The sequence below is a fragment of the Pelecanus crispus genome, chromosome 10 (genome assembly GCF_030463565.1).
Source record: "Pelecanus crispus isolate bPelCri1 chromosome 10, bPelCri1.pri, whole genome shotgun sequence".
In the NCBI taxonomy this organism is placed as follows: domain Eukaryota; kingdom Metazoa; phylum Chordata; class Aves; order Pelecaniformes; family Pelecanidae; genus Pelecanus; species Pelecanus crispus.
Window position 1 is genome coordinate 35,553,543 of NC_134652.1, and position 144,179 is coordinate 35,697,721.

General features: G+C 42.3%; 2 protein-coding genes across 2 annotated transcripts; both read left to right on the top strand.

Annotated features, from left to right (window-relative positions):
- Positions 1-15,255: 15,255 nt before the first annotated feature.
- On the top strand, positions 15,256-33,853 carry REEP3 (receptor accessory protein 3). The gene is made up of 8 exons (XM_075717933.1): positions 15,256-15,278; positions 16,437-16,509; positions 20,833-20,909; positions 21,440-21,560; positions 22,874-22,987; positions 30,361-30,508; positions 33,056-33,207; positions 33,708-33,853. The coding sequence occupies exons 1-8, from the start codon at positions 15,256-15,258 to the stop codon at positions 33,762-33,764; spliced, it is 765 nt and encodes a 254-aa protein (XP_075574048.1). The 3' UTR covers positions 33,765-33,853.
- A 6,488-nt stretch (positions 33,854-40,341) lies between these two features.
- LOC104032845 (solute carrier family 22 member 15-like) lies at positions 40,342-66,531 on the top strand. The gene is made up of 13 exons (XM_075717763.1): positions 40,342-40,431; positions 42,332-42,478; positions 46,622-46,754; positions 47,433-47,597; positions 49,262-49,391; positions 50,575-50,628; positions 51,163-51,384; positions 53,601-53,741; positions 55,522-55,604; positions 60,533-60,641; positions 65,111-65,183; positions 65,691-65,854; positions 66,498-66,531. The coding sequence occupies exons 1-13, from the start codon at positions 40,342-40,344 to the stop codon at positions 66,508-66,510; spliced, it is 1,524 nt and encodes a 507-aa protein (XP_075573878.1). The 3' UTR covers positions 66,511-66,531.
- The last annotated feature ends 77,648 nt before the right edge of the window (positions 66,532-144,179 follow it).

Sequence of the window (144,179 nt, forward strand, 5' to 3'; positions counted from 1 at the left end):
CTTAGTTGGATTCTTCTGACATCTTTAATCCAGCTGTGAGACCTTGCTGATCATTAGAAGAAAAGCATGGTTCAGTACAAGGGCACGTCTTTTTCTTTGAACAAAGTCATGCCAGGTTCTCTTAAGAGCTGTGTGAGAAGTAGATGCAGTCACTCATTCCTAATTGTCGGCTGGTTCTCAGTGGTCAGTTGTGCTCTGCCTGATGCCACAGGTGGCTGCTGTAAGGCCACAAATACTTTGCTTCCAGTGGTAAACAGTCATAGCAACAGGTGAAGTCAGGGACTCTTTAAGGTAGATTTGAGGGAAGGTAACTTATTGAAGGTTTAAGCAAGTGTGAGCACTTTTGGAAGTGAACACTTCTCCAGCAGGGATGAAATTCGGCTGTTGAGCTTGAGGTAAGAGCTAGGTGAAAGATTTACGTTCTCTCATAAGGGTTACTCTGTATTGAAGGCCTTCAGTGCTTGCTCTTTATCATGTGGAAGTGTAATAATAGATGCACCTTGTTTCAGTTCCTCGGTGTGGGTGCCTGGAAGTTATGAGCTCACCTGCTGACTGTTCTGCACACGTGGTTGAGCTTAGTAAGTCTGTAAACAGGAAACAGTACAGGGATAGTCAGGACGCTATTACAGTAGTGCTCAAACACGGATGTTAAAATAAAGCGATGAATAGGTAGTCATGCAGAGAAGTGACTAAGAGCTTTATAACAATTTCTATTCCTACTGCGTTTTCTATTTTGCTTTCCAGTACTAGGTTTTTGGATTTTTCTGTACTACTGGGTTTGTTCAGCCTTTTGACTGTATGTTTTGAACAGGATTTGAGAGCTTGTTTGGTTTTTTGGGTTTGTTTTTGGTTTTTTGGGGTTTTTGTGGTGGTTTGTTTTTTTTTTTTTAATGACATGGTGATGGTACCTCCAGCCTTATACCCTTCTGTTAAAATATGCCTAGGCTATCCAGCAGCACAAGAAAAGCTGGTTGGTCCTGGACACAAGTTTTGGACACCGTCTCCAGACATAGGCATAGATTCTTTTAGCGAGATTGATATACAATAGTTTCTCCCCAAGTACTTCTGCTCTGTATGTGATCTATACATGAAGAAGAGGCGAGTTGTTTCACAGGGTTTGTGTACCAGTAATGGCCTGTCAACTCTGAGAAGAGAGTGACTGGGAGCGCTGATGCAGCTTGTCCATGTGAAAGGCAGTCTCCAGGCTGACTTGTTGGAGAGGGTAGCATGGATTTTGTTTCCAGCGTTGTTTTTAGCAGTACCTTGTTCCAGAGTGCCACAGGCCCCTGAGAGAGGGCTGTTACGACACATACAGTAGGTTTGTTGCTGGGAGAGTGGGACTCAAGGGGCTTGTGTTTGGGGAGTATGTTGCTGGCTGACTGAACTGGCGTAATACCTTGCAAGCCATATGTAGGCTGGGTTGGAAATTCAAGGTTAATTCTCGCTGAAGGAGGTAGTACCTCTAATGTGTGTTCAGGTATCAGTTAATTAAGACCACTCTCTGATCTTTATTGTGCTATGTAGGGTTTTGTAGTAGCAAGTAGAATGAGTAACAGGCAACCTAGAAAATGCTATGAAAGTTTCCGGTGCTTTCAAATCTTTTTGAGCATATGGAGGAGACAAACGAGAATTCCTAGGAGGATGCGTTTATAGGTCAATTTTGCTTAAGGTAATGGCAGGAAAGGAAAATCCTCATTTTGGACTCAAATTTCTCTGCGGAAAAAAATGGGTTAAAGATTTGAATGTTCTCTTGGCATCTAAATCTTGCTTTCTCTGGGAGAAACCTGATGAGCCTATGTGAATAAGCAATCAATCTTACTGATGTATCTTGCCCATAAGTATGTCAGCACTTCTGCACTAATTCCAGTATAGAACATCCCTTGCAGAGATATTTGTTTCTAATTTTTTTGGTGTACTCTTTTTAGACTTCTTTCAAGGTTCAGGCAGGGCCGTTTTCTGTGTTGAGAGAACTTGAAGAGTCTCTGGCAGCAGGTTCCCTGTTTTGGGGTAAGCCGATAAAGGATTATTCCATAAACATGAGTGGATAGGATACATGCAATGGAGCCTGGAGCTCTGCATTGGAAGAAAGGGTTAATTGTCTCCTATCAGACTGCTTGCAATTATTATGCTTAGGACTTATTAAATAAATGTTCCTGACATAGGAAAGGCCCACTTTCTAGTGGGATTGGTAGGGAGATCACTTTTCCCCTTAAAACTTTAAGGTGATTTGCAACTGCTTGAGTAATTGCCTTACTTCTGGTTATGTTGTGCTGTGGAGGAATCTGGCAGTTGCTTTGGAGAATTCCAGCTTCCTAAGCTGGAAGGTTAATATCCTCCTTGCTCTGCTCAAGAATGTGCTTTATTCACATTTGTCAGTGCTTCTGGGTATATTCTTTAACTGTTAAGACTTTTTTTCCATGGCTTTTGGGGATATTCTCTATATAAGAATGCTGTGAAGATTTTAACAGATCTGTTTCTGATCACACTCCTGCCTTTTGGTAACTGTAATCTGCTAAAGGAGTTGCTGAGTTTAAGGTTTGCTACCGCTAGCAGACATGTTCTTTTAATAGGATTTATGTGATTTCCCCTGCTCCTTGCCCAAGGCAGGGGGTGGAAGAAAAAGTAGGATACAATTTGGTGTGAGGTTCAGGAGCTTATCCTCATGCTCCCCTGTCCTTGTAACAGACCAGCATTTTGGTCCAGGTGTATTCTTTGTAATTACTTGAATACATAGTCTTTTAATGTAGATTATTGTGGTTAGTGTTCTATATCTGAATGTTGTCCAGTAGCAAAATGGAACTAAATTCTGTCAGGTGCTGGAGAGTAGTGTAGTGTAGTGCCTTTCAAAAACAGTCAGGACAAAAATGCTAGGGTGAGTTATTGTTTTTCTGGACATGTGAAAACTTAGGAGATAGCTGGCTTAGTCTAGAACTTACTACCCACTTGTAACCCTCAGGGGGTGTTGCCATGCATGACTGAGGGTCTTGCTTTTCCTGTTCAATTGCAGGTGTTTTTTTTTTCCTGAACAGGATTCTTACAGATACTCCTTATGCCTTATTTTGAGCATGAGGGTATTGCACAGAGATGCGTAGCAGTTATAACTTAGTGCATAACTGATTAGCCTTCCTGCTTTATAGCAAAAAAAAAAAAAAGAGAAAAAATCCGAACTGCTTATCTTTTATGGGAGTGGCTTACAAGTATATGAGTAGTGTACAGTCTAAGCAAAAATGTTTATGCTTTTCCAGTGTATACTGATTGAAACCTCAGTGGACACATTGTTAAGGACTATGGCCGTATCTGCCTTGTTAAAGCCAAGAACAGCCAGCCAAAGGCTCCCGTGTTCTTCTTCAGACTAGATTTCATTCTGCTACTTAGTTTCCATTAGCAAACTCCCCTTTCAAAAGAAATCTTGCTTAAGCTAAACTCGCGAACCATAACATGGAATAGTATTTGTAGTTCATATAGAAGCAAAGTAACTCTAACAACATCAGACCTAGTTTCTGTGTGGATACTGCAGTACAGTCAAGGCTTTCATACCACACGCAGAGCTGGGAGTCCTCTACGTTACTTCTGGTATTTCCATGGTGTCTGACCAGCTCTTAGAAAAGCTTGGGTGTGTATATGACAGGAATGGAAGATGCTCCTATCATAACTTGCAGGCAAAGACTAGTACTGGGAAGGGGAACTGGGCATGGGCAGCGAAGTAAGGAAGTATATCAGGTATTTATATTTGCTTCCATGGTTCTCTGGAGATGGAGAGGATTCTTTTGTACTCCAATCTGCCAAATGCTGTCAAGTGATCCTTCAGGACGTAGGTGCATATTTCCATTGTAGATGCACGCATTAGCAAATGTCTGGCTCTGGATCAGCCTGTGCCAAGATCGTCAATCTGTCAGTGGGTGGACAGATTGGTGTCGTCTCTGGTATCAAATTTTTTAAGGAAAGGGAGCTTAGCAAATGGCATTGTCTCCAAGTACCTCATACTGAACAAGTGTCCTGAATGGCTTTTACTATTAGGGAACACTTGTGGCCCTTGTCTTTCTGCATTTCAGAGGAACAAAAGAATAAAGGGCTAAACACGGTTCCTTGCTTCCGGCAATTCTTTGGCAATGTGAACAGACTGAAGTCTTAAACGTTGGTTTAATGGCTTAGTGTTTTGGGAGTCTGGATACAAGCAGTCTTTTTGAGGGACTTGGTGGCTTTCAGCTGTTTGTGTGTGGGTTGGTGGTTTTTGGTGTTTTTTTTTTTTTTTTTTTTTTAAACATTACCTTTAGAGTTGTTCACTATCCAGGTTAAATACACTCAGTGCCAGAGCAATGTGTGTACAGGTGACTGATTTTTCAGTTATCAGTCAAATGCAAACTTGGTTGCTTTACTTCAGAAATGAGTTTTTCAAATAGGTGTGCACTTTAAAGCTATTTAAACTGTAAGACTAGAGTATGTGATAATATAGGCAGTAGGTAATGTTTGTTTTAATACAGCTATATGGGTACAGAAATACATTGTTTTGTTCAGATTTCAAGGCTTTTTGATGCTTTTTTTCTTTGTCTTTTGATTTTAATCTCCTAGTATGTTTGAGAGACATTTGCCTTTAAATGACCAAAATGTCTGCAGAGGAAGTGACTGTACCAAAAAAGGAATGCTGCATTAGTTGCTGAGTACAGCTGAAAAACTGAAATAGCTAGGTGTACAACTGGCTGTAAAATTACATTGGTAAGCAGGATTATCCATATATCTACTAGTAAAATAAAGTAAATGATGTCACACTCAGCTGAAATCTGTTTCTGTCTGTGGAAACTGGCTTTGTTTTTCTCTGCTACATTAGTGCAGTGTGCTGATATCCAGTGTGAAACACAAACTGCACTTTTAAAAATAACACTTAAGCTTTCAAATTTGAAAAGCCTTGGAATAATTGGGCCCATCCTTGAAGTTCATTGTATATATACTGTAGAAATACCAGAGGAGGGTTGTGTTTATAATGTGTAGCAGTAGGTATTGCTAGCAACTTTGAGACTTTTGGGGGTATCAATGCTGTCGTGGTTTAGTCCCAGCCAGCAACTCAGTACCACGCAGCCGCTCGCTCACTCCCCCTACCCCGATGGGATGGGGGAGAGAATCGGAGGAGTAAGAGTGAGAAACACTCCTGGGTTGAGATAAGAATAGTTTAATAATTGAAATAAAATAAAGTAAAATAATAATAACAACAATATAATAATAATAACAGTAATAATAATATACAAAGCAAGTGATGCACAATGCAATTGCTCACCACCCGACAACCGATACCCAGACAGTTCCCGAGCAGCGGTCGCTGCTCCCCGGCTAACCCCCCCCCAGTATATATACTGAGCATGACGTCATATGGTATGGAATAGCCCTTTGGTCAGTTTGGATCAACTATTCTGGCTGTGCCCCCTCCCAGTTTCTTGTGCGCCTGGCAGAGCATGGGAAGCTGAAAAAGTCCTTGACTAGCATAAGCAGTACTCAGCAACAACTAAAAACATCAGCATGTTATCAACATTCTTCTCCTACTAAATCCAAAACACAGCACTATGCCTGCTGCTAGGAAGAAAATTAACTCTATCCCAGCCGAAACCAGGACAGTATCCACCCCTTATTCTATACCATCTAAGTCATGCACAGGCCCTCCCCTTTCCAATGTGTTCCAATTAATCACCACCACTTTCCCTATCTTGATATACACACAGATATCATTCCCTTCGTCTATGGCCCATCCCTCTAAAATGTCCATTGAGTTCATTTAGTCCATGACTTTGGGTTCCATCTGTCATCACAGTCTTTCAGAGCAGGAGAGGTGGTGTGCAGTGTTGGACTGTTGCATGCTGAAGTCAGTTCTCATTCCAAAATGGTTTCATCAAAGTTCATTTTCATTAAGCTGGGCAATTCTTACTGCAATACCATTGATGTGGCATATAGCAATCATAATATACAGTATTATATACTTAATATTAACCTACTATATTATTATATTAACATGCAGTTAAGAGATAACATATAGTTAAGAGATAACATACAGTATTATAAAGCAATTAATATTATACAATTCAGTTCATTAGCTATTTTCACCCAAAATCAAATTCCCTTGAGGTACACATTGGGCTTCCCCATCCTTTCGCATCACCCACCAAGTGCACCCAGGTCCTTGAGCAAAAGCAATCCCACGAATGGGTTTGCCTTTGCCAGAGGGGGAAGTAACCCAGACTGTCTTCCCCAGCATATTTTTCATGTGCACTACAGGAACTTTATCTCCTTCTACAGTACGTAAAAGTTTTGATTGGGCAGGGCCAGCTCGATTGGCAGATCCCCTGGTGTTGACTAACCAGGTGGCTTTTGCTAAATGCGTATCCCAATGTTTAAACGTCCCACCACCCATTGCTCTCAGGGTAGTCTTTAACAATCCATTGTATCGCTCAATCTTCCCGGAGGCTGGTGCATGGTAAGGGATGTGATACACCCACTCAATGCCGTGCTCTTTGGCCCAGGTGTCTATGAGGTTGTTTCGGAAATGAGTCCCGTTGTCTGACTCAATTCTTTCTGGGGTGCCATGTCGCCACAGGACTTGCTTTTCAAGGCCCAGGATGGTGTTCCGGGCGGTGGCATGGGGCACGGGATATGTTTCCAGCCATCCAGTGGTTGCTTCCACCATGGTGAGCACATAGCGCTTGCCTTGGCGGGTCTGTGGGAGCGTGATGTAATCAATCTGCCAGGCCTCCCCATATTTATATTTCAGCCATCGTTCACTATACCCAAGGGGCTTGAACTGCTTGGCTTGCTTGATTGCAGCGCATGTTTCACACTCATGAATAACCTGTGCAATACTGTCCATAGTTAAGTCCACCCCTCGATCACGAGCCCATTTATACGTTGCATCCCTTCCTTGATGGCCTGAGGCGTCATGGGCCCACCGAGCTATAAATAATTCACCCTTATGTTGCCAGTCCAAATCCACCTGAGCCACTTCAATCTTAGCAGCCTGATCTACTTGCTGGTTGTTTTGATGTTCTTCAGTGGCCCGACTCTTAGGTACATGAGCATCTACATGACGAACTTTTACAACCAGGTTCTCTACCCGGGCAGCAATATCTTGCCACAATGCGGCAGCCCAGATTGGTTTGCCTCTGCGCTGCCAGTTGCTCTGCTTCCATTGCTGCAGCCACCCCCACAGGGCATTTGCCACCATCCATGAGTCAGTATAGAGATAAAGGATTGGCCACTTTTCTCTTTCAGCAATATCTAAAGCCAGCTGAATGGCTTTCACCTCTGCAAACTGACTCGACTCCCCTTCTCCTTCAGCAGTTTCTGCGACTTGTCGTATAGGACTCCATACAGCAGCTTTCCACCTCCGATGCTTTCCCACAAGACGACAGGACCCATCAGTGAACAGGGCATATTGCTTTTCATTTTCTGGCAATTTATTATACAGTGGGGCCTCTTCAGCACGTGTCACCTCCTCCTCTGGTGATATTCTAAGGTTTTTTCCTTCTGGCCAGTCCATGATCACTTCCAAGATTCCTGGGCGACTGGGGTTTCCTATTCGAGCCCGTTGTGTGATCAATGCAACCCACTTACTCCATGTAGCATCAGTTGCATGATGTGTAGAGGGGACCCTCCCTTTGAACATCCAGCCCAACACCGGCAGTCGGGGTGCCAGCAGGAGCTGTGCTTCAGTACCAACCACTTCTGAAGCAGCTCGAACCCCTTCATATGCTGCCAGTATCTCTTTCTCAGTTGGAGTATAGCGGGCTTCGGATCCTCTGTATCCCCGACTCCAAAACCCTAGGGGTCGACCTCGAGTCTCCCCTGGTGCTTTCTGCCAGAGGCTCCAGGTAGGGCCATTCTCCCCGGCTGCAGTGTAGAGCACATTTTTAATATCCTGCCCTGCCCGGACTGGCCCAAGGGCTACTGCATGAACTATCTCACGTTTAATTTGTTCAAAGGCTTGTTGTTGCTCAGGGCCCCATTTGAATTCGTTCTTCTTCCGGGTCACTTGATAGAGAGGGCTTACAATCTGGCTGTAATTTGGAATATGCATTCTCCAAAACCCCACAACGCCTAAGAAAGCTTGTGTTTCCTTTTTGCTAGTTGGTGGGGACATAGCTGTTATTTTGTTGATCACATCCATTGGGATCTGACGACGTCCATCTTGCCATTTTATTCCTAAAAACTGGATCTCCTGTGCAGGCCCCTTGACCTTACTCTGTTTTATGGCAAAACCAGCCTTCAGAAGGATTTGGACTATTTTCTTTCCCTTCTCAAAAACGTCTTCTGCTGTGTTGCCCCACACAATGATGTCATCAATGTACTGCAGATGTTCTGGAGCTTCACCCTGTTCCAGTGCTGTCTGGATCAGTCCATGGCAAATGGTGGGGCTGTGCTTCCACCCCTGGGGCAGTCGGTTCCAGGTGTACTGAACACCCCTCCAGGTAAAAGCAAACTGGGGTCTGCATTCTGCTGCCAAAGGGATGGAGAAAAATGCATTAGCAATATCAATTGTGGCATACCACTTAGCTGCCTTTGACTCCAGTTCATATTGAAGTTCTAGCATGTCTGGCACGGCAGCACTCAGCGGCGGTGTAACTTCGTTCAGGCCACGATAGTCCACTGTTAGTCTCCACTCCCCATTAGACTTTCGCACTGGCCATATGGGACTGTTAAAGGGTGAGCGAGTCTTGCTGATCACTCCCTGGCTCTCCAGTCGACGAATCAGGTTATGGATGGGAATCAGGGAGTCTCGGTTGGTGCGATATTGCCGCCTGTGCACAGTTGTGGTAGCAATTGGCACCTGTTGTTCCTCAACCTTCAGCAACCCTACAATCGAAGGGTCCTCTGAGAGACCGGGCAAGGTGGACAACTGTTTAATTTCCTCTGTCTCCAAAGCAGCTATACCAAAAGCCCACCGGTACCCTTTTGGGTCCTTGAAATACCCTCTCCTGAGGTAGTCTATGCCAAGGATGCACGGAGCATCTGGGCCAGTCACAATGGGGTGCTTTTGCCACTCATTCCCAGTTAGGCTTACTTCAGCTTCCAGTACAGTTAGCTGTTGGGATCCCCCTGTCACTCCAGAAATACAAATGGGTTCTGCCCCTCTATAGTTTGATGGCATTAGCGTGCACTGTGCACCAGTGTCCACTAGAGCCTTATACTCCTGTGGGTCTGACGTTCCAGGCCATCGAATCCACACAGTCCAGTAAACCCGGTTGTCCCTTTCCTCCACCTGGCTGGAGGCAGGGCCCCTCTAACACTGGTCACAGTATTCGCTGTTCACTTCCTGTAAATGTGAATCAAAAGTCCCCTGATCAAGGTCGGAAGTAAAATTAGCCCTCTTACTCTGTCTCGGGAACTGCTCACTGGAAACTGGAGCTGCAATCTTCCTGGGAGAACCTCCTTTCCTAATAGTTTTTCCTTGCAACTCACGAACCCGTGCCTCTAAGGTTGAGGTGGGTTTTCCATCCCACTTTCTCATGTCCTCTCCATAATCACGCAGGTAAAACCACAGGGTGCCCCGTGGTGTGTATCCTCTATATCCTCTCTCTTGAGCATAGGGACGTTGACTCCTAATGGCTGAGACACTGGTCCGTGCAGGTGGGGAGTAGGACAGATCCTCTCTGAGTTGTTGGAACTCTTGGCATATTTTTTCAGACAGTTTTTCCACAGCCGAGACACAGGCCCGTAGGGAGGAAGAGAGCTTTTCTTCGTAGTCCCGGAGTTGTCTAGCCACTTCATCCACCGTTGGTGCCTCGTCGTCTTTCCAGGCTAGTATTGCCAACGAGTTGGAATACGATGCTGGTGCGCTCCGTACCACCTTCCGCCACATGGATTGTGTGCACCTGACTTCATCTGGGTCTTTGGTTAACTGTTCATCATTCAGGTCACTGTAAATCACCTCCAGCACGCCTAATTCCCTCAGGTACTGGATACCCTTCTCTACGGTGGTCCATTTGCTTGGGCGGTATAAAACATCCTCCTTGAAGGGATACCTTTCCTTCACGCTTGACAGAAGTCGCCTCCAGAGGCTGAGCGGTTTTGCCCCTTTTCCAATTGCTTTGTCAATGCCCCCTTCCCTGGAAAGGGATCCCAGCTGCTTGGCTTCCCTACCCTCTAAATCCAGGCTACTGGCCCCGTTATCCCAGCATCGGAGCAGCCAGGTGATGATGTGCTCGCCTGGATGACGACCAAAATCTTTTCGCATATCTCGCAGCTCACTCAGGGATAGGGATCGGGTGGTCACCATCTCATTTATGGGTTCTTCCTCCTCTGGTTCTCGTGATGGCCCTGGTTCATCTTCATCCCTTACTAAACGAACTGATTTCCTTGTGTATTTTTTCTTCTGTATAGGGGCAACTGATACCGGCGCAGGTTGGTTCTCTGGTTTAGCCGCAGTGCCTGCCACTGGGGTTGGAGTGGCTGCAGTACCTGTGGTGGGTGTTGGAGTAGCCGCAGTGCCTGTGGTGGGTGTTGGAGTAGCTGCAGTGCTTGTGGCTGTGGTTGGAGTAGCCACAGTGCTCATGGCTGTAGTTGGAGTAGCCACAGTGCCTGTTGTTTTGTCATCAGATCCAGAGACCCTCTCTTTCCCTTGAGGGTACTGAATAGTGTTGAACAGGGCTCGATAGGCATGGGCCAGTCCCCAGCATGTTGCAATGAGTTGTGTCTCTTTGGAGTTGCCAGGGTGAGAACATACTTCTTCCAAATACTTTACTAGTTCTTCAGGATTCTGCACTTGTTCAGGGGTGAAGTTCCAAAACACTGGAGGTCCCCACTGCCCTAGGTACTTGCGCATACGATCCCACACACCCTGCCACTCATAACTCTCCAGCCTTGGGGCAGATCTCTGGATGATATTCTTAAATTGCTTACTAACCTTTGTCAAAACCAAAACAATATTCCCAAGAAGTATCAATAGAAGTATCTTAACTGCCCAGGGATGTTCAAAATACTGAAAACTTTCTGTAATGAGGGAGGAAGCATTATAGAATAAGGTAATGAAGGTGCCATTCTGTAGTTCCTCCACAACAGACGTCTCCGAGGGAAAGGTATAATTGCTAACTCTCTCCATGAGGTGGTACCCGAAGTACAGTAATGACTTGTGTATAAAACCCAGATACAAAACCATGCTCAAGGTCAGGATTTTGATAAGGAACCTCCCAATCAAAACATCCTTAATCACTACAGAGCATAGCGCAATGCACAGACCAACACCAAGCTTTAACATGCACAGCCAAGAAAAGAACATGGTACAGATCAGATGAACTAATATCATGACCGGCAACTGTTAACAGACTCCTTAATACACTCTAGTTAATCTGTTCTTATCTCAAACCCTTCGTGCCCCACGTTGGGCGCCAAAAAGGACTGTCGTGGTTTAGTCCCAGCCAGCAACTCAGTACCACGCAGCCGCTCGCTCACTCCCCCTACCCCGATGGGATGGGGGAGAGAATCGGAGGAGTAAGAGTGAGAAACACTCCTGGGTTGAGATAAGAATAGTTTAATAATTGAAATAAAATAAAGTAAAATAATAATAACAACAATATAATAATAATAACAGTAATAATAATATACAAAGCAAGTGATGCACAATGCAATTGCTCACCACCCGACAACCGATACCCAGACAGTTCCCGAGCAGCGGTCGCTGCTCCCCGGCTAACCCCCCCCCAGTATATATACTGAGCATGACGTCATATGGTATGGAATAGCCCTTTGGTCAGTTTGGATCAACTATTCTGGCTGTGCCCCCTCCCAGTTTCTTGTGCGCCTGGCAGAGCATGGGAAGCTGAAAAAGTCCTTGACTAGCATAAGCAGTACTCAGCAACAACTAAAAACATCAGCATGTTATCAACATTCTTCTCCTACTAAATCCAAAACACAGCACTATGCCTGCTGCTAGGAAGAAAATTAACTCTATCCCAGCCGAAACCAGGACAAATGCAAACAGGAAAACTATTGGAAAATGCTCGGCTGTTGTAGCTCCCTGTGTCAATGATGCTGATTGTGCCCAGGCTCCCCGCTGCTGCTCTTCCGTGTCTTTCTGCTTCAGTCAGCTGCAGCGATCTCTTTTTTTTGCCTGTATACTTACCTAGGATGTATAGACTGAGGGTAAAAGTGAATTTTGCTGACCTTCAACTATACTCACTGGCAAGAAGTTGGTTTTTCTACTGTTAAATTGCCTGGTAGCTTTAACTAAGATTAGATGACTTTGCCAGTGTGAAGGAGGTAGCGATGCCAGAGTTGGCAGCAGCATCATGCCACACTTAATGTCAGCTCTGGCTGTAAGGAGATAAAAACTTCACGGTACTGATTCCTATTATTTCTGGCTAAATGTGCTGATGTTTTTCACTCTTAGTCCTATCTACCCACTTTTTGGGGACAAGTGACAGTTTTTCTAACAATTCCATGTTACAGCAGTATTGAACACTAATAAGTAATGATATATTGTGGTGTTAAGTTTCTTGTTCTTTGGTTTTAAAAGTGATTTCTAGAAGAATTCTTTAAAAGAAAAAAATTAGTACTAAAATAGGGATTTTTCTGACTCTTGACTTGACCAATATTGAGTAACATAAAGATTTGCTAGATGGGGAAAACTAGCTACCTTTATTGGGTTTGTCTCGTGCTAGTGTTCTTGTTTAACTTGAGGTGGTCTTTAGCTTGGCTTTATGATCTTATTATTGTTACTGTAATAAGCTCTCTGCTTGAAGTTCAACTGTTTCTGAAGCAGTGCTTTCAAAAAATTCCATTCTGTCCCAATTCTTGTTTCTACCAGATTTCAGAGGATGACACAATCAGAGGATAAATTGCTTTTTAAATATAAAAAGATTACTGTCAAGTAGCACTACTTCTATTAAGAAAGGTAAAGTGAGTGGAAAAGTGTAGACCAAAAATCTGTTAAGTGAAAGATTCAAACTGTTTTTCTTTCATATGCTTCCTGGCAAGAAGCTTACCTGTCCAGGCTACTAGTAGCTATTTAAATAACTTTGGACTATTTTTTGAGAATTGGGGAGAGGTACCTAGATGACCAGTAACTGCTGGCATATAATTATGCATCCGTCAGACTGTGGTGGTTATGATGTTCAGGAACCTCTTTTGTGTCTTTTCTTTGAACAAATAAATTTCTGCCCTTATAAAGTCTGTGTTATGTTATTAGGATTAACGAGGCTTTCCTTGTCTCTGATACTTAATGGTTATCATTTCAGCCAGAACAACAAGGAAAGGTGAGAGCCATTAGAGCTGATGGGTTACTGAACAGCATGTTCCACAGGGATGAAAATGAGAGGAAGAGCTGTTATCTACAGAACTTCATCAAAATGAAGGGTGTTTGGTCTCATGTTTCTTCTATTTCCAGATCTCCTGTTATTTGGGTGAAGTGAGGTTTTTAACTTGCATTGTCAGGCTTTTCTCCTAGTTGGGAATAAAACCAATCAGGGTTTTTTGACTGTTGCTTTTCTTGGACTTAGGATGAAAGGTCTTTGGATAGTAGTAGAGCTGTATTTGGATAGGCTTCTACAGATTAGTATGCTGAACTGGAATTCAAGTAGTCTGGACTCTTTCAAAAGGCATTTCAACATCTGAAACATGTGGGTAAGCTCTGCTGCAGTGGACTAGCAGCTTGCTTATACCTATTAAAGAGCTTCAGGATCCATCTTCTGTTAACTCCAGTTTAGCATCAATTGTGAAATTCTGAGCGTACAGATCCATGTTTTAAACTGACACTATGGTACACCAGTTAATGCTTTTTCATATCAGTATTGTTTTAAGTGATCTGCAGTGCACCATCCCTTCCCACTACAGAGGAATCTGATCTTGTGGAGACCTGCTTGAAGTGGCCTTTAGCTCCTCTGCTGCTATCGGCCATTAACAACTCTGTTGTATGGGTAAAGGCCCAATGAATGAAAAGATTGCAAAGAAAAGATTGCAAACGTGCCCCAGGAGATTTGTTCAGATCTAGTCTTGTGTTGTGGAAGTGAACGCATCCTAGAAAAGAGCTATACATGATTAACTAGCTTTGACTCTTACTTATAATCAGGTAGTAATTCTTTTTATTGTCCTAAATTCAATTAACAGATTATTTTTCTTAGAGCCTTCTTTGTTTTTTAAAGGTAAGAAAATATATGGTTCAGTGTTTGATTTTTCTTAAGTTGAATTTTATAGATTTTAAATTAAACTATGAGGAAAATATGAGGAAGGTGTATAGGTATTACACATTCAGGAGAGGATGGGGCTGTAGATGTGAGATTTATACATAAAGCGGCTTTGGGCTTCTTAGTGCAAGCAAGATGTTAATTTATTCGAGAAAGTTCAGTGGAGGCCACCAAGATGGTCACACCACATGACTTGTGAGGGGAGTCTGAATGAACTGGGCTTGTTCAGCCAGAAAAGAGAAGGCTTTGGGGGGACTTATTAGCAATCTAAGTAACTTTTTGGAGGTTATGAGAACCAGGCCCATTCTCTTTGCTGTGCTACTCGGTCAAGGGAGACGATGGTCTTATATCCAGTCAGAACCAGAAGTTTAACTAAAACTTTGCACTAGGAGGCTCATTAAGCGTTGGAACAGGTTGCCCTGAGAGGATGTGAAATCTCTCTTTGCAAGTCTCTAAGACCTGCCTGGCTGAAGCCTGAAGTAACCTGGTCCAAACCTGATGTCAGCCTTGGTTTGAGCAGGAGATTGGACTAGATGACTTCACAAAGCCCTTTCAAACATGAAGGGTTCTGCAGTTATGCTTCCATAATTTTATCCTTGCCCCACACTTGTGGCATTTATAGCTTAACATTAGTACCTCTGCCAGTATCCCCCTGCCCCTGCAACAGGCTTCCTTCCACAGGTAACCACGTGTTTTGTATTGCACTCAAGATGGAGAAACCCTCTCTCTGTGGTATCTGTGATGTTGAAGAAAGTATCTCACCTTTGCTGTTACCAATTCTGTATTTTTTCACTTATGTACTATATGTTAACCATTGGTGATGACTTTAGTACTCTAAATTGGCTTCCTACCAAGCAGAAGACTTTGGCCTACATATCAGAGTGGCGCTTGGAAAGATGGTGTATATCAAACCAATTGAATTCAAACTTACATTGATGTCTTGTATAGTAGGAAGGTTCTGTGACAGCCTTTGCAAGTAACATCTTGTAGAAGATGAAGGCTCTTGGAGTAGTTGCTTTAAAAAACAAACAAAAAAAATCAGGTCTACAAGTTCTTAGAATTCTTTCCTGGGTCTAACAGTAAAGTAAAGCTTGGTAGCATCATGCAGTCTTCTACAGTGGCTCTGTAGGTAGAACCATTTATTTAAAGCTACCTGACACAACTAAAAAAACTTAAATTTTAGTTGGTTATTTGCTTTGGTAGACTTCAGCCATTTGAGTTGAAATCTTACAGGCCAGATCTGTCCCAGGTGGACTGTTATTAAAAAAACATGTGATGCATCTTCCTTTGCTGAACTGTGAGATGTTAAATTACTTAAGAGTTCTGAACTTTCTTAGAAGATCTCTGGATATCCCTAGAAGTGTAAATTTTTCCCACATAACCATCCTGAGCAAGTTGTAAGCGATGCTGCAAAGATGTAGCCAGACTTTTCTGTAATTGCTGCTTTAGGCCAGCTGGAACTAAGGGCAGGCAATAGCTTGACTTTACAAGGTGTAACAAGCTGGTGAAACAGAAGTGTGGAGCTCTTGCATTTGTCAAGGAGATGGCAATTACTGCTGTGCGGTTTCTCCTAAAGAACTGTGCCTCTAGTCTGTGGCCAAGACTCTTACTAGAAAACGCTGTATTGTAACAAACTTGTGTTAGAGCAGATCTTTTTTCTGATCCTGCTCTCAGCATGGATTGCTTGGCATCCTCTCGCCCTGCTCTGCACCTTACTTTTGATGAATTTTAGCAGAAATTGGCTGTCTGAGCAAAACTGGATTAATTCCCAGTTGCCTGCATTTTCATGTGTTGCTGTTGCAGAGTTCTAGCAAAAGGAGATGAAATTATGTAACTCGTCTCGTTGTCTTAAAATTACTTTTGAAGAATCTTCTGGTAATCTGATAAAAGTAGATGGTTCTGATTAAGTACTGATAGTTGTTAGAGGCTCTTTAAGCATGATAGCAATGCCAATGCGGAAACAGTCTTTGGTATGGACAGACTGCAGGACTGGTTTTACTTGTAGCTGAACCAGAAGAGCTACTAGTTTTACATTATCTATTAGAGGCAGTCTTAGAAAACTGATTGTTGTCCTCAGGGCATACAGGCTTTTCTGTCCGTGTTGCTCTATTTTTGTGTATTGCGAAATTTCCTCCAAGCAACCTATAACATTGTGATCCCCCCCAAGCTAGAGAATGGGATTTTTTTTTTATTACGTTGGCTGCATTGCTCTAATGATGTATTGTCACCATTTTGTTGTATACAGTATAACAGATTCTGAAAGCTCTTTTCATTTTCCAATAGGCTGGTGTTTGGGATGCTGTATCCTGCATATTACTCATACAAAGCTGTGAAGACAAAAAATGTGAAGGAATATGTAAGTTGCATTCCTTTTAATTGCTTAATTAAATGCCTCTGCTGACATACAACTGTGAAATTTTCATTATGCAGTGCAATAAATCATACAAAGGCTCGAGTCAACTATCTTACCTGTGTGAATGTAGTGGTAATCCTGTGATTTTGTTTGGAGAGCTAAAGTTAAGGTTTCTCAGACTTTTCATAGACTTTACTGAAACGTGTCCAACATGCTATGCTGCATACGAGTATTTTTAGGAGGATTTTTAAACATAAACCTTAAAGTATTGGCTGCGTTTCGGTGAAGGGCCCAAAATAATGCACTTTTGGGTAGGGGGTAGAAAAGAGGTTTCTTAATTCTACCAACACCTGTAGTACAAGCAATGATAAATTGATTCGCAGTGACCACTTGAACAGTAGCAGCAGTTTAACTGTCATTGTATGGAGCTCAACAGGGGATTCAAAATCTGCCTGAGAAAAGGGTAGCTCTGGTTAATCTATTGTTCTTCAAAGAGGAGAATAGATGTAACCAGGGAAGGAAAAGATTTTGGTTTAAGGTGATGTGGAAGAAAGTAGCAGGACAGACAGAAGAGCAAGATGGAGAAAAACACAGTTACTGCAGTTTAGAATTAATCTGTAAAATTATTTGCTTTTCGGTGTGAGCAATGACGATTACCACAAGAATGTTACCCAGTTGCAGTCACAAGGAGCTTTGGTCACTGAGTTACTTCCCTGTTTTAAGAGGCAGCCTAACTTGATTTTGGCAACTAACCTATATTGGATGGAGTCAGTGCCATCAGTTACTTTAGCTCGGCAGCTGTAGCTGTGACCTAATGCTGCTGTCTGGATGTGTGATGTCTCTGCTTTGTACTTGGTTGTAGCAGTAGAATGCAGTAGCTGTTTTTCCTCCCCTTGCATGTCTTACATTTAGTCTGATCACTCCATCACGGCTCCAAAGTGTACGTCATATTCATACTTCTGGTTTCTGTGTACAAGCTGATTAGAGCTTATTTGTGCACATAGAGCTCGTGCCTGCCAGAGCTTATCTTCTGGGAGGAGAAATCTTCAAAAATAAGAGGAGAATTTCCTCGTGTCTCATGCTTACTGTACTCTGTCAGGAAAGTATATAATGCAAAGAATTTATAATCTGCTCTTCCTCCCTGCTCCCTCAAAAGGGATCTACAGGCTAAGTAGAGGATAACAGTTTTGAACTCTAACACAAGAAATCACTTTAAGAGGTTACCATTGCCTCTTGCAATGTGTTTTCTAAAAAAAGAAATGTTTGTAGAATGCTGAGATTTTGACTTACCTCAATTGTCCAGTTAGCTATGACTTAGCTGTCTTTCTCAGGCAACCTTTTTTAGAGATGCCTGTCACTTACACAGGACCTCTAGTAGGGCCTGGAACAATATTTTTCCAACTGTGTATTTTCATTTAGTTTGAAAACACTGCTTTTCAGTCACCTGTGGTCTTTGACCAGTCCCTGAATTTGCAGTTGCATACAAAAGGTTCACAGGGCTGAGATGAATGAGACCCACCCCAGTGACTTTTTCATGGGCAGGGAATGACACTGATTCATCAGAGAATTACCACTCCATTGCTGGTTGGGTTGAGTGTCCAGATAGATCTTAGGGATGATCCATGGCTTTCATCTTCCCAGCTGGGTCATTTTCTTTCACGGAGAGGGTGTAGGCTTAACTGCAGCCTTCCAAATGGCACAACTCTCATGCCAGTCATGTTAAGGCCCAAGCACAACTTCCTTTTCAGGGTTATGTGTGGCTCAGGAGCCATCTGGTTTTGTTTGCTGGATTGCAAGAGCTTTACGACAGTGAATTTTTTTACTTAGCCACTGCTTCCACTAGTAAAACAACAAACAAACAGAAAATACAGACATCTTGACCTGCTGTGTAGGTCATGATGGAGCAAATTGTTCAAATATTAGTTCTGGGGGAAAAAAATTGCTGCTGGTTTTGGTGGTTTAGAAGACTTACGGACTTCAGTTCCAGAAATTAGGGTCTGTGCCTTTGAGGAGATCTATTTGTTCTTGTAATTACCCTAGTTTAATGGAGTTGACTAAGATATTTGAGGAGTCTTTTCACTGTTATGCCAAAGTGCTTGTAATAAGCATCTAAAACATAGTTGCGAAGTCTGAGCAACCAGTCTTCTCAAATCCTGGCTTCAAAATCCTGACTTGAAAGGATGTGCTTCAGCCAAAGCCAACAAAGATGAGTTTAACACTTGGATGGTAGAAAAAAAGTTGACAGAACAAATCTGTAATCACCCCTTTTAACACAATAATAACACCCTTTTTTATGTTAAAAAAGCAAAACTTAATCAAAGCTTCTTAACTTTGTCTTTAAGGGGTAAGTAGATGATGGTCTTCTGGACAGTGTTAAATATGACCTTCTGCTTTTCCTGGGTATTTTTTTGTTTGGTTGGTTTTGTGTTTTCTGATATGAAAACCACTTGTAAGTCACTCACGTTCATTTGTTAAAGATACTTTTGGTACCTAATGCACTAGTTGTACTAGAATATAATTTGACTTGTGTTTTTGAGAATCTTTGCTCAGACCTCAGCAGAACTCCTGGCAGATCTCATGTGCCCTTCTGCAGAGTATTTCATGCTGTTCCTGTCAGCCCAAGAGAAACTCCACTTCTACTGTTGTTCCTAATTAGATAAATAGATATTGATTAAAGAATGAATAGCCTAGGTAAAATACATTGGAAAAAAATTCAGTCTTGCATGGCATCTTAAAAATTGCATTGCATCATGCTTAGGTTGATGGGGCAAGGGTGGATGCTACTTTTATTTTTATTCAGGTGTTGAGACTAGTTCATGGAAGGGTCACCAGTCTAAATGTCACATGGCCTGTCAGAGATGACTTCAGCTGTTGTGTTTGTCTTAGCTTATTCAAGCCTGAAATATCTAAATCCTCTGAGAGACTGAAGTGAAGAATGTCATCACATGACTGAGTTTCTTTTCAAATTGAAATGCAGAAAAGCATTTAAGATAAATGGGTCTCAAGTTGTGACAAAGGAAGTGGTTTTAAAGCATAATGCACAGCTATGAAATAGGCAGCAGTGTAGCGTTAGGTTTTGAGTACTTATTTAAGTCCACTTCAAAAAAAGATTCCTTTGAAAGTGAAGATTACATCTGAGCCACACCCTCTGTAGGAAAGTATATATATATTTTGCTCTTTTTGAAAGAGGGTACCATGAATTCACGACTTGAACTAGTGTCTAATAAATGTGGTGTTTAATGCTTTAGGGGTATACCAGAAGAGTTAGTAGTCTGTGTATCGCAAAGGAAATAAGCCTACTGCATCTGGTTGCAGGCGATGCTTTTCTTCTCTTTTCTTTTTTTAAACCGTTTTGTTTTTTTCTAGCATAGATAGTGTTGGAATTTAAAGAACATGTGGGTATTCAGTTAGTATGAATAACCAGTGGTGGTTTGCACTGCCCTATTTTGGAAATACCAGTGGCCAAATGCAATGTACTTCAGAGAAGACAAATGCATGGAACTACTTCTATAATGTTTATTCTGAAAGATGTAATCAGTTTAGACAACCAAATCTGAACAAATGCTCAAGATAAATGACAAAGAGTTACTTAACTACTAGAATACAGAACTAAAACTTGTATTTTAAGAGCATTGTCTGACTTCAAAAGTGACGTATAGTGTAAATCTTAAAAGTATATAGATACAAACCACCAAAACATTTAAGATGCTTACATGTGAGCTCTTTTATTAACAAGATTTTTGTAGTTCTTGGCATATGAACAGAATTAAATTTCCATGAAAATGCTTCTTTCCTGCCTTGCCCTTGTGTTAATACCATAATGCTAAGCACAAATGCAGAACTTAACTGCAAAGTATAGCTGAATAATGTATATTGTGAAATGAAAGCAAGGGCTACCTGACTTACTAATGCTGACTTTTGTGTTTGTGGTATAAACATATGGATGAGTGTGGAAGAGAGTGAAATATCCTGTAGTGCTATAGTGGGAATTGCATTTCATACTTATGATGATCTACTGACTCTTTACAGTGTGTTTTTCCTATCACTAAAAGCTTTCTAGAAGCAGAATCAAATCTGTGAAGCCAGCCTAGGTGAGGTTGTGACACTGGTGACCCAGGCATTTCACTTAGCTTGTTGCAGCTGCCACCAGTTCTACTTTGGAACAGAAAACCCTTAGGACCTTCACATAACTTCACTTGAAACCCGGTTGATGCAGACTGAGATACTGTTGAATGTCTTGCTTTGACAGCTCCGAACTGGCTGTACAGCGTATTCTGTGAAAGGTGAAATCAAAATTCTTACTGAAGATGGTGTTTTAATTTTCAGGTTCGCTGGATGATGTATTGGATTGTGTTTGCTCTTTATACGGTTACTGAAACAATAACTGACCTAACAGTCTCTTGGTAAGAGCCTCCTTTTTATGAAATCTGTATGAAACTATATTTGTTTCTGATGTTCTTTGATTTGTAATGATTTAATTTTTATGAAGAAGTTGTGCTTGTTGATAGCCCTTTTTTCAGGAAAAGATCTCGGAGTGTATGTGAAGAATAACAGAATAACATCTGTTTTCAAGCTTGCTGTACGCTGTGACTTGAAGTAGGGACTATAAAACTTCCACCTTTGCTGTAGAAGCTAAATAGGGGAATGGAACTCTTAAACGGATGGACTATAATCTCTCTGTGCAGGAATGTGTAATGCAAAGCAAGTATATTAACTGTTTCCATTTCTTAAATGACAGTACGGTCAATTCAAAAATTAAACCCATAGGTCTACAACTCATTTAATTTTTGTCTAATATAACTTCTTGTGTGTGAAGAACCGTATATGCTAATATGTAACTGTGTTTTTTGAAGAGGTCTCTTCATGATATTTAATTACTGTGCATTTTCTTACTGCAGTTGTTGATTTCATGCAACCTTTAACTTGTCTGTAGGTTTCCACTGTACTATGAACTGAAGATAGCTTTTGTTATTTGGCTCCTTTCCCCATATACTAGAGGGGCAAGTTTAATCTACAGAAAATTTCTTCACCCGCTTCTTTCTTCTAAAGAAAGGGTAAGAAGTAACTTCTCATGTTTTTAATGTCCAATATGGAAATACCATGTGCTGAAATACTAACTGTTGCTAGATACATGATAAAAGCAGATCAGTGTGTTACTGGTTTGCCAGGCAGCATAAACTTGGACTAGAAGAGGCAAATGCTTATGACTGTACATATATATGCTTCTGCTTCACTTGCATGAGCAGACAATGTGCTACTTTCTATTGACATGAGATAGCCTGGTGTTCTCAGTCAACTTGATGTACTTTGGGGAGCCCAGCTGAGTGGAAGTGATGCAGTTTGACTTTCTACTGGAAGAACACGTGCAGTAGTCTCTGTGCAGAAGCATGAATGCAGTTTTAGCAACAGCTCTTCGTTTTTTCTAGCATAACCTAGTAATAACACTTCTCGGGACAAATGACATCGATGACTTTTCTGGTGTGCAAACTGAAAGGATAAGAGGAGAGACTTTCTACTGAGGTTTAAGGGAAGACCAGTCTGCAATAGAAAATACCCAGATGAAACATAGCTAAAGGGTATTTAGCTTTAGCCAAAGTATGACAGTGCCACAGATCTGCTTAGGTCTTTTTCAGTGTTCTTTTTGGATATGTGGCAAGAGTGATTAGGAAAGGTGTGATGACTACTACTGAAAAATCTCGCAGTACAGAAAATAGCATTCATAAATGTCAGTGCTGGGCTCGGTCTTTATTAGGCAAAACAGGTAGCTGACATGGTTGCCACTGATATGAACAGTAAGGTCATCTTGACCTTCTGAAGGTTGACCTATAAACAGTTTGCAACTTCATAAGCTAAAGGGATTTTTCCCTGTAGTCTGCTAGCTGTTGTGAACTACCTTGAAGCCTTTATCTCCAACTGCAGGCGTTAACCACAGCTGGGGATAAATGTCTTGACTGTATTGTCCTTGGCACTTAACTGTGTCAAAGCTCTGGCTTCAGAAGTTCTTTGTGAGCTGCCTCTACCTTTCTAAGGAGCTCTCTGATTCCATCTTAAGCATGTTGTTTCTTCAACAGCTTTTGTCTGACAAGCTAAGCTTGCTCTCTGTAAGGAACTTGCTGTGTAGCTGCAATGTTTCTGAGCCGGACAAAAGTGATCTATTTTATCTTCTTGTTTGACGAGACACAATCCTTTTTTAAATGCGAGTATAAGTGAATCAAGTATCAGCATACAAAGGCAAGAGTAACTGTCCCATTAAATATTTTCTTGAAGATTTCTTTTGTCTTCTTTTATTGATTGGAAAAATAATACTGTGGGGTAAAGGACTCTCTTATGCAGAGCCCTCTAAAATTTAAGTATGTTTTGCTTTTAGGAGATCGACGAGTACATCGTACAGGCCAAAGAAAGAGGCTATGAGACCATGGTGAATTTTGGAAGGCAAGGGTTGAATTTGGCAGCAACTGCTGCAGTGACAGCAGCTGTAAAGGTAACTTTCTGCTTGCATTAATTGCTTTTGTCCTTGATATACTTACAGAACAGTGTAATTGTACTGAGGATTTGCCATTCCTAAATAAAAAGATTAATTCTGCAAATGTATTGAAAACCTGGAACACAATTTAAGGGTTGCAGCACTCTAGTCCTCCTCATACTATGTTTGTTTGTTTAAGATGGCCTGTAGTTACTTCTTGAATGATGGGGATCAGCTTACTGTAATTCAAAAGATACCATGCAGTTTTCTATGCAGGCTTTTGGTAAAGATGACCATTGTTTCTTTTCTGTCTCTGTGCTTTCTTGTTGGTAAACAAACTATTTAAAGGATTTGTGGCTTTTCTGCTGTTTTTCTCCAATCAACTTGAGGTAACTCCACATCTGAAGTAAGGCATGAAAGATTACTACCACAGATAAAAGTTATTTTGACACAATTAACTTGTTTGCAACTTGTTGGTTGAATTCTTAAATTAATATACTAAGCATAAGCTTGCATATCGCTGTTTAGCATACTCTTGCTTTGTCATGTAATTTCCATTAAATCATGAAGTAACCTGTGGTTGTTCCCAATTTATGTTTCTACAAAACTCATGACCTTCAGTTGAATTTCAGTGGGTTCTAGGTCTAGGAAAACAAAATATAAGCTTGTAAGTAAGATTCACAGCAACTTGTGGGCCACCGAAAGGAGTATAACTTTAGGCAATGTGTATCTTATCTAATAGTAATATAAACCAAAACACACACACAAAAAAAAGTGTGGAAACGTGTGTGTCCTAGTTAAATGATAGCTTTAATGCGATCAGGATTAATTTCTTCCTGGGAATAAATGAAACTGCTGTGTTCATAGTAACAGGACTGAAAACCTGAACACTGTTAGTAGATAACCAAAAGCAATGTAGAGATCTCTGGCTGTCAAAGTTCAGTAGGTACAGCTAGCGTTTAACTTAAATTTCTGTGCTTGTGTGTGAACTTCTTGGTTTATAAATCAAAGACATTTCTAAAAACTGCATTTTAAAATGCTATCTCAAAAAGGTATGGAAAAATAGTCACGCATCTTTTGTTTGTTCATTTTCTCTCTTTTTAAAGAGATACATATGTGGGTGGTAGTGTAAAAAATACTGGTTTTATTTTAAAATATGGACATAATGAGCCTAAAATACTGAGAATGTGATTCAGTTTGATCACTGGTTCTTTTTTTGTTATTCAAATTCTTAGTATTGCCTTGAGGCATGAAATAGTTTAGAATGAAATAGAGTACACCTCTAAAGGAATGAAAGTATCCAGAGTGAAAACAGGTTACTTATCAAAAAAACCAAACCCCAACCCCCCCCAAAAAACCCCAAAAACCAAACCCAGCAAACAAAACCTCAAAGTACTCTGCTGGGAAAAAGTTTAAAAACTATGCTAAAAGCTAAAGTGCAAATTCTTTGCCAAACAGCAAATCATAATTTATTACAATGTGCACCTGTAATGGCACTTATGCTCTGTGTGTTTTCCTTATGTCTGGCTAAGGTTGGGTATTTCCTTGTTAAACCTTACGGTGTTACAGAAATATTGTAAAATAAATAACATAAATATCTCCTCCCACTTTCTTCTGAAATAATGAGTAACTTTTTCCTAAATGTCTGTGTTTAGATTTCATTGCTATTCAGCTGTGACTGGCAAGATGCCTGCTCTATTTGTTAAAACTTGTTAAACATGCTCATGAATATTTGTACAGAATTAGTTCAGTGCAGATGAGATGCTTGGGCAAAACAACCACCATGATACCAAAGACCTAAAATAGATATGATTTTTAAACAGTATGAAAGAAGAGACTCTGAAAATCTTTATTTTGGCATGTTAAACCTCTCTTCAGTTTGTCATTCCAAAAAGCTGAGCGTGACTGCTCCATGCAAGCAAATGGAGACAATGCATGTGTTCTTGATTTTGTTCCCTGTTTTTCAAGAGTTGACTGCTGCCTCCAGCAGGTGAAAAGATTATCCCTTCAGCATGAGCTGGTGGAGCATGCTATAGGATTTCAGGAATGGAATTCTATTAGTGGGATCAGTTGTGATGGGAAGGAGACACACTTTCATCACTTTTTTTTTTTTTTTTTTTAAAGGAGCAGGCATGTTTATTCTGATACATCTGATCTCAGATTAGGAGTAGAGAATGTGGGAGGTTAAACACAAGACGAGATCCAAAGAAAGCTTCTGTTCACTAAAGTGTCCAAGCAAAAGACACTACGATGTCTGCTTATGCTGACTTAGGAAGGTGGTAAAAGTGCTTGGAAACTCTCTGCAATATTTTCAAGATCAAGTGTGGGAAAGAGCAGTTTTCTCCAAGGGCTGCCAAAGGAATATGGGATTAGTATTAAAAGGCTAGCTGGCTGTATAGGGGAGGCTGGAGCAGCCAGCCAGCCAGCTCAGTCTACCAAAATTTGATGTAGTTTTAAACCTACTCCACTGTAGTTAAATTAAAATGTAATTGGCAAGAGTCATGGCTTATAACTTACATTCCTATACTGATATTTTTAGCTGGTACTAGATAGCTGCTGTTCATATAAAATTTAGTGTTGCAAAACTTGCTAAATAACATACATTAGGAAAAATAAATTGTGTTACTGTCATGTTGATTTAAGAAAACAAATCGTTGTAAAAACGTGATTTCAGGAGACTTGGAGATGAAATATGGTCTAGGCTGACTTTTACAGTTGACTAATAAAAATTTTCTCTGGATTATATAAGAATCAGCAACAAGATGTGTTTAATAATAGGAAAGTTGTTGGAGCTCTTTCAGCTCAGTAGTGTATGGATTTGTGGAAATTATGTCCACCACACTAAGTTCCACCGATATATCTTGTATTTTGATGCATCTGCTTTCCAGATCTTCTGAGATGCCAGTTACCTGTATGTTCTGATTTTTGCCAACACATAGATTCTGACTTGTCAAGCTACTAGCAAAAACTGGTTTCTATATCATCACGTGCAGGACGGCTGCGAATTAAGCTGTGAAATGCACTGTCCTTCTTTATGAGGTCACACAAGTATTGTTCATTTGTAAAGTGTTACTTGGTAAAAAAACAAAAACCCCAAAAAACCAAACACGTTTCGAGGACTGTGTATCTGCATGTCTCTTATCTGGAATCCACTGCCTCTTTGCTGACTGAATATTATTCTAATGGCCTTGCTCAGACTTCCCCTCCTTCCCACTCAGGGCATGGCAGAGGAAGGAGCTATCTTGCAGCCAGCTGTGGCGTACAGCCAATGTCACTACGAGCAGCTCAGCTCACCAGCAATATTGCTTTCATCCCTCCTCCCTGCTGGACTGCCTGGCATGCTGCAGAGGTCATTCACGGGACAGCAGTCCCTCTCCAGGTTGAGAGGGAACAGAAGTCATTCCGTCAGCCCGGATCAGATCAGGGAGGGAACAGCTGGGAATGTGGGTGCTGCACGCTGCAGCTCTGCGGCCACAAAGCTCCAAGCAGCTCTGTGGACACACAGTCCATTGAGAACTTGTCCAATGAAGGAAAGCAGCTTTGTTCGGTGATCCTGACCACTGGGGGGGTGCGAGTCCAATTTAAACAACAAAAAAGAGTCCCTGAGGCAGACATACTGTGTGGTGTCTGTTTACAGCAACTTCCCTGGGTTAAGTATATAGGCTATAAAAATACATGCTCAATAACAAAATAGAGAAGGGCATTTCATATATGAGGGCCAGCTGATGAGACAGCATACTAATAGCTTAGTAGAGTCTGAGTAGTCTCCAAAAGAGTCCCTTAAGCAGGCTATATTTATCAAAAACTAGATTTAGAAACCCATTACAGCTTAAATTAGTGCTTCAGGTTGGTTGCTGGTAATGAATGTGGTCTCTGAAAAGTGTTTAATATGTTTTAGGAAATACTATTGAATAAATAAGCAGCCTCATTCTTCAAGACTTGCATCTTGTTTAAGACAACACAGACTTTACAGTTCATCTCTCTTCGATGTTCATTTACATGGAAATTTGAGCACTGAAGTTGTTCTCTGTTTTTTTTTGCCTGCATTGTAATTGTAAATGTGTGTGTCAATCTTTTGTGGTGTAGTTTAGTTGGCAGCCTCTGGGCGGGATGCAGCCCACTGTATTTCTTCTTTACTGATAGGAACTGTTGAACTAATGGGACACCAGTGCAGGTGCTATCTGCTCGTGAGCAGCGTCCTGGGGCTGTGTGTGTGGCTGGGGAGAGGTAATGGCTGCTGCCCTACCTGTGGCGTGAGGGTGGAAGCAGTTGATTTCCTTGCAGCTCCACCTCCAATTGGATTGCTCTGCCTTCTGTTTTGTGGGGCAAACATCTTCTTTTCAAGCTGTGGCTAGTAACTCTATGAACTTTCAAACAAGGTATCAAAGCTCTTAATGCATTAATATTTTAAATGTGAATGTTACTCTCACATTTCCTGCAGTAGAGGGTATTTAATATTTTTCAGCCAGACTTTCATTCTGAGCTGATCGTAATCTAGATCCTCATAGAATGCTTTGTTTCAGCAGAAAGCAATTATCTGCTGCTTTTGGGCATGAAGGGTGGAAGAATCTTCCTAAATCTTAAGTGCTGTATGAGCACAGTGATGTGTGGGGTCTTTTTTTTTTTTTTTTTTTTTATAATTAAAAAACCCCACAACCACACAGAACACCTCAAAATTTGTCCTCCAATTAGTCTATGCAGTGGTGTGAAGTAGAAATCAATCTTGATTTGCCTAGACTAGATCTTCCTGGGGTGGGATGGGGACTGTACCTGCATGGGGTTAGTATAGTGTATGACCATGGCTGTGCAGTACAGCAGTGGTTTTGCAGCCCCCATTCCTACTGTGACCCTCAGGCACGTGTGCTGCATCTCTTATTTGTATGTGTATCCTTTCAAACTTCTTAATGTTTGCTGTGTGTAGCTTGAGTGAAACTTTCCATCTTGGCAAGTACTTTTGGAATGAAGGGCCCATTGTACGAATCTGTTAAGTCCTCGCTGAATGAAGCAGTACTCCGCAGGAGCTCTAGCCTCACTGAGCGTGCAGTTTGGTTAAGGGCACAATGTTATTTTATGGCACATAGTTTGACTTTTTTCCCCTTTGGGGAAAAAAAAAATCCTGTATTCAAAAGCTGCACTGAAAAATAAGGCTGAACATTCCCAGTTTGGATCTAGTCTTCTCTATCTACAGTAGAATAGGAAATACAAGCCTGTAGTAGGAATTCTTCTTAGCATGTTATTTATTACAATCTTAATTACGTTATCTTGTACAATTTCCAAATGTTTCTTTGTAGTATGTCACATGATGAATGAACTTGCTGTGCAACCGTTATGCAAGTGTGTCTTTCTATAGTTTTGTTTCTGGCCAAATCCAGCTTCTGTCACTATTTTATAGTAGATTCTGTCCACACTTAGTGAGTGGAGTTGTGCTGAATTTATATGGGTTCTGCTGAGAACCAACTGGGTCCATTTTATGCATTCATCCGTGTTCAGCGATTGAGACCTGAGTCCAGTTGCATGTCTTCAAGCAATAGATGCAGACTGATCAACAGTCTGATGTGTTAGAGCAGATACTGTAAGCTGTCACTTGCTGTCAAAAGAAGCAGTCCTGTCTCTCCAGTTCTCCTCTTTTCTCTAGTGTCCTAGCAGCTGACTGTTACGTCTCAGGCATGACCGGTTCCTGATTTGGTTAACTGTGCAAATGCTTTTCGAAGCAAGGACTGGAGTAGTGGAAGGGTAGGATTCCTGCCTTAAGACAGGACAGACCTGCCTTAAATAAGCCATTTCAGGGAATAAAAATTAACTTCAGAATTCTACAATAGTTTATACACAGACTGTTCGGTGTCAGTAGTGCATTTTAAGTCAAAGGCAAGCTGTAGTTGTGTTCTTGAGAACTGTCTGTCAGTCATCCTGTCTGTATGTAGGAAGAACTAGAAAAGTAAAGGCTTCTACTCCTCTCATAGGAAACCCCTTCATTATTGTTTAGTGGCAATGTATGAATGGTGGTGTAAGAATTAAAATAGGTTCTTCTTGCCTGTGTAGCACACTGTCTTAGCTATATATGCTATACTAATGACTAGTCATTAGAAAACGAATATTAGGTTTCAGCCACTTTGTGTGTGTCTCCTCCCCCCGCGCCTTTGGTGGCCATGCAAGCCTAAGGAGTATCGCTCTACTGTGTCTTCACTTTACATGGCTATTTTTAACATGGAATAATTTAGTGTGCTGGTCTACCATCTGCAAACAGTTGTTGCCATGAGAGTGGGAACAAATGGCTGTGGCCAGTGGTGCAAGAACTGCCTTACGCTGGTGCTGCTGCAGAGAAAGGTGTGTGGAATTGTGCCCAGATTCTGCTACTGCTAGCGAACATAATGCTCAAATGAGGAGTTTTACTTAAAAGCTTCATTTGTAAGAATGAAGCAAAACCTTGAACCCTCACTTGAAGTGGGATTCGTGCACAGGCTTGTCAGCCTTCCTCTGAAACAGTTGGTTTTTGCCTTATATGCCAGAGAGGGAAGAACTAAATGTTATTTTAACATGACATGAATAATGTGCTTGTCCTTTTAGTTGCTTATACAATAAATTAAGCCTCAATGCTTTAATAATAACATCATCTGGTGTAAGGTGAAAGAGCTGCTTGATGACCCTTCTTTCCAAAGGAGAACTTTCTATATGTCCCATGTACAAAAGATGTAAAGACAATCAGAGAAGGAATACCAATTTTCAAATGCGATCAACTATCCTTATATGTAGCATTAGATTTTGGGTTGGTATTATGGCAGTAAAGCTACATTAAGTAGTAAGTAAGAGAACCTGCTAGCCTGGGAGTCCAGGCAGGACCTCTTTGGTTTGTGGTTTCAACTTTCTGTCAACTAGAGCTTTTGTAGTGCTGCCAGTTTCTCGGTTACTTGAGTTCATGTTACAGAGTGTATTTTTAAGACTTTTTTCCTTTCTTATGTATATTCAAATTTGTTGAGGGTAAAATATATTACAGCGGAAATCTTTATTTATCTTCAACCACACTTTAACCCACTGTCATGCTACCTAGCACTGCTAGAGAAATTTCATGTTTGAAGTGAATCGAGCATTTCTGATTTTTTTTTTTTAGACACTTCCCCTCATCCAAAAAGCCTTTATTTGCTCAGATTAAAGGAGTGAAATGAGACATTCCTAATGAAACCTCTAGCTTATCTGCAACTCTTTTTGTCTAGGAGCAATATACTGTTAAGCTTGGGTAAAAGCAATACTTAAAGCAAATGTAAATCTACCGCATGCTTATGTTCAATGAATTTTGTAGTGCAACAAGGAAGCATGGGCTTAAACATCTTAACCCAGCTTGGACAGCAAAGTTAAACCTCTACTTCATTTTCAAAGATACTGTTGTTGTATTTCAGAGTCAAGGTGCGATAACTGAGAAACTGAGAAGTTTCAGTATGCATGATTTGACTACTATACAAGGAGATGAGCCAGTAGGACAGAGACCCTATCAGACACTACCAGAAGCAAAAAAGAAAACCAGAGCCTCTGCAAGTGAATCTTCAGGTAAGTATCCATCTATTTTTTCTAACTAACAGAACAATTTACTGAAGACAAAAGTGGGAAAGCAGAAATACTTTTACCCCATCTAGAAATGGAAAAGGCCTCAAAGAATTCCAGTGCACTTGAAGAGAGCTGACTTGAGCAAGATATATTACGACAGTTGAGAAATGCTCCCTGAATTGTTTTCTTCTTGCAGCCACTAACAGTGTAGTCATACTGTACTCATTATTCCTATCTTCGCTAATTAGCAACGAGATTTTCTTGCCAAAATTAAGGTGAATTGGAAATAAAAAAATACGTGATTAAGTGGTGTTTCTGTGACAAATGTACAAAAAGTTTAACATGAAAATTTATGGAAGCTCAATAAATAGGAAGAGAAAATTAATGGAAATGAATTCAGTAGATCTGTAATGATAGTTCAAAATGTAAAATTGCTTGTGGTGATAGGAATAATGAGGCATTATAAGTTGTCATAATGGACTGATACACATCAACACCCAAAAGATGGTGTGCAGTGACCAATACAGAGATATTTTATTATAGCCTATTTCATTATTATAATATTATTATATAATATTATTATTAATTATTATTATTACAGTCACTTTGCTCTTGAGCCTTTGATGCTTGAAGGAAAGCTTCAGTGGAAGGCTGTCAGTTGTGCCTTTTTAAATGGTTAGGCTACAATGTAAAGTGGTTGTTGGTATTTCACACAAGGAATAGCTCTGGTCTACTTCTTTCCACCGAAGCCTGTCACTTCTCATCCCTCCATTTCGGGGAGGGATGGTGCTTGTGGAGTACAAGGAATTCCAGGAATTGTGTGGTAGCCCATGGTGTTTCTGAGGAATAAATGGCCACCTGAATGGCCCTAAGCTGAATTGCTAATTGAGCCCAGAAGGTATCCTGTGCAGGTCAGCGTAAAGACAGGGTGTACTGGCCAGAGAGAAAGCCCATGAATTAATTCATCAGGAGTTGCATTAGGGATGATGTCACTGCAGCTGTTGTGCAGGGGCTGTTCCTCAGTAAGAGAGCATTAGTTAGCTATCTGAAATAGCTTGAAAATGCTCAAAATTCCTTTTTTTTTTTTTTTTTTTTAAATACTTAGGTACAGTTTATATTGTGTAAAGAACCACTGATTGTGTGATTCAGTCTTGCATGTCAAAATGCTTTCTTAGAGCTGGTTTAACTTAATTGTTTTTACTCGTGGACCCAAATCTAGTGTACAGCTCTTTGTTTTCTTTGATGTTTCTTCAGCATTAGAGATTTTAAAAAAGACCAAAACACAGATTGAGTTAGGAACACTATGTAGCAGTATTTTGTTGCACTTAGCAGAATGTTATTTTTTGTCATCTGAGCTGGGAGTTCCTGTGCAAATCGGTTGAAAAGACCTAGTTGTAGAAGGACATTGATCATGGTGTGACTGAGCTGCCAGTGTGCTTGCTGTGAAAAAGGCAAATGTGATTCTGATGCATAAGAAGAGGTGTTACAAATAGAGATAAGGAAGTATTGGTGTCACTGCAAACATCCCTAGTCAGAAACTGTATGAGTAGCAGACGCGATTCAGATCTTCCGTATTGAAAAAGATGAATTGAAACTGCATTGGAGGCAGAGACATGTTACCTCTAGAATGGCAGAAGAGGCAAGTCTGCCTTAAGTAGCTGTGGAGTAGGTGAGTGTGACTCCAATTTCGGGAAGAAAATGAAATGACCAAAGGAAAAGAACCTAATTAAGCCTAAATAAAATATTGGCTTAAGATGAAATGTACATTGATCATGAATGAAGTGGGGTTTGGAGTGTTAAAGGTGCCTGAGTGTTACAGCTTGTAGGTTCTGGAACGGCCTTATAAAAGGAGAGCTTGGTCGGGGGGGAAGAACCAGACTATGCTGGGGGGCTTTATGGTAAGTCTGTGATGGGGATTCAGGGCTTTTGGACCTCAAGGAGCTCTTCAGTACGTGTTTTAAAGCAGTTCGCGCCCTCTTGTGAGAATCTTTGGTAATAATCTTGCTCCTACTTTTGTAGGATTTAAACAACCCTGAATAGTAAGTACTTTGACATTGTATTGATCTGAAAGGAACTTTGGTATTAAATATGAAGAGGGATATGCAAGTATGAATAAAGATCCTATGAATCACAGAATCACAGAATGGTTTGGGTTGAAAGGGACCTTTAAAGACCATCTAGTCTAACCCCACTCCCATGGGGCTTGTGGCCAAAAACCTTGAGTACTTCTCAAGATGACCACTGAGGTTTTTGCAGTTCAGTGTAAAGCAGAAGATGATAGCAGACCGATGGTTTAATTTTTGACAATTGAGGAACCACTGCATTACATACCTATGGAATGAAGCGGCTTGTTACTTAGAAATGGCAGAATTGTAAGTAACAAGCTCCTGGGAGACTAGATGTTTTGCTGTTTTGAAACAGCTGGTGGAGTGACTATATCCTTTAAAAGATTAAAGGATGTGTGTTAAAGATGAAACTCGTGGCTTTCTTGGAAATCTAAAAGTTACAGCTACTTCTTATTAAACATTTTTATAAAACTGTTTTTTAAAGGTTACAAAGCTCCACTGGAAAAAAATCCTGGAGATGATAAAACAGACGAAGAGATGGAGGGGACACATTCAGAGGATGAAATGTTTGCTCACAGGGGCCTTCGAAGAACTCAGAGCATGAAATCCGTGAAAAGTATTAAAGGCCGTAAAGAGGTAAGTATAGTCTTTGTTAAAAACAAACTCAATCCTTAACTATGTACCTTGGCATTTTTAATAATGCAGAATTTTTTTTTTTTTAATCTTAGAGGGGTTATCAACAGTAACTGGGTTGTAGAATGCTAAATGGAGAAGGAAGTATGTGATGATAATATCTAAGCTTGGAGCTTTTGAACTTCGGGGTGTTTAAGGGAAATACATGAATGAAATGAACTAAGCGAGGAAAAGGGAGGAGGAGATGAAATAGACTCTGTGCTTGTAATGATAATTCTGGCACCACCAAGCCCAAATTCCGGGAACTGCTCACCTTACCCTTCTTGCCCAATTCTGGTGAAACTGTATCTTGTTCAGTCACAGGTAGATTCTTTTACTGAATCTGTGGAGTGTCCAAAGCACATTTAAAGATGCTTACTAGGTTGGATTAGTGGAAAGGTAAATACTATTTCTGCCTGAAGTGATCTCAACTCTTTATTTTTTTTTTTTTTCCCCTGCCTCAGATACGGTATGGATCACTGAAATACAGAGTGAAGAAGAGACCTGCTGTATACTTCTGAGTGTATTGCACAATGCCTGCAAGACAAACTGCTGTATTATAATAACTTGAATTCAGTGTGTCAAGTGTTAAAGATCTGTGTATGATACATATAATGAGTATGTGTGAATAGCTATGGTAGGACTTGGTTTTATGAACCTAAATGGTTGGATAATGTATTATTCTGCTTTTCTGTAATTGCTTATTGTTTAGACTTAAACCTGGACAAGTTATAGTATGAATTTTGGCACTCCTTAAATAGGACTTAAATGAGGAACAGGAAACAGCCTTTTTCCAGAGGTACTGAACAGACTGAAATAATTACAACTCTAACTGAATTTGCAGAAGTTCTAAGTATTTGGAACTTGTGAAAATCAAACCCGTAGTGTCCCCAAGTTTACATGGAAAGATAGGTATACTTGAAATATTTTTCTGAACTACAATTCCTTAAAAGGCTTTTGTGTAATTTAAAAATGTACAGTTTAAAGGACAGTGGATGATGGTGGGGAAGGAAAAGGAAAGACGAGGTAGATATGGTACATCCTTAAGATCATCATCTTGCATCATATTGCCAAGCTTAACAAACTTTTATAATACTAATAGGTGCAAACTGGGGGTACATTTAGCACTTTATGCAAAACTGTATAGTTTTGCACACTTACTGATTTACAGCTGCACATGCCATTTTAGTGACTTCTTAGGTAGGTTAGACTTACTTTTGAATGCCAGCAATTCTTGTATTTCATGATCTTTTTTAATTTATCTTGATTGCTTAAGTACACCTAGGATGCTGTAGATAATTGCTAGCAACACTTAATATTATCAGGTGCCTTTCTGTGTATTAACAAGGCTGTGTGGTTTTTTTTGTCTGTGTGGGGTTTTTTTTGTTTTGTTTTGTTGCTGTTTTGTTTGTGTCTGTCTTCTTCCTTCACCTAGAGAGAGGTAACGTGATTTAAGTCAGCTTTTGGTTAAAATTGTGGTAAGTAAAACTTGTAGCAATTCCAGTGATAGACCTCAGGGATCTGATCAGCCCATCAGCTGTGTGTTAGAAGTCATGCTGACATGAAGGCATGTATGATAGATTATTCAGGCCCTGGTTTGGTTTTGCTCTGCATTGCTTTAAGAATGAAATTACATATATATATATTAGAAAACGTATGTGTGTATATTTCATATCACATATGGATTTTAAAATTGGCTGTGTAGTACTTTCTTTTATTGCTAAACTTATTACTAAAATATTTACATACAGACAGCTTTTTCTAAAAGTCTAGCTTATTTAGTCAGCCATTTTATAACCTAGAGTCCTGTGGCATAACTGTTTGCACAGAGATTATTTTTGAAATGTCATTCAAGGCAGGGACTTGTCAAAATTACTTTTTCAGGTCCCTTTCGGTTCTTGTTTTCTGCAGTTCTGAGAATTAGGCTGGTTTTAGTTTTCTGTGTGACTGTATTTCTACTGTGGATTCAGGGAGAAAACACCCACTTTTTGTAGATAGTATTTTATTACTTGGCATGGGGGAGAGATGGTGTTACTTTTCTTGAAGAGAAAATGGCCTGTGATCCCTCTTATCCTTGGATCTCGGACTCCAATCCTTACACCTTCCCCCAGGTATGACAGTCATCTGCAAGTCTACTGCAGTGCTTTTAAACATATTCTTAAGGCTCGGGCCTGCTGCAGTTCTTTTTCTTTATATTACAGCTATAGCAGGTTCACTGCTACAGTGAATAACATGTTCAGGCACTTAATAGCCAGTTAATATATACTGGCATTTGAAGTAGTCTTCTGTACACTTTGGGCCCGGGTTTGAATCGTATGGATAAAAATGCAGCTGGTCTGTATTGGCATTGTTACTCGGTTGCTGTTGTAGGCATTTGTAAGCCCAAGTGCAAAGCCTTGGTCAAATACAATGATACTGATGGCGCGGTGCCTTTAGTGTCTCGGAGGAAGCTAAATGCTTTAGTCAGAAGTTGCAACAGTCCATATGTGATTAAAAGGTCAAAGCGACTTTACTCAAAGATGCCATTTTGTACCAGAAGACAGGAAAGCTGCTGTCTCCTAAATGAGTATAGTGCAAAAATCCTGTCCTCTAATGAAAACTGCAACTTGTGATTCAGCTTTTATAAGGAGCAGCTATCTGTGGGGGAGGCGGTATCGGAAAGGCAGCCTTCCCGGGGCGCAGTTCATCACTCGTGCCCCAGGAATGTTCGTGCTTCTCATCGGTTTCCCTGAATGTAGGGAAAGGCTGTCTGTGTGTTAAGGTATGTAGTATGTTAGAGGTACCTGAGGCTTTTGTATTTGCATCTCACCCCTCTGAAAATTAGACTAACCTGGGCCTTGGATGGAATCTTCAACTCTTACTCTCCAGTTGAGCGTCCTCCTTGAGCACTTGCTGACACATCTTGCTTTAACTCATCATGTTTGTTTTATTGGCAAACATGGCAACAAAATTGTCGTCGTTCTACAAATCAGAATCCTGCAGAAAGGAGCAGGGTAAGCCCTCCTTTCAGAATTACAGTTTCCGTTACAGGTTCGTGTAGATCCTGTTTTGGGGGCTGTGGTCTTTTCACATTTCCAGGGCTAGAGATTGTTTGAGTAGTTTAGGCTCCACCACACTCATGGTCAGTAAGTTGTTCTCAGTGTCGTCATGTACTTGAGGCTGTAACTTCTGGCAGACTTAACTTGCTAATTAAGTAGTGACAAAGGCTAAATAAACTCTCCTTTTTCTGAACTATGCATGGAACTAGGGAAGCTGGCAGTATTTTCATATTCATTACTGTTTGCATATAAATGTACTTGTGTTCTCTCAGATACTGTCTTAAGGGATAAAACTTCCAGTGTTTTCCTAGCTGGTTTTTTTTCAGTCTAATATCCTACTGTAAAATTCTTTTCTTGACAGCTCTTTGAATTCATCCTGAAACTGGTTCACTATATTATCTTAACTTTTTTTTTTTCCTTGCTGTTCATTGTCAGCTGATGCTTGGCAGGGCACAATGGCATGATTAGCTTTCATCCCAATGATATGTATTTCTCTCTGCTTGTTGAATTTAGTTGGGTTTTGAAATATTACAGAATCTTCTAAACATTGTGTACAGGGAATTTTGAAACTTTTTTGCCTTAGCAACTGCAAAAGTGATCTGTCTGGCTCTTTCCGGTAAACTTCTTGGAAAAATATTAAACAAAAATCAAAATTTAACTTAACATTCTTTTTGGGTTTGGAATGTAAAATGTAGTTCATGTCAAATTACGTAATCTTATGAACAAAGCATTTCCTGAGAATTGACTAACTGCTGCCAACAGGACTGCTAATACAGTGAAAGGAAAACTTACATAGAGGTTAAAGCTACTTTAAAGAGAATATGTATTTCTTGTTAAATCATATTTTCGAAAGGCTTGAAACCTTTATATATCTGAACTGACTCAGATCTCTTAGCAAGAACCTACTGTACATGTTAAAATACACAGCTTGAGATGAGGATTAAATTGATGGCCTCAGTTGCAAATAAACTTAGGCCAGACTCTGATTACAAGGTAATTGCCAATATTAGCTACTTAATGCTAATTGCTTTGCTATGTGAAAGTAACTGAATATTGTCCAAGATACTTTGTGCAAACTAGAATGAATTTTAAAATGAACAGAAGAGAATTTGGTTAAACAGGATGGTGGGTAAATGCTAGATGCATTTAACACGCTGCTCATGACAAAAGATGCATTTTATTTTTGGTGTTGCTTTTATTAATGGGAAGTTGGTATTTTAAAAGTATTTTTCTACAAAAATGTGTATGTGCAAAGGCAATACTTTAACATTTTTCAAGAACTCGTATTTTTAAATGCTACAGACCAGAGACTGTCTACATTGAGACTGAAGTTAGCAGCTTTAAAAAAAAAAATGCAATGCAAGCTTTAATTTTTATATTGTAATAACTTGCTGTCAACTTGTTTACATATTTGTAGGAGGGAAAGCTTCATTATGCATTGACTTATCTTGATACTATCTTTAATAAATGCTGCTTTGAGCAGGATGCAGTGGATACTTTATTACCTGAACTACGATTAACAAACCAGTCACTACGCAATCTGTATTCTGTTATTTATTATAATGATTCCAGTACTGAAACAACCTATCTGAATTTTGAAGAGACTTTAAAAATTGTTCAAAGTATGACTAAACTGTCACTGAGGTTTTGCCATGGAGCCTGATGCTGATTTAGACTTACATGAAACTTACCCTGCTAAAGGCAACTTGAAAATGCTGTAGTGTTACCTATTTTGATTAGATGTTCAGTTTGGAATAAAGTCAAAATAAGATGCGTAGTCTCCCAAAAGAGTATGGCTTCCTGGGGAGCTGTTGGATTTTTTTTTAATTAAACCACTTCTAATGTTAGTCTTTTTTTTTTTTTTAATTGATGCAGCTTTACTGTTGTTTGTGCCAACAAAGAGATTTTTGTTTTGTATTTCCTAGTCAAACAGTTGTTCTAGTAACCCAGAGAAGGAGATGCATAGGTAAACTTGGGCCTTTCCTTTTTCAAACCTCACTTCAAGCTGTTAACACCCCTAGCAAGACCTAAGTGAAAACTCTCAGTAACCACGTTTTCTGGACCTTTTTTGCAAGGCTTCCTGACTTGCTGCCTAAAAGGAAAGAATTTCTTGATATGGATAATTGAGGAGAAAGACTTAAAAACTACTATTTATTGCTACTGTCTCCTAAGCGTTATGAAAATACATCCCAGAACCACAGACTGACTGTAAGGGAGCTTGCAGTGACTCAATTCCTAATGCCAGAATACTTCATACCGTACAAAACCTCTACCTGCTGAAGAAATTGTGGATGTGAGAAAACAATGCTGATCCCCCCCTTTATTTGTTCAACTACTGTTTAGCAGGTGGCAGGAACATTTGTGAATGTGGGCTAAAAGCTGTCTTCCTGCTGTTTAACATGATGCTGGTGAGACCTGCTCAGGGGATGATTACCTGGTGATTCTAAAACAGTGCTGGTACGTATGTCCTAGGCTAAAATGTTCGAGACGAAGCAGATGCAGCAATGGTGACAGGGGGTTTTTTTAAACTTTTTTTTGGGGGGGAGACTTTAAGTGCTGTGTATTTTCCACACTAACTTGGGAAAACAGATGACTGAACATGAGGGGGAACCTAATAGGTCTTGTAAAATCAGTAGACTTCCAAAATTATTTTAATCTTTTCTGTAGATCTAGTCAGGAACAAAATGGGAGTCTGTCTTCCTTATGTCCGCCTGCCTTTGCCCAAGGTTCAGCAACAGATTGCCCTGTTTGAATTAGGGTAGGAATCATGAAATCAGCTGGAGCAGACTACAAGGACTTCAAATAAAATCTAGGATTTCGCTACTGTTTGCTAAGTACGGTGACTACATGGATGAGGAAGCTCAAAAATGATTTAGGAAGTCCCTTTTATCCACGCTGTCACAGTTCCAAGGTAAGCTGCACTTTGACCCTCGCTTAGCAGGTATGTTGCCCAGGAAGAGCTATGTTGCGTGGCACTCACTGCTTTCCCAGTGAGCTGCACCGTCCCATCCAATCTTTCTACTGCTTTTAGTTCTGGACTAAGAATACTGAGGGGAGGTCATCCTAACTTTCCGCCTCAAAGGAAAGAATTTCGTGATATGGCTAACTGGGGAGAAAGATGTAAGAAAACCCACAAAGCAAAACAAAAACCTGTATAAAGCTAGTGTAATAGTAAAGCTGCATCTTCAAGCGTAATGCTAGGAAAAATGCAAGCACAGCCACATGTATTATAGTCTTGCAGGAATTACACCAAAGGCGGCCACTTGCTGTGCTTTTGTCAAACCCCTTTTCACCAGCTCTAATTAATAATAGGTAATGTCTCTATTCTTAATACTAGAATTGCCAACTTAATTGGGGTTTCTCCTGTTGTCCATAGGATGTGGAGCTTTTAGGTGGCACTCCGCAAACTGGATGAAAGCCACAGGGTGAAGAGAGCATTTATGGTAGTTTAATTTGTTTTATTGAATTAGCAAGCAGAACCGGCTTGTTCTTGTCAGGTGCCCAATTACCAGATCTGGCCAGAGACAGCAGCCCGGGGCGAAGGCTACAGAGCAAAATTATCCTCGGGGAGCAGCCTGCAATTATCCAGGCTAGATTAAATCCCGATGAAAGGTACTGCCGCTCTTAAAATGGAGGCCACGGGAGAGGGAGAGCTGTTCCCGTGGTCGGACAGCTCTGGAGCACCTGCCGAGCTGTTCTGCTCTTCCCTGGGGCGTCTCCTGCCGCTCGGCTTGGGGAGCCTTGTTGCCGGGGGGGGATTTGGCCGTACCCCCTCGTGTCCCACCGCGAGCCACCTCGTACCCCGCTCGCCTGTTTGTCCCGGAGCGGCGGTGAGGCCGTTCCCCGCCACCACCTGCCGACGCTCTCCGCTCTGCTCGCCTCACGCTGCTGCTTCTGGCTCGCCTTTTTTTTTTTTTTAAGCTAAACGAGTGAACGACTCGCCGTGTGAGGCAGCTGCCCGGCTAGCACGGCCGCCCCTGCAGCCCGGCCCGGGGCGGCGGCGAGCGGAGCGGGGCGGGGCGGGGCGGGGGCGCCAGCTCAGCGCGGCGCAGGGCGGGCCATGGCGGTGGGGCTGGAGGAGGCCTTCGGGGCGGCGGGGGAGTTCGGCGGCGGGCAGCGGCGCCTCACCGCGCTCCTGGTGCTGCTGCAGGTGAGGCGGGGGCGGCGGGGCCGCTCTTCCGTGTTCTCCGGTTTTTGTGAGTTAGCGTGGGGACGCTTGTGGTCCGCTCGCCTCCTCCCTCCCGCGGCGGGGCGGGACGGACGGGAGCCGGGGGGGGGCCCTGCCCCGGGCCCCGCCGCCTGAGGCGCCCGGCAGCGGGACGGGGCCGCCGGGCACCCTGACCCGCCGGGCGGCTGCAGGTGGCGGGGGCATCCCTCTGGGAGGCGCGGCCGGGCCCGGGCGGCGGCCCCTCGGCCTCCCAGCCCCTTCCTTCCCCCGGGCCCGGCCCCTCCGGGCAGCCGCCCCTGCGGCGGAGCGCAGAGCGGGGCCCCCGCCCCGTCACGGGCCCGGCGGCGGCCGCTCGGAGCCCCGCTCGCTGCCGCGGCCCTCTCCGAAAGGATTCGGGGGGTTCCTCCCTTCTGCCAGCGGCTCTGCAAACCTCGCCTCACTGCTCTCTCCCGTCCTTGACTTTTCCAAGCTTATGGCCCGTTTGCCTTATTTCTACGCACACCTTCCACTTCTGAAGAGTGCTTCTGCCGAGGGGAAGGAAATGGAGTCTAACCGCAGCAACTTTTTTTTTTTTTTTTAATTTTTTTCTCCTTTTTTTGTGAAAAGCGGTATGCAGGCTGCTGTCTTTAAATAGCATCTACACCCCCGCATGCAAACATTTATCTCTTTCGCTTGCTTAGGTTCTTCATAACAGGTCTCTTCCTGCTAGCGCAGTTCCGCGTTTCGAATTAAAACCCTGTTGGGAGGGAGGGAGATCGTGCTGATCGCAGGTTTTCCTTTATAACTTGCTTCTACAAGAAGGGCCAAGGTAAGCATGGGATAAAACGGCACGTTAAAACGTGGTCCAGCCAGATCCACCACCCAAAGACTTGAAGGGAGCCTTCCTAGGTTCAGAACTTTTCCATCAGTGGTCACGTGCTTGAAAATCACTCATACTTGGATATGCTTAAGGGTAGTGGTATTTTAAGTTAGAAAAAATAAATCACACGCAAACCCCAGAAGGGATTCAAAACATATTGAAGCCCATATTGATGAATACATATTCCCATAAGGGTTTCCTTATGAAAATCTTTAAATCTTTTTTTATTCTTGCACATTCTAGTTTTCCTAATGATCAGGTTAAGATTTCAGTTTCTGCAATGGAAAGAACTAGCAGAGACTTTTAAAAATGTGATCCTAGATGTCCTTTTTTTCTGCGCCAGGGGAGGTTTAGACTGGAAATTAGGAAAAATTTCTTCATGGAAAGGGTGGTCAAGCATTGGAACAGGCTGCCCAGAGAAGTGTGGAGTCGCCGTCCCTGGAAGTGTTCAAAAAATGGGCAGATGTGGCACTTGGGGACATGGTTTAGTCTAGTCTACCCTTGATTGGTTTAGTGTGGACTTGGTAGTGTAGGTTAATGGTTGGACTGGATGATCTTAAAGGTCTTTTCCAACCTAAACGGTTCTATGATTCTTTTTTTGTTTTGACTTGTCACTACAGGTTATATGCTTTGAGTATAGTAAGTACATTTTTTTTTTAATAATAGTAATAATCTTGGTCTAAGGGTTAGATCTCAGCTATGAAACTATGATGAAGTTCTTAATATCTTCCTTTCCTGTGCCTGGCTACAAGACAGCAAGAACAAACCGAACAACTTTGCAACAGGGAGGAGGGTGGCAGGATGAAGCTTTCGCTGACAGCGCACCAGTATCCCTGGAGCGGTGCCCACCGCTCCCAGCTGCCTCGACGATCACGCCTGGGCATTTAAACACAGTAGACTGATTGCGCTTTGCTTGTGATGCTGGGTAATGGGAAATTGTTAACAGTTTAATGAAAAGCTTACAGTATTCCATCAGGTCTCCTTGGGATTGGTTAGGGTAAATGATTGTGTCTTTATTTTAAGGTATATGTGGCTTGTCAGTCGATGCTTATTGTGCTTGTGGGAGCTGTGCCTGAGTATCATATAGACCGAGAAGGAATTCCATCGAGCAGAGCTGAGCTTGCCAAGCATATCCATTTTGCAGACAACTTCACGTCTATAGTAACTGAGGCAAGTACTTCCGCCGCACCTAACCATTTCTTCTTTTCTTGGGATTTATCAGGACGTGGCACTTGTAAAAGCTGAGCAGGGCTTAGCGTAATGTTTTCCTTATGCTATTAAACAACTATTGGAACCTGCCTATCTGGCTCTTTATTATTATATTTAAATCTGAAAGTATATGATTAAATTATTAGTTTAGCTTTCCTACTGTAAATATAATATTTATTAGTTTAACTTAAACTTTATTTGTTTTGATTTTCTTTGCCTTCAGATGTTTTAGAAGGTCATTACTAATGAAGAATGATCATTTAACTGCAGTTTATAGTTCTGGAATTTAGGATGTACTCCTCCTAATGTCAGTTTTCTACCAGCAAAAGGTTCAATTTGTCGTGTCTGCACAATCTGCTGTGCCTGTAAGCTTTACCACGAGTTGTGTTAGTTTCTCACAGAAGATACATCTTAAAGATTAAAAGTAGTAAGAAAATGACACTCATGCACCACATGCCTGGGTATTTTAATGTGTGGCAAGAGTGGGAGATGGAACAGATTGAAATTTGCTGAGTGGGACAGAAGCTTGACCCTTCATCCTCACGCCTTGTGAATTCCATGCAAAAGGCTGCGTTTGCTTTTTGCTAGTCCCTGGGCTGCAGTCACTCGGGCAAGCGCGAGTGACCCAAGCATCGCTGCCAGTGCCAGGAAAAAAAGACTGTGTGGGTGGCTTGGCTTGTCACGTGAACTGTCAGAGTTCTGCTGATTGAATTCTTGGAGCGGTTGTCAGTACACAGAAAGGGTGATCAAGCATTGGAACAGGCTGCCCAGATTGGTGGTGGAGTCACCATCCCTGGAAGAGTTCAAAAAACGGGTAGATGTGGCACTCTGGGACATGGTTCAGTGGGCATGGGGGTTTTGGGTTGGTGATTGGAATTATTATCTCAGAGGTCCTTTCCAATCTTAATGATTCCTAGTTTTTACTTTCATTATAAATGATCCAGCCACCAAGCCAGGAGGGGTGGGGTTGCTACTCTCCCCTTAATTGGTTTGGTGGTGGACTTGGTAGTGTAGGTTAATGGTTAGACTGGATGATCTTAAAGGTCTTTTCCAACCTGAAGATTCTAAACTCATGTAAGACAGGTTAGCACGTGGTGTGGCCGGTGCCAAGTTTTTGCTTCCTTCCCATTATCCCAAATGTGACTGTGTAATGTTTCTCTTGGAAGAATGTAGTGACTAGACATAAGAAGGAATGATGCAATATTGGATCATACCCTCTGTCAGAAACAGATTTGTTTGATTAGCCTGTTTTCCAAGATGACCCTTCAGTTTCAGACTCAGCAGGATGCGTGATACGGGGTAGTGCTTAATTTATAATTGGAAATCAGCAAATTTTAACTAATACTGTGTTTTTAAATGTAGAAGTCAGCATCCCTATAATTCTCAAGACCTATCAAAACAAATTTATGTTCCTGTTCATTTCAGTAACTTTATTCTAAGATTTTTTAAAAATTATATTGTTAACAGTCTTTTCATGGAATCTTTAGATGCTAGCCAATGTTTTGCTGTATGCTAGCAGTCTAGTAACTAAATCAAACTGCCATGTGGATTTAAAGAGCTGAGAGGATGTCTGTTTTGGTGATAACAAAATTGGCAACGGTTTTGTTGGCAAGCTACAGTTAATTTTGAGAAATATTTAACAAGTTCCTTTTGTGCAAATCAAGTAGATAGACACATTCTTTTAAAAGTTTTATTCTTCACAGATTATTATATCAGACTTGTTAAAATATGAGTATCTTTAAGTGACACGCTAAGCAGCACAAGTAACAGTTTGCAAAGGCAATCTTTTCTTTTGCTCTGTCCTGAGAGAGGAGGCTGCTTTTGTAAAGTTTATTTCCCTTATTTTGGTGATGGAGCTTAAACTGTAAATACTTTCAGTTCTGTTCTGGTTCAACAGGGGCACTGTTCTGCTCTGGAGCTCAACAAAACTTCAGAGCAGCTCTTCAGTTCTGCTTCAAGAACTAATCATTGTAATGAGTTTTGGCGTTAACTAAGACTTTGTAAATAATAGCTCAGGCTTGGTTCATGGAAAATACAGCTGTTAGAATTGCTTCTTGGTCTGGCATCAACTCAGTCCCCTGCTTTATTTAACAAGGGATGATGCTTAGGAAGGTGAGTTGAGGAATGCCTTACATTTGGTGTAGAAAGGGTCCTTTACCTTTGAGAAGTTGATTTTTACAACCGTATCCAGGAGCATAAAGTTGTTTTGTCTCTTGTATCAACCTTGAAACACTCTGCAGATGAGAACTGGGGGCTTGAAATTTGTATGCTGTGGAGCGCTAGCACGGAGAAGAAGGATCTACGCCAGCAGTGCTCTGTGCCTTGGAGAGCACATGCTGTGATATTTTTATACTTGAAGTTTCCTGAGGATTCGTGCCCAGGAATATTTCATTGCTGAAGTCTCCTCAGAAAGTTAAGAGAGCATAAGTTTCGGGGCTACATCTTTATCCAGTGTAGTAGAGTAGAATCTGCTACCCAGCGGGGTATAGTAGAAACCAGCTGCAAATGCCGCTGCACAGGAGTTTCACCTTCCCAGAGTATCCTAGAGTCCCCCAAAACCCTGAAGTGCTGGAACACTGGGTACGTTGGACTAAAGGAGGCGTTCTGTGAACGCCTGAAGTCTTCTCCTGCTCCCGCAACCTGCGTCTTGCAGGCTGCTGGATGAGTGGAGCACAGGTAACTGGTGGGTTACTGGGTGGATGGAGCCATGTCTTCTTCTCTGTGCTTTGCCACTACGTGAGTTCAGATTGAGTAAAAGCACGTTTCTTGAGATTGCTATAGTTGAAAGTTTCAGTAAATTCCTAATATCCTTTGAGGATCCCTATTAATTCAAGGCAGACACTTCAGGGCTGAGGTCCCAGTATGTGGTATTGGATTTTGGTCAGGGGTCTCTTCCCTCAGGCTTGCTTTTTTTTTTTTTTTTGTTTAAATCTTCTACTTCTTAAAAAAAGCATATGGGATGAGGGTTCTTCTTCCTTTCCCCAAAGGACATACTGCACATGTCATTTAAAAAGTCAGCATGACACTCATCCACTTTTTTGAAAGTAAATTTTCCAGTAAATACACTGGGAGTTATTTGAAATAATTATTAAAGGTTTCTTTGGCTAAGGCTTTGCACTGAATTAGTTAAATTCTTTTCCTGGAAAATCACTTAGAATTTTCTGATTGCCATTCTTCCCCAAGTTCATGATGTCAGTGATGTTTGTAATCTCCACAGTGCGTTTCTATGAGTGTCGATTCTCCTTGTTTGTAGCGAGGGGCCGCACAAGCTGCCTGTATGCCTTGCCCCGTCAGGAAATAGCATAAGTTTCATTCCGAGTTTCATTCTGATTTCAACCCACTGTCAGTTTGTTTTCTTCTCTTCTGACAATGTTTGATTATGCTGCCTCGGTTTAGCTTTTGGTTGAGGTAGAAAGCACATTTTATAAAGAAACACATCATTTGTTTCTGACTTCTGTGTGATTGTAAATGCATGAGCACAAGAAGATACTAAACTATCAATGAGCAGTCAATAAGTAGGTCGTAGAGTTTTTATAAAACAAGGACGTCTTTCCATAATCCCTTCTTGCTTCTCTTCAACAATTCAACGTGTGTATGAGGAGGAAGGGCACCAGGGATTTCTCACGGTTCAGGAAGCGTAGCTGCACAGTGTTAACTCTCTACGTGCTGCAATAGCGCAGATGCTTTATTCTTGTTAATGAATAATTTTTATTAGCTGTTCATTGAAATAGCTAGGCTTGTTCAATACTGAAATGGCTAAGCTGTTAACAATTCAGACTTTCCTTGTTTTAATAACTTAAGATAAGTTGCCTTGTCAAAGCTTCAAATTGGAGTGCAACTAATTATACTTATCAAGTTGAAAGCTTATAATATATTATAATGAAATTTCTTGGGGGAGAGAAAGTAGAGATGTGAGAGCCTGTTAGGAAAAAAAATTGCTACTGTTGGCTTACCTGTCAAACTTTGAAGAAAACTTTTAATTGGATATAAAGCAAGAAGTAGGAAATGGCAAGAAAAGACTTTTGGTAGATTTTTAGTATTTTTGAGGAAGCTAGCAACCTGGTGTTAATACTTTTACCAATAAGGAGATTCTTTTTCCGACAGTGGTACCTAGTCGAACAAGAAGCCTACAAAGTGAGCCTTGCATCATCCCTATTTTTTGCTGGATTGCTTATTGGAAATATCACCTTTGGCCCTTTGTCAGATAAACTGGGCAGGAAACCAGTGTATATCTCAGGTAAGTTTGTTAAAAGGTTTTTCTTAAGCATTCTACGTGGATAACAACATCTCTTTCTTTTCTGCCTGTGGGCCACCCTGCCCGGAGGCTGCCCTTGGCCGCGCTGCTGCATCAGTGTTAGGGAGTCGATGATCTGTATAAGGATGTCACTTGGAGTAGGGCAGCGCTAATGTTCGTTAGTGTGAGCGTGCTGTGGCAGCACAGCGGTCACCGGAATACCAATGGGAGATGAAAAATAACCTGGTTTTGCTACGACTATCACTGTCTGAGCACAGTGTTCCACACATTGCCTGACCATGTTGTCTGCAATAAAAATAATTTGCTTTTTGGGGAGGGAGGGGGTGGGGGAGAATGATTTACCTAAACATCTTTAGAGTGGGTAACTCATGTCCTGGTGTTTTGTTTACCGGCTGCGTTTGCAGCCACAGGGTCCTTTTGTTTAATGACAGCGTTGTCTGAAGGAAGCATCACCTTTGGTATTGCAGGCCTCAAGTGTGTGACTTGAAGATGGTTGTAATTTTCATACGGTGTGACTTCAGAAAGCTAAATGTGAGAGACTAGAGGCAAGAGTACTGTAGACTGCTCATTACACTCAGTAACTAGCTGTGCTCCCTGCCTTTCTTCTGAATTCAAGCTCCATGGCATAAGTACTGATTACATTTTATTCTCTCTCTACAGGTCTATTTTTTGATGTCGTTTTTGGGTACGTCACAGCATTAGCTCCAAATTATGACATATTTGCAGTTTCACGGTTTTTTGTTGGAATTGTGAATGGTGGAATGGCTCTTGTGTCTTTTGTCCTAACCCAAGAATATGTAGGAAAATCATTTTGGTCATTTACAGGTGGGATTTGGGAATATTTAATCATTATTGCTGTGCCACATATTGTTCTGACTGTCAATACCTTACGTTTTAAATTCTCGTTTGTACCAAGTGAAGTCAGTTTGTAGCGTAAGTCAAATAAGTGTGATGTGATTCATCCAAGTTCTAATTTCTGTGGGAAAGGTGCCTGAATGAGGAAGATGGGATCGCATTTGATAAATAGCAAACCTGAGGTTTTAAAATTGATACATTGATTCCTAAAATTTCCCAATTTGTCCGCTGCATTACATTTTAAAAAAAAAAAAAAAAAAGGATCTGTTTCGGCAGATCCTGTCAACTTCTGAAAGATATTGTATAGTATCTTGGGAAGGTATTCTTGAAAGTGTTCTTTGAAGTTTCCCTGCGCCACAAAATGACTCGGTGCCTGGACAGTGGTTTTTTTCCACTGCTGACTGTGCTGACCATCCAGTATTTTTAAATGTCGTTTTTCGTATGTCACTGCCAAGACTTAAAATAAATTCAACACTTGCATGTCAATCTGTTGCAAAGCTGGAGTAGCTCAGACTGTAACGCCTTTTTGGCTAGTGCAACATGGGGAAAAACTTGGTCCAAATGCTGACTGGCTGTGGCTGTGAGCATATTTCTCTCTCCCTCTCATTTCTTCAGTTGCCTCATTCCACTGTTTTTCTTATTTCTTCTCTGGACTCCTGGGGATGTGCGAGGCAGTTGTGGTTTAGTGATAGCTTTCCACTTCTTTTTTTTTTTTTTTTAAGTACTGAATTTTCTTCTTCTCCCGGGTTCACTTTTTTGACTCACGCCCTTTCTCTCTCTCCTTCCCCCTTGCCCTGTTGTCTATCTCTGCTCTTCCCAGCCTTTCTCCCTGCAGGGCCAGCCTCCCGACGGACCGAAGAGACAGTCCCCGTTTCCTGCCGCTTGTTGCTCTCGGTGCTTTATTCTAGTTCTGCTCAGCTGTTGAGACAGAGGTGCTGAACACCTGGTCAGGGGCTGAAGGAGAGGGAGCTGCTGGATGCAGCTCGGCAGTGTTAAAGAAGCTCTCCTGGGTGCTGGCAGTCAGCTGGGCTTTGTGGGCGATAGCGGAGAGTTTCTGGGTTAGTACAAGATCCGCTGTGTTTGTCTGTGGAGGGTTTGTTGTTAGGCTTTTGGAGTTCAAGTTGACCCCCTATTTTTAATGTTTTTATTTATGCTTGTTCATCAGAAGTCTGCTGTAATAAACCTCTGACTTGCAGCTGTTTTTGTACTGAACTCAGCCCTTGTACTTTTATAACTTCCAATTTCTGTTCCAGCCTGCCACCTCTGTTCAAGGTTACCTTAAGAGACCTAAATAAATCACTCATTCTTAACACTTCCCCTTCCTGTGCTCAGGTTTTCTTTTTAGTCTGTAGGTTCCTGTTAATTTCTTGCTCTCTCCTATGTACCACCCTTTATTTTTGAAAGGGGCTGGGGGAAAACCCCAAACCCCCCATATATTATACAAAGTTATTCTTCACTGGGATTGCATAATATACTTAAGCCAGCTGCTTCACAAGTGCTGTAAAGATACCTCATAAAATTATTATTTTACTTAGGTATATCATGGGCTAGGAATTTCAGGCTTCTGCTTAAGAATTTTCTTTTTTCTTTTGCCAATGTTTTCTGTAGTCACCGTTTTGGTCTTGTATTTTCAGGTTCGTTAACTAATTTGACATTTGCAGTTGGCATTGCTGTTTATGCTTTACTGGGTTACTGTGTCAGAGAATGGCGCTACCTTGCCTTGGTGTCGAATACTCTAGGAGTCATCTTCCTCCTTCTTTCTTTGTAAGTGGTTCACGTACAATAGAGTGAAAAGAAAAAATATGCAGTAATTTAACAGTTACTTTTTCTTGTCATCGTTCAAGAGAGTGGTATAAACAAGGATGACATTTTCCTGTACCGTTTTGTGAACCAAGCAAGAGAAAAATCATATTGTGAGGGAAGAACTGGTTTTAAATGAAGCAGAAGGTCAGGGTTGCCCAGAAGACAAGCTTGTGTTTCTGCATGCTGTTAGAGTTGTGGTGGCCAGCGTTGCAAAGAGCAGCTGTGTGCCAGCTGTTCAATAAAACTTGATTACAAATCTGCTTGGGGAAGGGAAGGCCTGCCAGAGGCTGTGAGCTGGAGCGTCAGCCAGGAACACTGCTTTCTGCCAAGGAAGGGCTTCAGCGCTGGAGAAGTTTTGGAAGTGATCCTAGAGGGATTTTAGAGTTGCTTTTCGTGAGACACATGCATGCAAAGGGAAATAAGTGAGAGCACTTGGAATTGCCTTTTTAGCGTGATACGCTATGTATCTGCTCGCTTTGAGGTCCCTTGTGTCTGTTCCTAGCACTACTGTGCTTGGGTGCTCCTATTTAGAATTCCTACATGGACTTTATCATAAAAATGATTATGAAATGCATCGGTATTTAAGGAATTAAAAGTGCTAGCTTTGTCTGGCCTGTGTTGTTACAAAATAGTCTTCTACCGTACCAAGTAATACACCTTTGTATACTATTGATCACTAGTTAAATCTGTAGAGGAAATAAAAGAATTGGTGTAGTAGGTTGTCTACACATTAATACAGGGAATGTCTAGCATACAGCATAGAGAAAAACCACTTGATTTTTATTTCAATAATTTTATTTGATGTCAATTATTTTTTAGATAGATCTGCTCTTGAAGTAAGTTCTGTAAAAGAGCACACACCCACCCCCCACTGCCCCCCTCCCCTCACCTCCCCTTTCCTGTTGTCAAGAAAGACAAAGCCTCTGGGCTGAGGAAAGAAGTTCCGCATAATATATTTTCCTCTCTGGTGTTGTGTTTCTAATGGAAATAGGATTACTTTCCCCAAATGCTAAAAATACTGGGATCCTCTGAAGTAGTGAAAGTTTAATTTGGTTGTAGGATGTATGTCTCTGTTAAGAGTACCAGAGAAAATAAAGGTTCGGTTAAAAAGATTCCATTCTTTATTTTATGGCTTGTGTAAAAGCAGCAGTACACTCTACAACCTGAAAAAAAACACGAATCATGAACTGAGGTTGTGGTAAGCAAGGATATTCTGGTTATGCTTGGGAATAAGAGATTTAAAACTTATGTGGGCAGTGATGAGCTGGTACTAGAGCCTGACTAGTAATTCCCCAGTAAGGTTTCTTTCCTTTTCTCTCCACTCCAACTCAGAGGCCTTCCCATAATGGAGAAGCTTGAAATAAACTTTGTCAAAACAAAGTTTTGTCTGGCCTGTTCAGATATTTGGGATTTGAGAGGCTTCCTGGATAATGCTTGTGTAGTGTTTCCTAAGAAGTCAGTTCAGCAGAAGTCAAGATTTAGATTTAAACTTCTCTAACGTGACTAAGTGCTTTGTCAGGCATCTCCAACAGTCCTGCTGTAAGGTTAACGGTATTATTATTATTGGTGTACGTGGAATCTCATATGCAGAACAGTGCAAATAGAATGTTTTTTGAATTTTGTATTGGTACTCTTTTTAGGTATTGATTTGCAAAATGGAAAGATTGACTTTAGTGCTTGTGTTCACAGGAATGAACTCGTCGTCATTGATTTTTCTGTTCTTTCCTGTTAGTATGCTCCCAGAATCACCACGATGGCTGTATTCCCAAGGGAAAACAGCAGAAGCTGAAGATGTGTTGCAATATATTGCCCTTGGTAATGGAAAAGAGAGATTAAATCTAAAACTAAAACCAAGTGCAGGAACTTTGAGAAAGCATGAATTGGCACCTGGTATCCTGAACTTAGTAAAACATCCGGTCCTTCGGTGGCGAACCATCGTACTGATGTACATCTGGTATGTAGTAACAAGATGCTGAGATGCTGTGAATGAATCGGACACGAGGAAGCAATTAAGGTTTTCATCCTTTTCTTTTAAAAATTCTGTCCTCAAAAACTAAATCATAACTTTGTCAGTTGACGGCAGACAACAATAATCTAAACTGATGTGTTGTAAAGTTGATGTTTCATTGTTATTGCTGTTGTGTTTTATTTTCAGTGTGTTGCTTAGAAACTGCTTCAAAACCTACTAAGAAATAGTCTGGTGAGAACATAGTATTTACACTGAGTGAAATGGGAAGCTGAAGCAGAAATTACTGAGAGGGTGTGTATTTGAACCAGTCTTAGGAAGAAAAGGAATACATGGATTAGGCAACAGTAGAGATCTGGAGTAAGAATAAGCATTAGGAGCCCAAAAGCACATTACACAGGTTCAGCGGAGGCAAACTCTGGGCAAGATAAAATACAGATTGCATAGATTTATATTAGGTGCTGTCTTGAAAAGTGGTACAACTTGGAAAAAGTCACCCCGAAGCGCAGGAAGATGTAACGTAATATATTAGCGATAAATGGTAGGGCAGAGGGAACCCCTGGGGTGGGGAGGGTGTTGGGTTGGTTGGTAGACCAGCAGCGGTTGCAAATTGGCTTGAGCTAAAATCTGTTGGAGGAACAGCTATTTTCCAAAATGCCAGGAACAAGTTTTCCCTTTAAAGTTCAATGTCATTTGAGACGATTGTCAGGATGTCGATGAGAAAAATCAGTGGTTTGATGTGTGGAGTAAGCAGAGATGTGCAGGATGTGGGAGAAGTGGCAGGAACACCTTTGCTAAGTAGGACCTTTCCCGAAGCGTCTTAAACTCTTCGGTTGCTGGTAGGTAAATGTAAGTAATTACGGTGATGAGAAATTACACAAAGGCATTCCTACCTTCTGGAAGAAGAGGTCGCAGCACTGTTTCTGTCTCGAACCCTGCTAAGATGCAGTGCACGGAGCTGTCAGTGTCACAGTGCTTGTCGCCCAGCTCCTTGTGCTCTTGCTCACCCTCGCTGTGACTGACAGAGGACGTACTGCTCCCTGGATCAGGCAAAACTTCCCTTTTTTACATCGCTTGGCCTAGATTCTGCTTGGGCAGTAACGGAGCGACTAGGTGTCGTGGTTTAGCCCCAGCCAGCAGCTCAGCACCACGCAGCCGCTCGCTCACTCCCCCTGCCCCGATGGGATGGGGGGGAGAATCGGAGGAGTAAGAGTGAGAAACACTCCTGGGGTGAGATAAGAACAGTTTAATAATTGAAATAAAGTCAAATAGTAATGCTAATAGTAACAGTATAATAATGAGAATAATAATAATGATATACAAAGCAAGTGATGCACAATGCAATCGCTCACCACCCGCCGACCGATACCCAGCCAGTTCCCGAGCAGCGATCGCTGCTCCCTGGCCAACCCCCCCCAGTTTCTATACTGCCCATGACGCCATATGGTATGGAATAGCCCTTGGGGCAGTTTGGATCAACTCTTCTGGCTGTGCCCCCTCCCAGTTTCTTGTGCACGTGGCAGAGCGTGGGAAGCTGAAAAGTCCTTGACTGGCATAAGCAGTACTGAGCAACAACTAAACCATCAGTGTGTTATCAACATTCTTCTCCTGCTAAATCCAAACCACAGCACTGTGCCTGCTACTAGGAAGAAAATTAACTCTATCCCAGCCGAAACCAGGACACTAGGGAATAAAAATAGGCAAAATGTCTTCGTAATACCTGGTGGCCTTTCCAGCCCCGTGTTGTGTTTTGTGGGGCGGGGATGTGGGGGCTCGGTTCTTTCCAAGGGAAGCGATAATAGGTTTGTTGGGGAAGCCTTCCCTAGGTTTGGGGCAGACGCTGTGTTAAGCAATGGATGTACATATAATTTTCTTTCATAGGATTGCTTTGCAACAGTTAAGCATCAGCTGCTTACAGTTAAGCTTATTAGAATTGCTGAATAACCTAGGAAAAAACCCAAGCTCATAGAAAATTCTGAAAGTTATTATATAAGCACTTGTTTTCTTTCAAGAAGTTACTTTGTTTAATTAAATAGGAACTGTTCTCTTTGCCTTGATTCCCTTTTGGGGGGAAATAAGAGTTTTCTTCCTAGCATGTAACTCAATATAGCTAATCCATAAGTCAGCATAATTTACCTTTTAAACACTTTATTAGAGCTAAAGACTAGTTACGTGAGTAATACAACTTTTCTGGTTATTTTTAGGTACGTCTGCAGCTTTGTGTACTATGGGCTAACTTTAAATGCTGGTGAATTAAGAGGAAATCTGTATTTAAATGTGGCTCTTTCTGGTCTTGTAGAGGTTCCAGCATTTCCTCTTTGCATGTTTTTTATTGAGAAATCCTGGTAAGAAAAACTTCTTATTTCCTCGTTTTCTGCATATATTTGTAGTTAGCCTAGAAAAATATTAACATTTTTCTCAGTAAGATACTTCACTGTTTTTTGTAAACAGTGTTGATTCTTTGGGGATTTACTCTGCTGCAGGGGTTTCTGCAGTTGATACAGAAATGGGACTCCAGTTTTCTACATCTTCTCTTTTTTAGTTTTGTTCACCTTTTGAATTACTAGACATGAGCTTTTCAATGATTCGTGTTGTTAAAAAAAAGTTTGGTCTTTATGGAAAAAATGTGAGCAGCCTAGTTAAGTATCTGTAGCTTACATACATCTCTTACATATTTTATTCAGAATGACTTGTTTTTGTACTGCCTACCAACCGCAGTTGCAAGCAGTTTTCAGCATTGTTCATTTTTACTTAAACTTTTCAGAGAGAACTTTGAAGTGAGAGCTGTTCAGTTTTCATTAAGGCACGAATGATCGACGTCTGTTTATTTTTATACATTTTTCAGTGTATTTGGAGGCCATCCTTTATGTGGGTACTTGCTTCCAAAGGCTGAACAGTCTGGCAACACAGAGCTACTCAGGGTTTCATGTAACCTTCAGTTTGAGTATCTTTGTAATGATACTTTGGTCTCATTGAGGTCAGTGGCAAAAATCCCATTTTCTTTAGTCAGGTGGTGATGTCACCTTTTGGGGTTTTTGGGCAGTAAAAAGCTGTCAGCTCGGTCAGGCTAAAAAGCAAAACAACCAGCCAACCTTCACCTCAAGCCCAAGAAGCCTGAGTCAAGGACATGCATTTAAACCACAAACTGCACAAGTGCTTTTCTGCATTTGTTTTTTCCATTGTAATTTGTCAAACTAATTGCAAATTTCAAGCTTTTGGTTTCCTGAAGTAAGGATATGTGTAGTTTTAGGTGCTTAATGCAAAACAGAATATGACAAGCCAGCTGCTCTGTTTTCATTCCGTTTTAGTGAGCGGTATCCTTTAAAGTATAGCTTTTTTGTTGCAAAAATATTTAGAAGATTTTAAAAACTAGTATTGTATGTTTGTTATAGACAAACTGTAGTTCTGCTAGTATGGGGAAGTTGTTAGAAATAGCTGTGAGAGTTCGTAAAGTAACAAGCATGTATAGTATTTCTACGTGCCTGCAAACTGTTACTAAGGATATCTTTATTTGCGGTCCTTTGCAAATAATTATGAAATATTTAAGCATGGCAGATGTGGAGATGAGCTGGTGATTTTCTATCCTGTCATCTTTTATTTTAAAACACTAGGCAGTAGAAATAGCCTTTGCTTATTTCCATGTGTACATTATTAGACAGAGAAGCATACAAAATACTTTTACTGTGTGTCACAACTGCATTATTTATGCAAAGTTGTAGAAGAGAAATACAGATTAGGAAGCATTAGAATTACATTTTCTTGACCAATATTAATTTGATCTTTGTGTGTATGCACCGTAATACCCTTCTGGTGACAGGGCCCATTGCCTTGCTCAGTACAGAGAGGTCTGAGTTGTTGTTGCTAAAGTTGGTGGGTTCTTCTCAAGGCTACAAATTCAACAGTTTAAAAATCAAAACTTGGCTAGAAATAGGAAAGCTTTTGTGGGAGGACTTCAGTACACAGAACTAGGAAAATAATGCAAGATTTGAAGCACTTACCAAGGTACAATAGATTTATAACTGTTATTAATGCTGCTATGTATTTAAGTTGGTATTTTGCAGACAAATTAAAAAAATACTGAAGGACATTGTTTCCATCTTTATCTGGGTGCTCTTTTCCTTCTAGGTCTGGAAGACGTAAAACTATGACATGTTTTCTGATATTTGCAGGATTTGCCTGTATATTCACCATGTTTTTGCCAAGTGCTGGTAAGTATGTACTGCTGCTAAAGTAGATGTTTGTTAATTTGGATAAAAGCTGACAAAACAACTTAGTAAATATTTTGTGACAGAGTATATCAGGTCCTAAAGCCCTGTCCATTTATACCTCTCTTTCTCTGTCTCTTCCTTCTGGGGGTGGTCAGGGAGCCACGGTGTTGTCTATATTGCTTTTAACTTCTTGCTGGCATAATTTGACCCTGTTAATCGACTTAAGTGTCGTGGTTTAGCCCCAGCCAGCAGCTCAGCACCACGCAGCCGCTCGCTCACTCCCCCTGCCCTGGTGGGATTGGGGAGAGAATTGGAGGAGTAAGAGTGAGAAACACTCCTGGGGTGAGATAAGAACAGTTTAATTATTGAAATAAAGGAAAATAGGAATGATGATAATAACAATATAATAATAATAATATCCAAAGCAAGTGATGCCCAATGCAATTGCTCACCACCCGCCGACCGATACCCAGCCAGTCCCTGAGCAGCGATCGCTGCTCCCTGGCCCACCCCCCCCAGTTTCTATACTGCCCATGATGCCATATGGTATGGAATGGCCCTTGGGGCAGTTTGGATCAACTATTCTGGCTGTGCCCCCTCCCAGCTTCTTGTGCCCCTGGCAGAGCATGGGAAGCTGAAAAGTCCTTGACCCGCATAAGCAGTACTTAGCAACAACTAAACCATCAGTGTGTTATCAAAATTCTTCTCCTACTAAATCCAAACCACAGCACTGTGCCAGCTGCTAGGAAGAAAATTAACTCTATCCCAGCCGAAACCAGGTCAGTAAGTTTGTCTGACTACAAGCCATTGGCTCTTTGAAGGTCAGACCAAGCTATCACATTCTGCCTCAAATACTAATACTGCATTAATTTATCACTTAAGCAGTTTACCTTAAAATACTGGATTTAGTAGCCAGACTGCCGTGTAGTGGAATGTTACTTTGACTGGATCTTGACAGTGTGAGGTGCCAAACTTAATTTTACAGTTATTTTGGTGACATGTAATACTTACAGAAATAGCAACTGAAATTTTCCTGAATTAGAAGCTTAATTCATCGCTAAAAAACCCCAAACCACTAAAGCTTAAAAAAAAAAAATATATATTTTGTACTTGAAAATTAGAAATGGAAGTCAGAATTGCAATATGGGAGCCATAGGGATGGCAAGAAACTTGCTGCCTTTCTCAGTCTCATGCTGTGTATTGCTGCACTATGCAGCTGTGAGGACAGTTCATCATAACAGTGGAGTATCATCAAATACATTTCTCATCTCAAAAGATGTGTTTTTTCTAACATTGTCAGTGACATTCACATGTTTGGTTTTGTATTTTCACTTTTCTTTCCATTTCAAGTACAGTTTTTCTGTACTAGTATTTATCTTGAGCTACTGAAAACTTATGTTATAGGACACTAACAAATAGAAGTGGCTGCTCTCTGCTTGTATTTTTCTTAATATTGCTTCAGTAGAAATGTTTTAGCTTTAACAGTGTTTTGACCCAGGAGCACCAGCGATGTGATTACAAGGTAGCCTTCTATAGGTTCTGTTTACCCTTAACAGTTATAAATGCTGTTTGGCATCCGTTTCGGATTGATCTCATAAAAGTCTCGGGAAGAAAAACAGAGAGAGAGAAAATACCCCATAATCCTATTTGTCATGCTTGTGTTAATTCAAGTCCTCAGATGTTCTGTTGCTCCTTTTATTGAGACTGTTTCTTCCTTTGTTCCAACAAGTTTGCTCTTTCTGCTTCTTTTTATATATTTTACAACAGTGTAAGAAAAGTAGTAGTGACTAATCAGGATAGAGTAATAATTCCCGAAGAGTTGCTAAATTTCAGGAAATCTTCTGCCTTTCCCAGCTGAGTTGACTTTAATCCCATTAAAACATCTTACTTTCCACCGTGGTAAGAGTAAAGCTGGTTCTTGGCCCAGAGTGGTCTGTGTCAGTTAAGTAGAAAGAAATGCAGCTTCAAGCATGATGAAGATGAGTCACTTTGCTGGATGAAACGAGGGTTGTTGCATCTCTAATCTGCGCCTCCTGTTACTAAGGAGAACACTTCTTAACGTTTGTCTAAGGCTGCATTCTTCAGAGTGATTGACAAGAGCCTTGATTTTATTACAAGGGATTTAAGATTTTAATGAGATACTGGGCGCTTGCCTCTCATGTCTGTAACCTTCACTCGATTTCTAAATAACTCTGCTAACTTGCGAATGAGAATCTGATCCAAGTCATCTCCCCTGTGGAATAAGCCAAGAACATTTCAGTTATTAAAGATGTGCACTGAATTTGAGACTAAAAAGCTCTCAATGGTTAATTAAAAACTGATATATCCCTCAGCTCCCTCTTTCTTTATCGCTTAGAACTCATCAATTAATTTGTGTGAGTGTCAGATTGGAAGATGGTGAGGGAGAGTGGCAGTGGAGGGCAAATGGAGCTGTAATATCATTTTCTTTGAAAAGCTGCTGTAAGGCACCAAGATGTCTTCTGCATTTTGTGTCTGCTTTATACTACGGCAAGCAAAGGAGGCTTGTAGTCCTAGGGGTAACTAGATTTTAACTTCCATTTAGATTTATCTGCTTGTGCTGAACACATAATAACTTTTTGTGACAGTCATTGATATGATTTCCACTGAAGAACTCTTAGAACTTGATAAATCATAGGAATAGAAACTCTTGACAATGAACTTATAGAATCATAGAATGCTTTGGGTTGGAAGAGACCTTCAGAGATCATCGAGCCCAACCCCCCTGCAGTAAGCAGGGATTGAACCTGTGAACTTGGCATTATTAAGGAAGGAAAATTTGCAGTTCTTTAAATCAATTGTCTCAGCTTTTGTTAATGTGGGTTATTTCCTTTTGTTGAGAACTAACCTTTCTTGGTGCATGTTTTTTCTGAAGTAAATTTAAAGATTCCTTTTGTTTCGAAAGTACTGTTTAAGTGAACTTTTACTTATGAAGATGACAGCCAGAAGGTGAATCTAGATAACGGCACTGCAAATGAGACTTGATGGCAGTGATGGCAATCAGAACTCATAACTCCTGTTCTAGAAGCTCTTAAACATCAGCACTGTTTGTTACTGTTTTCCCCTGTTTCACTGCCCTAAATTCAACAGATTAATTAGTGGAAGATTATTCCTTATCAATAAAACTCAAGTGCATTCATTTAGTAAGAACGTACAACTTTGCCTTTTACCAAAATTTGAAACGTTGCCCTGAATGTACTGTTTCAGGCGGAATTGTGTGCAGACCGCTGCTACGGGATGTTCAGGCGAAAGGGTGTTAGACAGAATATAATAGAAGTCTTAAAGATCCTGCATGGGCGTGCTTGGCTGGACCCAGTGAACGACCTATAAATGGTCACAGAATCCTCATAGGAGAAAGTGCATTCCTGCTTAATAGGGTTATAGTTTATATATGTAAAGAAAGTAATGGACTTTTCTTCAAGAATTGCTTAAAATACGTTCCAAGACTCCAAGGAAAATATAATGACTATGTCTGGACTTGCTTACCCAGGGAAGCTGATGTGCAGTGAATTTCCAGCGTGCTTCTAATCCCACAGTAACTCCCCACGTGGCCAGCCTTCAGCCTCCCCTGAGGGAGGCAACCTGGAGAAGACGGGGCTCTTTAAATTCACTCCTGAGCTTCTGAGTGCTAATTTCTCCGTCTAGACAGACTCTTCCTTCTCTTTTGATAGCAAGCCAAAACTTCCCAAGTGCACTAATGCTAAATATCTACTATATAGAGATGCAGTGTTCAATTTAAGTCTCCCTGGGAGAAAACCAGCAAGTTTTAAAACACGTTGGAGAACTACGAATCTCTTTCATCGCTTCACATTTGGTGATGGAAGGAAAAAGGATGTCCCGGCTTTCTGACAGCATCCAGCAGGGCTCTGAGGACCTGGTTCACACCTTTGCATCTGGCAACTGTGTGTAATATTCCAGTTCTTACTGAGCAAAAGGAGAACTTGGATGAAAACGTTGCATCTGTTTTGCACGAATTGCAGAAATAACTGCAAAAATGCATCACGCTTAAAGAAACTAAATCAAGTTTCTGGATTTCAGTTTACATACATATGAATTTGTGCTTCAGCTGAAATAGAATCTGACTTGATCAGATGAACAGGACTGAAAATACTCAAGGGCAAAATTAAAAGAAAAGCAATTGAGAAGCAATCAGGCTTTCCAAATGCTTGATCAACATCATTTGATCCAAACCGAAACGTGCTGAACTCAGCGCTAAGGAAGAGAACCTGAAATACAGCTAGTCAGAGCATTTGTTCTTTTTTCAAGCTTAAAAAATTACATTAAATTTTCTTTTTATTAAAGAGGGTGGTGCAAACATAACCATATCCAAAATCGGGATAACGAAAGCCAGGTTTCTTTTGGACTTTAAAAGAACCACGCTTTGGTTTAACCAGCTAAAGACTGTCTATTAGTAAACTGGGCTGCATTAGCATTTGGTCTTTCCAATTACAGAGCTGCTGCATTTTAAGTCCCAACAGGATGTCCGCAGGGAGCAAATAAGCTGTTGAGGTGAATCAAGTTTTATGGTTTTAATCGAATAAATTAGTCAAGGAGGTTGTATTGTCCGTGCTCATCAAAAGGTGTAGTTACTGGGTAAGGTATTCTGACTGCAGAGCTGGAAGTGTTATCCCTTCCTTCTAGAGCTGTGACAGCTTTACACTCTCCCCCAAAAATGGGGCAGATTTTCTTGGTCCTAAATATAATTTTATGTATCTATTCTTATGCTGCCTCTTAGAATGATGGGAAGAACTGAGATAACTGCTTCTGTGCTTGTAGTCGAAAAATGTATAGATAAAACACCATTTTTGTGTGACAGCCTCCTAAAGAGGGCTGGATGTTTTCAACACTGTGTAAAAAGAGTAAGAAAACAGACTATTTATGCTTACAGCTTATTTTCTCTTTCCTGAAAGGTCTGCTCCTCAGTCCCACTTTGTTAGCTTTGTGTGGAAAAATGATGGTCAGTGCCGCTTTCAACATCGTGTATATTTACACATCCGAACTATACCCAACAGTACTGAGGTAATTTAACAGAGCTTCTGGGTAAATGAAAATGCTTTTCATGCGCAGCGATACTGATTGCTGGTGTGTTTTAATATTTATCTGCGATTATTTTTACCTGAAATATCAACATGAGTTCTTTCTGTAATTAAGGCAGCTTGCCAGGGCTTGAAAGTGCTTCTCCTATTAGTCACATGTTTTGCACCAACGCGCTTTCCTGGGCTGTTTGTGGCAACTTCTACTACATCTGAATCCAAAATAAAAACACGAAAACCAGCTTCTTACACTGCAATGCTAGGTGCCATATTTCTCATTTCTACTATGGATTTTGGGAGTAAAATTACAGGCTGGAAAACCAAACGTAATGATGCGATGGAAGTGTATGCTAACTTAATTATAAATATAGACTATGCAGTAAGGACTATTTCCAGTCCTTCTGTATACTTCTGTCTCCCATATGATTATGCTTTGCCTCCTGAGAAACAAGTGCTTTTCTAGATCTTTGTTATTTAATTAAATATTCATAATGCAACTAATTTTAGTAGTTTCTGTATGACAGTAATTTGCTTCACACCATTTAATTCATGAACAAGTGGGCTAAAACCCTGGTTTATTTTTCATAGTTCTCGCCAACACTTTGTGAGGTCACTCTCTCTCCTGTTGTCCCAAGATAAACCTGAGATAGGAAAATGCAATACCACACAGCCCTCTTCTTCTTGCCCCCGTCTTGGTTTCATGTGGGTTTCCGAATGGTACTCAAAGTGTGTATCCAGAATGTGAGCCGTATTGCACTAGTTGCTCAAGAATAGCAACTACAAAACTACTGCAGAAATTGAGCCCTCTGTTGAGAGAGCCAGGGAAGTTGAAAGCTGGCGTGGAGTAGGAAGGCATCTTGGCTGGTAGATGTGTCCTGTAGCACTGTAGAGGTAATTATGATGGTGACATAAATCACCTGATTCCAGGACACTGAGGGCTTTTGGGGTGGGGGCGGAAATGTGGGTGACTCCTTGAATTGACTTTTTTTTTTTTCTTTCAAGCGTCACAATTTCCCATATGTTATAGAGGCATAAAAGTTAGACTGTGAACACAGTTTTTGCAGTAAAACTTATGAGGATGGAGGTGGATTGACTGTTTCTAGATCCTCTGTGTGTGATTCTTGTTAAAGGTTTAGGTTTAATATGCAAGTCCCAAGCACGCTGACTGAAATTGGATGTGGGGTTATGTTTACATTCTCCCTGTCTAAACTTTTGTGTTCTTTAAGATCTCTTTTTCTAGTGGGTGGTTTTGGGGTTTTTTGTTTTCCTGTCTCCTCTGCTTTTCTGGAGTTGAGGATCAAGAGAATTAAATCTGAAAATGTTTTCATTTCTCAGCTTTTCCTTGTTTCACTGTGTTTTCGTGTTTCATGTTACCCTGTCTTCCAGAGTCCTGTTGATGTTTGGTGCCAAGTATGTGACAGCTCATACGTAGCAGGAATTACTGGAGTGTCTCTGTTTGAAACTGTGATTAGGAAGATTTAAAAAAAAAAAAAAAAAAAAAAAATCAAGTACAGTGCTACTTCATTTGAGAATCTGTGCTAATATTCTGGCAGAAAAGTAACTATACGTGTCAAAGATACAGACTGCCAGGGGAGAAACTGTAAGAGTAAAGATAGTTTAGAAAATTATCAACTTTATTAGACAACTCGTGATTAACAATATGGCAAACTATTACGTTAAACCATATGAAAATTCCTCACGTGACAACGTACGCATTTAAGTTGTTTGACATCTCTTTGGCGCTTTAATTGCAAATATCACAGTTTATGCAAGAAAAGCAGGGATGGGCAAGTGTTTCATTTACAGCAAAGCGTCAGCACCATCTGGTGGTCTTTGCAAATGCAAAGCTGAGTGGTGATCCTGGCGGGGCTCTGGCAGCGGGGCTTAGCCCTCCCCTGTGATAAGCCACTTACCGTTCAAAGGCAAACCCCTCCTCTCAAGAAACTCTTTTTTTCTTTCTTTTTTTTTTTTTTCCCAGTGGGATGCTTTGCAGAAAAATTAAATGTCTGCACTATTACTGCTCCTGATTTAAACCTACCTATTACTCTAAGCACGAGGACTGTTACGCGTATTTTTTTAAGTTAATTGGTACATGGAGGAATGACAACTACACCTCATGCTAGATATGGGGAGGTGCTGCAGGCTGGGGAGTGCATACGTGCTTTGGGCTTTTTTCCTTTCTGATGTGTCTTTAAAATACCTGCTGGGGAACAAAAAAGTTAACAATAGAAAAAATCACTGCTGTTGCATTTTGGACAAAAAGGAAGGTTGGCTTTGGAAATGAAATGTAATCATAGCTGTAGTAATACAGATGTAAAAACAAACATGTGTTTTAATGAGAAAATGGTTGGAAAATGGTGGCATCCTTGTATGGGATGGGTGGAATCAGTGGGGGCCATTGGACTCTCTAGGGTAGCATTGGAAAGCTTATTTGCTTATTTTCATATTGGGGAAACTATTGTCTTTTCACTTACGTCAGTGGTGGTAGGTAAGTTTGTCCTTCTTTAAAATACTTGCCCTTTTGATCTCTGGCTTTCTTTGCAAGGAACTCCCCGTAATTCCTCCTGCTGAACAACGATCCTTGGTGAGCGTTAGTGAAATCCCAGAGCTGCCGGTGCCAGCAGCAGAGAAGCTTTTGCATTCGTGCAGGGCTGTACCCGACTCGGCGGGCAGCGCAGCGAGGGCAGTGCCGCGCGGGACCTGCCGTTTGCCAGGCAGCTGCCGCGGCACTAATTGGCTTGAGCAAAGCCCTGGGCTCATGTGATTACCCGGGTTGTAGAGCTATTTTGGCTGGTATTAGCTCAGCGCTGTGCTCCGTGGGGTGGTGGGAGCGTGTGCAGTCAGTCAGGTTTAGTAGGTCTTCTAGTGAGCCTGGTAAAACCGGGGCAGTAAGGTAGGACGGGCGGTGGGTGGTCAGCTACCGGCAGTGCAGCACCTCAAGAATACTTACTAATAGTTCTTGGGCAATAATGCGTTTTTCCTCTTGGATACCATGACGTGGTTGTGCATAACCCAAACTCTGTTGAATTCTGAATTAAAGATATCCTAAAGTCTTTTAACAACTGCTTTCATTTTGCATTGGAATTGAAATGACACAATTTGCATTTCGGCTCACCTTTTGCCCTGCTCCCTCTCAGCATCAAAAAAGAAGCCAGCAAACCTCTGGATATGGACGGGCTGAGGGGCTGCGGGAAGGCTGCTTCTGAATGAATGGCTCACACACAGGCTGGTGTCTCATCTGCTCAGGGATTTTGTTGACAGGGGAGGTGCTTGGCCTTGCCTTGTGGGTTTTGGGTCGATATTGCCTCAATGTGAGGAAGCGTGGGTTGCTATTTTCCTTTTCCCAAGAGGACCTGATGAGAGAAAAGGCTGCTGTGTCTGTTTATTTTTACACCAAAGTCCCTGGCTTCTCATCAGCTCCTTCCATCATCCGTTTCCCTTAACCTGTGCAAAAGGCCATTAGGAAGGGATGTGCAGGTGGGTAGTTTTGGCATGCTAGTGACCCACATCACCTCTGCTTGTCACCTTTAATCCTGTCACTGTCTTCCTCTCTTCGGAGGAGGAAAAGGAAACGGGGTGAGCAGGAGCAGCTCGGCTCAGTGGTGTGACCGAGGATGATGATGAATGAGAGGAAGCAGCCGAGAGAGGGGGAAGAGAAGGGCCACCGCGAGCTGGTTCGTGCTGTCTCACCGATGACTGGTGCCAGGGGCAGTCTCTGAAGGGGCTGTTAAATACCATATTTAGGAGAGATACAGGGATGGAAGATTTTTGCATTTGATCAGGAAATGAAAGACACTGAGGATTTTTGTAACTTTCTTTGGCGAGGATCCTGCTGTTCAACCCATGCTTTAATTATCACGGTCTAGATGAGATTGTTTTAAACTTGTCTGAAAATGGAAGGGAGCGCAGAATTCAGCAGCCCTTCCAGTGATGCATCTGGCCAGATGTTTTCAAGCTTTGCACTGGCAAATAGTTATTTTTCTGTTTGGAGGTAAGCGGTGACTTCTCATCTGTGTGACCTGAGGTGGCAGAAGAGAGGCTGCTGCCGATGGCCTGAGCTGGAGAGAGCATTCAGGATCTTCTCTCTGAAGATCCTGCCAAACGTTGATATCATTCCCCATCCAGCACAGGGATGTCAAATTAAATTGCCCTATATGGGAGGTTGGAAAACCTCTCGCTTGTTCAAACTTTTGTGAAGGATTGCACAACGGGGTGGTTTTGCTAGGGTTTGGAAGGGTGTGATTTAATCTGCTAGCAGCTCGTTGTAGAAAATCTTTGGAGTACTGCTGGGGGTCTTTATGCTCCCCCCCCCCCTTTTTTTTTTAATGAAGACTATTGATAACTTCAAAAGAAAAAAAAGAATATAAGTTGGTTCTGACAGTGCCACCACGTGTTCATGCCCGATTCAGTTGTGTATTCTGAAACTACAAATCTTTCATCCTTTGTTTGAAACAGAAATGCTGGCTTGGGTGTCTGTTCCATGTCTTGCAGATTTGGGGGCATTTTGGCTCCATTTGTGCCATCTATGGTAAGATTATTTTCTACTTCTTACGTAACTCAGATTTATTAAATTCTCTCAAAAGCACTTTGCTGATTTTGGTGCTACATATGCCTATATTCCTTGGAAAAAAAATCGGTTTTGTGAAAAAATTAAATACCATTCACTCAATTTCAAGAATTAATGAACAAGATGTTTAAAAATACCTAGTATTTTATCCTTTTTGGAAATAATCTAATGTTCTGTGTTGTGTTAAGATTTCATCTGTTAGTGAAACGATTGTCATATAATGCATTTGGTACTGCTAAGCCTCACTCAGTACGTGAGATTTTAGGCACGTAAACAAAAGTTTTCATATGAAGCTGTTTCTGTGAAATGACATTTATTGGGTTTCTTTGTTCTACCAGTATATGGAAAATTGTACAAATTGCTGGAGTGAAAAGCGTAGTCTTCTGGCTTTGACTGCAGTTCATATGGATCATATATTTTAAGAGCAGGAAACAATGCTGGGTTTTTACTATGGATTTTTAATTTTAGAAATCTCTTAGTCCTTCTGTACCGTTTGTGGTGTTTGGAATCAGCGGACTGTCAGCGGGATTCCTGACTCTCCTTCTGCCAGAAACACTAAATAAGCCAATTGCTGAGAGCATTGAAGATCTCCAGAGTCCCAAATACCAAGTGCTTAAAACCGAAGAGGCAGAGTAATATTTTTTTTTACTGTAATTTTGTATTATTTTCCCCTTTATCTTATGCGAGCCGTGATTTAGTGCATATTGCTCGGATTGTGCATGAATGAATGTGTGCATGAAGTTTTTAAAGTCATCTTTCTCTCGCATTCAGTGGAGACTAAAGTTATCCTTTGGCTCTTAAAGGCGAAAAGGCTAAGAGCTTTCACCTATATGTATTAAATGATATGTAAATGAATACTGCTTTGTTTCCTTAAAGGAAAACAAATTTTAGAAAGGCAGTCTGAAATAACTGGGGACAATACATTCAGCAACATGTGCTTTTACAGTAAAACAACTAGGCATATTTTTCATATAATGGATTGTGCCTTTTTGTCGTGTTTTTGTAGTGGAACATAATCTAAAATGAATATATATCTGAGGAAGTGTTTTATCCTTCATTAGTCTCCCAGGCTAGAGCCATTTAAAGTGTTTTCCTCTTGTTAAAATGGAAAAAAAAGAATAATTTTTGAGCTTTTCAAATATCATTTCACTTCTGATTTTTAAAAAAAAATCAATGAATTCTGGTTTTCACATTTAATATTAGCCTATAAAATAGGACAAGAAAAATAAGACATGTAAACTGTTTTTCAGTAATTATTTTTCTTCTGTCTGACAGGCAAACCAGTTAGAAGAAAACACTTAAGTTTCAGAAGGCCTGTCTGCGGTGGGAAAGGAAGCTTCCATTGAGAAGGTGCTATAACACTTGAAGGGCAGAGTCTTGCTCGATATGTCTGACGGGAAATGTTGGAGGACTCATGTATAATGCTGTTTGTATTATGTTGAACAGTTTTATGTGGAGGCAAATTGAGAAGATGGAAGAAGTTGATCAAAGCCTGTGAGGAAGGAGGTGACAAACCTGTGCATTAATTTAACGACTTAACAAAAGCATACTTTGGATGTTTGGACTTCTCTACGGCTTCTTAAAACAAAGTATTAATTTATTTTACAAAACGTAATTGCTAGCTTCAGATTGAGCTATAATGTTGTAATTGAAGTGATGTGTATAATTTAAAATTTAGATGGCCTTATATATTCAGGCAAGCTGTAATCGTGAAAAGTAACAGCATCCTGTATATGCTAATTTTCTCTATGGGGTGTTTTTTGCCTCTAAATTACAGTATACCTCAAGCGTGAAGAGACCAAAGGTTTGTATGGGTTGTTGGCCTTAGTGTGTCTAGCATAAGAAACCTCAACAGGAGAATCTGAAAGGAGAATAAATGGATTTTGTTATGGGAGTAAGTAATTTTTTAATACAATTGTACTTGAAAAGATAATGTAAGGTTAAAAACTAATACTATATTGGAAAAATGATGTCAGGCCTTAAGAGGTGCATTTAAAGGAGAGGATGAGTAACCTTTTATTCAAAGGTTATTGAGTGCTAGCTGTACATGTGGAACTAGAAATTACTGAATATGAGTCATATATTGTATAATATATGTAATAATATGTAATCCAATACATTTCACAAATGAATTGGAAATTATTCCTGTGAGGGGGGGTGTGTGCGTTTGGTTAACAGTTAATATATTTACGTTGGAATAGATGCACCATTAGAGTTTTTTGATGGCCAACACAATTTTGTTATTAAATAATTTTCTTTTTAACATCTGTATTATGAGTGCTGCTTTTTCCAGGATGTTTACCCGGGCTTTTTGAAGAATACTTGTATCATTTTGATTTTGGCCCTTTATCTAATGCATCGGATAGGAAAAGGTTACTGAAAGGCCTCTGTATTTTGAGCAAGTTCTGTAGTTAAATAATAGTTCTGCAAATGAACACGCACGCATGCAAGTGTGCGCGCGCGTACACACACACGTGTGCACACATGAGCACACGCAGGTTGCTCTGCCTGGATGGCTCGCTGCGATCTGTGCTGTGTCCATGCGTGCTTTACAAATAGCCTGATCGGCTCCCCAAGCAGTGAAAATCAGCTGGCAATCAGAATGACATCTAGACAACGTTGGTGTACGGGTGGATTGCACGTGCGTCTACTTAACCCCTGGGGCTGACGCTTGATGAAAAACAGCCTGTAGAATATGCTGCAAACTTTCATCTTCTGATCATTTATTTATTCATCGTTTTTGTAATGTTGCACTTCCGTGAGGATTAGAATTGAGTTTGAAATTTTTTGTCTGAGTAATATTAATGCCTTCCATTGCGTTAACATTTATAACCATAGTGACTGATTATACCTCTTCAAAGGATAATTGGGTCAGCAGGGGTGTGGTAAAGACCAAGCTTTGTTACTGTTGACTTAAATTTTTTTATTACAAGAAATAAAATTTAATAAGAAATAGAAAGATATCAAGTTGTATTCCCAAAGCAGAGACAAGACTCTAGAACAGGAGGACCGTAAAGGTACCATTATGCGGTGGGAGTCTGTTTCTCCCTCCTGCCACACGTGTTGGGCTGTGTCAGTGCATTTTTCCTCTGCATTTTATTCCACATTATGTGAAAAACAGGTAACAAAGATCACTTGCATTTTGAACATGCTTATTTCTGCTTTATGTGACCTGGAATTAATGAATGCTTTGCCTGGGGTGACTTCTGTGAATTTGGTGGATTGATGACCAGGAAGCTGTGCGTCCCAAAAAGAAGTTAATGATCTTTTCAGCAGGCCTGGTGTGACTCATGGTACCTGCAGCTCTTTTTATGAGCGTAGGCCAGAGTGGAAGCTGGTTTGGTAGTTCGTCTCCAAGATTCAAAAGAGAACATGGACGGAAACAGCAACTTGCATTTTTGCTTCTTACCTTTTCAATTCAATTTAACACCTGGCTTGCCTATTTAAGGTTACTTTCTGTATCCTTGCTGCATTTTGCGATTGCTGGACGGTAAGATGCTATTTGGAAAAAAGAAGTGGTTTTCCCCTTACGTGTTTAGAAATAAGGAAATTATTTGCGGCTTTAGTAGAAATATTTTCAATTGGACTAATGTTATCAGTGCATTGTATCTTACAAGGTCCTAAAGTTAAGAAACCAACTATGTCATTCGTTACTGTGTATGTCATGGAAAATCAGGAAAGGCAGCATTTTTGGTCAAATAAGTGCCTTTTTTAGAGTAGATATCTTCTGTTAAAACTTTTGGATTTCTAGAATTAGAAATTCTTCACTTAAAGCAACACTTTTTCCCATTATTTTTAATGAAAACAAAGCCGTTTGGGGGAGGAATGCCCTAATAAATTCTTTACTCGGTGTGGGACTGTTATCTATTGCTTCCCATTTCTGTGTAAAAAGAACAAAGGGAGCCGAGTTAATTTAAGTGGTTTAATTATACACATTAGGTCACAATCCCCATCCTTAAGTATCACTTTTAGCTCTTTCCCTGTGCTTTATTTGTGTGTAGAAATTTGATTATAATGTTGCATCTGCAGTGTTCATCTGTTTCTGTGTTAGAACAATGTCTTTAGTGCTTTAGCACTTAGTTGTAAAATTGCCTTTGCTACTTTATCTGTTTTTAAACTGATTTGAAGTCCTTTTACTTCAGCATTTGAGAAAATTCTGCTGCTTTCTGGATTTTATCATGTTTCAGCTACAAATCTCAAGGCTTTAAAAAAAAAAAAAAAAAAAAAAGAAAAGAAATAAGAGTTGGCCTCTGCACTGTCCTTAAATACATCTGTGATACTGACAGGTTGTCCAGAAAGGAAGTCTGAACTGGTTTCAGTTTTTTCACTCCTTTCTGTGTTTCACCTTTAATCTTACTGTATTTTTCCCTAAGGACTGCTGGGTTTTTTTTGCCTGTCTTAGGTGCTAAGAGTGCTGAGCAGAGGCGAAGCTTGAACATTCATTTATGCCGCCTACGTTTTAATAACATTTCCCTGTCATTAGGCAATATTTATCCTTTAATTCTTGGTTACGTTTGCTTAAGCCCCAGTTTTCCCCTTGTCAGAGGAAGAATATCAGTTGTAAATACTCAAAAATATTTTTTCATTGCTCCTCCAGTTCATGCCATCTTTTGTATTTTGTTTCACACTTTGTCATTCCACAGCCCTCCTGGTGACTGACTCATCATGGAGAAGCAACGAGGATTTGTCTGAATCTACATTTCCCTGGCTGGCAAACACCCTCTGCTTTACTTTGTCATCAGCTGGTGATGACAAACCCACACACCCATGCACCATGTTAAAAATCAGGTCAGGTACAAAGGCAGGGCTTGAGTTCCTTTTTCTGGAAAGTAAACTTTACCCAATATTCATGACAAGCTCATCTCAGTGAGCTTTTTCATTATCCTGTTTGATGTTTCATCAAAGCTGTTTCCTCCTTTGTTGGAGCACTGTATGTCACTGCTTGAAGTGAAGGCTATAGAGTCATTTTTAGAATTTATCCTTTTAAATCTAAGCAGAGTGAAGTACAAATAATGCTTTGCTTTGTTGACTAATACTCTTGCAGCTCAGCAGCAGAGAAAGGAGGAGGTGAACTTTTCACACTACCATCTGTAACCAGCTGGTTCTGCCATTCAATTTTTAGTTTGCCTGAGGCAAATAACCGTATCGTGTATTACAGCATGCAAGAGATCTAATGTTTTGCAGGCAGTGAGTTACCAGTAGTTCATTGGAAAGGTCATCTTTCTTTGTATTACTTGCTACAGGAGATGTAAAATTTCCTAGAGATGATTTTTGATAGATGCAATCCTTCCATTAGAGTTAAATTTGTGAAAATAGTGGACAGATGTACAGCTACAGGCAAGCTACATGTAAATCGGGGATGATCTTTTCCTGTAGTAGCAGAATTTGTTTTTATCAGGGCTTCCAAATCCGTAAAGAAATGTGTGGGCTGTAATGTGCAGTGGGAGTACTGCTTGTGCCCACCTGAGGAGGGTGGTAGACCACAGCAGCTGAAAAGCCGATGAGGTTTGGGAATCAAACTGTTTCCAACTCCTGCACGCTTGTGGCATGATCTTGTATTGTGTCAGGATCCTTTTAACTTGCTATTAAATAGTTACAAACTTTCTATACTCGATGAATTCCTGCTCCTCTGGGTAGTCTCTGGTTTAGGAAACAGGCTGGTGTTGGGATGAATAAGCCACAGAACAAATGTCGCAGCCGTTTTGACAGCTTGTGAAAGCACAGCACAGCTCTGACTGGACAGTGGGACCGGTGACCCCACCGGTTTGACAGTGTGGGTTCCTACCGTGGTCCAAAGAGGTTTGAAGCTGTGCAGGCTGATGGCTTTTGTCGGCTTGCCTCCTAAGAAGGGTGTGAAACCCTGTTTAAGTGACAGCTTCCCATGTAATAGCAACATAATCACGCTAATGACAGGTAAGGCTGAAGAGACTGGGTGACTCCAAGTAACTTTTTCAACATCTTCAGTCACTTGGGCTGAAAACTTCTATACTGGGCTTTTGTCTGCCAGGTAGCAGTACTGCCAATGTTCGGTTTGCTGTATTTAAGTTTCCTTGTCATGAAAGGCTCCGGGAAAAACTGGTGATGATGTGGGGTTTTTTTTAACTCTCTTTCAAAGAGATTCTGCATCTGCAACACCTCCTTTCTTGTTTGTCACAGCCTCACTCACATCATTTTCTACCTTCCTCTGCACTTTTTCCCCTACTGTCCCATCCACGATAATGCAGGGCCTGATTGAATTCTCATCTCTCATGTATTAACGTGTGAAGGAAAAGAGACTGCATTATATTGCTGGTGCACCTAAGGAAACTAGCATCTGCGTTCACGTTACTCCAGATGTGTCCAGGTTGAAAGAAATTGCTATTTCTTTCCACCATCCCCTGTCTCATGGTTGGTCAGGTTTATAAATGCTGGTGTTAATATTCAGTGACAGCTGGCGCTGAACATTGCTGCAAGAAACCCAGCAGCAGGGATGTTACACCCAGCTCCCTCCACCGGGTTCCTGCTGCAGCTCCGGAGGTATTTAATCTGTTTCAAACCATTATTTAATCCTTATGATAGTGTATGCTATTGTTCATACAAATGTCCAATCCTTTTTTAAGGCCTCCCGATCTCTTGATCTCAAGGCTATGATCTGATGGTTCAGCAGTCTGTCATTACGTTGCCTTTTATAGTTTTATATTTGCTGTCTCTTGGTTCCACTGGAGATACCAGTGATCGGGAATAATGGCAGTGAATAGGAATGCTTGACCTAAAGTTACACCCTGCAGTTTAATGCTGTGTATTTTGTGCTGCCTGGTTTCTCTGCTTTTGAAGATGTTTGCTATTTCTGTGAATGGATGCTTTTCTAGGGCCTCTCAATTTTGTATCTGTCTGTGTGCCTTGAAATAGGTAAGCGAACGGCTCTAAGTGCTAATGTAAAGAGACTCCCTCAGCACGTCCCTGGTTTTACTTGTGCTAAGACCTGCCGATGAACCAGCAGCCATAGCCGCTGGGGAGGGGTCAGAGGGACCGCTCTGACTTGCAGGAGCGTGTCCCTGGCTATGTCTGAGAAAATTATCACCAAACCTTCCCTTTAACTGGAGGGGGGCTCTTCAGCGTCGAATTGCTAAGCTGCTTTGGTGGCATTTGAGGGGTGTTTCCAACGCTGAGATTTTCCTGACCGATTCCCCTGTGGGTGTGGGGACCCGGATGGTCAGGGTTAGAGCTGGAAGCCAGCTCCACCTCCTGCCACCCGTGCCATGGTCCCGCTCCCCGGCACGGGAGCTGCAGTGGGCAGGGGTCAGCTGCCTGCCAGGCCAGCCTGACCAGGTGTCTTTTTATCATTGCTGGTTTGCTCTGCTCTGCTCTGCCAAATTCCTGAGATTTCCTGGGGATTGCGCTTTTACTGAGCAATTTCTTGGTATTTAGCTCCAGAGAAAGTTACTTCCACTGTGTTTTGCAGATTTTGTCCCAGCTGTTGTATTGTCCTTTGAGTGTAGAAATGGAAATGGTCAGGTCTGTCAGCCTGACCTCGGTGCTGGGAAAGATCATGGAGCGGTTCATATTCAGTGAACTCAACAGGCAAGTGCAGGTCAACCAGGGGATCAGGCCCAGCCAGCATGGGTTCATGAAAGGCAGGTCCTGCTTGACCAACCTGATCTCCTTTTATGACCTGGTGACCCGCCTGGTGGATGAAGGAAAGGCTGTGGATGTCATTTACCTGGACTTTAGCAAAGCCTTTGACACAGTCTCCCATAATATTCTCCTTGGGAAGCTGGCAGCTCATGGCTTGGATGGGCGTACTCTTTGCTGGGTAAGAAACTGGTTGGGTGGCCGAGCCCAGAGAGTAGTGGTGAATGGAGTTAAGTCCAGTTGGCGGCCGGTCACGAGCAGTGTTCCCCAGGGCTCTGTTTTGGGGCCAGCCTTGTTTAATATCTTTATTGATGATCTGGATGAGGGGATTGAGTGCACCCTCAGTAAGTTTGCAGATGACACCAAGTTGGGTGGGAGTGTCGATCTGCTGGAGGGTAGGATGGCCCTGCAGAGGGACCTGGACAGGCTGGACCCATGGGCCGAGGCCAGTTGTGTGAGGTTTAACAAGGCCAAGTGCCGGGTCCTGCACTTTGGTCACAACAACCCCATGCAACGCTCCAGGCTTGGGGAAGAGTGGCTGGAAAGCTGCCGGGCCGAAAAGGACCTGGGGGTGTTGGTAGACAGCCGGCTGAACATGAGCCAGCAGTGTGCCCAGGTGGCCAAGAAGGCCAACAGCATCCTGGCTTGTATCAGGAATAGTGTGGCCAGCAGGAGCAGGGAGGGGATTGTCCCCCTGTACTCGGCGCTGGTGAGGCCGCAGCTGCAATACTGTGTCCAGTTTTGGGCCCCTCAATCCAAGAAAGACATTGAGGTGCTGGAGCGTGTCCAGAGAAGGGCAACGAAGCTGGTGAAGGGTCTGGAGCGCACAGGCCTTATGAGGAGGGGCTGAGGGATCTGGGGTTGTTTAGCCTGGAGAAGAGGAGGCTGAGGGGAGACCTTATCACTCTCTACAACTACCTGAAAGGAGGTTGTAGTGAGGTGGGTGTTGGTCTCTTCTCCCATGTAGTTAGCGATAGGACGAGAGGAAATGGGCTCAAGCTGTGCCAGGGGAGGTTTAGATTGGATATCAGGAAAAATTTCTTTATGGAAAGGGTAGTCAAGCAATGGAACAGGCTGCTCAGAGGTGGTGGAGTCCCCATCCCTGGAAGTGTTCAAAAAATGGGTAGGCGTGGCACTTTGGGACATGGTTTAGTCTAGTCTACCCTTAACTGGTTTAGTGTGGACTTGGTAATGTTAGGTTAATGGTTGGACTGGGTGATCTTAAAGGTCTTTTCCAACCTAAATGATTCTATGATTCTATGAATATTCTTGCTGGAGTGATTGGGGGTGTATGTGCCCTGTACTGCGCTGCCTCGGGGCCTTCGGGGTACAAGTATGTGCAGGGCCAGCTCAAAAAAATTGTGTAATGAGCAACTTCTCTGTCTCGGAAATGGTTGGATGCTTGAGGGAGTGATCATTTCTCCCTGTTCCTCACCTGGAGGTAACTTTTTACATTTGACCTCATAGTTCTTACAAAAAAAAAAAAAAAAAAAAAAAAAAAAGCACTGATTTAAAAAAAAACAAAACACCACCCAACACAGGTAAAAATTAGTTTGGGAAATGAAAAAGCAAGGGAAAACAATGACTTCTGCAGCAGTTAGTTGTCTCTGTTGAAGAACGTGTCACAGAAAAGTAAAACTGGCAGCAGTAGGGCTCCTGCAGTTGTGGTCTTAACAAATTGCTGTGGATTTGAATTGGCTATTTATTATCTTTAATCCTAGTGGTCTACCAGGAAGGAAGGAAAATAATTACTAATGACAGATTTTAGTTAAAGTTAATTTATTGGTGGTGGAACTAATTGTGTGTTCCAGGTGTTCATCAGTTTAGCAAGACAAGGTTTAACTATCAAATGTTCCAATTACAATGTGGTTAATTAAACCTGATTAAACCAGGTTTACAAACATGCAACTAATTATATATAATGACACTTGTAGTCGGTTTACGGTATGCTTCATGCAAGATATATGCGATTTTAAAAAATTGCTTCTTGTAAGAGACTTCCTTATGCTTGTATGTTAATATATAGGTATTGACAGCTTGCTGTGTTTTTAAGCTGGAAATCTACTGTGGAAAAGTTGTAGTGAGATATTGAATTAACCGATCAGTTAAGAAACATAAAAAATGCTGGGGGGGGGGGGGGGGGGGGGAGTGGAACCTGCTCAGAATTTGCAACTGAAGGGTGTAAGTCTGGCCTGAATTGGTAAAAGCTGGTAGTTCTTTGCTATTTCAATTCTTCTGCTATTAAAGCAGAAGCAGAAATTTTTGATAGAGAAGATCAGTGTTTGTCAGGTGCTCTGGGTTGCTGGGTTGTCCTCAGCACCTGCTTCCGAGGAGATGTCTGCTAAGAGAATGGGTGGGTGCTGGCAGGTTGAGAGCCTCCAAGAAGGGCTTCTGGGGTGCTCTGGGGCGCCCTGGCTCCCAGGGGGGCTCTGCCGGGGCCAGCACATGGGTCCATCTCCCAAAAAGAAGTGGGTGCGAAGGAGCAGCGGGTGCGAAGGAGCAGCGCCGAGCGATGGTTGCCAGCCTGGCTGGCAGGCAGGGCATGGGGAGAAACCTCATCCCCTTGGGGTCTGGCGTTAATCAGCCCACACAGCAACGTTGCGGTTGAGGCCCGTGCTCTAAAATCAACTGAAATGGCGGAATTCGGCGACTGTGGCGCACAATTCACAGCGGGTTGCCCTGCCCGGCCCCTGCCCTGGCGAGGCCCCTCAGGCCGGGCGCTTGCCCCTGCCTGCTCCGCCCGTGGCCGCCGGCCCCAAGATGGCGCTGGCGGCAGCCGCCGCGTCGGTTACGGCGTGAGGCGGTCGCCCCTCACGGCCTCCCGCCGTCAGTGTTCTGCTGCTGGTCGTCCCAGGGCGGTGTAAGCACTCGTCGTCTTCGTCGCTTGAGAAAATCTGGCGTGGATTAAGTCTTCGGTGCTTGGGTTGCGCTTTTGCTGCGGGTGGTTGCCCTTCCGATGAGCGCCTGGTGGCTTTGGCGTGTGTGAAGTCTCTGATAGCCCTTTGCGGTTTAATCCCTGTCCTGATGGACACGTGCGTCATTTAATTACAGATAATACTTCTGCTAGGAAAGCTGTGCACTGCACTGTGCTTGTAATAAGGGCTATTTTAATCTCCAATTTCTGTTTAAGACCCAATTTGAACCGTCGAGAGAGGCACCAAGGAAAACGGGTGTTGGCGTGATGTGGGAAGCGATGCGACATGGCCGCCTCTCCGGTGCCCAGGGGATGGGGCCAGGCCCCACCGAGGCCACCCTGAGCACGCCCGGCTGCGAATGGGCACCTCGTCCCCAGGCGCCAGCGCTCCCCTCTGCCTGGGACCTCAGGTAACCACGGGTGACTTCAGTTTTGCAGGACTTCCCCTAACATTACGTATTTATTAAATAAAACGGTCTTTCTGTGCTCTATCAAGCAAATGCTGACTGTATGTGCATATTACAGAGATAGCTTACATCAAGGCTGCTTTCTCATTTGGCGTGACCAGGTGGTTTGCATATTGGAGAAAGGAGATCTTTCCTGCCTAAACATCTGTATTTGCAGTGATAATGTACACACCACGATCATCAGTTCTGTCCTAATGAATTTGTTCATCACTGTCTGTATGAGACTTGCAGGGCACAGATTTTTTGGTAAACTTTGGGTTCATTCTTGCATGTCTGAGTGTTCCCAGGAATATAACGCTTGCTTACCAGAGGATGTGTTTGGCATGTCATTGGTACCTATGTGAATATACTGGAGTATGTTCAGTTCTCCTTGCCTTTGCTTACGATTTCACAGCCATGCAATTAGAAATCTACAACAGTATCAGGCAACAATTGGAAATCCATAGTAATATCAGGCAACTCAGGTAGGAAATCATGCCTTTTCCTCCCTAGTCATCAGGGAGCATTAGCCTAATCATTAGTAATGAAATCAAATGAACGTCAGTAAATACTTCTAAATAACTTTAAATGGTGTGTTTTTTTATTTCAAGTCTATTTTATCCTGACACAGGTGTTTTCTCTTGTTCTGTCTTTTTGTGTGCACAAGTATCAGAAAAGGAGAACAGTTCCTCCTCTAATTGGAATTTCTTTGCGCAGACATCTAGTGCCAGTAGGATATACTGGAAATAGTAAAATGGCAAAGGATATATAAGTGTCCTGGGTTTGCCTAAACCAGGAGAGCTCTGTGTGAAGTGATCTTGCCTTAATTTTCCTGTCCTGCATTGAAATTGAGTTTTGCATTCAATTTTCCTGTCCCGCTTGAGACAATTGCTTGGGCTGTCAAACACAGCATTGAGGAGCAGTGTGGCTGTGCCAGGTGAGTGTCCAGCCTGGCAAGGCCTCTCGTTTGGGGAGAAAAGACCTTTCCTCCCATGTTGTGGATAGTCTGGAGCTGGCCCTTGGGTGGAGCAGGCTTTGCTCTTGCCCCTGGCCTGGCTGGGCTCATGTCCGTTTCCTTATCGGTTGCTAGAGAAATAGTTTTTGTTTAAATAACTTACTCCAGGGGCAGTTCGTTGCTCAAAGAAACTAATGATGTATGGATGTATGTGGCAGCAGCTGGGAGACCAAAGTGTCGGGATGGGTACTGTGCCAGCCCTGAATCGCTGCTGTTAGGGGAGGAAGTGGGAAAACCATGGTTAGTGCTCCCCTGGCACCTTTGTATTATTGTTAGCAAAACACCCTAAAGAAAAACCAAACAAATAAAACCCAACAAACCAGCCCTGGGGACAGCCGCATACTCAGATTTCCCTGCAGCCTGTTCCCGAATGTCTGTCTGTCTGTCTGTCCTCAGGCTGGAGAGCAGCTGGGAGGTGAGCTCTGGTTAGTGCCAGCAGGCTTTGTCAGCGCGGCCGCAGGACGAATGTGTGTTTGTGTGTGGGGGGCTGCCTGTGGCACCCGCAGTGTCTGCGACGGTGCCCACGGGAGCACGCTGTGCACAAAGCGCGGGGGCTTCTCTGGCGCCTGCTGATGCGCTCCTGAACCAATACGTTGCCCATCAGGGCTCCTAGTAGCCCCGTGTTTGTTGCTGTATTAGCCATGGAGGTCTGGAAGTGGCATTAAAAAGTGTAATCTTTTTTTTTTTTGTCTTTTCATGAGCGACAAATTACAATAAAATAAAAGAGGGTGAAAATAAAATTATATACTGTGCCTTTTAGGCGGTTTTATACTTCTCTCTGACAAGAAGGCTAAAAGAGCAAAATAATATTGACTAAGTGTCTGGTCTTTACCTAAGTGCTCTTGAAAGTTAATCAATCCAGTTGTGCCCTAAACAATGTTAGCTTTTTGGTTCAGAGGGGCTGGGGAAAAAATCACCTGCCTTTTCTGGCTTTAAGAGGATGGCACGGCTGGAAGCAAACTACGATGAGCTTGTTTGCCTATGGCTTGATGGGATTAAGATGGGATGCTGTGCTGTCACTCAGATGATGTTTTCTGTGTATTTAATTGACCATTGCAGCTCTCGAACAGCCCATTAGCTAATGTATTTATGCTTCAGGAGGCTAATGCTGAGTGGTGATAGTTTCTTTATCTCGCATTTGTTACAGAAAAACTTAAGGTAATTTGAATGAGTTTGGGGAAAGAACAGCAAAAAGGCAGGTGGTTTTTCTCTTTGTGCTTATTAATATGGATCTATAATTTGGAGGCTTTGTTGAAGAGCATTAAAATGCATAGACTTCTAATGGAACTGCAAGGGAAAACAAAATGAATCCCTATGACTTAAGTAATCTATCGCTGAAACTTTGCTCTTGAAAAATGAAAAGGGATGTAAAAGTCTCTCTGACCTTCAGACTGCTCCTGGTGCTGTAGCCCACCTCTGACCACATCAAAGCAGTACTGGGCAGGGAGAAGAAGGGTGGCCTCTGGCTTTGGGACAGCTGTGGGGAAATTTGGCTGGCTTTGAAAAAAGGGCCTGGTGACTTCTGCTTCTCTGGCAGTCACGTGGCTGAGGGCTCCATCTCTGGTGGGCACTCAGCCTGCGTGTGAGCCCTGACCCTTTACATTACCACACTGAGATGTAAGGATGGTTGTTCTCATTTAGGCAGTTTATTAGCTGTAGATGTTAGCAATATTAAGGTTCTCTATTTGTGTTAATAAACATATATTGGTGTGCGTATGGTAGCAGGTTTAGATGGCTTTCACTCAGAGGGTTTTTCTGGGCTAAAAACCCCACAGACACACTCCCCCAGACATTTTCCTGTCTGGAATTTTAAAATCCATCCAGGGAGACTGTTTATCCAGTCTGGAATAAATCACCCACTCCAGGTAGAGGGGACCTTCCCATCTGGCCTCTGCGATTCCCCTGAGCTGCTGGTCCCATCCCATTGGGGCGGCAGCCCGGCTGTGCCGGCAGCAGTGCCTCACCTCTGCTCCGGAGGGAACATGGCTGCTGCCTTCGCAGGCATGCTGGCTGTGGTTCTTTGGGGTTGTAATTAACAAATCTCCTTGGCGTTTTTGGTCTCTGCTTTCCACTATACCGTAATTGCATTATATGCAATGAAACTGTGAAATGACTGCATGAGGGGATGGGGGATTAAAAAAACAAAAAGAAAGGTCTCAAAATGTGGCTTTTGAAGAGACTCCTGTTGACACAGGCTTGATCTTTGAGCTTCACTTCACTGCTTTCAAAATGAAATCCCTGCTCTTGCCTCACTCTGGTTTCCTCCGTGTTCCCGGCTTGTGGCTTCACCTGATGGCTGATGTACAGTGATAATAACTTGCAGATGCCTTTGCGTGTGACAGCTAGATTAGTGTTTTTAATCTTGCTCATTTACAGTGTGCAAGCCCCTTTTCTTCACCCCTCCTGGGGAAGCTGCCTCCTTGTTTCGGGGAGCTTTGGTGGTGAGGTGCGGATGCTGGTGCTTGCTGCTGTCTCCTGGGCGAGATCCTTGCCTTCAGGTTTCTGGGACCAGGTTAGCGGTGGAGCAGGCACAAGGTTACACTTGCCCAAAGCCTGCTAAAACAGTGAGGGGAAAGGGGGGAAAAAAAATACAATAAAATGCATGAAACCTTGGAAGAAACTGAAAACAGGTGTTTATGTACGAGCAGGTTTGTGAGGCCTCACTCTCTGCCTCAAGTGCGTGGTTAATGAACAAAACCTTGAGACAGTTTTTGTTCAGCTGTGATTATTGCCAGATTTGTCTGTGCAGAGAGAGGAGAGATGGGGAAAAAAAAAAAAGGCAGCTGACTGTAGCAGGCGGTGAAGGTGAGCAGGAACGGGTCCATGGCAGATTGGTCTTGTCCTCTTCTGCACCAAGCCAGCGGGTGGTTTTGTCCTCGATGTCTCAAAGGGGATCGTGCCACCTATGCACACAAGCAACACTGCTTCATAATTACTCCTAAAATATTGAGACGTGATCACGCGCTCAAGAGAGCATCTGAAGACTGTACGCGTGCGCGCTACTCCCTATTTTTGCCTTTGGCCCCACTGAGCCCCTCATCCTCACGGGTGGCACCTTGGGAGGACAGAGGTGGGGGGGGAACACCGCCAGGAGCGGGGAGAGGCAGAGGAGTTGGGAGCGAAGGAGGGAGGGTGAGGTGGGGAAAAGGGGGCAAAGGAGAGTAATTCTCACTGTTCAAACCTAGTTTAATTGGTAAGACATTAGATTAATTTTCCCCCAAGTTGAATATGTTTCACCTGTGATGGTAATCTGTAAGGGGTCTCCCTGCCTGTATCTATCTTTATCTGTATCTTGACCCACGAGCTTTTTCACCATGTTTTCCCTCCTGCCTTGCTGAGGAAGGGGGAGTGAGAGAGTGGCTGGGCGGGCATCTGGCAGCCAGCCATGGTCAACCTGCCATGGAGAAATACTTAATTGACCTCTAAAACATAACTGTGGTGTGGTTTAGAAGAATAGGTTCTGGTACTGGCTGCTGCTGGGACCTCTTGTGCTCTCCAGCATGTGTGTGGTCACGGGGAGCTGCCTGCTGAGGCACTGTTCTCCAGGTGTGTCAGGAATCAAATGCAAATTTGGTTTGTACCATACAGGAGCCCATATACACACTTAAATATCAAATTGTCTCCCCTGAAGCAATGACTGGGTCAGTTACATAATATATTAGTGATTTTTTTAAAAAGTATTTTTGGTTCTTTAAAATTTTATGTATTTATTTGTAACAGGTGGTTTTGGGCCAGCATTGCGTTGGCTCCAGCAGGGAAGAGCCACAAGGAACATGGTGTAGCAGAAGAGATGATGGCCCTGCCAAAATTCATGCCAGACTGGTAAGGCCAGAGAAAGAAATCAAGAAGCGTGCAGATGCTGTTTGCCATCAGGGTTGGCATATTTGAATATGCACAATTCACCCACTTAAACAAGGGACAACAAACACTGCAAGGCCAGAGCTTTAACCTGGCAGGTCTCTAGGCTGCATCCCGCTGAGTTTGGTGGCATTCTCATAGGTTTGGGAGGGGGTGTGTGTGTGGTGTCAGTGAGAGCAGGATGCAGCCTGCTTTCATACAAGAAGTACAAAGCAGTTAAATTTTAATTGTGGAAAGGACGTTCCTTATTGTTGCCTGGTTTGAGATGGCACCCTAGTTTTGTACCCAGGGGTGTGCAGCAGCTTCTGCTTGGAAATGGAAACGCTTAATCAGAGAGCGCATTTTATGGGAACTGCAGGTGGCAGTAGGGGCTAAGTTTTACAGAAGAGATGTATTAAATTTCCTTTCTCCACAGTAGCTTGGCATATGGCAAAAATTTGAATCTCTGCAAGAAGCCTTCTCTTAAAGCCAACACTCCATATTTTTAAGGACTTGTCAGTTCCTTTTAGGTGTAATGTTTTCAATAAGTGTAATGATACTTCCCGCTCCCTTTGGGATGTCCTGCACTGCTTTCCCTCGGGGTGGGTTTCTGGTGGTTGTTTTGCAGCATTGGCACTGTTCTATAAATGCTCATTGAATTCTGCTTTTATTTACTGTGTTCCAACTGGGTAAGTAACTGAAGAGGTATATTACTTATGTTTACCACAATCAAAATTATGTCCATTTGAATTTAAGAAACGGGTGAATTGCTGCACATTAACTGTAGGACTCCGAAGTCCTGTGTGTTACACAGAAAAATCTTGAACAGATCTGAATGAACTTAAATACAGGAGATTTTATCAGTCTCGGTTTGGTTTCTAGTCACTGAGAAAATCTTAATGCCAGGTTTAGCAAAGAAAGAATGAACAGACTGTTGTCCCTCATGCTCTGTGTATTTTGGCTTAGGAGTTATCTGTCATCTAGTGCTGTCTCATTTAGGATACACACATTTATTTGTCTGGTTCAGTCAGAATAAAGAATGTACTTATGTTTACTGCACGCCATGGGGAACTTGAGAGAGACAACGCGCTGAAATGAAGGTGGACTTGCATGGTTCAGACAGCTCATTGTATAAACAGACGCATGCCCATGTGCTGTATATATGCTAGGATCAGCTGGTGCTGTGTGTGGTTTTTTGTTTTTTTAAGTTACACTGCACTGGAGGATGATTAAGCTTGTAAAACTTTGCAAAACACCTAAGGCTGCTATTTCTGAGCTCTGAGTAAGGCTGAGTACAGAAGAATCGGTTTCTAAAAAGTACCAATTGTTGTTACTGGTAAAGTTGTACTATAGTAAGTGAAAATCCTAGAGGGACTCATTCTGGTACTGCCAGGGTCAGTTCAAAAGATGCAGTAAATGTTCTTGGTAGCATGTTTTCCAATTAAAAAGCAATAGCAAAGTACTTAAATGTATTGCTGGGAATTAAATACTTCTCTAGAGCTAATTGCTTTTGTTGGTAGTTTTTCAGATGTACACTAGAAAGACGACAGATAGTTTGGACTGTGAAGGACTCATCCATGTTTTAAAAGCCTTCCCTGGCACAAAGCACTCCGACAATGCTTTCCCTCTTGTGCTTCTTCCTTAGCGCTAAGTGCTGATTACAAGCCGTATATCTGCGCACTTGCTCCTGGTCAGAGCGGAGGCGTCAGTGAATCTCTGTACAGGAGCCAGCGCTGTTAGAGAGCATGTCCCAGCCTCCTGATGGGAAATACTAACATACAGTATAATGTAGAACTCCATTACCTATTAAAAAGCAATTATTTAGGGCATGTAGTAAAGAGAGCACCTTATAAATTAAACAAAGAACAAGATGCATTTTAATAACTGTTCCCAAGTAATGGGAAATCTCAGAGTGCGCACACAGGATTTTACTGTCAGCGTGCTGCTGGTGGGGAGTGTCCTGGTTTTGGCTGGGATGGAGTTAATTTTCTTCCTAGCAGCTGGCATAGTCTATTTCCCATAGACTAAGGGAACGATATCTGTGTGTATACATCAAAAGACAGCAAAAGTGGTGGTGATTAATTGGAATGTATGGGAAAGTGTGGGACCTGGGCATGACATAGATGGTCTAGAATAAGGGGCAGATACTGTCCTGATTTCAGCTGGGATAGAGTTAATTTTCTTCCTAGTAGCTGGCATAGTGCTGTGGTTTGGATTTAGGATGAGAATAAAGTTGATAACGCACCAATGTTTTAGTTGTTGCTAAGTACTGCTTATGCTAGTCAAGGACTTTTCAGCTTCCCACGCTCTGCAAGGTGCACAAGAAGCTGGGAGGGGGCACAGCCAGGCCAGCTGACCCAACCTGCCCAAAGGGCTATTCCATACCATATGGCATCATGCTCAGTATAGAAACTGGGGGGAGTTGGCCAGGGGGTGGTGACTGCTGCCTGGGAACTGCGGCTGGGTATCGGTTGGTGGGTGGTGAGCAATTGCATTGTGCATCACTTATCTTGTATATTCTTTTATTGTTATTATTATTTTCCCTTCCTTTTCTGTCCTATGAAACTGTCTTATGTCAACCTACAAGTTTTACTTTTTTTCCCCTTATTCTTTCCCCTGTCCCACTGGACGGGGGGGGGGGGGGGGGGGGGGGGGGGGGGGGAGCGACCGGCTGTGTGGTGTTTAGCTGCCTGATGGGTTAAACCACAACAGGGAGGATCCTGGGGAAGGGGGCTCAGGAGGAAGAGAGGTGTTCTGTGCATGTATTCAATCACAGTTTAAAGAGAATTAGCTCAAGCTGCACTCATGGACCTTTCCTATTCCCTTATCACAAACATTTGTCTGAATTTATTTGGCTGAACGTCTGATGAAAGCAAATATCAAGGTTGTGTTGCCTGCCCTGAGTGCCAAATTTGGCTTGTGTGCAGGAGCGTGCCTGTACTTGTCCAATCCAGGGAGAGATGGAGCACCCTTTGATTTACCTTAACAATTATAATCAAAGCCACACAGCTCAAATTATGAATGTTTGATCTTCAGAGCTTATAATCAACCCAGAGAAGAAACACCCCAGAAGCTATTTTATTGAATAAATTTAAATAATGCATTAATTTTAGAAAATAATTGCATATGAGCAAATGGCTAAGTTAATCAAAGTATTAATTTGTTCAGCTCTTAGGGATATGTAAAAACTTAAATAATGTGTAAATACCACATTTGGCATGTGCGTACTTACCACAAAATATGAGTTAGATGTGTAGTGCACACATAGCTGAATAGAGACTAAATGTGTTTTAATGATGCTTAATGGGGGACTTCTATGCCATTTTCAAACCTGATGTATATGAAATTGCACAATTCCAGTTTTGGTGCACAGGTTAATGCGTATTTCTCTTGTGACCAAGCTCTTGGTGGAGAATCCCAGTCAATGTCATGCATGGAGACATGCTGGTAACACACAGCCTTTTGGCAAAAATTCTTGCACAAAGTAAATTAAATTAGCTGGTGAAGGGTCTGGAGCACAGGCCTTATGAGGAGCGGCTGAGGGAACTGGGATTGTTTAGCCTAGAGAAGAGGAGGCTGAGGGGAGACCTTATTGCTCTCTACAAGTACCTGAAAGGAGGGTGTAGTGAGGTGGGTGTTGGTCTCTTCTCCCAAGTAGTTAGTGATAGGACGAGAGGAAATGGGCTTAAGCTGTGCCAGGGGAGGTTTAGGTTGGAAATTAGGAAAAATTTCTTCATGGAAAGGGTAGTGAAGCATTGGACCAGGCTGCCCAGAGAGGTGGTGGAGTCCCCATCCCTGGAAGTGTTCAAAAAACAGGTAGATGTGGCACTTTGGGACATGGTTTAGTCTAGTCTACCCTTAACTGGTTTAGTGTGGACTTGGTAGTGTTGGTTGGACTGGGTGATCTTAAAGGTCTTTTCCAACCTAAACGATTCTATGATTCTATGAAATGCAAAGTATGTCTGTATTTATGAAGTATCCCAAACTGTGCAACTCAGCTGGAAAAAGAGAGAAATGGGAGAGGTGCTATTGCCATGTGAAATGCCACCGCAGCTGGTGCCGCAGGTGATGAGAGGTGGGTGAGGCACGCAATGGGTCACGGTTTGCTCCTCTGCTGCCTCGGGCTCAGCAGCGGTGAGCAGGACCCGCGCAGCCCAAGCAGGTTGGGGTGGAGCTTTCCAGAGGCTCCCTTGGGAGCTGCAATCTTCTTTTTGAAAGCGATCTAGGAAGTTACGAACCTAACTTACGGTGGCTCCATAGCATGTATGTCTCTGTTGGCAGACGTTGTGGGCTGGCGGCAAACTCTGGTAGCCTTCACTGTAGTTTGGCCGCCCCTTACAGCCCGTTAGGGTTTGCACCATTTCTGCATTGGTGCTGAGCAAACGGCGGCTGCGGCAGGGAGAATGGTGATACCGTGCCAATGTAAATGATAGTACAGAAAGCGGATATTTAAAGTTGAAGTTAACACGCCTCTGGTCCTACTGTGCCTGCTTTGTGTCTGTGATATATTCATGGGGAAAAGCACGGTGTTCTTTCCTAGATTGACAGGAGATTTTCATTTCTTACAATGTACCAGTCTTGATCTGATTTAGCTATTTCTATCCTGGCATGTGGCACTGGTGCGGCATATTAGCAGTCTCACAGCAGTCTTCAGTGGGCTCAATAAAATTAATGTATTAGTCAAATACTGGCTGACAATTTTCTTAGGCTGGGCTCCGACAAGAGTTGTGGTTACGAAATTATGACTTTTCTTTTGTTATTTCATTTCACTTAATATCGAAGTGTGGAGCGATATATATGGTGGTTATTTTTTTAAATAGGCTCTTTATCCTGACTCAGTCAGGGACTGGAGTCTGGTATTTGTATTAAATATTGTATCAAGTGATTTGCAGTAGCTGTGGGGTTTAGTGGGATGAGAGCTATTTGTTTTTACACAGAAACCTGTGGTTCCTTTTGTTAGGGCTTTGGATTGCTTTTATACTCTATTCTTACAGGAGAAATGCAAATGCTACTGAAAAATTATATTTTGATTACAGACACAGATAGCAAAGAAGCATTACAGAAGAAGTTAGGTTTGTCTGCTTTTTGCCTGACTTTTTTTTTTTTTTAAGTATGGAAATTATATTCCACTGCCCTCCAGCTGAGAAAATAGCACACAGAAGCTTGGATGAGAAATGCCAACCACTGCTGGCCCAGGCTTTTGTGTTCCAGCTCTGTACGAAGTTATAGGGGAAGGCACCCCAGGGAGAGCAGGCCCTTATGGGGATTTCAGGGATGACGTGGGAAAACCAGACTGCAAATGGGCTGAATGTGGAGAAGCCAACATGTAATTTTGCACCCAGACTAGCAGAGATGCTGCGGCAGCTCACTCAACAGGAGGGCCGTGTCTGAGCAGAGTGAGGAGGGAAGTGGCCAAGACGCTTGGTAGGGGCTGCTTTTCCCATAAGCAGAAGCCAGCAGGGGCTTTTTGTGCCGGCAGCCTCCAAACTGGAGCTCCCTGTGGCTTTCCCTTCGTTTTGGTGATGGCTCTCGCTTCCTGCCCAGCCCCATGCTGGAGCTGGGGAAGACTCCCTGCAGCTTCATCGTGCTCCCTGCACACATGCTCTTCTGTTCCTCCTTGGTTTATTTATCTTAACTCATTAAAGTAAATGTATGGATTTATTGCTGTTCCCCCGCTAGGAGGGGGTGACCCTGTCCTTGGGCAAGGCTGGGCTCTCCGGCGGCACGCGACACTGTCTGGACGTGATGCTGGTTACTTCACCGGCTTGCTTGGTTTTCTTCATCTGTGGAAGCTTCTGAAATATGTATCCTTTGGATTTTACTGTCACCAGGTAATCTGATTGATATAACGGGTGGCTGCCAAAATTCAAATGGGCCCTTGAAGCTGATAGGCGAGGTATATTACATTATGAGCTGACCTGTTGCACCTTAGGTTATTTCTTGCTCATGCAGAACAGCTATTTTATTCTGTCCTTCTGCAGCTCCTGAAGAAGAGCAGGGAGGAGTAATCGGAGTGTTTTGTGGAGGAAAAAGGGCCTTTCCAGCCAGTTGAAAGATACACAAACTCCATTTCATCTTGGCTTATAAATCAGCACTAGAAAAGTGCTATAGTTTGCTTTTCTTGTTATCTAGTACATTAGGAACAGAAAGCAGTGCATTTAATGTTATATACTTAAATGTGTTAGCATTTATCTCTTCAGCCGTGTTTACTAGAATAATTACGAGTCAGTGTGTGTGTGTGATGCTTGCTGACCTTTAAGGAAGGTCCCTTAAGGAAGGGACCAAAACAAAAGGCAAAAAAGTTTTACAAATGCTAGGCAGAACAAAACCCTCAACTACTTGCCACAATCTCAGTTTATATTTGTTTAAAGAAAGTAAAAGAGTTGATGCAGACAAAAGATATTCTGGCAGGTCCCAGTAAAAATTTCAGGTAAAGTGACTTTAAAAGAAAAAAAAAAAAAACAAACCACCCCCACACAATTTTCTTCTGTGATGGCTAGGGGGAAAAAGGTTGCAATCCTCCAATTACAATTTTTGAAACTAGAGAATAATCAGTGCTAGCAGCAAAAATAGGATTCTCCTGATATTTTTTCAGTGTCTCAACTGTTAAACCCTGATTAGCTTAAATACAAGTTTGTTATTTAAATGTGAAAATAATTTATGGTAGCACAAGATAGAAATTGGAACTCAAAATATTCATGTTGGCTATTTATCTACCGGTTGCCTCCTAAGCAAGCAATTAATTTGAGCACTCGGGTATTTTCATGCATTCTGTGGGATGCTTTTATGCAATTTACATAGCAAAATTGGTTATTTCCAAATTACATCTCATACACTGAAGAAATTTCCCCAAAGTGGCGTTGCTGGCGTTGCCTGTTGAAGTTGCCCATGGAGAGGCTGTGTTCCTGTCCTGCCTGGCAGCTGCCCCAGCCCCTTCCTGGCATGAGCCGAAATTGCCTTCCCATCACATGCTTTTGCAAAGCGTAAGGGAAGCAGCTGGGGGCCCCTTTGGTCCAAGTTTGGGGCAGCTAGTGCTCCAAAGGTGATAGGCTTTACCCATGGGTGAACGTGAAACCTGGGCAATTCAGGCAGCTGGAGAAACTGCTGCTGCTTTTCAGTAGGGCTGAGGCCAGGTGCTGCCGCAGTGGGGTGGCAATGCCCCTTTGAGGATGGATATTTGCAAACTCTCTGGCGGCTTCGGGATGGCTCTCTTTCAGAATGGAAAAATTTGCCCAGGTGCCAGCATTGCCATGAATGATCCCTTGAGTTTTTCCTTGTCAGCTGATTTGGTTATGGAGATCTGCTTGGTTTTGTCTCCCCTGGGCATCCACGTGTATGAGAGAGATATATTTTATTAATTTCCCTCCATCACATGCAGAGTCCGCTCAGCACAGATCCTGGGCATATATGTTCCCATTTGAATTGCTTTAATAACACAGTGACAAAAGCAAAAATTTTGCCTGGGCAACAGAACTATCATATAGATTTTAACCTTAATATTACTTTTAGAATATTTTTCCCACACCACCTGTGGTGGGCTGTAATTGCTTCTTCCCTTTTACCAGGAACACCTGGAACTACTCTGTCACTAATTTCGCTGGTATAATTTCTCTCCCAAAGGAAACACTAAGGCTGATTCTCCTTTAGAGGAGAGTTGACTTCGGTCACATCCCAGGCTATGCAAAGCTATATAGGCTTCCCCTGGGATTTTGCAGACTCTTATCTGTGACCAGTTGCATTTCCATGGCGCTATCAGTTATCTTCCCAGACCACTGCCTGTTTTGCTTTTCCGGGGGACGAAACAACTGCTCACCCCCTGATATTCCTGTTGAGGCTTAGTCGAGGAAGGGCAGTGAGCTGCGGGACAGCATGCTGACTGGCAGTAGCCCAGTATCTGTGTAACAGGTCTTAGGGTCTCTTTTCCTTTTTGTCAAGCAGGTTCCTCTAGTTTCTCAAAAACACTTAATAATAAAAAATTACTTTGGATTGCTTGAGCATTACACTTTCTGAAACACTGTTTGACAAAAAAAGTGGGTTCAGTGATACCCACTGTTAGTAGCTTAAAATACATTGAAAACCATCTCTGTAATATACCTCTTGCTTGGTATTTTTATTTTGTTGCTTATTCTGGGTATGCTGATTTATCTGGACACCCACAGCTGAAGATTATGGGCCTTGTAGCAGCAAAGCCTAGCAATTATATCCCCTTTTTTGTGCCAGCCTGGAGGCTAATCCCCGTGTCCCTTTGTTTCTCTTCCTTTCTTCCCTGGTAGAAAGGAAAATACCCCTGTCCTGTCACCTTGGCTTTATGTTTTAAAAGTTTTGCATGTTTTTCTAAAGATGGACAGAAGTTTCCATAGGGGACAGGCACCACATCATGTCTGCAAGACCTCTGTCCTGAGGCAGACGCTGAATTAATGTATTTCACATGAATGAGAGGCACATGCAGAGAGGGAGAGCAGATCAATGTTTAATTATGCAAATAGTCTTCCAGGCTTTAATATTAAACTGGAATAAACCTGTCATAACAGCTACGCTGGGGACAGGCAGTGAGTGAGCTGCTGTGCCCGGGTGCTGCATTAGTGGAGGGGACGTGGTGGGTGCGGGGGCTCAGGGTCCGGCTGGCAGCTCCCGGCATCGCTGGAGAGCTGCACCCAGGGGCTGAGCTGCACCTGGCTCCTGCTCCCAAAGGGAGAGATGAAGCTTCTGGGTGAAAACTCGGTATAGCTGGCTCTGGCTATAGTATAGCTTTGTACAGTGTTGTTATTTAAAGCTCTCTCAGTATTAACTCAGGCTCTGCTTGGCTCGCCTTATGTGGATGTATGAAGATACTTGTCTCTAGTGCTCTCCTGCCAGCTGTGGCTGCAGTGACTTGCATGGTGAGGACTGTGCAGTGAGGTGCTGCACTCTGACAAGCCTGTGTTCAATAGGGCTTTTGTAATGAGGAGGCTGTTTAATTGTGCTGGACTTGATGAGCTTGTGCGGGAATCCAAGCATGTCATTTCCTCTTGGCGAGTGCTTCTCCAGGAGGGTGGGAGTTAGCTCTCTTCCTTGCGGGGCTTCCCTGTGGTTTGTGAGCAGTGTCCATGGAGCCATGAAGCTTTCTGGAGGATTCAGATATGGGTGCACCAGTGTTATGATGATGGAAGAAAACTGTACCCGTTTGCAAAACTTGACATGCTGGAAACCATTGTTTCCCTTAACGCTTTAATATGGCACCTTCTCAGTTTTAATTCAAACCTCCATAGCGACATTCGCGCTTCTGCTCATTTTTTCCATCTGTTTTGGCATCCCTGTGTCTCACCAAGTTGCTGGTGAGCCTCAGGAGGAAGGAGACGTCACACACAGGCACCGTGTGCCTCCCAGCAGGGATGAGGCTATTTGACCATTCGAGTGTGTTCAAATCCAGAGGAAAGGTAAAAGCTGCACACTACACAAAAGTTTTAAGGGGACAGATATATGTATATTTTTCTCTTTGATCTCTCTTTTCCCTTTTTCCCAGCAGGGAGTCCCCCCACTCCTTGGTGCTTGTGTCCAGTGCAGTGGCAAGGCATACAGTTAGTATGGCTGGTGTGTTTCTCTTAATGAGGGTGGTGTTGAAGCTGTGTTGGTTTCCCTTTCCTGTGCTGATTTTTGGGATCTTTTCTGCTTTTGTTGTTTTCCCTGTTTCTTTTTTATACCCCGCTGGATCCTCATGTGGGTGAGCAGAAGTGCTCATCTGTGAGATGCGCCAGGGGACATGGTAGGGAGGGCACATTTCTTCTGATACCCTGCTTGCCTGGTAGTTGTGTTCAGCATGACTCTTACCTTGTGTAGTTAGGATAATGGAGGAGGAAAAGGAATATTGCCTGCTGTTGTGTTAGATTAGGTAATGATTTTCTAGCTCTCACAAGCTGTATCAGGAGTTTGTGCCTTGATTTGCTATCAAAAGAAAGTCTTGAATTATGCAGAGTAAGGTATAAGCAGCAGAGCTACTGCTGAGCATGGTTTTACATTGCCTCTGTTGAATATTCATGGTGATCAAAGATCACACAACTTTGTTTTCTAGAGTTAAAATATTTTTTGATAGCCTGGATAATTCCAACCGGCACGATAGGTATTGATACAAATATCAAATAGCTCTGTTACCTCCTCTAAAGCAACGTTTTTTAGGCAGTGGACAGTGGGACTGAAAACACAAGTCATGATCATATTTTGGGTATATCTGACAAAAACAAGCACTTCAACATTATAATTTTTATTCTTTGCCGATTCTTAATTCAAAAGTCTTTGCTCCAATACAGTTCAAAGCCAGAGGATGAGCGAAGGCATTCCCATCCGCAAACTGAGATAACAGAGTTTAATTGCCATCTACCATGTTTCTGAATTATTTATTATGAGAAGAGCTGTCATGAGGTGCATGGTATGATGGGGAGACAGAAAATGAGAATATTTGTCACTGCAGGTTTGTAGAACTGTCTCGTGCTTTAACACTTGCTTGGGGAGGGGGAGGCTCGTTGCATAACAAACACACAGAAAATGTGTCTGGTTGTGAAGGGGGATGGTTAGAAGTGAAATAGGGCCAGTATTTGCCTGTTTGCTTTTATGATATGCTAAGGGACCTCCTTTTTTTCCCTTTGGGGTCTGCATGTTTCATTAGTAGGGTTTTGCGGTAGGGAGAGAAGGTAATTGAATACATTTTGGGCTGTGACAACGAGCTCTTCCCTCTAACAGAATCATGTTTTGCAGTTTTCATTCTCAGCTTGCTGACAAGATGATGAAAGGTAGCGTGGTGTGTGTGCCTTGTTACACAGGCGCTTTACTTCCAAAGGTAGGTAGGTAATTTAAAAAATGCTCTGCTTGAGAAAGGCAATTAAAGGACAGAGCTATGCAACTTTAACATGCTGATACAGGGAGAGGGATTGATCTTCAATCAGGGAGTGGTTTAGGGGGTAGGCAGGATGTGAGAGCTGGATTTCTGGGCATCCCCTTCTGTTTGGCCTCAGGTGTGGGACAGTCTCGGAGGCTTTTGAGGCTGCTGGTAAAGTGCCCCTTGAAATCACTGCTCCTGACTCTGCGATGCCAACTCTACGGAGCAGCTGCAAATGATGGGGCTTGAAGGGGGCTCTAAACACTGAGGGTGGGAGGGAATCACCTGTTAATCTAGGGGATTTTGATCTTTCCTGGTGGTTTTGTGCTAAGTAGTAGTGTCTCAAAGAAGTATAAGAAGGGCAGCATTGGCAGCTGGTTTCCTTGGTGCTGTTGAGGGTGGGTGAGAGCTAAAGGAAGGATGAGGGATTACATTTCTTTCTGGTGCTTGGTGGTAGCTGAAAGCTTAGACTGCAACTCCCATCGCATCAGCAGATGGATGTATGTGAAGGTGAGGAAGAATATAGATGTTAGTGGTGCAAGAATATGGAGAGAGCGGAGGGGCCAGGAAGGGGGAAGGGATGAACAGATGGGAGGTAGAAAAATAGTGAGCAAGGTGGAAGGGGAGGAAGAGCCTTTCTGCCAGACGCATCCCCGTTTCCATGCCTGTGAGAAGCTGTTCCCCAGCGAGGAGCTCGGATACCTGCAGATGGCAGCTGCGACACAGGAGATGGAGTTTGCCAGGTCTCCGGCAGCAAAAATAAAGACCAGTATGAATCAAAGGGGAGAAAACAGCCACATTTCTCAGTCTGCAGTCTGTGTCTGTCTGTGCTGCTGGCTCCCTGTTGCAAAAGGGCTTCCAGACAGCAGACCTGATGGGCAGACCGGGGGTTGCGTGGCTGTGGGGACTTTGTGATGCCCCTCTGTCAGGGTTTAACAGGGGCCAGGAAGGAACCCCACTACATCCTCATAATCCACTTAGCTAAGAAAGCAGAGGGGGAGTATCAGGCACTGCTTCCCAGCTGGCTGATAGCTGTAGCATGGAGAATGAGACCTTGAGAACTACAAATGTTTAAAGGAAAGCCCCTGCAGGGTTTTGCTGTTCAAACCTAAATCCTTCCAGCCTGCCACTGGGTGCAGTGTAGACCTGTTGTTGATGGCACAATGCTGGGCCCAGGCAACGAAACTTCCATGGTTGCTTGAAAAAGCCAAAGGGGGGAAAAAAAAAAGGATGAAAACTTGAATAGGACAGTGGCAAGAGCCATTAACTGAAAAATTAGCAAATGGTGTGACAAGCGAAGGATGCCCTGGCAAACCCTCTCTCATCCCACCAGCATCTCTCTCTCTCTGTTCTTCTTTACTGCTCTGCTTTTATGTTCCCTGTGGGATCATGCAGACAACAGGCAATCAGGCAAGGATTTGCAGGGAAGATTAGGAATACGTGTTGTATTTTGTTTTTTTATTTCTTGTAGCATAACAGAATGATGCCAATGCATTTTTTTGCAAAAGCACCTCAATCCTTGTTGCTCTTTCTGTGGATCACTGAGGATAAAAGTAGAGTGGTCTGACTGCTGCACTTTATATATGATGCATTCAAATACATTTAAACCCATACTGATGTTGCAAAGTCATGATGAAAAAGCTAGGAAATGCTATAAGAAGGCTGTTTGGGGAAACATTTTGGATTTTGCAGGCTGTTTGCAGGTGAAGCAAGGTGTCTGGTTAGCCATCCAAAATTGTCAGCAAGTCATTAGTAGGCTTGCTAAAATTGTGCACTAGTGTAGGCTTGATAGCATGGAGGCAGGTTCACCTGCTCTGCTCTTCTCACATGCGTATCTATGCTGGACTCTATGCTCTGGCTTGTGGTGAAGTGGCTGTTGTGTTTCCTCAAATTTCTGTGATCGCCTGGTGTCCGTGCTTAGGTCTAAGCAGCCCACACTGTGTGTGGCTCCTCTCCCCCATGTTGTGCACGCTCAGCACTGGCATCACAGGAGGGTTTTGAGTAACACATGAGGTATTTGTACCAACCGCAAACTCGTCTGTCCATCCAGATTAAGTTTGAACTCAAGTGCATGTTTTAGGCTGTTTTAAGGCCACTTCATGGCCTAACTTGAATATCAGTGAATTGAATCTGTAACAGATGAACAGATCCCTGTGCCATCTCTATGCCATAGGGCTGAGTGCTCATAAACTCAGCTGCTGCATTTGGTTGCTCACATAACAACTTTGTTTAAAGCACAGACAAGGGCAAACACTGCTCTCCAGTCATCTCTTCCATTTCAAAGAGCAGTAAGTCAGGCAGCTGTTGCCTTTGCAACTTCTGATGATTAGAAACACCACATGCATTTTTGTATCATGAGGAAGTTAACAGTAGAAGTTTCTCTGGTGCTTACTGGTTTCGTTACGGTACCTAAGCAAAGTGAATTTGGGAAGACCTGCAGTAAGCTGCCTTACATGTTCCTGTATGGCTCTTAGAGTGAATGTCAGAGAGGAGCAGAGCTCAGCTTTGCTACTTGAAAGCTTTAAGTGTCTTACAATAACCTGAATTTATAGCTATTCGGAAAGGATGCAGCAGAGCAGAGCAAGTTGGGGAACCCCTGCTGGAGACAGAAATTTGACTTCAAGTAGTAGGCGCAGCTCTTGCTGTGGTTGCTAGCAAGGAGCTCACAGCCTCTATTAGTTGATGGCTAAAAGCATCTTACAGCTGTTTAAACTTACAGCAGCTTGAGAAGAATGCAACAGAGTGGAACAAATTGTTTGTACGGGTGGTATGAGCCCATGTGAACCTGGGCTGTGTGTCCTGGATGAGCAGGTGGGGCCCTGTGGGGTTTTCACCTCCAGGGCCACCCACCAGCAGCTGGGCTTGTCCCAGCAATCCTGAGCTGCAGGACGGGGATATGGGCAGTGAACAATGTGATCGTAAAAACAACAGCTTTAAGCAGAGGACATTAGCATATGGAAAACGAGGAAGCAAAAACCCAACTAAAAATGCTTTTCTCTGGAGGAAAGACCTGCCAAGGAACTGTTCTTGCCTGAAATATCAGCCCTGAGGGGCTCTTACCTAGGGCTGAAGATGTAGCTGTCAAGTTAAATGAGCTGGGTCTGAGACAGTCTCCTTGCTGCAGGTGTGTGTGCAAGTCCCTTTCGTGTCAGGATGTGTCCATTGGGCACGACAGGTAACAGCCAATGGCTTACGTAAGTATGGAGTGGTGCCTAGGAGGAGCTTCACTAGGACATCTTGGCAGCAAAAGCGTGCTGTAAGAACAGTTCTTAACTAAGATTTTAATTCCCTGGACTGACCATGGTCAAGTGGCTTTAAAGTTAGGATGTAGGGATTGATTTTCTGTTGGGAATGCAGTTCTCTGCCAGCAGAGCCAGCAAAATGCAGGGTCTTGGTTTTCCCTCCTGTTCTTTATACCGGTCTACTGCTTCAGAATGAAATTGAGGTGCTCTGTACAGTACTTTGGCCTTAAACGTTTGCAAACATATAGCAAAGCTTTAAAAAAAAACCCAAACAAACAAGAGGAAGCACACAGTAATACATAGTTTTTCCAATGCACTTTGAGAACTGGCAGGGGTGTATATCCAGTGTTTTCAAGCTCTGTATGGATCAGAGGTTCCAGAGATTTATCTAGTCTTAAATGAGGCTGAGATTCTTTTATGCATGTGGCCTAAGAAACCTGAATTTAAAGCAAGTACAGCACTGCAGCACCCCGGTGAATTTGTGAGACCTGGAAACACCTCCAGAGAGCATCATTCTCCCACTGCTCCCCTGTACAACACGGCTCCTATTATTAGGAGAGAAATGTGAAAGCTTCTGCGGTAACCCTGGTTCATTGTCTGTGTGAAAAGGGAGTTCAGGGTGCCAGGAAAAGGCAGTTTAAGGGATCTCCACTGCTTATCGGTTCTGCCGACTCTCATGACTTTACTGGCATTGTGGCATTTGGTGCTAATGCCATAGCTCCTGGGGAAATCTGAGTGGGTCAGAGTACTGGCATCTCTTAGGCTTGTGATCCTGTGGTAAAGGGGAAAGCTAAAAATGAGACACAAATGCAAGTTAAAGAAGCAACATTCAGAAGCAGGGGGAATACCTTTCCCCAAAACATTTTTGAGCTTTAGGGACTTGGTTTGAGAACTCTGTTTTGATGACACACTTGCTAATAAGTCCAAAAAGAGATTTATCTTTGTCTTCATTGAGATTTTGACTTGGGTGCAGTTAGTGATCTGCTGTAACCCTAAATCAATCCTGTCTTCTGGCCAATTGTTCTCTGTTTTGTCTCTACTACTGAGCTCATTTTCTTTTTCTCAAATGTGGTATAAAATTTGTATGTACTTCCTGAAAATTGAAAGATTTAAGTGCTTTGTGGAGTGCTGTTCAGTCGATGTGCCCATGGCACACAGGAATTTAAAGTTCTTTTAGAGGTGCTGAGGGCTATGGTCCTGCTTGAAAGATTAGTGAGAAATTCAGCTACATGTTTGTCAGAACGCATAAAACTTGCCAAGACTGCAAATATGTGATGTCTGGGCTTTGGTGTTGACTAAGCACAGTGCAAATACAGGTGGGTACAAAAGCTGGAAACAAGAGGTTAGGTATAAAAAAACCAAACCAAAACACAAGATGATGGAAGACAGAAAAATGTTCTGCCAGAAATAACCCTTTAATTGTTCAGTGGCAGAAAAGACAACTTCCAGAAGAGATTGTCTTCCCAGATGCAGCTGGGAGAAGAAACCTAATTAGTGAACCAAAATCGTACACATATTGTAGGCTGATAATAAAGTATTAAGTATAAAATATAAAAAAAGTCTGAAGAAGCCATGCTGTATTTCCTTCAGATTGTGGATTGCCTCTCTTCCAAAGATACTGGATGTTTTCCTGCCCTGTACTAACAGCACTTCAATATATTTTTGCTGTTTGTAAATGAAATATTTGAATTGGAGGTAAAGGCTCAGGATTATGAAGCTTTTCACTGCCAACAAAATGCCTAGGTGCTGAAGGAGCTGACTGCTTGCTAGTGTGCAGGTAAAGCTACTTTCTGGTTATCAGAGACGACTCAGGCTCTCAGACATTGCCTGACTCTTCATTGTCTTGGCATCATGCTGAATATCAGTAGCAGGCAGGGAAGGGGGTTCTTGTGTCCCTGTCTGAGATGCAAAATTGTGATTTCTGCTCTCTGTCCCAGGTGTGCGCCTGTGCATGCAGCTAGACGGGAGCTTTCCCTCTGCAGAGAGCCACTCTCTGGGGTTTGCAGAGAATGTTTCCACAGCCTTGTTTTCAGCTTTAAGCAGGTCTGGCTTCATTTTTTGGGGGAGGCAAGAAGGCTTTCCTGCCGGGAGGGTGATTCACTGCTGTCCTGTTTTGCTGGTATCCTGAGGTCAGTACATGTCCCCAGTTATGAGTAAAGGACCCTCAGTGGGACTGTGGGCTGGAGATATGCTGCTTTTTGCCCCTTCTGCCCCTCCTCTGAAGATCTGGTAGAAGAAATGCCTTTGAGAAAGGGTTTTTGACCTGCTTCAATGCAGTAATGGATTACTGAGAAGCAGCAGTACCAGGGAGTATGACTGCAATTTTCTCTTGCATGATTTGGCTGAAGATCAGAAATGTGCTTCAGTGAGTAGGAACATCGTTGATTAAAATGGCATGACTGTTGATGCCATATTACAGCAGTATCTTGCAGTGTTGGTAGCTCAAATCTATCTTTTCTTGTTAACTTAAAGTTTAAACTCTGAGAAGACTGTAGGAATTTAAAAATCACCCCCTGCAACCTATGCAGACCTTGAAGTACGAGCCAGACTGAGAGATAAGCTAAGAAAATGCCTATTTGCTTTTCATTCACGGTTTTTTATCCAGCTGAAAGAGGTCTATACAGCTTTAAATGCTGCTGCATGTCATTTTTAGTTGAATATAAGGTGATGGTAACAGATTAGGTGTCGGATATCTTGTGAGGGCAACTACCTGGCAATGACATATTATTAACAGTAGTTTAAATGATTGCACTTGTTTCAGAATAAAAAGTGGAGTTCTATCTATTTTTAACCTGCGTTTCTGAACTATCTGATTGGAACTTAGTACTGGGGAGGCCTTAAAATAAATACAATTTTTCTTCATTATGATCATTAGGGTATGATGGTTGTGCGTTATTTTTAGGTGGTGTTGTCAAGTCAGAGGAGTTGAAAGCTCACCCCTCAGCTAATTGTTTCGGGGGGGATTTTGTTTGGTTTTGGTGTTTTGTTTTTATTTCTTTTGGAAAAGCTGAAGGTGAAAATCTCTCTATATGTACCTATGCACCCCTTCTCTGTGGTTGGTGTTATTTATGGAATCACCTTAAAACACCCTTTTCTGACCCTCATTGTTGACTGAGCAACTTTGTGTTCTCCTTTTGAGACAGGCTTGGTTGCGAAGTAGTTAATTTGGTTTGGGCAGAAATGTTGACGTTTTAGCAACTCCTGTAAAAATTGCTAATTAAATTAGATTATGTGTAATGCTTTCTCCCCTGCCAAAGGATGCCAACATGTCGAAGGAGGTGCTGCGCAAGTGGGTTTGGGAGCAGGAGTACATGCTCACAGCCTTTGCTTTCGTTGTGACTTACTGAGAAGGACCCTGCTGTTTGTTTTGCTCGTGATGGTAATTGCTGAGTGAGCTCTCCCTGTCTTTATCTCGACCCACAAGCCTGTCTTTATATTCTCTCTCCCCTGTCCAGCTGAGGAGGGGAGTGATAAGAGTAGCTTGGGTGGGCACCTGGGTCAACCCACCACAGGAATAAAAACTTGCTGGAGAAAAACCTAACCTGCAGCTAAGGGGGTGGGCAAGTGAAGCCAGAGCTACAAGATTACCTTGGAGGAGGGACTGTCTCTGCCTTTTATGCAGTGCCTGAGAGGGAGCCTGACAGCATTTGGAGCCCTCAGCGGCCCCAGTGCCTGAGGATGGCGTGTGCACACACGCACACACGTATTTATTCGGGGTGTTCCCACAGGCCCGGGACAGGGCTGCAGCCAGCATGTCCTGGGGAGGGCAGGGGCCAGGCTTTGTAAGCCCAGTCGCCTGATGGTTTCCTGGGACCACAGCACCCACGAAAGCAGGAGCAGGGGGATGGAGGGGAGGAGGAACACTTAGCAATATTTAGCAGTGGCACTTCCAAAACCAGACTGATCTACTCCCTGGCTTCTCTATTAACCTGGCGGGGTGATCTGCTACCACAGATGTTTTTGCTGCATCAGGAAGACTGTCAGTGGGCTGCACTGGGAGCAGATTATGTGAAATAAGAGCCTGTAATGGTCAGGCTACAATGCTACGAGATTTTTACAGTAAAGCTCATGCTGCAAGAATCCGAAGGTCAGAGAGGAAAATTGCAATACCAAGTTCAATTAGTAACTGAGAAAGGGAATTACTGTCATTACATGTCAGACTGTCCCTCCAAGCCCTACAAGAGGCTGCTGCCCTTCCCCGATGACAGGTAGTGGTGCAGCAGCGGCGGCTGCCGGGCCAGGAGCAGCAGGCGGATGCTGCGCAATAAAATGAGAGCAGAGAGCAGGCAGCCTTCATCTGCGAAGGATCTGTCATCCTGTAATTCATTCCCTGCCCTTATTCACCAGAGGCTGAATGTGAGGATCTTTGTTCACTTGGGTTTTGTTGTTGTTTTCTGGATTTTTGGTTGGGTTGTTTTTTTTTTTTTTAGGGTAGTTTAGGAGAACTGACTAAAGGAGGCAGAGAAGATCTGGTGATTCAAAGGATCGTTTTTCAGTTGTTCATGCTGGAAAGTTCTTGGGTTTTTTGTTTGGTTTTGGTTTGTTTGCTTCATCCCACCCCTTCTCCACACCTCTAGGATTCATTACATTTTATGGGGATTATTGCTTTGGAAAGTGGCAGGAGGTTCTGTGGCACTTTCTGCCAGCCAGGCCTGCAAGAGCTGGGGAGCTCGGCTGGGAGGAGGCCAAGGAAGGGTGTAAACAGCTGCTGCAGAAATCCACATGAGCAGTTCAGATCAGGGGTACAGTCTAAAGGATCCACAGAAGGCTGTGCTTGACCTAATGACTGTTCCCTCCCACCCCAGTGCTATGAAGGACATTCATGCCCAGGGCTTGTACCAAGGGGCTGTCATCCCCTCGTGTATGGGGACCCCTTGTACATGCACCCTTGTGCAATTAACTTTGCACAGTCTTGACCCCCTTCCCTGTCTTCAGGAGGACCCCAAATAGTAAAATGTTTTTGGCTCGTTTTTCTTCCTTGCATGGTGGGAACAGACCATGGCAGCATGGTGTCCTTAGAGTGTCGCTTGGCGGGGAGACTGGGACTTGTCCTCTACAGGCTGGACATCACCTGTGCTGCCAGGTGACTTCCTGGAGCTGGCCGCAACAAAGAAATGTGGTGTAATGCTAAGGAGGAAATGGCAGAGCTACAGCTGGATGTCTCCCTCTCAGAAGCTATAGCAAAACAAGAGAATGAGAAAAATGAGGGATAATTACAGACTGGTTTGCAGTTATGACAGGGAGTTTCAATTGCCTGGTATAAAAGGGATGATTAGACAATGTTAATTGCTCCCGACAATGGTGTCTTTTAAAATCAAAATAGAGATTTTTTTTTTTTCTTCAAAATTTCTCAGGAAGTTTTTGATAATGTTGGACTCTCCAGTGCAGAATGATCTGAACATTGCTGCAGTGTCCTGATGACAGGACTTTTCCGAGCACTCAGCTTTAGAAATAGTCCATGGAAAGATGTCCGTGTCCTGGGCACCAGATCAAAAAAAAAATTGGGGGGGGAGTCCTCCTTCCTCCCCAGACCAATAATTCTTCATGGCACTTGGAATCATGCTCAAAGGTTGAGTCTTTTTCCCTTAAGTTTGAAAGATGGAAGAAAAATTTGAAAATAAACATGGAAGAACACCTGGTTTGCAGGAAACTTTTTATGGGGAAGAAGTTATCAAAAGCAGCTTGGTGATGCAATTTTTTCTTTTTTTTTTTTTTTGTTTTGCTATTGCCATTTAGGTCAGAAGAACGAATTTGTATGATTTGCTTAAAAATGCTTTCATATATAAAATTTAGATCTTGTAAATCAAGACTCAAACAGGACAATGTTAAGGATGGAAATGTTTTATTTACTGGCATACTGGGGACAGACTTTTTAGCAGGGCCCATTGCAATAGGACAAGGGGTAATGGTTTTAAACTAAAAGAGGGTAGATTCAGACTAGATAGAAGGGAGAAAGGTTTTATGACAAGGGTGGTGAAACACCAGAGCGGGTTGCCCAGAGAGGTGGTAGATGCCCCATCCCTGGAAATATTGAAGGTCAGGTTGGACGGGGCTCTGAGCAAGCTGATCTGGTTAAAGCTGTCCCTGCTCATTGCAGGGGGGTTGGAGTAGATGACCTTTAAAGGTCCCTTCCAACCCAAACCATTCTATGAGTCTATGCTAACAAGTTTGGAACAATGTCATCCAGTTCTGGGCTTGGCAGAGAGGAGTGAAACATCACTGGAGTCAGGGTGCTACTTGTTTCCATTAAACAATTCGTTAGAACAATGTTCATTTGAATCTTTCTTTTCATACTGTAGTTTTGTACAGGCATTCATTTGCCTCTTCCAGTGTTTAATATTCACATGCTGGAAGAGTAATTTAAATAGGTAATAGATACAGAGTGTAAATCTTGTTCATAACAATGCAAACTACTGGATGGCAAAAATTGCAAATATATGCCTGGCTTTGCAGGATGCCAACTCGTTGGCTTGGGACGCAGAGCTCACCTTAAGTGGCAATAAACATTTTATATTTAGATGTTCATTGCTGAGCCAGATGAACACAAAGAGCTGCAGCATTTCTTTCTTTTTTTTTTTTTTTTTTTTTTTTCCTTTATGTAGAGGCCTTATGCAGACTGACGGCAGTCCTGGAGAGAGATCCAGCCTCGCTCGAGTGGGATACACATGCAGCTTTTTATCAGAAACGACAGCTATAAAGCAGCGCTATGTGCAATACCTCTGAGACCTGTACCCTTGCTGGTGCTCACACTTGCATGGAGGAGAAGGTGAGCAGGATGCCTAGCACTAAGAGAATGATAACATTTGAAATTTCTGGAAGAAATGCAAGAATTTGTTTTTAAAAAGAGTTATTTCTGGTCTGTGGGGTTTTTTCATTCCTGTCTTTTCTGCTCCTTCTGATAAGCAGTGTAGCTGTTTTGTCAGAAGGATAAGATGTGAAGTGGGTCAAATGAGAAGGTTTTCCTCTTAGGGGAAAAAACTGGAAGTGGCTTGGACCCATATTTTGTAGTTAAATGGGTTATAGCTGTAAAAATGTGCTGCAGCTAGACAATGAGTAAGGCTGGGTCACAAACTGGAGAAGCTGTGGGTGATTGAGAAAATCTGGAGGGTTTTTTGTGTTTGTGGTGTGTCTGTTTTTTAAGAGTTTCTGGAGAGCTGGATAGGTTCATGAGTAACGTCAAATTGGTTTGGGGTCAAAAAAGAAATGCTGAATTGCTGCAGGAGGAATGTATGGGGTTTGCTGTGTCTGAAATGGCTTGTGAGCACCCCTGGAGGCACAGGGTTCTGGGGACACCCCCAGAGGTGCGGTGCTCTGGGCAACAAGGTGAGGATGTACTCGTGTGGCTGTCACCCCAGCCTGTTTGTGTGTTGAATTCTGTGCTTGTGTGGGAGCTGCCTGTGTCTAGGTGAACAGGATCTCAGTCACACCTTCATTCTCATACTGTTTTAATGTTACCGTATTTTAGTTTGTCTCCCATTATTAATTAATGGGTTGACTCCCCATCAAAGCAGGTCACTGCTTTTTCCAAGTACTGGACTGAAAATCATGACCAAGTCTTGTATACAATGATACTTTGTGCGGGAAAGTCATTGGAATGATTCAGGCACCCACCTTGGTGCTCATCCATTAGGGGAGGACTTCATGCATGCTCTACTTTGGGAAATGGGTGTGCATTTATTTCTCTGTTTAATTGGATTTTTGTGTGAGTGAGATTTGTTAATATCGTTGTATCACAAACTTTTCTGGCTTGTCATAGAAATCTTCCCCAAAAGGGTTAACAGCTCTTTCTAAACAAGATGCTCCAGACCAGAGACATCCTTAAGAGTTGAGGTGACCTGGGAAGTGGTCGTAGCTGTTACAATCACAGTAACTCAGCTATTGTATTATCAAATTCTCTGGCTCCCTGACTTGCTGATCTCACTTCTAAGCTTTCTGTAAATGGAACTTCTGAGTCCCTGATGTAAGAAAAGCCTCAGCAGCTTTTAGTTACCTTTTTGGCAATTTCCATCAAAATATCTGACTAAACTTTACAGCTTCCAGCTGCCTACTTGGCACTAGCTTTAGGGAGCTGAGCCAGCACTAATGCCAGCCCAGTTGGGGTCTGGGCCTGCCCTCAGGCTGTGATGGCTGGTGTGATGCCGGTGGTGCTTCTGATACAGAAAAGGAGTCTTCTCACAAGCACAAAAATAAGGCACAAGTCAGCTGGCACACTCTGCTCATGCTGCTCTAAATAAGCTCTCAAGTTTTCTGAAGGCTGGCCCCAAAGTGACAGCCTTTCCATTGCCACAGCAACATGAAAGTCAATAGTAAAGATTGTAAAGTAACAAAAGTCCATAGTAAAGATTTCATCCTTGTGAAACCCCCAAATGGTGACCCGTGTGAGGAGTACCTGCTCTAGCCTGAAGTTATTGAAGAGAAGAGAGAAAATGTGTTAGTTAGCATTTAGAGGGTAACAATTTTCTGATTTATATTGATTGCATGAGCTTAAACCAAGAAGTGCTGAATGCTTATCTGGGAAGTACAGCAGAAAATTGAACTTAAAGGGGATTTGGAGAATGTCTGTTGGAAGAAAAAAGTTCTGGTTTATCTATGCCATTTTCTGAAAATAAATGCACCCACACTCTGTATTCCTTAATCTTTTATTCCCTTTTTCATTTCTACTAGTTGTGAAAACTGTAAAACAGAAACTCATTTGTTATCCTTGTTTAGCCTAAAGGACTTCCTAGAGGAAAGAAAAGTTCAGAAGTGTCTAAGGTGCAAAACCAGCAGGATTTCTTGCAAACTAGGACAGGGTTTATCAGGTGTAGCGTAGGCCTGGCCATTTCACCCTCCCAGGGTTTAACAGAGGGCTGGGATTTACCTGAAGTCCAAGCTGAATCAGGAGAACTGGATTTGCCCTAACCAGGAAACAAGATTTGTAATTGTCTCAATAGATACAGTGTGATATTAACAGGGAAGTTAACAGGGGAGGTCCCTGATGACTGGAGGCTTGCCAATGTGACGCCCATGTACAAGAAGGGCCGGAAGGAGGACCCGGGGAACTACAGGCCTGTCAGCCTGACCTCAGTGCCGGGGAAGATTATGGAGTGGTTCATATTCAGTGAACTCAACAGGCAAGTGCAGGTCAACCAGGGGATCAGGCCCAGCCAGCATGGGTTCATGAAAGGCAGGTCCTGCTTGACCAACCTGATCTCCTTTTATGACCTGGTGACCTGCCTGGTGGATGAAGGAAAGGCTGTGGATGTCATTTACCTGGACTTTAGCAAAGCCTTTGACACAGTCTCCCATAATATTCTCCTTGGGAAGCTGGCAGCTCATGGCTTGGATGGGCGTACTCTTTGCTGGGTAAGAAACTGGTTGGGTGGCTGAGCCCAGAGAGTAGTGGTGAATGGAGTTAAGTCCAGTTGGCGGCCAGTCACGAGCGGTGTTCCCCAGGGCTCTGTTTTGGGGCCAGCCTTGTTTAATATCTTTATCAATGATCTGGATGAGGGGATTGAGTGCACCCTCAGTAAGTTTGCAGATGACACCAAGTTGGGTGGGAGTGTCGATCTGCTGGAGGGTAGGATGGCCCTGCAGAGGGACCTGGACAGGCTGGACCGATGGGCCGAGGCCAACTGTGTGAGGTTTAACAAGGCCAAGTGCCGGGTCCTGCACTTCGGTCACAACAACCCCATGCAACGCTCCAGGCTTGGGGAAGAGTGGCTGGAAAGCTGCCTGGCCGAAAAGGACCTGGGGGTGTTGGTAGACAGCCAGCTGAACATGAGCCAGCAGTGTGCCCAGGTGGCCAAGAAGGCCAACAGCATCCTGGCTTGTATCAGGAATAGTGTGGCCAGCAGGAGCAGGGAGGGGATTGTCCCCCTGTACTCGGCGCTGGTGAGGCCGCAGCTGCAATACTGTGTCCAGTTTTGGGCCCCTCAATCCAAGAAAGACATTGAGGTGCTGGAGCGTGTCCAGAGAAGGGCAACGGAGCTGGTGAAGGGTCTGGAGCGCACAGGCCTTATGAGGAGCGGCTGAGGGATCTGGGATTGTTTAGCCTGGAGAAGAGGAGGCTGAGGGGAGACCTTATCGCTCTCTACAAGTACCTGAAAGGAGGTTGTAGTGAGGTGGGGGTTGGTCTCTTCCCCCAAGTAGTTAGTGATAGGACGAGAGGAAATGGGCTCAAGCTGCACCAGGGGAGGTTTAGGTTGGATATCAGGAAAAATTTCTTTATGGAAAGGGTAGTCAAGCATTGGAACAGGCTGCCCAGAGAGGTGGTGGAGTCCCCATCCCTGGAAGCATTTAAAAAACGGATAGACATGGCACTCTGGGACATGGTTTAGTCTAGTCTACCCTTAACTGGTTTAGTGTGGACTTGGTAATGTTAGGTTAATGGTTGGACTGGGTGATCTTAAAGGTCTTTTCCAACCTAAACGATTCTATGATATAGCACAGGGGAGACAGAAAACACAGCAATGATTTGTGCTAAAGTTATATGGAAGGAAGAATCATAGAACCATTTAGGTTGGAAAAGACCTTTAAGATCACCCAGTCCAACCATTAGAAGAAGAAAAGCAAGCTGAGAGAAAACCTATCAGATAATGGAAATATCCAGTTATGATCTTACTGTTTGCAGTAGGTTAAACTGCAGCTACTCAGAAAAAACATAAATGTCAGAAACCTATGGGAGGGATGAGGCCACCCAAAGATTAGGTATAAAACCAAACCAGCTTCAGCATATTGAAATGAGTGGTCCTCACATTGAACAATAAAACATTTCTATCAGTTCAGTGCTAAACAGAAACTGTAAAACCAAATGATAAAGTCAATCAGATAGAGCAATGTATGTTTGGCTGCTTATTGCTGACAACTGGCCCTGGCAAAGGCTGAAATGGTTTCATGGGTATCAGCAGGCTGCTGCATTCCTACAATATTTGCAGTTAATGAGATTATTGGGTGGTTGTGTGATGTATTAAAAAAACTAATATTGTATCTACAATACCAAGATGTCTGGGCAAGTCAGAGATGTGGAAAGATATGATCAGAGTGAAGGTATGGGACTCGTATTTCAGATTTTGTCCATTTACTCCACTGCTTGCAGAGAATAGAGATGATTTATTACGGAGTCCAAAAATGCCATTAGTATGCTACATTTGAAATGCATACCCTAATCTTATTTACCATTGTCCTGTGCGAGGAATTTTAATTATTCTCTAAGGTTTAAAGGAAAAATACCTCCCAGGGAAAAAAAAAAGGAATAATGCTGCAGTAAACTGGCTTTCTCAAATGTAAGCTTTCAGCAGTAACAAAAGAGAAAATGTGGAAATGTGTGAGCAACACTCATTTTTTACTACATCACCTTGTGCAAGCTGTGTACAAGAGCTATTAATATTTTATTACAGAGATCTGTAACTGTGTTTGCAGTTGACTGATCTGACTGTATGATAAGAATTAAGTTGACAAACAGGCATTTCTCAAGTACAGTCCTGGCTTGCTTGTTTGTTTGTTTTCATGGCCAATTGTTAAGCTGTATCAACCAAGCCACTATGTTGTTATGCAGGTTTTTCCTTTTCACACCATGCATTTTTATGCACACATTGCATGTGGTGAGGTGCTCAGAACAGAGAGAAATCTGCAGCCAAACACAGCTGATGACCTCTTCTGCCAGCACCCCTCTCAGAGGTGATGGCATATAGATGCAGTACTCTTACTAAATACATAGTGGCTTGGTTGGTGTGGTTTGGTTTGGTTTTGGTTTGTTGTGTTGGTTTTTTTTCTCCCCCTTGGTTGCTTGGCTTTTTTGCAGTAATACTTTATAGACCTGATCCAGCTAAAAATTCCCCACAACAAAAAGCCTGCTTTTAATCACCATTTTATGGAAGACAAGCTGAAACCAAAAGATCCCGAGTACTCGGGTCCTGTTCCGTACTTGTTCAAGGCTGGCGTGCTGCCGCAGGGAACAGCGAGGCTGGGAAGCGGTGCTGGCTCTGGGGCAGCTAGGGGGAAGCGTGGGGGCAGAGATGCCCAGCTGTGTGGGGCACCCTTTGGCCCTGTGATCTGACCTTGCAAATGGAGGGTGGGTTTGTGGGGTTTTTTTTTCTCCTTCTTCCCCCCCCCCCCCCCAATTATATGATCTTAGGGTAGATAAATAGAACAATTCATGTGAGTAGTTATGTTCAAGTCAGTGGGAGAAAGATGAGCTCTTTTGGTGAGACTAGAGCTGATATTTGCTAAGAGTAACTATGGTGGTGTAACTATGAAATTTTATTGTTAACTGAGTGCACCATATACACATGTTCATTTTTATTACGTTAATAATTTACCCAGTTTTGAGCGATCTTCTATGCAATTGTCTGGTTCCAAAAATTTCCCCAAACTAGCCTTTAATAATTTTCACTGCTACCTTCTTGAATCTTTATATAGGAAGAACCATGGTAATTTGTTTCTTTAGCATTCAATCCCAAGCCCTTGGGATACAGTTAATTTCTCTGGTGCTGTATCACTGCTTTTCCAAGGATGAGTGTACTACATGGCTCGTTTGAAAAACAGCAGCTGACAACTGCACTTAGTTTCAGATCACTTTAAACTTTTCTTCCTCATTTACTCGAGTCTGTCTAAGATGCATTTGATATGGAAGACCTAATTCTGGTGCGATCCTGTTCTTGTAAGGTTTAGACTGTGCTGGTGGCTTTGTCACATACATAACAAGTTATTCTGATAATAATAGAAAAAAATTACTTTGAAAGAAATGCCACATGTATGTGCTTAGAAATACTTGTATTAAATTGAGTCTGATTGTTACAAGTTTCAAATGTCAAACAAAAGATCACAAGCTCAGCAGAACGAGATATATGTGTATTTTCCACAGGGCCGAATAAGACCATCATGGAAACTTTGGAAGAGAGTTTTGTGCTTGAACACCTTTCTATTGTACTGCCTTCTCTCTGTCAATATCGGGCCACTCTTCTCTCACAGCTGAAGTTCATTGAGATGAGAACGTTGAGAGCACTCTGCTTTTGTATAGCCCCTTTTTTTCTCAGTATGTGTAATGGTCCCCAGAATGAATCCTAGTAGTGTGATAATACTGCTCTGAGCTCAGAGTTGAATTGTGGTCATAAGTCAGATTCATCTAGCTGTCTTGGAATACTGAGGATGTGGAGACAAATGTCTATCACAAGGTAAGAAACAAGATATTTAGGGACCTTGTTCCTGCACTTAGTAGCCAGATAAATTCCTTCTACCCGGTCCAGCTGAGGGGAGAAGGGGGCCCCTTGCACGAATGAGTGTGTCCGAAGGTCTCTGATTTGCCTTAAAACCTGCTTCCTTGCATATAGGCTCATAGAAGAAAGAAGAGTTAGGGTCTGAGAAAAGACAGCAGCAACCCATCATGCCCAGTGTGACCTTATAAAGCATTTTAGGCCCAAATATGCAATGAATTTCAATGGTGACTAGACACAAATAGATGCGTTGGGGCTACAGTAGTCCTGTGCCTCACTTTTCCATCTCTAAAATGGGGGAAGTGGTATTTCCTTGCCTGTATTTCCACCCTTCCTGGGTGCAGAGAGGTTGAAAACATTAGAGGTTTTGAAGTGCTTGAATGCTATAAAGAGTGGCTTCTCTGTGTACCACTGATGTATTTGTAACACCATAGTTGCTGTTGGTAGGAATTTCTTCTTGTCATATACTCCTGCTTCTCAGGCTTTTCACAGAAGCCAGTACTCATTGGTTAAAGTTATTGTGATTTGATGTAAAACAGCAAAGCACCACTACTACACTGAGATAGAATAAAGGCAACAGCTGGTGACACACGCTTCAAGGACACCAAGTGCATCTTGTTGTTGAAATGTAATCTAATGCTGTGATGCTGCTTTCCTTCAGGCTATATTAAATGATGGGGGACAACAGCCCTTGGCTGTCCACTTTTTCACCATTAGAGAAATGCTATTTTCTTTTACTTCATCTTCACGTTTTGCAATGTATGCACTGTTCACTGCAGAAAATTATCAAAGGTGTGTACAAGAGAGTCTGTATTAATATCTGGGCAGGAGATAGGTTTTTGTGGGCTTTTGGAACTCTCTAGGAATAACTTGGAGTATCCAGGGCAGGCAGGGAGATGGGTTTGTGTTTTCAGTGAGTGCTTCTGTTTGCATGGGGAGGAAGTTCCCCAGCTCCAGTTTTGGTGCTGGGCAGAGGCTGGAGGAGCCAAGGGCCTGTCCTGGGAGCTGGACTTTCCCCTAGGACCAGTCCTGGGCCACTGCCAGCCATGGTTTGGGTGTTGGAGAGATGAGGAGGGGGCTGTTGGTGTTAACAGCCTCAGCAGTGTTCTCCTTGGTTTCGTGCTGGGTAGGAAGGGTGGCACCTCCCAGTGCTGCTGCAGTCAGGGTTGCACGTGGCGGAGCCTGGGGACGTGCTGCCTGCCTGCCTGCCCACCCTCCTGGGGACGTGCTGCCTGCCTGCCTGCCCACCTTCCTGGGGACGTGCTGCCTGCCTGCCTGCCCACCCTCCTGGGGGCGTGCTGCCTGCCTGCCTGCCCACCCTCCTGGGGACTTGCTGCCTGCCTGCCCGCCCTCCTGGGGGCCTGCTGCCTGCCTGCCATCCCGCTGGGCTGTCAGCCTGCTGCTGGCAGCAGGATGGGGCACCCTGGCTCACTCGCTGCATCCTCCATCAGGATGAACCCCATGGCCGAGATGTACGACTCTGTTTACATTAGCTTAAAACCATCGTGTGTGTGCTGTACTCTGGCATGGTTTCTTTTTTGCACGTTGCAGCAGTATATTGTGCAAGTGAGTTACCAAAATATCCTGGAGTCCACCCACAACTTCAGCTGAGAATGGATTGTTTTAATCAATTTTTCTTTTTTTTTCTTTTTTTTTTTTTTCTTCTTTCCATCCCACTGAGTCTACTCCCCCACAATTTAGTGAAGCAGGGATGTACCTTCCTGCCCTGGCACAATGCAGCATGGCTAAGGAATATAGAATCAATTTGTCTGCATGACAATCTGAGAACTCGACAGAATTATAAAAATAGATTTAATTTTTTTTTCCCCCATGCAGGTGTGTATTATACTCTTCTCCTCGTCTGGATAAATACACACAACTCACGTAAATGACCCTCCAACATAAAGTTGAAAGTGAGAGTTGGTTCCTTTAGGCATGGAATTACTCGTTTTTAACTTGATACTGGTACATCAAATTGCATGCAGTTTGAGGGTTGATAAGGTATTTATGTTTTTCCTTTAGACTGTAAATGAAACAGAGTTTTCAGACACTATTAACTCCTTTAAAAAACAATTATCTGTGAATTTTGTGCTTTTGAAGCATGCCAGAAAATTTCTTCTCAAAACAGATGCCAGGTAACACTTGCTTATAGAAATCAAATGACATATTGGGAAGTTATAATAACAATTGCAACACACAAAGGCAGGACTTAATATTTTTCTGATCTCTCCTCACCTACCAGTGATGATGACAACCCTTCTTTTTTCCCCTTCGGAGTACAATTCATGGTGACCTTGTGACATCATTTTTTTTTTTTTTTTCTGGGCTGCCACAGAGAAACAAATGGTATCACCTGATAGAGGTGCTTCAGAACTTCTCCAAATCCAAATACTGTCCAAGCACAGTTTTTGTTCTGTTATCTCCCTTTCTCCTTCGTTACCCTCAATCCATATTGTACTTGTGCATGAATTACATCCAGTACTACCGTTTGCAAAAATATTGACTGCTACAGAATAGCCCTAGTTAGTAAGCAGAACCACCAGGCCAGAGAGAACTGGGATTTTTCCCATTCTTCTCTGTAGTGTTGATAAGTTATCGATTCCAATTCCAGCTGTATAAGGTGATTTTCTGTGGGTGTTTTTCATGCATCAGTCTGAGCTCAGGTCCTGAGGCCAATAATTTCCTGCTTTTCCATCTGTCAGTGTCAGTAGCCATAAAGATGCCGTGTTTGGGGCAGCTATTCACAGGGGCCATGGCGGCAGATGTGGGGGACTGTGCTGCATCCCCCGGGCTGGTTCCTTCCCTCTGCTTGAATGGTTACAGCTGCAGAGGCCATTCCTCCCTGCTGCCTGCAAATGCTCTGACCTTGCCTGCAGAATGTCTGCAAATAGTTTGGGCTTGAGTTTTGGGGTTTTTTTAAATGGTCCTTTGGTTTGCCCAGTATGTCATTTCCCTTATTGGCAGGCTACCACATTCCCCTGTACCGCTCCTAGTATGGTGACTTCTCAGGATTTGACCCCGAGCATGCGTACTTATTCTTCTCTCAGCATCTCTTGTTCAAATTTGACGAAGCAGAGCTTGCTGCTCATCGTCAGGGCAGCATGGGGAAAGACTTGCCACAGAAAGCCCTTGTAGCGCAAAGCGGGCGGAGTTGAGCGTACCTTTCCTGCCATCTCTCAGCTTGCCACTGCTGAGAGCGAATCCCCTTTGTGCTCCCACACATATTTAAGACCTATGACCCGTGCCATGGAGAACCCATAAAGAAGTAACCTGGGCGCTGAACTGCTTCGTAAGAGTCAGCTCCTCTCCAGAGAGAGGTTTCCACAGCCTTGGACTTGCCTCACTGCAGTGAGCAGTACATTTGTTACCAGGTAAAAGCCCTTTTGCCATTTTGCAGCGTGGAGTCCACCTGAAAGACCTAGATTCAGGAGGACCCCATACAGGGCAGTACTGGCATGCGAAGGCAGGACAGACTTTCTTCCTATATGTCGTGGTTTAGCCCCAGCCAGCAACTAAGCACCACGCAGTCGCTCGCTCACTCCCCCTACCCCGATGGGATGGGGGAGAGAATTGAAGGAGTAAGAGTGAGAAACACTCCTGGGTTGAGATAAGAACAGTTTAATAATTGAAATAAAGTAAAATAGTAATGCTAATAGTAACAGTATAATAATGAGAATAATAATAATGATATACGAAGCAAGTGATGCACAATGCAATTGCTCACCACCCGCCGACCGATACCCAGCCAGTCCCCGAGCAGCGATCGCTGCTCCCTGGCCAACCCCCCCAGTTTCTATACTGCCCATGACGTCATGTGGTATGGAATAGCCTTTTGGTCAGTTTGGATCAACTCTTCTGGCTGTGCCCCCTCCCAGTTTCTTGTGCGCCTGGCAGAGTATGGGAAGCTGAAAAGTCCTCCTAAAGATGCAACAACACAACACCCCAAGCAGCAGAGATGCACTTTTGCAACGCCTGTTGGGAAAGCTATTACCTGCAAAGGTTGTAACTGTAATGCACATAAGGGCTGTGAGTTCTTCTGTGGTGTATAGATAATGCCTGGGAGGTCTCACTGTGATGAATATGAAAGTGCAGTGTAGTCCTTGGCCTCTCAGCTGAGCTGCTGAATTTTCAGTCCCACAGCTGTCAGCGATAGTAAAAATGGTGGGTTTGTGCCATTGAGAGTGGCAGTGATTTCTTGTACCTTGGATTCAATAAAAACCTGACACTTCCTTCACTGATTGAGTTAATATTTTCTCAATTGCATCTCAGTGTGCATGTGATCAGAATCTGGCGCCTCTGAATTAGAAATTGGACTGTTTCAGCAGCAAATTTTGCTAGAGAGCCATCCAGTTGACCTAGACCATTTTTAACATGGTAATTTAGAGGCGAAAGGCACTTCTATATACTTTGCTATATCCTGACTCATCTGCGCTTGTTCTCCTCATAGTTGCACTATGTCATTTTAGTAGAAGTACTATAGCTGAAGCATTTACATTCAGCTCCAAAAGCTCTTTGAATATTCTTATAAAAAAAGGTTGCTTTATAGGAAAATAGAGCACAAATTATTACCAGTCTGGAGCTGACATGGAGATTTGGCACTCCAGCTGGAGTGCTTCCTTTCAAGAGGTATTTCTATAAATTCTGCCCTGTTCCTGATGAACAGACAGTCTCTGTTGTCAGTCTCAAACCGCAGGCTTGTCAGATGTGATAAAGGCAAAGGAATATATACAGTGTGCGTTGGCTGATTGCACATTGTCTGGAACTGTAGAATTTTCCTATGCTGTTATTGCTTTCAGGTGATTTATTTGTGCAATTTCTTGGAGAAAGTCATCTGCAGGTTTCAAAATGCATAGTGTTATGATCTTAGGGATTTATTCTCACTGTGTAAATGGGGACTATCAGTGTCATCTGTGAAGCCACACTAAGAGAGTATGGAAAAATAATCAAGACCGCTTTTAGAACATGGACCTCAGCAGAATGACTGCAGGTTTATATTAACACGCCTGGCATATAATAATGTGACTGGAGAGCAGTTGATAGTCTATCTAGGAAGAAGTACTACTTTTGGATAAAAGTTATTGAACATTAGGGGCAACGACCAGCAGGTTTTAGAGGTATAGTGTCTAGAATTTCCTATATCTCTTGAAAAGAAATGTCTTATTTTTGTGCTAAGTACTGTCTTTTTCATCCTCTACAGGAAATACTTCAGCTCTCATGGAAATAAGTAAGGAAGATAATTATAGTTTCTTACTCATTTTTGCCCCCAGAGGAAGGAGACCAACTTTCCTTTTAAGACTACTCTTACTGTAATTGAACTAGGGTAATTACTATGCAAACAATACCTACTTTTCTCATAGCTTCAGGAAATTTGTGATCTCATTAATTGTTTTCTTGTTTGTTTTCCACTGCCTGCAAATCACTGGCTAGATAAAGTAAAGATTAGCCTGGTGAACTCTTCCATAGTTTGGACAATACATTTGATATGCAAAGTGGTGAGGTCCTGACTGCAAGAAAGGCTGGGCAGTTTAAGATGCCAGCTTGTTGTTCTCTGATAATTTGTTATTCCTTGGCTGTGAGAAATAAGCACCTTTCCGGCTGATATCGTGGAACAGGCCATGTGGCACAAGCTCTCTTCTGTTGGCTGGAAGAAACCATAGGGTATTTGCTGTATTAATCTCTTTTTTCTTTATGCTGAAATTTTATGCACTGGTGTCGAAATCTTTCCTTAAACAAAACTGATAGTGACTTGTTGTCCAGCTTTTGTATATTGGTGAAACTCTCTAAAATCAATAGACTTCCCTCTGGGCTGTGGGGTGGAAAGCATTTCTAGACATAAAACAACAGTGCTTAGTGTGGGGAAAAAAAATTTCCTTCCGTTTGCAGGGCATGCGTAGCGGTAAAGACCGTGAAATGACCAGGGTAACACAGACACATTAGAAAAAGTTAATTCTTTTCTCTTTCAGTCCATAGCCTAGAAATATGGTGCTGTGATATGAGGAAGCAACTTCTTGTAGTTTTCTGAAATAGTAGTTTGAATTTTGTTTCTCACAAGTCCAGCTGCAAGCTTTGCCCTTGAGCTGCCCACGGGGCTGTTGTGGGGAGCAGCTCCTGTGGCTAGCTGGACCCCGGCTGTCTTGGACTGGCTCCTTCTGAGGAACAAACTCCACATTAAACACGCTGCGGCTGCGGCAGATGACCTTCCTTCACCGCTACCTTTCTCTTAAGATGGACAGCATTGCTGGAGTGCTTTTTTTCCAGCTGACACAGCATGTTTTATTTACTGCAGGAAGCAGAAATATCTGTGTCACTTCTGGTCTGACTACCTCAAATCACATTCCCCCCCCCCCCCCCTTTTTTTTATTGGCTTGTTGGTCATGGAAGGGCAACCTCCTACTGTTTTGTCTTTGTTGCTCTATAAATTACTGAATATTGCTACGTTTCATCAGCTCAGAGCCAGGCAGTTGTTGTGGTTGTAGCAAGCAGGTGTTCTGCACTTTTATATCCTTTACTTTCAATGGAGAGATTGTATTTTCTGCTGATCGTAAAAAAATGACAGAGGCACATGGGATTCTTTGGATGCTGAATACGTGACTGTTTTGACCCAGGTAGTGAATTCAAACAGAAATATTCTATTTATAAAGGAATTAACTGCCAAAGTACCAGGACTGGAGCCCAGTTTGGGGTCATGGTAAAACTGTAGAAACAGAGCCCTCAGGAGAACTCTGCCACTTACTGTCAAGTACCTGAAACTAAACGAAGTCCAAATAACTAGCATTTAGGGTTACTTAATATTTCTCTTCATCAGATCTGGCAGTATCTTTTTCAATCCTACAGGTTTCTGAAATGCTATGAAGAAATTAAGTAAGAAGAAGAAATAGCTTTACTTTATAAAAACTGAGGGTGTGAATATCCTTTAGTTTTGCACTACTGTATGCACAAGGTCTTTCTTCTCCTTAGTGTCTCCACAGATACATTCTCAGCTGAGGCCCTCTCATTAGCCCCCAGGAAAGGATGAGACCGTGAACTCCTACTTCACTGACCAGAGCAACCAGAATTCTTTCAAATAGTGGGGAAAATGCATTGTGTCCTCCATAAGTATCTGCTAGTGTTGAGCACGTGCTTGTGAATTCAGCTTGGATACGAGGTGTACTTCAGCTCTATACCTCTGTCTGTTCTCTGTCACTGTATGTTTTCTGCACTTAATATCCCTCTCTGTTTCCCCAAGGTGAGAAATTGTTTTTTCTTACACATTCCCAAGTGTGCTGATCCCCAACTCAGCTTGTCTGTAGTGAATCAATATTTGTGAGAGCCAAAGCAAATGCCATCCTATATTACGTGTGTGCTTAAGAGGGAGAAAGAAGCAGTGTCTCCATATCTGTATTACTCTGTATTAACTCAAACCACAGCCTCCTCTACCAGCTCAAGTCTCATCTCAAACGAGGAATGGACAGCTTATAAACTGTCTGCATTGAGCTTATTTGCTGATGACTTGGTCCTTCCACAGGGACCTAGTTTGGTCCTTCCTGACAACAGATGGAGTTGCAGTGAATTCAGCATTTCCCTTGACTGACTTGCTAAGTTTCAGTCTACCTGTACCACCAGAAATGTCCATCCTCTTTACTTTAGCAACTCTAAGCTCACTTTTTGAGTGACTAAAAAACCCACTTGAGCACATTTTATATGCTCTTCAGTCCCTCAGGCTTCTCAGTTAGCAATTCCTTCCATACCCTTTTCTTAACAAGTGTAATTTTGCAGGCTCCTCCACAGAAAATACGATCTCACTGTCATCTCCTATACCATAAAATAAACCAGCCACTTTTCAGTCCATTTCCCTCTCTCCAACCCATCTTCTTTCACCCTAAAGCTTAATGAACTGCTTTCTGGTGTCTTATTGTAGATATTTTCCAGTTTATCCTTATTTCTGATCTGAAACACCTTCAGCAGTGACAGACCTTTGCTGGAGATCTAACTACATTTTCCTTTTTTCCTGTGATGTGGTATCTCTGGAAATCTCATATATGGACTCAGATTCAGGGATCTGTGCACACTTAGCAAATGCAAGCTAAGGTTGTAGCATTTTGGACAACTCTCTGGAAATTCAGTTAACAAGGTTCAGTCTTTTTTGCTCTTTCCTTGCTAAATGTCACTTTCTCATTTTTTTTCTTCTCCAGGCACTGAAGACAGACCACCCTGAGTCTTTGTTATGGCCCAGCCTGCAATGTGCGTGTTGTTTCAGTGTGTCCCTTGTCCTCACATCTGACTTCCAGGGCATCTGTACTTTGCCGTTCCGTTCTGTGCAGCTGCATCTCTGTGTCTGCACAACTAAAATTCTGACTCAGGTTTCATCACCTCATGTTCAGAGTTACCTAGGAGAACACTCACACTCCATTTGTATTCGTTTAAAATGCTGCTACTGAGATTCATTTCTTGCCTTGTTAATTTAAACACTTCATCACTCTTCTTGCATCTCTCCACTGGCTTGCTTTCCTTCCCTCTAAAGGCTGTCATTCTTCTCTTTTTAAGACCCTTCCAGGCCTGCCCCATGAGGCTATGAAGCCGTTAACTCTTGTTTCTGCCCTGAAGATGGTGCCAGTCTTTCTCACCCTCCTGCTTCACCTTTTGTTATGTTTCTTGCCAGGGGTGGGCAAAGTTCCTTGCAACCCCAAGGAGGACAGCTCTGTCCAGTGCCTCCTAGGCTAGCCTTGAAATTCCCCTTAGCAGTAACGCCTGTGCGACAGCAGACATGCCAGTGCACTGCCTTGTTCTGGCTTGTGTCTATGCCCTGGTGCTGCTGTCTTCTAGGAAGTGGTATTTGAGGGGACAGAACCCATCTGGCTTTTGTCACCCAAAAATGAAGCCTTGGTAGCACTGTACTGCTATAATATGAACAATGCGGCTTACTCCTTATGAAGATTCTGGGTTATCTATGTGCATAAGCTCCTCCTATTACAAATTGTTTAGGCTGAAAGTATCTACATTTTATAAATGTAATTCTATAAATCAAATTGTTTTCACAGATCAGACTTTCCTTTTATTGCTCTTTGTTATTTGAGGCCATATGGTAGCTTTCTGTAAAATGTCGCCTTAATTGCCTTCTGGATATACCCTATAAATCCTGACAAATGCTTTTAAAAGCGAAAACAAAGGCATATTTTTCTTCCAGCAGAGCTTGCTCAACAAACCGCCTGTACCTTTTCCGTGGGGCCTTGCAAAATGGTGTTATGTCAAGAAGAATAATGCCATTTAATTTATGAACCATTAATATTTATTGCACATGCAATCACTGGCATTTTGTGTGTGAGAGCTGGGCAGCAGCTAATAAAATTGGGAAGAGGTTATATATTTACCAGGGCTACCCAGATAATTCACATGGGATAATTTTTGATGAATTTATTTCTTTGTGTTGACAAATTTCCTGGTAGTGGCCAATGAGGGGTTGGGGTTTTTTTTTGAAACTTATTTGCTAGCTCGTAATGAATTGCTCAGTAATTACTAAAAATAATTCAACTCCTTTATTAGTAGGGATTTATAAGTATGTTGAGGAAGACTTGCTTATACCACTATACAATTAAGCAATCAGATCTCAGTCTTATTTCTGAGTTGAGATCTGCTTATTTTTCACAAAGATCAGGATTGGGGACTGGTTATATTTATTTTGTGTAAGCACATCCAGAGAGCCCAGCATATAATGCTGCTGCCCCAAAACACACATCTGATTCCCAGTGTGAGGAATTGGTGTTGCAAAAACTTGTATCAGTGCCTAGCTTTACAATGAGTCCCGCTGCAAACTGTGTGTTGAATACTGGCCCAAGAGAGGGCTCTGGTGCCACAATATCATCTTTTGAAAGCAATAGGATTAATTTTGGGGCATAAACTAGATATATCTGCAAGTCTTTGTAGAACAGGTTGCCTGAAAATAACCTGTAACAAGGTTTTAAAATTCAAGTTGTGTTGGTTTCTACTGATAAGTCTGCTCTTTTCAGTTCCTGATGGGGAATAATATTATTTTCTTGAATCAGGTTCTGGTTGCAATGTAAGTTTTATTTCCCTAAGTATTTTATGTGGTTTACTTTAGAATTAGCTGCTTCTAAGAAGGTTCCAGCCCATAAATTACTCTGGGAGATGCTCACAGAAATGTGTGAGTACAGGTGATAGCCATCTACAGAGAACGGGTGGGAACTCTGACCCGTTTTGATTAAAGTTTGGGTTTTGCTGTGTGTTTTTGTTTTGTTTTGGGGTTTTTTGTTGTTTGTTTTTTCTTAGTAGTGTGATACTTGCTTCTGTAACAGAGCCGAGTCTGTGATTGTATCACTAAGGCGATTGCTAGAGGAATATTATGCCTACCACTCCCATACAAATACAGATTTGATTCCCATACAAATTGGAAACCTGAAAAGCAGCAATATTGCAGCCAATTAAGAGTCACAGTTAGCAGTGAGCTAGTCAGAACTGAAGTGCTGCAGTGGTACAATTCTGGCTGATTTTGATGTAAGAACACCGAGATAATGGAAGCTTTCACTATGTGCCTGTGTTATACAAAGGTATTAATTGTGACTGGAACTGGGGTATTATTTTGATGAATTATTCCCCGTAAGATATTCACAGAACAGGACGGATTTCAAGATTGGTGAAGCACAACAGAGTAGTTTTCCTATTGGCTGGTTTGAGAAGATCTGATACTTAGTTTTGTCTTCTAGATTCAGTCATTTGGAGTCCAGGAGGGTGGAAATTGTTGCTCAGGCCGTGGCCCAGATGACAAGGCAGCGAGCAATCCTTTTAGGAAGCGCGTAGGCTTTGCAAAGGACTACACCCATACAGACCTCTGGTTCCTCAGTGTTGGTGTCTCATTAGACTAAGTTCTTGCACGTTGCAAACCAGGCACAGGTGTCTGTGTGTAAGGGAAACTAGTAAGTACAAGCGAGGGAGCAGATTTTAACCACTTTTTTGACTCTAAATATGCTGTCTTGCAGAAAACTCTTCTTACACGCATTGGGAATTTTGCCTGAATAAGGTCAGCCAGAAAGAGTCTCTTGCAGTTTTTCTTTCAGCACACTGGGGCTGGAGAAGATTCATGTCAAAACTGGCATTGCTAGCAATAGTAATTTTCCAGCACACGTGTCAAACCGGGGTCCCGCACTCGCATTTTGAGGTTGCACTGAAATGACAGGAGTTCCAAACTCTTGCATAGTCCCTGTCCACGACACAAGTCAGAGCTTGAAAATGAAGAAAACTTAGAAATATGCCTTCTTTTACTCCTGCAAGATGTCAGCTCTTCTGTGGAGCTGGTAGAGATTTGTTAGTTAAGTTTGAATAGGGAATGCAGGGAAAGCAAACAAATGCTGTTATTGGCAACTTCCACGCTAACATTTTAATGAGCTGATTTTTCTGATGTGGACAAGCAGAAGCAGCAGCATCATTTTATTTGTTTTCATAAGGGATGCATCAGAAGCACAAAGCTATGCTTTTGAGTTATGAGAAAAGGTGAACATTAATAAACAGGCAGGTCAAGAAACCCCACAATACAAAGGATTTTGTTATTCCTTCAACATTTGTCACCAGATGCTAGCCCTCCAATAAATCTTGCTTTTGAGAAATAGTTTTTAAGTCTTGCTTAGATCTGACAGCAGTAAAAGTCCCTTGTGAACTCTGAAAAGGCAATCTCAATACAGCTGCTGGTGTTTAGGGCTACACAAGATGAAAAGTGCTGTAAATGACAGAATCTGTCTTCTAATAGCTTTCACAAACACGGGCGCCAAACCTGTGAACGATGGGAGCTTTTTTTATTGACTTGCCAAGAGCAATGGCTTTTGTAACTTGCGCAACTGAAATAAACAGTAAAAACATGCAGTGATGCAAGTTGCTGAGTAATCATGTATCCTTCCAGTGAGCAGTAAATACCTTTTTGCTAAATAACCACAGTGTTCAAGAAGAACAAAATGTTGAGAAGACACAATAAATTTCAGAGTAAATCTGCCTCCTGCATATTCAGCACCAGGCTGCAGTTATGCTGTGACTTTGGGTAGACTGCCTAGCTCAGGCTCCTCAGTTTCTTCACCTCAAACCTGTGGTTCATAAGATCCTTCAGGTTACTGGATGAGGGAGTATTGGAGTATTTTTAGGAACTTGCTAATTACTGCAGTCTTGGTAGGATGACCTCTCCACTTGCTCGCTAAAAAAGTTTGTCCACTTTCTCCACAAAGGCTAAATAGAAGACAGGTGCTCGTCATCCAGCACTAGTAGTTTTGCTGTAGAGTGTGTGTGTGTGTGTGTATATTTTTTTTTTCACTTTCCCAAAATAAACAGCCCTTTAAATTAGTGTTTTAAGAACAGTGTTATCCAGGTAATATAATTTACCACTGTAGTCACCAGCAGGTCAGCTTCTTGGAGAAACAATCCTCAGTGGGTTTATTGATGTGAGATCTGTTGAAAACGGGGAAATTCTATAACACCAGCTGACTTTCATCAGGGACCCCTGATAGCAGAGAGGAATATTGCAGGGCTGTAGCACGCACCGCGGCTCCCAGGCAGGTTGCATTGCCTAGCGGTGGCTGGGTGAGCATGACCTTGATGGAGACTGGGGTCCTGTGCAACTGCTGGGAGTGCAGGGGCACCGGCTGTACGATGTGCTGTGTACTGCAAGCCCTCGAGCTAACTGCGGCGAGGTGCTGTGACAGCAAAGCCTCCAGCTGAGGAATGTAAAAATTCCTTGGACAAACATTAATCTTTCAAGGGCACACGCTCTTTTGGTAGCCAAGCAGCACACGCTGGCTTGGGCTGCAGTCTGTCATGTACGTCTTGTATGTCTTGTGTCTCTTTATCCAGAGGGAGAAGGAAAGAATTGATGCTGCTGAGCGTGGGAAGAGAAGTGTGGGGAGTGTGTGTGGAAAAGTGTCCAAACTTTGGTCCCACCCATAGAGGCCATGCCACTCTGTAGCAGTCTTGTGCTCTGTCTTCTCTTTCTCAGATTGCAACCCACGTAACCTCAGGGTGTGCATGTGCAAAGAAAAAGCTGAGAGAGGGGGAACAGGATATATGATGTTCTTCCCATGGTTCTTATAAGGCACTAAGTAAAAAAGTGAAAAGCATGATTATTTATTAATTCTGCTGTATGGTAGGCATATGTGATTACAGACTTGCAAAAGACTTGCATTTGCAAAGTCAAGCTCTCAGAATACTTGTGCAACCTTGATGAAGCTCTCTGTGTGCACGTGGTTAAGAAATGGCCTTTAATTACACAACCGCAAACTGGAGGGAAGCATTAGAGTGGGAAGAATGAATAATGGACGTGAGTTGCAAGCTCTTTCTTGGGGCAGATAATGAAAAAAATTGAGGAATGAGGGTGCAGTCAAAAGAATGAAGCAAGGGCATGTTGAGTGGACCAGCGGCCTGGGTTGTATGTAGCTGGAGATTGCAGGGCATGAGACGATGCCTTCCCGATGAAGGCCCGCCTGAATGGTGCACCGGAGAGCTGGATTTGCTTAGTGCCTTTGTCGGTGTATTCTTACGGAAGAAGTTGTGTGAACTAAGCACTTTTCTCGTGATTGCTTGTGTCAACTTTTCCGTGATGCATCATAACGGACCTTGGGGTCTCATTTGCAGAAGTGCTGACTTGCAGCTGCAGATCAAGTCAGTGGTAGATGTGCTTTGAACCGATAACCACCATGTTGTGTTAGCTGGTTCAAAAAGTCAGGTGTGAGGCGTCTCATCTGGGCACACAAAATTGCTGCCCAATATTGACATTATTTTCTCTTTGCCTAGAAGTATCTTGGGGGAGGGCGGGAGGAAGTCCCCCCCTCCTCAAACAAATGGCATTTATTTCCCAACACCTCTAACATTTATGAAGTGCTGATATAATCCTGACAGGTGCTATGAAAAGCCCTAAGGACATTAATAATTCTGTCTTCAGAGCAAACTTTGAACAGTGTGCAGTAAATATGTCTTGGTGGCCAAGGAGTATAGGGCTAAAGAGGGAATACAAATAAAACTTGGGTCAAGGTGGACTTTGCAAAGATATTAAAACAAAAAACTGTAAAGTTGCTTAGGTTTAATCATACAGAAAAAGCGGGCTGTTGTGGAGAAAGAGGGAGGAGAGCAGTATGGCAGTTGATGCGTGGTCCCAGGCTAAATGGGTCCTTCACCTCAGTTTTTCAGTTAAGAGGATGATTTTGAAGGAGGAGAAAAGGCCAAGTGAGTTGTACAAGTGAATGCATGGAAATGTGAATAACAGGCCAGATGCAGAAGCCATAAGCAAGGGGAAATTTGGCAAGTTTTAACCATAACGCTCTGCGGGCTGGTCATGTAAGTTAAATTTCTGGTCCTGGAGCAAGTACTTACTGCAGAGTGATCGAGGCTGATCAGGTGCTATATGGCTGTAAAAATGGTAAAGAAACTATGGGAAAGCAGGGGGAGAGGGGAAGAATGGTGTAGCCAGCAATCACTGGCAGAAGCACAAGTGTAGGGACGTGCTGGGAGAGTGAGCCAGTGGTGGGCACGATCAGCACTTGTGTATCAAGAGCCATGCTGAGGCCCCGGAGTTAATCGCTGTAGCAATTCCTGGTGGCCATGCTCTTGGTTTAGATTCAAGAAGGCAAACTGGTGCTTTGCTGATCCTCTGTGGAGGGGGTGGCATTTGCTTCTCACTCTTACCTACAGAAATGTCTAATCCTCTCTGCTAGGCATTTTCCCTCACTATTGACTGTTGGCAGCACTTTACAAGAGTCCATACACTGTCCTTTTAAAATGAGAAGAATGTGGGGTGTTTATAATTTAAAAGTGTGCCTTTCAGTTTTGTTACTTGCTTGTTTTGCATCACAGCAGGATTAAATGGAGCATTTGGCTTAACGTCTTTATGCTCTGCACTCATTTGTATCCTTCCAGCATGTCCCCTCTGATTCATGTTTTTACTAAAATAAGCAGTCCCAGTTCCTGTTTTCTGGCAATTTCACTGGATGAGCCATGGTCTTCTGTGAAACTCCTGGGATCATTCAGATAAATAGTATTTTTCTTTATATGCAGATCACTTTCTGGGGACATGAGTTATGTTTATCTTTTTTGTAGAATAGGTTTTATTAATAGGTCGAGTTTCACAAAGTTATCACTTAAAGATTTCAGGTGGGAAAAAGGAGGAAAAATGGACTGATCTGGAGAAATTCAGGAGCAGTTAGCCCAGCTTTGGCCCCAAGAAAGGTTCTGGGACAAATTATTAAACAGTCAATTTATCAGCTGCTGAAGATGATGAAGTGATTTAAAAAACCCTATGGGTTTGTGAAGAACAAATCATGTCAAACTAATCCGATTTCTTTCTTGGGCAGGATAATAGACACAGTACATAGGGGGTATATATAATTTGACTTCTATTAAGCTTTTAACTTTTTTCTCAAGATATCTTTACATACTACACAGGGAAATACGTCCAGTGTGAAAACGTTGCACACAATGGAGTGGAAATCACTCAAAACTAGTTGTAGTTCACTGCCAGAGTGAGAGGGCATTTAAAGCAGGGATGAACCAGCCTGTTTCTATTCAGTATTTTCATTAAGGACTCAGGTAATGAAGTGGAGGTTATATTGGTGAAATGCACAGAGGACACCAAGCTGTTAAGCTGTCAGGACGATGGAAGACAAAACTGGAATTCAAAAGGGCCTTGTTAATTTGAAAGAAAGGACTAAATCAACAAGACCAGGTTCAGCTTTTCGAAGTCCTATACCTAGGGAAGATAAGGGGCAAGCTGGGGTGAAAAATGGAGGATAGTAACTGCCCAGGCAGCATGAATGGCAGGAAAAGATCCTGGAGTGGACAACAGCTGAATATAGGTCAGCAATGTGGTATTCTTGCAAAAACACATATTTCATTGTTTAGTAAGGATGTGGACAAATTGGAGGTAACTCAGGGGAGAGTTTAGAAAGCATAGAATATAAGTTGAAAGAAGTGGTTATGTTTAATAGAAAGAAAAGAAAATGGACAGGATAGCGGTATTCCAGTTTGCAACAGGTTTTGTGCAGAGGGTGGCAGCTAATTTTTCTCCTTTTATACTTGGGACAGAACAGTAAAACATCAGTTTAATATGGAAGAAAGCAATTCAGGTTGGAGGTTAGGAAAAAGTAGTAGAGTTTTTTTTTAACCATCTGAATAAAATCACTTAACAGACCAAACTTCCTATCTGGATTTGTTAACTCTATGTTAGTGTCTTCCTTTCCAGAACTGTTATTCTTGTGGTGCTCTGGTAGCTTTTTCTATATTCTGTCTGAAATCTTGCTCACTTGAGGTGTTTTATCTGTGGGACGGCTGTTCCAGCTACAACACTGAAAACGTGCCCTGGGAGACGATTTGAACTGTTTGATCCCGTATAAAACCAGTTACAGTTTTAAACTTAGGAGCTAGGCCAAACCTCAATAAAGCTGGAGTGAGCAACTGGTCTAAAATATAGGCATGGGAGATGCTTTGTAGAGTGAGGGGCAGAAAGCCCCATCAGACTTCACCCAAAATGAAGGGATGTGCAAGGCTTTAGGTATGCAGTCCAAAGGAGCTTTTATTTTCATATTAGCAAGTTTAAGAGGAAGGGAGGGGTTGTACTTGAAATACTGCGAGAAAAGCAAGGCACATCACAGAACTGGAGCATGACAGGGAGCAAAAACTAGAGGGCCATGTCACTGGGTTTGTGCCGCTGAAGAAAAAGTCTGCTTTGTCTGTTTGCAGGCTGGGCAAGGCTTCAGGCTGTGAGTAATGACAGGCTCTAGTGTTTGACCCTGCGATCATGGAACAGAACTTCATACATCCTATGTAAGTAAACATGATTTCAACTGAAAATTACTTGGCCCCATCATGATATCCTCCTCCTAATCAAAAAAACTGTCAGGATCCTGAATTTTGGTAAATTGTTTGAGTCAAAAATGAGTAAGTGTTACAAAGCCTCAGTTTAAAAGAAATACTGCTCACAGAAATAGAAGGTTAACTGATATCATTATTCTTCCCTCATGGTGATGACAGATACTGCCTTTTTCTTAAACAGCATGCTCCAAACAAATAAGCAACCCGCTGTCCTTTTCTCACTCTAATTTCTGTGATCTTATACAAGTAAGGCAGAGGAGAGATGCAAACTTTTGCTCGAGGATCTAAATACTACTTTGATTTCACTTCTACTCCCAACCAACAAAGCACTAGAAAACGGAAATTCTTTCAATCTTGTAAGGACTATAATGGAGGAGCACAAAGCTCAGGCAATGCAAGTTATTTAAATCTTGGAGGTCTGTTGGGAGGTATTTGCTTTCAAGCTTTTTCATTTTTTTTCTTCTAATGGAAAGAAACATATTCTTATAATGGAAGAAACGGAAAGATTTCTCTCATTGATCAGCGTTTATATTCACTGTCTTTGATATCACAGTTAAAAACATATTTTTAGGTACGTTTACTTAGAGCTCCAGTTCTACTGCTCAGTCTTTTACAGCCGCTTTCTTGCGGGCAGATCAGTTTGTAACATGAACCAACACATTTTCTTCTACCATGAACTATAATGGGTTTGTTGTTCAGTGAGCAGTCAGATGTTGTCGGATTTTCTGACTCTGGATATGTCTTGTTCTGTACGTTGCATGACAGAAGCAAAGCTGATACGGTGTTTTGAGAAGGTGATTTCTAGAACTGCTGTTGTGTTTGAAGGACCACAGAGCCATCTGAAGACTGTCTGTGCCCCATGTAATCTTCTGAGCATTTCCTGAGTTGAGGGGTAAAATATTTTTGTAGCAAAGGGTAAAAGAAATCAAATATGTTTTCTATGATAGTAACACCTAGATGTAGAACAAATCCTGACATTAGTAAAGTGGTTGTTCTGCTCTTTCAGAAATAGCATAGGGAATAAAAAGAAGAAAAAGCTGACCTTTTGCCAATGATAATGCATTCATGGGTCTGTTTGTACAGCTCAATGTGCAATGCCTTTATGAAATTCTTTCATATGAGTGACACATGTCAGAAGAAGCTCTTAAGGGATATCTGGCATCATATATACAACAATTACATGTTTGATTGCACAGAATATACTATCAAACGACGCCAGCAGCTCCGGTTAATGTCAAAAGATAAAATCAAGCCCAACTCCCGAGCGTATTTTACAGACTTTCTAGAGCTGTCATTCTGTGGTATCCCATCTTTGTCTTTGGTTCCTTTTCCCTCTAACATAAACGTTTCTTCTAGCTTCAGTCCTTGGATGAGTATTTTCAAGTTGTATAGTCAATGTAATATTGAGTTGTAAAACTCTGTGTATGGGTCCCGTATGGTCAGTAAAATCTCAGGCTGCTGTATGTGACCTACAGTCACATTCAGAGCTACTTTTGGGTTTCTGTTACAGCTGCCAATCACAGGCAACAGGTACCTGGGGTGGCATAAGGGTGCTACTGGTGTGGTGGTATTTACACTCATGTTCTTGTCTGTGCCAAAAGCAGGTATCAGCACTTGCATTCATGTGATCTGTCAGCAACTTCTCTGTGGTGAAATGTTTTACTTTTCAGCAAAGAATCCATAAAGTTGCTTAAAAATATTGGAAGGGCCAGACTGATTTACTGTTATGTCATATAATGACAATTATTGGTAAGTGAGAAAGGATCTTGGAACTAGAATTAAATCAAAGGACACACATACTTTCAAAAATACTTAGGGACTTACTGCTTCTTGGTATTTGGGGGAAAGATGTGTGCATGTATTTATGCATCAATATGTCAGAAGATAAACAAACCTCTACAGAGAGTTGCTTATATTTGCTTTCTGTTTTGTGTCATTAGCATTTGCTAATTATTTACATTTTACACAACTGCAGAAGCATTTGTTGTGTTCCTTTGGGTGTGAAATACAACCGATCTCCACCAAGCAAGAAGGAGATAGAGCATTGTGCTGGTTTGAGGAGGTGTGTCAAGCCCTTGGGCTGGAAAAATCTAGAAAAGGCAGAATATCCAGATAGTACATTTGAGAAAACAGATCCAACAGTGTATTTTCTATTACTAATTTTTAACCTCATTATTTGCTACCAGGGTCTAGCTAGTCATGGTTTCTTTCTTCTTTCCAATGCTTAAGAAAATTTGATGTGCCCCAGCCTTGAAGGAAAGCTTTTAAAATCAACTCTGTTATCCCACAAAGTGTTTTTTGGGGATCTCTGATTGTTGCTTTTTCCAACAGTGAAGTTTCTGTTCAGTGCTCATTCATGGCAAGCACCCAGACAACCTGTCTTCTGTCCTTTTTGTTTTGTAGCAGTCTGACAGCAGTATCCGCTTCCAAGACTTCAGTTAGATTGACATTCATGAGCAGAAGGTATGCATTTCACCTTCGCGATGCCCTCCCCAAAATCAGCATGATGTTGTGCCATATACATAATTTATCACTTATCCCATGACAGTAAAACTACACAAGGATGTCTCTAACATTATCCAGGGTGACAAGAGAATGATTTTTTTCTGTGTCACTATTTCCATCACGCTGCTTATCACCATGCAGACACTTTGTCCATGAAAATCACCTGACCTGTTTGATAACCTTTGTCAGAACATCGGCCAAATACCAAAATTTCTGCCGTCCCTCATCTCAACTTGCTAATAATTTTAGTGTACCAAATGGCAGACAACCATGTAGTCAAAGATGTAGAGATGGCACTGCTCACTGGTAGCATGTTGAATTTTAAAAGCTTAGCGGGGAGCTCAGTCTTTGTGCCTCTTCATTCATTCATTAGCATGTCTACTGTGATTGCCAACAGGGCTGAATACGTTCTTCATTTGTAATCCCCAGAACCTGATTGTGAGAAGCAGGACATGATCTTACTTCCTCTGAGGTCAGAGGGAAAATGTTTCATTGGCTACCTGGGGGCTGGTCTTCTCCCAGAACAGAAATGGGGGAGCTCATACACTTTGAACCATTCTCCCAACACAAACGTCCTGATTTTGGTACCTGTCTCTCCTTTCTGCCACACCACAGCGCCAATGTAGGGCTTTGCAATTCAGTTTTTCAGAGAAGGAGAAATCAGTGATGCAAGTTTGGTGGACAATGCTAATTTGTTTTACTTAAACATATGTACCAGTCCTGGAAGAGATAAGGATGTAAACAGCAGTTCTGTCTTCTGTGCTTTCTTAATCAGAGCTCACAAACCAATTCCTGTTTCCCAGGAAACTACTGGGTCACAATAATTACTTAATTTTTTCTAGATAGAGATAGTAGATAGGAGTGTGAAACTCCTGAGCTCTGCCTCAGTTCTTTCAAAGAGCTGTCATGTGAAAAGCAAAAAAAAAAAAAAAAAAGTATTAAGGTTTTCTTTAAAGCTGAAAAACATGTATCTCGTAAACACAGCTTTTGAATGAGACTTTTTTTTTATACCTGGTAACAAAACCCCTGAAAAGAGTTCAATCTGAAATAGCTTCTTTTGATTTTTCTACTAAAATAAGACTGGAGAAAATATATAATGTTTGGATAAAATGTTTTTTTATTTCAGTTTTGTGGTAGTTATGAAAACATAACCACATGATAAGTTTATATAAAACAAGAATTGAAATACATGTTTCCGAAATTACTGTTTCTGAAATTATTATTAATACTTTTGATTTTTTTCCTACATTCCCTTTTTACCTCCATTTTTTTTCTATAGTGAGTGAAATAGCTTGACAAACTCATGTGTTCTTTTGTATGACTGAAATATGTAATTTTAATTGAAAGAAAGCACACGGGTTTTTTTTCTGCGCGTTGCTCTTTGCATGATTGAATATAACATTGCTTTTCAATGGCACTTGTTCAAAGAAAATTTTAAAAACTACTTCCTCTTGACAGTGTCTCACATTTGGATGCCTATTAGATTTCTTTATTATTATGTCACATTGGAAATTGCTATGTTTCACTGTAAGAGCAAGAAAAGCTAACATGTTGTTGCAACTGGCAAAGGTGATAGTTTTTAAGTAAGTTCAAGTAGAGCCATTCAGAGGTAAGAAATTTGCACTTAACTGCAAAGTAATTGAAAAAAATGATAATACGGTGATTATTGAGAATGCTTTGCTCAGATTGAGTCAATTATTATTAGCCAGTTGCCAGAGAGGGTTTTGCAAATTGAACTACATAGTACAATTATTCAATGATTCTGTAAACCATAGTTGCAGCACCAATCACAGTGTAGCAAATTACACCGCCGGGAAAGTAAATACATAGTTATGCCTCGGTGGCTGTAAAGTGTCTCTGTGCTCTGACTGAGACAGCCCCATTTAAGAGCAACAATTTTCATATTTTGTAGTTCACATAGTTTGCCTGTATTGTCTGTGATGCAGTGGAGAAAATGTCCCTAAGGTCACTTTCATTTTGTTGCATTAAGGTGAAGGCATGTGAAAATGGATTAAGAATGGTACTTAAATTGCAAAAGCATCGCTGTGAAGTGTATTGGAAGTGAAAATGGCCTTTTGTTCGTATGCCAGTTATTGTGCCCATTAGACACTATATTGGTTAAAAAAAAGCGCCTATCAGTGAATTGTGGTGGATACATATGAATCACTTCTTACTGTCTTTCCTATTGCATTATGTATCATTCTACTTGGAGCATAGCATTAGCATTATTTTCTTGAAAACAACATTTTCTTCAATTCTATGACATTTTAATCAAGAAATGAAAAAATATTATTTGTACTTATGCTGAAAAATATAGATTTATACCTTCATATTAACTTCTTTAACCTAATTTAAGTACAAATATTTTTTACAAAATTCACCAACAGCAATGTCAAATGTGTACAAAGCCAAAATAAAGATTCATGGGCAAGATTTTCCATGGCATACGTCGGTTAGCATTTCCTTTTCCTTTTGGAAATATGTTCTACTTTATTGTGGTAGAAGGACCCGTTTTAAGTTAATTCATAGTTATTGTATTAAGTAGAGCACTCTGAACGTTATTAGCTGAGCACTGGCAAACTGGAGAACCAGAACGGTTCTGAGTCGTGGAGGTTTGTTTTTTTCCGCTGATGTGTCCAACGCTTCCAACTACATTTCAGCTGTTGTGTAAGCATAAATTACGAGCCGTTTGCCATGGCGTACGGTGATGGTCTGTGATGTGGGGTTGGTCTTGTGGCGGTGCTGGGCCCGATTGGAATGCAGCTTGAACCCAGAGGGCTTCTCTGCAGGGGAGCCGGCGAGGTCCCCCTTCGCGGGAGCCAGGGCCGTCTGGGGACACAACCCAAGCCAGGCTGCTGCTGGCAGAAGAAGCTTCCAGGCGCTCGTTCCTGGGGCTCAGAGAGGCCGAGGAGGGTTCGTAATTGGGGATTTCCATGGCAACAGGCTCGGGGGAGCTGCCAAGGTAAAAAGGGAAGGTGAAGGACAGAAAATGCCTGGGAGAGGCAGCGGGAGGAACTGATGAAAGCTGCCCCGAGGGTTGGTGCAGGGTCTTGGAGGAGCACGTGGCCTTGGGCTGCCGACTTGACGCCCTACTGGGGGCGTGCGCAAAGCTGGGAGAGGGGCTTGCTGGTGGTGCCCGAGAGGAGGCAGATGGCTGGAGGCCCGGGTGACTGTGCAGAGCTGCAAAAGGTGTGACAGTGCGAGTGACTGAAGCCGCAGGAACCGGCCATGCCCCAGGCCAGAGGGCTGAGGGCAGCTGCGATGCCCGCATCTCTCCGGGTGCTGGTCCCTGGGGTGGCGAGTCTCTTGCTAGCACGCTCGGGCGGAAAGATTCAGTTGTACCCAGGGGAAAAGAATTGCCCTTTAGCTCAAAATTTAAATGTAAAGGGTCAATCAGCACAGCGTGTCACTTAGTCCTAAGTGGTGGACGTTGGATGGAGCTGCTCTTTTAACAGCAGTATGAATTGTATTAATGTGAAAGATAATTTTTTACCTGTTATTAATTATTTAATAAGGACTGATGGCATGAACAAAAAAGATTGAGCGCAGTAAGTACAGAACTTACAGATTTCCCTGGAAATGCTTTAGTATTTGATGCTGAGATTTGTTTTTATGAGCAAACGTATGGTCGCAGCAGGTATTAACTAAAATGGCCCGAGAAAGGAATGCGATTTCCCCCTCCTCCTTCCCTGTCCTCCATCCCGGTGGATGTGCTGCTCGTGGTGAGCTGTACTGAGCGGCTCTGGAAATCTGCAGCGCAGCTCCCCCTCTCCTCCTCCTCCTTTCAGATGTGGGTTGCGTTTCTCCGTGACCGCTGTGGCAATGGGTTTAGCCTCTGGGACCAGAGTTTACCTCCACAATTTATTTCTGTTTGCAATTTCACACTGCAAACTTCCTGGGCGAGCACGGTTCCCGGACAGGGGTGGCTTGCCATGAGCGGGCTGGTAATGGATGCCTTGGGGCGGTCTGGAGGAAGGGGAGGAAACGTGCTGTGCCCCTACAGCTGAGAACATGATGGAGAGCCCGTGCGTGGGGGACCCCGTCACCCTTTTGCCCCAAATAAACCCCAGCCCACAAACCAGCTGTGGAGGGGTCAGACGAGTCGCTCGTGGATGGCGTGTCTGCGGAGCAGGGGCAGAAGTGAGCCCGGAGCTGGCCTGGTGACTATGGCAGCCCTGCAGCGGGGGAGAGGTGGCCACCCGCAGCGCCCTGGGTACAGCTGCTCCAGCGCAGGACTCCAAGCCTGCTTTGGGGGTGTGGAAGGTGCAAAAGGAACACTCTCCTCTTTTGGGCTGGTTGATTTCAGTGTGTCCTGCAGCCCTCAGCACTGCAGGGCGCATAGGTGAAGGTAGGAGAGCGTGCAGCTGCCATTTGTCTGAGGTGGGCATTTGCCTGAGGCAGCCATTTTCTTGCAGAGCTCTATGTGTGGTGGCCATTTACCCGAGGCAGATACTTGCCTGAGGCTCCCCACGTGTGGTGTCCATTTGCCCCAGACAGCTGTTTGCCTGAGGCTCCCCACATGTGATGGCCGAGAGGGGGCTGTTTGCCTGAGGCGCCCTGTGTGCAGCGGCCATTTTCCTGAGGTGACTGGTGTGCTGGTTTGAATCCCTGAGGGGACAGTGTGTCCCGTAGGCTGTGACTTGGGAGTAGTGAGAGGGGAACAGTGCTGCTAACATCTGAGAGCAGGAATTGGTTCCAGCCAAGAGACGAGTGGGCCAACAAGGGGCAGCTCCATGCTGCTCTCTGACCCCATCCTACGTGCAGGCATGAGGCAGCCCTCAGGGAATGGCTGTCAGGAAGCCCTGGCCTCGAGTGACTGATCTTGTGTCCCTTGTATCAGGGAAAGCATGAAGCTTCACGAAGGAGGGCTGGGTTGGAAGCTTTTCTTCTTGGACCTTGAGGTCTGTCTCTGGAAGAAAAAAAAAAAAAAAAAAAGCCCAACATTGTGTTGTTCCAGTCCAGTTCCACTGCAAACAGGAGTCATCCGAGCTACTGAATGCTGCGCAGAGAAGTAGTGTTGTTTGCTGAGTAATACAGTTAGGGATGATATTAGAAAAGAGTGTTTCTCCCCAGGGACTTCCTGGCCAGGCTGTCTGCGCACTGGTAACAGTCTCCTCGATGTAAAAAGACTAGCATGGGTTTGCTCGGTTACTGGACAGGAATGCTGTGGGGAGACAAGGAGGTCTGGCGAGGTGGCTGGTAAAGCCTGTCTGGCAGACAGAAATAATGCATGGGAGAGCTTGTAGGAAAAAATACTTTCATGTAAAATATACTTTTTTTTTTTTTTTTTTTTTTATTTCAGGCCATGATATAGCTAAGCACCCAAAAAGTAGCGGAAATGAGAAACTTTTTTCTTTTTTTTTTTTTTTTTTCCCCTCCTGTAAGGGAAAGAAATTAACTACTCTAGAAAAACACAAAATTTCTTTAACAGGCTTGTGCTTAATTTGACAAGTTAGACTTGAATCAAGATGATTCCCAGAGTGAGAAAGAGTAAGGAATACCTCATAACAGTAAAATAGACAACATTTAAAAAGGAAAGTAAAGCAATTTAGAATAAAAGACATCAAATTAAACACAACTTAAGAAAAAACACTGAACTATGCTTTGGAAGTCCTGCTTTTTACAAAGAAATCTTGTGTTTCTTGGTATAGGAAGATAAACAGGCATTTTGTTGAATGGAGATGCTGTTACTTGTGTCATTTGCCTGTGGCGTAATCTAAATTTCAATCACACATGCAAAAAGTAAATAACTGTACATCCTTATTTTTGATCTTTTTAAGAACTTGGATCAGGCAGTGTGAAAACCCTTTGAATGCACAAGGAAGGAAGAAATCACTGAGGAGAGCAGAGAGAATAAAGTATGAGGCTTCAGTAAATAAGACAGCAGAGAGAGGAAGAGGAAAGGCACATGTCCAGAAGGCCTTTGCAAGTCTGGAAACTGGTGATCAACAAGAAGATGGGAATGGATAGCAGTGTAAGAAGAGAGACGATGGCCAGACAAGAAATCAGTGAAGAAAAGGTCAGGTGAGGAATGGTGCCGAGCATAGCAGTGTCACAGGAGAGTCAAACTCTCTCATGGTGCGTGGGAGAGGTGAATGTGGGTGTACCATGCTTGTGGCTCCTTGAATACTCCCCAAAAGCCAAGCACAATGTCAACCACAGTGCTTTCGCTTCTTTGCTTGGAAAGATATTTATAATTGATTTGTTGTAGGGTTTGTCTCTGTACTCCAAGACTGTTTTCCCCTGTGACTGGTCTAGTCTGGATTTGCTTGTATATGGGACTGCCCTTGAAGACTTCTCCCAAACAGGTGCAAAACGTAAAGGTGGATGGCTGCTTGGTTATTCTGCATCACTGGTATTGAGAGTACCAGCTTTCCAGGCTGTGTGCTTTAGCTATACTTACTCCTGCGAGCAACATGAAAGATTAAGTGATCTGTTTGGACAGTGTAACATTCTTTACCCTCGTCTGGCATAAAGTTTGATTTGTAAACATCAGTGAAATCCAAGAGCTCTTCGCAGTGCAAGGGCTGCCTCGCTACCATTTTCCAAGAAAGAGAGATAGCAAGACTCCTGTTGTGATGGGGGAAGATGGTGCCCTGCTGCTCTCTGGGGAATACTTTAATGCTCTCAGCTGGCAGTGCATTTTCACTTGCTGTGGGTGGGACCTGCTTCCTCCAGCTCCCAGGGAGAAGTCTGAAATGCAGTCACTGCATGCAGAATCTCAATAAATAACGTGAGCTGAAAAACAGGTAGGAAATAAACTCATCTTTACTCTTTCAGGCACATGGCCTTGTCTAATAACTGGGCAGTTTCATTTTCAGGAAACTCCTTAATCAGCTCCTGTTACTGTGCATGTAGGCAATTTCTCTCTCTGGATTTACCTAACTTTGTGGATGCCTCCAGGAGGGAAAAGAAATCCTTTTAAATCATGATAGCCACAATCATACAATTGAACTTTCTTTTATACAGTAGTTGTTGCAAATGCTACGTCGAAAAGAGGCATTTCTTTCACTACAATAAGCTCTCAAGTCAAGTTCTGTTATCCAAGTCCATAACAGTATTAGTTCTGTTTTATTGATGTGCATTTGTGTGGAAAAAAAATAAAGCAGAACAGTAAGAATTCTGTGATGATTGACTGGTTTCAGACAGCTTTGGTCTTGGCCATCATAAAAGGGGATATCCAGAGTAGGAATATGCAAAACTTGACATTTGTTTATGATTAAAGAAAATTGAGGGTAGGGAGACCATTTGCAGTATAAGCCAGATTATTCTGGTTTATAGATATTACATCTATATCTAGATATAGATATCTATCTATATAAAAAGATATTGTGTGATTAATTTTTTTTTTTTAAAGTTCACACACTTCACCTCTGATGCACATTTTGAAGAAGCTTAATGTGAACTTACTGTCTCAGAATAGCAGATGAGCTTTCTGAGCAAAGCTGTGGGTAGTAGATCTAGCTGTGGATTGGTGGTTTGGAGAGTGCACTGGGAAACCCTGTGGCAGTGGAGATAAGGAGAGGAGGGGAGAGAGAAGATTTTTTTTACTTAGTTCAGATTCAGGTGGCAGTTTTTTCTACTGCCCACAGGATCAACTGTAGTGATGACATAAATGAGGAAGTTCGCATTGCTGGCTGTAAACTGCTGAAATCGCCTCTTATGTCAGGGTTCGTAGTAAGATCAATTTTCCAACCTCCTGGGAATACAGGCCACCGTTTCACCTAGTGATCCTTCATCATGTTTGAGAAAAGCATCGTTAACAGAAAGGCATTCAATCATTTGAACATATTAGGAACAGGCAACCTGCCATTTCTTGTCTTATTTCAGTAGTTTATGATTCTTAGTATTAAAAGCTTTATCTAATTTCAGTTTGCCTCACTTTGGGGTTTTTTGTCATTGGGTCTTGTTAGACTTACTCCGCAGGATTTAAGAGCCATGATAACAGGTATTTTCTCCTTCAAAGAAAAGTGTAATCAATGGCAGCTTTTTTATTCTTTGTCCCTTGGTTTGATTCCTAAAACCTCTTTTATGCATCCTTCTCAATTTTTCAGTGTCCTTAAAACATGAGAAGAAGTCGATGTGCAGTGTTTTGTTATGGGTCTCAACAGTGTCTCAGAGATGAGCAGAACCACCTCCCAGTCTCTTGTTACTTCTCTTTCGTGCAACCAAGGATCACACTGGAACTTGGTGCTTATTTTAGAGTTGCTGCTGTGCGAGGCAGGGTCTCCCACTCTGTAGGTGTGGGTGACAACCTTTATTCATAGGTTTATAACTTTACACTGGGGTGCACTACACCTTCTTTGTGTAGATTCAGCTTAACAAGCATCTGGGTCTGTTCTGAATGAACACCCTCTCCTCTTCATTGTTTATCATTCTGATTGTGTTTGCTGCTAGTTTTATTTGCAGGGATGTAACATTTACCTCCAGAATGTAAATACTGTGTTGTCAATGGGACTAACTTCTGTTGAGTCATGATTACCTCTAACAAATGTTTTTTCCTTTTCTTTTCTTTTCTTTTCTTCTTGTTTTCAACACTTATGCCATTTAGTCAGTTTTTAATCCATTAACTGTATACTTCAGGGCTCTAAAAACCTTAAAGAATTCTGAGTATATTGTATTTCTGCTCTTGTCTTTATCAGGCAAACTTGTAATCCCATCAAAGGAGGAGGCGTCTTTGACTCTGCAGGAACTGCTCGTGGAAAATAGGCTACAAAGACGTTTGGAGCAGCTGTTTTGCTTGAGAATTAAAATGATGTGGAGTAACGTAAGTAAAAAAGACTAAACTTTTTCAGTCATTTATTGTTTTCAGATATCCATGCAGGTTAATGTTGGCATCTTTTCTAAGTGTACTGTGCATGTAGTTTATGGAAATTTGCATGACACTTTTGCCAGCTTCACAGGTCTGGGCCTTTTGGTCGAATTTTTATTCAAACCTTGGATATAAGAGCAGTGTGTGGCACCAGCGTGACCTGTTTTCAGTAAATTGATTCCCCCTGCAAAATGTGACAAGTTTGCATTTTTAGCAAAATGGGCACTGTTTGACTGCATTACTGTTTCATTCCTCATGATACTGAAAAGTCAGAATATTGAGTAAATTTGTTTTTCTTTGCAAATACTTTTTTTCCTATCCCTTAAGCACCCAAAGGCTCAAACTGACCTTATTACATTTTACTTTCTTGCTTTTTTTCATTCTCCTAAGTCTTTTCTGCACAGGTATTGAAAAAATTGAGAACCTTTTTTATGAAGTAAGTTACCTAGTGGCAGGTTTGTTGTAAGGCTACATAAATAAAACAAGCAACCAAACACAACCCGCCACCCCCTCCTTTCCCCCCCATATTCTGCAACAGAAAGGAATTCAAGTATGGGAGGCTGGTAGCATGGTCATAGGGTAGCTTTTCTCTTGCCTGTGTATTTATTTGATATTAAGGTAAAATAACATGAATTCTAAGTTTCCTGTCCCTTTCAATTAGTGGAGACTTGAGGCTTCAGAAAAAAATTGTGTATGAAAAGCGAGTATACAATACAAGGGCAATGTCAGAGTAGTAAAGACTTTATCGTTTCCTTTGCATGTCTTTGTTCGTGTGATTTGTTAACTGTGATTTGTTTATCACTTGTGGCTTTTTTCCCTGCTTGTATTTGGCTTATTTTTCTCTCCGCAGTGGTAAGTAGCTAGAATGCTACTATTGGTAGTTCTGTTGCCTACTGAATACTTTCTTTCTTCTGAGATGAAAGTGTGCTTCAGCTGTGTAGCTAGCAAAGAACCATGTGATCCCATCTTCATTGTACAGAGGAAAACATCTATTTCAGTTTCTTTCTACATCTCTTTCCAGGGCATGGCTAACTTCTATGGAAATTAGATTGTTTGTGGGCACACTACAGCTTCAGCATCAGTATAGTGCGAAACAAAATGAAAGTCTTCTGCTAGAAAACCAAAATCATACAGAGAATGTGCACTAATTCTGTCAGTGGCAAAAAGTTTTCAGCTTATAATACTAGAAATGAGGTCAAGAATGAGTGCTTCTAAGCCCTGTGAAAGCCTTTTTCTCCTTTATTGTGAAGTCGAATTGTGATACGTAGGAGCAAATATTTAGTCTTAAATATAACGAGATGCATTTCTGATGTATCAGAAATGAATGAGAGAAGAACAAGACATTCAGGTAAACACTAGCATTTACTTTAGCACAAAATCAGCCACAGAAGATTTAAACATAATCCTTGATTCTGCAGAGGCCAAACTGCTGTGTTTCTTACCCAGCACAGCAATTAAGCACATACTTACCTCTAAGCATTTACCTAGTTCTGCTGAGATCCGTGAGGAATATTCATGAACTTAAAGACAAAGGTACGACAGAAATGCTTTGTTAATTCAAGAATAGAATGCTTTTAACTTTGCAGGATCAAGCCTTTCTTCCTTTTTGTGCCTTTTTAAAAATTATTTTTTTATTTAGCTATTATAATGTAGACTTTGCTGATCCTTCATGGGACTCTATTTTTATGTGTATGTTTTATTGGATTAAAAACAAAAAAGATGATGATTTTACTTCCTAGAGAAAAAGTAATACTTTCCCACATGTATTGTTACACTGACTTTCCAGGCAGAGAGGAGCACCGGGGGAATTATTAGTGTGCACGTTAACTCTAAAACCTGCTTGGAACCACTGAATTTTTTTAATGCATTTTGGTCTAATCCTGCTGTGCACTTTTTGACAACACTGTAGGTACAGTTGTGTCTCAGCAACTGCCTGACGCTGCAGCTTCAAGCCTCTTCTGCACACACCAGCCAAACTGTAATTCCCTTTCAGTTTTGATGTTGTAGCAATTATAGACGTTTTGTTGCACTAGATGTGATAGGACTATCGTTCATACTAAACATGGTGAGTGGCAGACTGATGGTGTGTCAAATGATATCTCAGTATGGCAAAATACGGTATTACCCAGAAGTATCTTAGCCTTGCACGCCATATTAACACAGTTACATTGCTTCTGGTGGCCAAGCAAGCTCACTCAGAGCCCTCTTGACTTGATACTGCTGCATACATATACACAAAGATAAAAGGGTGTCCTAAGGAGCATAACATGTTAGCCAGAAGCTGTGTATCATTACCTCAGTGAGATATTTCTTTCTGTAGTGGGTTTTTTTTTTCACCTGTGCAGTGTCACAATGAAAAGAGGGGACTGGAAACGGGGGGGGAAGAAGGGCTGGTCTTCCCATTTCACAGAATGTGGAGTGGAAAAATTAGCCTAAGGCTACAAATAATGTCTGTTGTAGATCTGAGAGTTGAAGACTTGAGTCACAAGTTGTCATCTTGGCCACCGCCTTGACTGTTGTGTTCTGTCGCACAGCTGGAAGGAGTTTAACTGAGACCACTTGCATGCACAGGTCTGCATCTTCCTCGGCTCTATTGAGGCGCTGCACTTAACTGCTACTTTGCGGAGCCCTGCTAGGTCAGAATACAGGAGAATTGCACCTGACAATGATAAGTGGTGCAGAAATTACTCTTAAACTACAGAGTGGCACAGAAGGCAAATGTTTTCCGCAAAGTAGTTCAGAATTTTTAGAGTAAAGTTGGCAAAAGAATGCAACTTACTGTACTGTTTTGGACTAGTTCAAAAATCTGCAAAAAACACTTCCTTCTAATCCCTGTGGCTTTTTCTGTAAAGATTTGATTTCTTGACTGCTTTATAGGTATTGGTGGAGAATCTAAAAAATCGGAGACTGGCAGCTGTGAGAATATACTGTCTTAAACAGTTGGTAGCTATTGAAATCTATGGGAGAAACATCTCAGATAGAGGAGACTGTATCTCAGAATGGATAGGGAAGTAAATTCACCATTTTCACTGGTTTAGAGCCCAGTGCTGACTATGGAGATGGTCTGATCCTACTGCTTTCAGTCCCATTTAGTAACAAATGGGCATGAAGAAAAGCTGGGGACATAAGACAAACATCTATGTTAATAGTGTGCCATTGAGTTTGACAAATGTACTCAGGAAGGGAAGCAGTAAAAGATATCGAGGTTTGGACCAAACAATTACTTTGGGACTTGCAGAATGGACTTCAGACTGGTTGTCTGTGTATGCTATATCTGTTTCAGAGATTACAGTATCAGTGTTTTATAATGCTGATTCTTATCAATGTAGAAGAGACCCATAAGCCTAGGTGATCCTTGTATTGCTTTATGTAAGGGACTTCAGAAAGCTTGTGAAGTGTTATAGGCTGAAATTTGGAAAACATTTTGAGTCAAAAGTTCAAAGGCTTGTTTTGACCCCTGTAGTAAACACATGTTATTTCAGGTAAGATGAATTAAGCTGGAGAAAAAGGGAGCAAAGAGATCAAAACACACTGCGAGCTATCTTATATTGGTGCTTGTTCAGTGTAACTCTATTTCAGTCAATGCAGGTGCATCAGCCAAACATCAGTGGAGCTACCAAAAGAATACAGACCCCTGTAGATCAAGGCTTGTATTTGGAAATGGGGAACTTACTCTTTAGGATCAGTTGTTTTTCCTTCCAACTTCTTTAAAATTCAGGATGTTTCATGATTATCTGACGTGAATATTTTAAAGCAATTCTAAGAAGAAACACAAAGTCATGACTAATGTCCCAGCATGTGCTTAACTTAGCATATGGTTTATGTTTCCTTGGGGTTTCTTTATTAGCTCATGTAGGAAGGTAGTGGTACTTCCGTGCATATGCAATTCAGAAGGTTTAAATTCTGTCTTTTTTGAAGTCAAAGTACAGAATAGTGTGTTTAGTAGTCTCTTCCTGTATAGCTGGCAGGCCTGCTCTTTTTGGGTTTTGATTTTTTTTTCTTCAACAAGTCAGTGAAAATTGAAATAGGCTGTAGTGAGCCAAACTATAAAACATATGTGGACATTTATTGATAGCAGTCCCTGTGCTCTCCTCAGTCACAAAGATAATAGAAATGCTTCACAATATAACCTGAAGATTTTTTTCTGACCCTTTGCCATTTAGGAATTGCCCAGCCTCTGTGGTAGATGTTCATTTATCTTTCCCATTTCTCTGTAGGTTTTATATTACTTTTTTTTTTTTTTTTTTGGTACATAACATAGTACCCTTTATGTGTATAATGGAGATTGTTGACAGTTTCATATATATTGAAATCTTTCCATGGGGAAATGATTTAGTATAATGGGTTTTATGTTGTTAGGATCAAAATTGAGCATATACTTTTGATCTACTTTGTAACCAGCCCCATGAAAAGAATTCTCCCCCAAATGTCAAAAACCTATGTTGTAAGTGCTATATTTTCTTACTTCTTTCATTTTCACCGCAGATTTTTCACTGGAGGGGGGAGCTAAAGAATTCTATTACTTACAGCATCTTTGCAGTGGGTGACATTTAGCTTTGTCTAAAGGAGTTGTGCAAGATGTACCGAACAGGGAGAGTAAATAGAGGAAGGGAACTCCAGGCTGGTGGATATGTTGTTACCCAAAGCTGTGCCAGGGTGGGCTGACTTTACAACTCTGATGGTCAGGGTTGTGCAGTGAGAATAGCATGAGCATAGCGTTGTGTCTGTGCAGAGTCAGACTGACCTCACTGGGACCACATGTAGCTTATAAGGTTCTGCCACTCTTCAGGCAAGATTAAAGTGTAGTGTCAAAAAAGCTATTTTTTTTCTGTGAACTGCTATCACAAATGCTTTCACTCTGTGCTCTTACTTTGTGCTATATTGCCTGCAACCCAGAAAGGATCCAGAAGGAAAAGTAAGATCCTCCCTGAGGATGTCCAGGGTAGTACAAAGTACCACTCTAGCGGAACAAACAAAAAAAAAAAAGGCTTGATTTTTGCCACTGTGGTTTTACCACTTGCTAGGGTTGAAGTCTGCAAAAGGTCTAACATGTCTGACTATTTGTTGTGCATCACTTGAGTAAATGAATAAATGAAAGTTCTTCTTGTACTTCACATAGCAACCCTGAAAGGATCAGGAAAAAGGGACCGATTTCAGCAAGTAAATGACGGAATAAATTGGATGAAAAATCAGGCTTTGATTTCTTTTTTCAGTTTTTGCCAGTGGTCTCCAGGGAGTGAGGGAGTGAAGCAGTTGCTGAGGAGGACTGGCCGGTGAAACAAGGGGGGTTTTTTTTGCTTGGTTCCTCTCCCCTCCTCCTCACCTCTGCAAATGTAGGTGTTACTTCTCCACCTGAGAGGTGGAGCTGAGGTCTTTCAGCTTCTTTTTAGCAATGGGGAATGCTTGTTATTTTTACCACTTAGCTGCTTTATTTCAAGTTTAAAAAAAAAAAAAAGTGAAGAGCTTATTAAGTCCTTTCCAGGCAGCTGCTGCTGAAGAAGCAGAATCATTGATTTCTATTGCTGGGGCATAGAGAGAAGGAGAATTACACCAGGATTTGTGCATAATTAGAGACCTGTGAAGGGACAGGGCCATGAGGAACCTGGGGACAGTCATGCCTTGTTGACCTAATGGAGAGAGTTAGCTCTGCCCTTGTACTTGAGACTGACTAACAGCAAGATAGCTGAAGCATGTTCTTAGTGGCAGCATGAAACAAATGCTGCAGTGAAATAAACTTGGAACAGAAACAAATGGGCTGACAGCAGTGTGCAAGTCTGCTGTGACTTTTTAAATGTGCATATAACACTTGAAAGTAGTTGATTGTAAATGCAGGAATACCCTTTGTTTGGGGTTTGAATTGTGATGTGCCTCCCCCTCCCCGGCATGCCAGCTCTGGTTCTGCAGCCATGCACCTCTGCTGGGCCCTGCACTGGGAGCAATGTCCCCCTCTGCCAGCTGGGGACTGGGGGCTAACAGAGGGCAGCAGGCTGATGGAGCAAGGGAGTGGAGCACTGGGTAGCGGTGATTCAGCAAAGGGACATAAGCCCCTGGTAGTGCAGTCCACGCCTGTAAGGTTTTTGTAACAGAGGTGAGTTTAAAACTGGGTCATCTCCCTCCATCTGACTCTCTTCTTTGTCTTTTAAATTGTGTTCACAGTCTCTGACACTTGTCACTGTGTGACTAGTCAAAACATAGTCATTAGAGGTGAGTGATTTTAACTGGGAGAAAGAACTGATCGTTTTAGAATCATTTGAGGCACAAATTCTGCTGTTTAAATTTAGCGTCCCTAAGAACTGATAACTAGCTTCTTGAGAGGAGCGGTGAGTTTTGGAAACTAAAACAACTAATCCTTATGGCACACAAACTCTAGTATCAATGGTATTGATGTAAGCACCCTGAACACCTAGGAGCTGATTTGAGCAAACACACACGCACCTACCCCCCGCCAAAAACAGGGTGGGTGATGGGGTAATATGTTACCAAGTTATTCTTGGCCCCTGAGATGTCCTAAGAATTTTACTTGTGTTAATGCTTTATGGTTAGCAATGTGGATGTGCCAGAAAAGTATTTCTAAGGCATGCCATATTGCCATGTTGGCTTTTTGTACTTTGCACTTGCATTTATATTTTTCTCTCCTAAGGTGAGATAGCTGTATTCCCCTGTCTTGTCAGTGCTTAAATATATGTATTTAACTCCGTGCAAAGATCTAATCACATGCATAAGTGTTTGCAGTACCAGAGCTTTAATACCTTCAACTTTCTCATGCACTGACTGTACCCCTAGTGCTTCACAGATTTAAAGGCATCCTATGGTGAGTTAATCTCTTTCTGCCTTGGCTCTTAGTTACTAGAAGTAAAAGGGAAGAGAGATTTGTTCAACTGAGATTAAAAGAGAGAAGGACAGCATGAGAGAGAGAGAAAAGAGAGAAAAATAAGAAAGGCATTTCAGGCAGTAGGAACACTGTACATAGTCACACTTGCCATCATAAAAAAGATGCCTGCCAAAGAGTCAGTATTTTTTGGTCAGGCAGAGAATTGGGAGGGGCAAGGCAATGTGATAGAGCAAGAAAAGAAAGGAACAACCAGCACTGGAGATACGGGGGAGAATTATGAAATACTAGTCCACTGATAGTCTGATGTGTGAATCTGATTTAATTTTCTGTCCTTAGAAGAAAAGTGATATTTTGGTACAATAAAGGAGTAAGCTTAAAGGAGAGAGGGAGATCTCTCTCCTTTCCCACTCTTCTTCCTGAATACTGATATATCAATATGATCTCAGTATGCTTTTGGGTTTCCCTTGGGGCCCTTTGCTTTATATACTATAGCCTAAGAAATAGTTTACTTGCCATGTGGGGTATATAGTAAAATGTGATGCTGTATAAACATTTAGATCCTGAATTTTATTGCAATACATTAACAACTTAGAAATTATACAGTGAAAAACAGTGGGAAGGGTTGGGCTTAAAGATACTGCAAAGAATTCCTAACCATCATGTTGGTTGTTTCTGCTAGGGAACTTAGGTGAAGAATGAGGAATACCTTTTCTTTCTCAGTAACGAGGATTTGGGGTTCTGCCTCTAAAAGTCAATCTAGATCAGAGGATGTGACCCAAAAACTTGTCAGACTTGCTTGTAATGGTAAAAGAATTCCATTTCGTGTTGTTGACTTTTCATTACTCTCTATGTCACAAAAATTGTTCACTTCAAA

Coding starts and splice junctions, on each gene's coding strand:
- REEP3 (XM_075717933.1), top strand. CDS start 15,256: ATGCAGTCTTCTACAGTGGCTCT. Junction 15,279..16,436: donor CAGTCTTCTACAGTGGCTCT/GTAGGTAGAACC, acceptor ATTTTCCAATAG/GCTGGTGTTTGGGATGCTGT. Junction 16,510..20,832: donor CAAAAAATGTGAAGGAATAT/GTAAGTTGCATT, acceptor TTTAATTTTCAG/GTTCGCTGGATGATGTATTG.
- LOC104032845 (XM_075717763.1), top strand. CDS start 40,342: ATGGCGGTGGGGCTGGAGGAGGCCTTCGGGGCGGCGGGGGAGTTCGGC. Junction 46,755..47,432: donor GAAACCAGTGTATATCTCAG/GTAAGTTTGTTA, acceptor CTCTCTCTACAG/GTCTATTTTTTGATGTCGTT. Junction 53,742..55,521: donor TTTTTTATTGAGAAATCCTG/GTAAGAAAAACT, acceptor TTTTCCTTCTAG/GTCTGGAAGACGTAAAACTA.